The sequence below is a fragment of the Triturus cristatus genome, chromosome 1_2 (assembly GCF_964204655.1).
Source record: "Triturus cristatus chromosome 1_2, aTriCri1.1, whole genome shotgun sequence".
NCBI classification, from domain to species: Eukaryota; Metazoa; Chordata; class Amphibia; order Caudata; family Salamandridae; genus Triturus; species Triturus cristatus.
In genome coordinates this window covers 1187462612-1187606790 of record NC_140580.1, presented here as the reverse complement: position 1 = coordinate 1187606790, position 144179 = coordinate 1187462612, and the positions used below count along the sequence as shown (strand labels likewise).

General features: G+C 49.0%; 1 protein-coding gene across 2 annotated transcripts; it reads left to right on the top strand.

Annotated features, from left to right (window-relative positions):
• The first annotated feature begins 40863 nt into the window (after window positions 1-40863).
• On the top strand, window positions 40864-111938 carry PTRH1 (peptidyl-tRNA hydrolase 1 homolog). Of its 2 annotated transcripts, XM_085614129.1 has the most exons (5): window positions 40875-41070; window positions 63033-63252; window positions 84712-84811; window positions 97605-97650; window positions 110453-111938. In XM_085614129.1, exons 1-5 carry the CDS (start codon window positions 40942-40944, stop codon window positions 110675-110677), a joined length of 720 nt encoding a protein of 239 aa, XP_085470255.1. In that variant the 5' UTR covers window positions 40875-40941; the 3' UTR covers window positions 110678-111938. The 2 variants fall into 2 exon arrangements, with proteins under 2 accessions (XP_085470254.1, XP_085470255.1); XM_085614128.1 differs by lacking the exon at window positions 97605-97650 and having other exon boundaries at window positions 40864-41070; window positions 110453-111930.
• The last annotated feature ends 32241 nt before the right edge of the window (window positions 111939-144179 follow it).

Here is a 144179-nt window from a genome sequence, read left to right as displayed (position 1 = left end):
GTTCAGAACCAACTTAGAGGTCACTTTATTTTTCTCACTACCATGTTAGCTTGCTCATCGGGTTGGTCATCTCTGCTTACACTGTATGTCTGTAGTATAATTGGCACAGTGTATAATTGTCCCAGTGACGATCTTGCATCTCTTTGTTGACCATGTTTGGCACCATGTCCCTTTTAGTGCTGCTAGTGCGGCATTACTAAGTGCATATATGACCCAGAAACCAGACACTCAGGGAAGGAGCAGGCTGAGAGCACCAGTTTGTGCCCTGAGTTCTTCCTTGCCGGCCAGCAAGTAATGCATGAGTATAGACAAATGTAATTTGTCCCTGTGCAAACTGCTGTATTGTGCTTCTTTCAATGCTCCTGGGAGGGTGCAAAAAGTACTTATTTCCCTAACAGGGCGCTCCTGGTTGTGGGTGTTATGTGAACTGTGGTAAATAAAATATTACGCTCTCAGAATTTTTATTATATAAATAAGATCATGCATAAAGCAAGAGGCTGAGTCTGTGGTATCAGGTTCAAAAAGGGCTTTATTCCAATAACTCGAGTCAAAGGGAGAATATTACCATCACCAAAAAAGGATCTGGAAGGGACTCAAAAGTATTCTCAATATTCTCAAAACATTATTCACAGAGTACAGTATATATACATTTCTCAATTGTACGTAAGCAAAAGAGCAAGAGAGAATGAGATAAGAGCATGTGGGCGTGTAAGTAGGCGTGAAGGTGGGCGTCCATGTGGGCGTCCACTTGATGATAATGGGTAATTTGTCATGTGTGGGTGGATACCTGGAGGGGGTTGCGTGATCTGCTGGAATTGTACTGGAACTTTGCCTTACTTGTGCTCAACTCGAGCATGACGTGTAACTGACGTGGGGAGGGTTGCTATGCAACCGAACAAGTCTGGAAGTGAGGCCTTCAGTGAGTGAGGCCTTCAGTGTCAAGACGACCAGCACATCTTGTATTATCTGATATCCGATGTCTGGAGCAGGGACTGATTTGTGACATAGGTTGCTCATCACCAAGAGCCGATGTAGCATCTATTTCTTCATTTACTTCATTTACTGCAGAAGCCTTACATGGGGGCTATGGGCTTTTTACTGACGTGAGCTTTGCAATCTCACAAAGAGAGACAGTAGGGCTGGGCTCCCTCCTTGCAGATGGGTCGCGTTCATTCCTCCTTCACCAGGCAAGAATGTGGTTTCAGTAAGAGTAAGCAGATAACCGTGCTCAATACTGTCTCAGCACCTCGGTCGGGGCCCCTTTGGCTGAGGCCCAAGTGTGCAAGGCCAAGGATACGTAGCTGTAGCTTTCAGAGCGTTCTGAGGCCTGAAACCTCTTTTTGGCTCTGGCTGAACCATAAACATGGGCTTCATGAAAATGCAGGAAAACATGATGAAAAACGTGTAGGCCTCAATACAGATTTGTCGTTTCTCTCATGGGAGACTGGATGATGGCAGGCCACGTTATAGCATAAGCATCATGATAGAAAGGCCATGGAGGGGAAATACATAGGTTACATGTATGTGCACATAAGCGTTCGGGGGGGGCACATGGGGACACATAGGCCTCATAGATTTTTATTTTCCTCATTCCCTCCTTGTACCTTAGTGAACCCCCTATGTAACGTCTATTTTCATGAGACAGTCGATCTGTTCTTGCAGCATTATTTTTCCATTTTCAATGCTTTGTAAATAGGGATGTGGAACACATGCAGTAGCACACAGGCCACAAATGGCCGGGCCACACTGCAGACATAGGCAACAACTGAATATCATTAATAGTATCAACCCACAGACGGTCAACACTTTCCATCCCCAAGCCGATATTAATCCCCAGAGCCAACCGGACCATGTCCACGTGCCTGGGTCTTGATGTATGTTTTGGGCAATCTTGTGGAGCCTTGTTATTGCTTTGTATTCTTTGGCATCACCGTTGATGGATGTCATTAAGGCAAACCATGCTCCGCAAGAACCATTATGGGAGAACGGAAAAGGAAAAAGAGGCAACACTCCCTTTACCTTCTGATACGGGGGAAATCGGCCACAGACCCAGCAGTCTGTAGCATTGCTAGTCTGATGTGAATGGTGCAGCATCTGAATAAAGGTATTGTTGCGTAAGGCAAGTCGATATGATAGCTCATAGGATGGCAGATCACTAAATGTGTGCTTGATGGTATCATTAGTGGAGGAGTATAAGAGTGAGGCAATAGGAGGAAAAATAGCATGTAGTATTAAGCTGATACATATTATCGTGATGCACATCTTGCTCTTTTTATCAATGTTATTGTCCAAGATCTTATGCAAGCCAGAATACATGTTCAACCGCTTCACCACCTAGTGGACTTAATTGATCAAACGGGTTCTGACTTTTTAGATCAAAGTTTAGCTTTGTGGAAACTTCTGGGGAGTCTCCTCTAGAAAATGGTGTTCAAAGTCCAAAGTCCAAGTTCAAAGTCTTTTTCCTTTGTAAAAGAGTGGTGAAGGTGCAACCATCCTTTCCGCCCTTTGACTTTAACGGCCGTCCCCGTGGTCCAGAGCACTGACTTTGGCGCCTTCCATCCAGGAGCGATGGAGTATTCTTTGACCTGGGTGTTGTCAGGGAAGGCGGCAGCAACCTGCGAACAACAAGAGAGTAGTGCAGACATCAAGGAAGCCAGGTAATCTGTCAGCATCAGTAATCTTTTAGGCATTGGAGTGCCCCACATATTTGGTGGTCTACCAAAGACCACTTCATAGGGAGATAAGCCTGTTCTAGAATGAGCTACCATTCGCATGTAAAAGAGAACCATATATTCTGTAAGCTGTCTAGCATTGCTTTCTCTCCTAAGTGTGCAGGACTATGTGCGGTATTTATGATTATTTGTACCATTGAATCAGGAAGAAACCATGTGGATTTGCCCTTTGTCATCCAACCCTGATCAGTCAGTACCCCTCCTTGTTCCGATCATTTCTTTAATTCGTCTACAGTAGCATGTGTCTGTATGTCTTGTACATCCTTGGAAGGATCCCTAACTGTCATGGCTTTGGACAGTGATAGTATCTGTGATTTTTTCATGTCTAGTGGGGTCTGAGCTGTCTGTTTAGCTGTTCGGTCTGCCAGATCATTGCCTTGGGAAATGGTATCTGTGGCTCTAGTATGTGCTTTACATTTTAGGATAGCTATGGCTGTTGGTAAATGTATTGCTTCCAGTAGGGCTTGAATAAGGGGGCCATGCTGTATCTTGGCCCCATGAGAGGTCAAGAAACCTCTTTCTCGCCACAGAATCGGTGTAAATGTTTACTCTCAGGTGCTTAGCTCTTATGCACGCTTGTGTCAGGGCGATGAGCTCTGCTGCTTGTGCTGACAATATGTCTATTCTTTTAGTCTCTATTATTACAGTATCAGTAGTCACTGCATATGCTGCCACTAATTCTCCCGCCCCTGTCCTCATGCATGAGCCGTCAACTTATAGTGTTAGGTCGGGGTCTGGGAGTGCAACGTCTGTCAAGTCTTGTCTTGGTTTAGTCACGGTATGTATTACTTCAACACAGTCGTGTGGTGAAACGCTTTCTGTACTGGAGGGCAAAAGGGTAGCAGGATTCAGTATGTTGCATCGTCTGATCTCTATGTGTGGTTGAAATAACGTTGGCTCATAGCCTGTCAGTCTAGCTACAGTCAGGTGTTGTGTTTGTGTCCGGTTCAAGAGAACCTCTACTGCGCGTGGTACTTGTACTGTCAGAGGGTGGCCCAGCACTATCAAGTAACTTTGTCTTATGGCTAAGGCCGTTGCTGCAACTGATTTTAGGCACGCAGGCAAAGCCTGTGCTACTGGGTCTAATGTACTAGAAAAATAAGCACAGGGCTCGTGTTTTCCTGCATGATCTTGTGTTAGGACAGATAGTGCTGTTCCATCCCGCTCTGTCACAAAAAGCATAAACGATTTGTTGTAATCAGGGTTTGCTAAAACTGGTGCTTGACATAAAGCTCTCTTTAATTCTTCAAATGCCACAGTGTGTTCTTGTGTCCAAGGGAGGACTTTAGTAGAAGCTGTATTAGGGGCTTGGACTAATTCCCCTGAAAGATCACAATAAAACATGAGAAAAAGGGGAAAGCACCATACCTATTTCCTCGACTTAATTTCTAAGGGGGCTAATTTCTAAGGGGCTTGCGAGAAGCGAACCTCCTCAGGGGCCAGCAGAAAGCCAATATTCTCCTCCTTCCCCCCCTTTTTGACAGGAGGAAATCTGAAACAGATTTCACTGCTGTCAAACACTATCAAACCCTGTGTCTTGTCAACACTATTAATCCCTGTGTGTAGCTACTGGGCGTAAGCAAAATTATAGGAGATACACAGCGTATTTGAAACGGCGAGAAATCCTTCAAATTAATGTACAAACCTCATTGTGTTAGCTCATAAGCTGGCCAAATGACATCTCATATGCAAATGTCCCTATCACATGAACCTACACCAACCTGAAGTCAATATTAATGCTAAGAGGCCCTAATAGGAATGCTAAATTACCTAAATATTCGGAAACAGTTGTTAATGTTGATAATTAATAATTCATCTGCTAAAGAAATCAGTAATTCTGCAATAATTTCCACCTATACAATAAACAGCCTAATTTAAAAACAAGTCAACTTTTGGGGCCACCACTTACAAGAATGAGCTTACTAAAGCAAACTTTAAAAAGGAAATCCTGTCAGATATTTTCTCATTACCCTAAATACCGAGCCTCATTTGTCACTCTGGGGTGGCAGTCCTTATTTAAAACAGGCCTTTCAAGAGGTAAGATGCGAGTGCACAGATCATAATGGTTCCTTAATGTCCAATCTGGAAACATATGACCGAGGCTGCCTGTCTATAAGAGAAAGGCAGTCATGTGATACATATTTAAGTCTTGCATAACTATTTTCTTCTTTTATTCATCACCAATACCAATTAGACATACACTGATAACGTGTTGTCCGCTATTTTGACAGCATGATAAAGGTAATATCATGTCTGTGAAATTTAGTAATTGTGAACAAGTTCCAGCCAAGCGCAGCGCAAAGATATACGTCGTCACGTCCATCTCAGTAACGCCCAGGAGAACTTGCATTAATGCCAAACATACTGGTCAATACAACACAAAAACAAAACATATATAAAATACATATGCCAAGCCATCAGTATACCAAGCACAGAAAGCATAGACAATTACACTAACATATATAAATGAGCAGCGATGCGCAATTATAGTACCTACAGCTCAGAGGCGAACACTCTGGCCTGCTTAATTTGTCAGGCTTATAATCAATAACTTATTTACCTGCCCTATACACCCCCATCTGAAATCACCATGTCAAGTCTGACACACAGAATCAGCAAGAATAATCAAAAACGAAGAACACACGAACCTGTTTGTTTTTTTTTTTCATAAAAATGAGCTATGCATCTTCGTCAACACAATGTACCCTAATGTCCCAGACGAAGACGCACCTCTCATCTCTCCTCACAGACTTTTAACCACTGGATCATTTATCCAATGCAACTGGTGGCAGCTTGTGGCCACAATAGAAAAATGTCCGAATTCGAAAATCGTTTTTATATAGGCATATAGCCCTTAAAATTCCAAGCAAGAGCAACATTTTACTTTCTGGCCAGAAGCAATATAACATTTGCTAAAAAATAAAACAAATCTTCTCCATAGACATTTCCCCGGGGCACTGGTTTAGCACAGAATAGACCAAGGGAATCTTTCTCGACTTACATTTCTCAGCTGCCCTGTCTTATCAGAGAAGCTAAAAATAGCCCCTCAGCGCGGCCTGAGCCTGGGCTGCCAGCCAACTTTTTTGTTGTTCCGGCTGCAGGCATTACACAGATGCGATGTCAGAGAAGCTTTCTAAGCAGTGCCTCTGTTCTGCTCCTCTCACCGGCCCCCACCTACACTGGCTACAAGGTCAGAATCTGTCTCCGATTTCTGTATCACATACTGCTCTACACAGCCCCCACCTTCTCCTCACTCTGAAGCTGTCAAAGACAAAAAGACTACTCAATTCCATAAAAACTGCAATAATTCGCCCAATTGAAAAATTATTTTTATATACAATTTGCTCTCAGGGGGTCATAATCTTACCGTCTTGACCCAGCACATTGGCTCACTGGACCACCAAGAACACAAACCTGGATTCTGGAACAATTTTGCAAATTCGAAATACCCACAATTTTTCTCAAGCTAAACTTTTCACTAATTATTTTTCATTAACACTTTGTACATTAGGGGTGTCATCAAATCACAGGTGTTGCTCCTTCTCTAGCTACACCCCTCTCAATTTCCTATTGACAACGTAGTCAAATGTTGGACCATGTAAACACCGGCTATGCGCTGTTCGTTTGGTGGGAGGCTCAAGAACCTTTGGGCTACTATATCATTATTATATGTATTGTGGTACTTGCGGTGGCACTCTAACTGGTCTTTCTACTGGGGCCACTCTTGCTAGGTCCTCTGAAAGGACGGGATAAATACCAGCAACGTCAGTATTTCTTCCTCTGTCAGCCTGCACTCATTTCACCTGCTCCACTTCCTCCTGTAACATCTCTTCCTTGGCTTTTCCAGACTCCAGTCTACTTCTCTCTGCTTCGTGAAACACTTACTCTGTCCTCCTATGTGACTCCTTGCGCCAAAACTCAATGGCATCTTTCTGTTACTGTCTGGCTTTCTTTTTCCATAATTCTTCTTCTACTCTCATGATGCAATCTGCATTCCATGTCCCAACTGCGGGCCACCTCTGACTTTCGGGTAAATCCTTGGTGTAGTCCACCCATAAGTCAAGAAATAATACGGCATCTAGGCCATGCTTATGATACATAAAGTACCCTGGAGTGTCCCTAGGTGGAATGGGAACAGCTTCCTCGAGTACCCCTTTTCTAGTTTTGATCTGTCTTAATTTTGAAAAGAACGGCATCTTTAAACTTTGCTACTTGATTTTGAACACAATAAATTACAATAAACACAATAATGAACACTCATTCATACCACAATTTTTAAAACATATTAAAACATTTAACATTTAACATTTAACGAACGATGATAACTAATAGGAAACTAGTTACTGACATAATACTAACACTAGAGAATACTGAATTATATGCAAGACATACTAGATATACTGCTAAACAGTACAGATACACTGCTGAAACAGTGCAGACCGGCTTTGTGTACCCAAACCCGTCTTGACCGGCACAACCTAATGTGCACGTCTAACTGCCTCCCCAGCAACGGTACTCACCGGGTAGCACGGAACGGAAGGCCTCGGAACTGAACTGGACTAGACCAAACTGGACTGGACTGGACTCGACTCGTGACTTGGATACTTCGGAACTTCGGAATCTGGTGGGCCTCTGTATACCTCGGACACAGCTCTCTCGCAGGTGGGCTCTGGGTAGGACAATCTGCGTTCCTCACCGCCTCGTATGGATGCCTGGTCGCAGTCTGTCCCCTTCGTTGGCCTGAGGGAGTTGGCGGGAAGACCCGCGACGTGCACGCTTGAAGTCCGTCACGGCTATGGAAGGGGGCAAAACTGGACCTTCATCTCCGGCGTGTGGGGAAAGAGATGTAACTGTTCGGGCGCCATTATGTGGTAAATAAAATATTACGCTCTCAGAATTTTTATTATATAAATAAGATCATGCATAAAGCAAGAGGCTGAGTCTGTGGTATCAGGTTCAAAAAGGGCTTTATTCCAATAACTCGAGTCAAAGGGAGAATATTACCATCACCAAAAAAGGATCTGGAAGGGACTCAAAAGTATTCTCAATATTCTCAAAACATTATTCACAGAGTACAGTATATATACATTTCTCAATTGTACGTAAGCAAAAGAGCAAGAGAGAATGAGATAAGAGCATGTGGGCGTGTAAGTAGGCGTGAAGGTGGGCATCCATGTGGGCGTCCACTTGATGATAATGGGTAATTTGTCATGTGTGGGTGGATACCTGGAGGGGGTTGCGTGATCTGCTGGAATTGTACTGGAACTTTGCCTTACTTGTGCTCAACTCGAGCATGACGTGTAACTGACGTGGGGAGGGTTGCTATGCAACCGAACAAGTCTGGAAGTGAGGCCTTCAGTGAGTGAGGCCTTCAGTGTCAAGACGACCAGCACATCTTGTATTATCTGATATCCGATGTCTGGAGCAGGGACTGATTTGTGACATAGGTTGCTCATCACCAAGAGCCGATGTGGCATCTATTTCTTCATTTACTTCATTTACTGCAGAAGCCTTACATGGGGGCTATGGGCTTTTTACTGACGTGAGCTTTGCAATCTCACAAAGAGAGACAGTAGAGCTGGGCTCCCTCCTTGCAGATGGGTCGCGTTCATTCCTCCTTCACCAGGCAAGAATGTGGTTTCAGTAAGAGTAAGCAGATAACCGTGCTCAATACTGTCTCAGCACCTCGGTCGGGGCCCCTTTGGCTGAGGCCCAAGTGTGCAAGGCCAAGGATACGTAGCTGTAGCTTTCAGAGCGTTCTGAGGCCTGAAACCTCTTTTTGGCTCTGGCTGAACCATAAACATGGGCTTCATGAAAATGCAGGAAAACATGATGAAAAACGTGTAGGCCTCAATACAGATTTGTCGTTTCTCTCATGGGAGACTGGATGATGGCAGGCCACGTTATAGCATAAGCATCATGATAGAAAGGCCATGGAGGGGAAATACATAGGTTACATGTATGTGCACATAAGCGTTCGGGGGGGGCACATGGGGACACATAGGCCTCATAGATTTTTATTTTCCTCAGAACCCTGAAATAAAACTCTGAAATTTACCTGCTGTTTCCTCTACATCATCACCAAAACTTGGCGATGAGCAGAACGTACCTGCATAGGCTGTCATACACCCACCGACCTTTAACCTGTTGTTCTTCCGTCGACACGAAAATCGTGTGAGTATTTGCCGCAAACTGACTGGTGACGCTTACGGGGGCATTTCGTCTGTGGAGGAGCCTGGCGTGAGTAACTTTCACATTTTCTTGCTGCCGGACCTCAACAACTGTCGGTCATTGGAGGGCCTATTGACTAACGGTGCTGCCAAGGTATTGCGCATGTGTGGCTGCATGCACATTCGTACTGCCCTCAGTAGGCCGTGAGCATCAGTAAGGTATGTCATTACGTCGCCAAATCGTTTGGAGAGCCTAACATAGACATGCTGGAGTACTTCATATTCAATTTGGGCAGGCGTATTGTTGCAAAGGTATATGTAGCTGTCAAAAAACAGAACATGATCGGATGTCAAGATTTGGCCAAGATGAGTGTATACTTAGCGCCCGGATCTGAGAATCCCGTAGTTTTAGGGGAGATTCCAGAAAGTTATTAGGAGAGGATATCCATTTGTTGTGTGCAGAAGAAGATTCACATGTGGAGGATGTTGAGAATATTTTGAAACAATTCCCAAGTGTGTTCTCTGACAAAATGGGGACTATCATAGGCTTCAAACATCAAATTTGCACAATGTCAGATGCTCAGCCAGTTTTGCACAACGCACGTCTTCTCTCTCTAAGTGCAAGAGATGATCTCAAATCTGTACTTTAAAAATGTATGTTGTGAGGGGGTCATAGCACCGTGTGACTCATCAGAATGGGTTTCTACCATTGTGGTGGCAATGACAAAGTCTGGGGTGGTCAGGCTTTGTGCTGACTTGCATTCCTTGAAAAAGAAGATCCTGGTTGATTGCTACCCCCTCCCCAAGATACAAGAATTACTTGCAAAGTTTAGGGGAGCCACATTCTTTTCCACTATAGACCTGCGCTCTGCGTATCACCAGATACCGCAAATGGCCAAATCGCAAGAGCTTACCACATTTGTCATCCCGTTTAGAGTGTTTAAGTATCTCAAATTGCCCTTTGGCCTAGGTTCTGCAGCTAACGTCTTCCAAAAACTCATGTACAATTTAATGGAGGACATCCTGGGGTCCAAGCTTACCAGGATGACATATTGTTTTTTACTGGTGGTTAGGAAGCACACAACTCAACTTTGTACACAACATTGTCTGTCTTAGCCAAGGCAGGCATGACGATGAGTAAAGACAAATGTACATTTGGCACTCAACAACTTTAGAATATAGGTCATGTGATCTCACTGGAAAGTATCAAACCCAAGTTTTTCTTGATCAAGGCTATTTGTGAGGCAGTTAGCCAATGATAGAGACTTTTTATAGTCATTTTTAGTCTCAGCAGAGTATTATGCCCGATTTGTGCATGGGTATGCACAAACTGTGGAGTCCTTATGAGCCTAATTGAGGAAGGGTGCAAAGTTTGCATGGATAAGCACAATTTCTCAGATGCTTGAGAAAGTCAAGGAGCTGATAGTGGGTGCCCCCGCATCCATTTGGCTGTAAATGTTTCATCAATTTCGATGCAAGCCTAACTGGGTTAGTAGCGGTCCTGGGGAAGTGGGTGTCAGGCAAGGAACACACCATAGCCTTCGCATCCAGAATGCTAATACCAACCGAAACACATTACAACACAATAGAAAGCGAGGCTCTTGCCTGTGTGTTGGCTATCAGCAAGTTTAGGACCTATATTTGGGGACATGAGTTTGAGGTTTTTACTGACCATAAGCCCCAAATGCACATTAGGTGGAAGTGGTGTAGGAAAAGCATGAGCAAGACTGGTGCGTCTGTCATCTAAACTGCAGAAGTACCATTACAACATTAAACATTTACCAGGTGGGAAAAACTTCAGGGCAGATTGCCTGTCACGTATGGGCTGAAATGATTACCAAGATCTGGATGAACTAGAGGACAATGAATGCGAGGTGGCTGCATTGGATACTATTGATGAATGGGCTTTTGTCAGTGAACAAGCGTGGCAGGAAGTTTATTCTAAAGACTCTAAGCTTAGTCAAGTCAAGAGGTTCATAACAAAAGGTTGGCCTGAAGGCAGAAAATTGTCTGGTGACTTAAAGAGTTTTGTACTGGTGGCCGATGAGCTGTCTGTGGTTAATAACATGGTTATGCATCGTGATTTTTTCATTCTGCCGGAAACTTTAAAGAGGATATAATAATGGCTGCACACTGTGGGCACTTAGAGGTTACCAAGACATGCAAACTTCTCAAACTATACCGTTCCTGGGGAGCGTAGCCAGAATGACGACCACAATGGCTGTGTAGTCCCAGAGCTCCGCCGGACACCTCCACAAACAGCTTATCATTTGTATACAATCCTCATCTACACCTACCAAAAAAATCGCAGAGGCAGTGGAATCACAGCGGCACCCAACTTCGACTTTTCGGGGCTCCGGAGGCTTCCGGAGTTGCCGATTACAAGAGCTGCGCGGGCCCCGAAGCCAGAGCCACGAGAGTGCCTGATGTAGCGGTATAGTCATTGGCCGCTTCGCAGCGTGGAGACCCCCAACCCGGAACTCTACACAAACATTGTATCACCTTCTGGCCAGGCGTGGCCAGAAGGCTTTAAATAAAGGGACCGGAGTCGCTCGGGGCTTCCGGTCCATACCAGTGATCCACGAGTCTACAGTGCCTTACATTATTACACATTACATGCCCCACTGTTAGGCCCAACACTGGCGACGAGGGTGTGAGCGCGAAGGAACCCTCACCTCCTGTGCATATCGCTGCATGAAGCCGATCGGAGTGCGGATCGTTGCGTGGAGGAGCACCCGCCGGTGGCCGAAGGTACCGCCACCGCCGACTGTGCAGCGCACGTGGATCGCTGTGACCTGGCAGCACTGCGGTGACGCTCCGAGTAGCGCGTTGCTGAGACCCGCGTGGTGACCAGAGAAGCGCGCTGAGGAATGCGCTGAGTCGGGGGAAGCACGCATGTGCAGAGCAGTTTGTTTAAACAAGCGGGCGGAGAACAAATACAGACGGCAGCAGCACCTGGCGGCCCCCGAAGGTGCCCAAGTTTGTGGGGGAGAGAGAGAACAGTGACCAGGCAACAAGCACTGGCAAGGTCTATCACTGACAACAAGCATTGGCAGAGGTGAAGGGGATTAAACTGCCAAGGATCGCATGGGAGGATACAAGAAGGCAACAAGCACTGACAAAGTCCAGCCCACAAAGGCACTAAGCATTGGCAGAATGTGATGCTAAAGAACCGCCAGAGAACATACAGAGAAAAAAAAATACGACAAACACGTGCAAGCCCAAAAGGAGAGGAGGTCTGTTCAATCAGAAGCCAGAAAGTAAGCACAAGCAACAGCGGCTACGGACCGGGGGAAGCGCGGCAGACCACACATCTCAGAGGCCGTCAGGAAGCAGGTAGGTGGTGTCACTACGCCTAGCCATGACAGACCAAGCAGGGGCAGCAGCAGCTCCACAGCAAGCAGCAGCAGCAGCTCCAGCAGCACCCATACACTCTCAAGTTAGCTCGCTACCACCGTTTAGTGAACTAATTGATCCCGCCACTGCATCTCCAAAGTGGAACGTGTGGGTGGGCCGGCTGGACAATTATTTCATCGGCACCAGGGAGACGGATGGCGCCGTCAAGAGATCATTGCTACTGCATTTCACAGGGGACGAGATATACAAATTATTTGCGCACCTACCAAACACTGGGCCCCCCACAGATTACGACGCAGCGGTGAGGGCCCATTTTGACCCTCAACTAAATCCCGATTATGAACGATTTAAATTGCGACAGAGAGAGGGAGAGTCGATGTACGCGTTCCACGCACGCTTGAGAGAGTTGGCCAGCACATGCACTGAAGATGATCCGGTCAAAGAGGTGCGTGCGCAACTCATCCAGGGGTGCCGAAACAAAACGTTGAGGATGCTCATTCTTCGACAACCCAGGCTCTCCCTGGAAGATATGCTTGTCCTAGCACGGTCACACGACCTGTCCGAGGTCCGGTCCACAGCGATGGAAGCGGCGCTCATGCCCACAGCGAGTCAAGCAGTGACCGTCAAAACAGAACGAGTGGACGCAGCCTACACCCCTGGGCGTGGCAATAGGGGGCGATGGCCCACGAGAAGGCTGCATCAGTCGCAGTGCGGATATTGCGGCAAAGAAGAACACGCCCCAAGCGAGTGCCCTGCCCGAGGGAAGACTTGCTCGAAGTGCGAGATTCCCAATCACTTCTCCAGCATATGCCAAGGGGGTATGCGGGGCAGAGGAAGTGCAGGACGACGACCACCGACGAAAGCAGTGAGACACCTCTCGCTTGAAGAACCCGACATGGCACGGATGCTGAAGGTGTCCCCGCAACACAGAACATACCTCGAACACCCGTCCACTGACAATGAAGAAGAGTGCCTCCTCATATCATTCGCAAGTGACCTAAAACAGAGCCGACGTCCTCGACCGACATGTGTTATTGAGATTGCAGGGTCCCCTGTTACAGCCCTCATTGACACCGGAGCCTCGGTCAATGTGATGGGGAGCCAACATTACAAGAGACTAAATTCAAGACCTCAACTCACACCATCCAAAGTAAAAATTCTCACGTATGGGAGTCAAACGCCTCTACCGCTGAAAGGTAAAATGACTGTGCAAGTCATGTCAGAAAGTCATGAGGTAACAACCACGTTCCATGTGGTCGATAGAGAAGCGGATATCCTTGTGGGGAGTCACACCGCCGAAGATCTAAGCCTAGTGACGTTCGCAAATGCGGTAAAAGTACTACAAACAGAAGATATCCTATAACTCTTCCCACAGCTATTCAAAGGGCTAGGGAGCATGAAACGACCTCCGGTGCGATTGCACATCGACACGTCAGTAAAGCCCGTGGCCTTAAGACACAGACGCATCCCATTCCATCTACGACCGTTGGTTGAGCAGGAGCTACTTAAACTTGAACAACAAGGGGTGATAGAGAAAGTAACTGGACCAACCCCCTGGGTGTCACCCATGGTAATTGCCGAGAAGCCGAAACAGCCTGGACAAATCAGACTCTGCATAGAAATGCGCATGCCCAACCAGGCAATACGAAGGGAAAGACACTTAACACCCATCGTGGATGATATCCTTGCTGATCTAAACGGGTCCAGGTGGTTTTCTAAACTAGACCTCAACGCAGGTTATCACCAGTTAAGGTTGGCGGAGGAAAGCAGGTATATAACTACCTTTTCGACACATCTAGGGCTCAGACAATATAAAAGACTACATTTTGGAATATCGTCGGCCGCCGAAAATTTCCAAAACGCCATAAGGGAAGTCCTGTCTGGGCTCCAAGGAGTATTAAATGTCAGTGATGACATCTTAATTCACTCAGCGACTTTAGAAGATCATCACCGGCGACTCAGGGCCACCCTCCAACGTCTCGCAGAACACGGAGTGACTCTCCATAAAGAAAAGTGCTCGTTTTTTAAAAAGACTATTAAATTCTTTAGATACGTTTTCGGCCAGGAGGGTGTTAAAGTGGATCCCCGAAAATAGCAAGCAATCCAACTAGCTCCAGCCTCCACAACGGCGTCAGAAGTTCGGAGTTTTCTAGGTATGGCAACATAGTACAGGAGATTCATACCCAACCTTGCAACGGTTGCAGAGCCGTTGCGAAGCCTGACCAAGAAAGACAGCGTGTGGAAGTGGGGCCCGGAGGAACAGGAAGCCTTCTGCAAGGTGAAGTCCACTTTGTTGGAAAAAACGACTATGGCATATTTCGATACGAAACGACCAACTGAGCTAATAGTGGACGCCAGCCCTGTAGGTCTTGGAGCTTTGCTGTCCCAAGAAACAAACCCAGGAACATGGGTCCCACTAGCGTTCGCTAGCAAGTCACTGACGTCAACAGAGACAAGATATTCACAAATCGAACGGGAAGCGCTGGCCATCAAGTGGGCCTGCAACCATTTTCATCTATATCTGAGCGGACACCCGTTCCGTGTGGTAACGGATCACCAACCACTTGTTCCGCTATTTAAAGGAACTGCACCCCACCCACCGCCACAGATCGAAAGGTGGGCGATTCAACTCCAGCACTATCAATTTGCTCTAGTATACAGGCCTGTGCCAAAAATCCAGCGGATTTCTTATCACGGCATCCTGACGTTGCCCCCGAAGAGACCTCCGACCAAGAACAACTGACGGAGGAGTTTGTCAGCATGGTCACACAGTGGGCGTGCCCAAAAGCCCTTACATTGTCAGAAATTGATATTCATACCCAGTCGGACATGGTTTTAAAGAAAGTGCTGGAAGCAATACGAAAAGGCTCGTGGACCGAGTTTCTCCACGACGTCAGTGGATGGACCGAAATAGACCGTGCCCGCCTCGGGAAGGTGTGGCGAGTTCATGAAGAACTAAGCGCTGCAGCCAATGGAGTGGTGTTGAGAGGCTCACGTATTGTCATACCCCTGACCCTCCAGGATCGAGTGACCGCTCTAGCCCATGAGGGTCACCAAGGCACCAGACGGATGAAAGCCAGGTTGAGGCAGAAGATTTGGTTCCCGAACCTAGAGGAGACTGTAGAAGACTTTGTACGCAGGTGCCGGACCTGTCAACTTACGGGAGGCCCGGAGTCCCCAGCTCCGGTGATAGCCAACACCGTCACCCTGGTCGTGGATCAGTCTCGACTTTGGAAGTTTTCCAGACGGGCAAGTGACCGCTGTCCTGATAGATGGGTACACGAAGTACCCTGTGGTGGAAGTACTACCATCGACTGCGTTCGACCACCTACTACCGAAGCTGGATAAGACATTTGCACTCTTCGGACTGCCTCACGTTGTCAAAACAGACAATGGACCCCCATTCCAAGGGCACGAATTCAAGGATTTTCTGGCGCGCCTGGGCGTCAAACATCATCGCATCACACCACAGTGGCCACAAGCAAACGGAGAGGCAGAGAGATTCATGCGGCCGCTGAACAAAGTGTTACGCATATCCGTGGCTGAACAGTCCGACCCGGAAGTCGCTCTCCAGAGGTTCCTACGGGATAACCGGAGCACTCCACATTGCACCACTCAAAGGTCCCCGTGGTCATAGATGCTATCTGGGCAAAGGCGAGACAATATTCCCATAGCAGACAACTGGGAACCTGAAACTTATGACCCGGCAGGCACGCAAGCAAGGAGGTCAGCCAACTATGAAAGAGCGAGCAGGCGGAGAAGAGCACAGGTCCGACCGATGGCGCCAGGGTGTGTTGTTCTTGTAAGAAATCTTCGCAGCTGAGGAAAGTTCCGCACACCCTATGAACCAGGACTTTGGCTAGTCAAAGGCATGAAAGGCACTGCTGTGACAGCCGAGAAAGATGGAGAAGTCATCACTCGAAACATATCTTGGTTCAAGAGAGTGCCTAACTCAGAAGTAGAAAGACCAATAGTCGAGGAGGTCCCCGACGGAGGCAATGGGCGGCTAGGCGGAAGCCATAGCGCTACAGGTGGCCCGAGTATGACCGTGGTGACTCCGGAAAGTCCAAGGGACCTCAGGACAGAAAAACGGTCGGTGACAGAAGAGCCAGTGAACCCGAGAGGTAACAGTCAGCGACATCGCTACAATCTAAGACCCCATCCGAAGCCCAATCAAAGGCTCACTGACTATGTTTGTTAATTTTATTTTGTTTTGGTTTGAACTGATTTGGGATGGAATGTAGCAATCTAGTCGTTGGCCACTTCGCAGCGTGGAGACCCCCAACCCAGAACTCTACACAAACACTGTATCACCTTCTGGCCAGGCGTGGTCAGAAGGCTTTAAATAAAGGGACCGGAGTCGCTCGTGGCTTCCGGTCCATACCAGTGATCCACGAGTCTACAGTGCCTTACGTTATTACAGATTACATGCCCCACTGTCAGGCCCCAACACCCGGAAGTCTTCTCCCCCCGCTACTAGGAACGCAGGCTCCAGAGATAAAAACCCGCTCATCGCTGCACTGCTGGGGCGAAGACAAACGACTGGAGTCCGCGCTATATGAGAACCGCCTTGGAGGGCGCCTTGATGAAATGCAACACGCTGAGATTTCTCTTTACTATCACGGCATCTGTTCGCCCTCCGCGGCGTGCAATCGCGGATGCGCCACACCCAAGTTTGCGGCACTGAATCCCTGAGCCTGCGGAGACCCCACAGAGACTGGCCCTGTTCTTCGCGGCGCTACTGGGTGGCACCACTTACCTGGAGTCAGAGGTGGTCTCGGGAGGCCCCGGTGAGAGACCCTAATGTCCCAATGCCCACCCCAAGTAGGCCTTTGCTTCTGCTGCGATCACCTGTCCTTGGGCATGAGATAACAGACGCGCTGCTTCTGGCTTAACATTGTTGGCTCCAGCGGCCCTCTGGCAGTCCATAGATTGGCAACAGCCCGTCACCCGGCACAGGCTGCCGAATCCGCTGTCCTAGGGATAGCCGAGGGGTGCGCCAGGACCAGCACCGGACCACATTGAGCCCCCACTAGAGACTCTGCACCAGCAATCGTGGGATCAGCCTCGAGCCACTGAGGAACAGTTGCGACCCTTAACAAGTGGCCGAGGAGCATACAGGCCCTGGCCCCTAGCACGAGACATCACACCTCGACCAGCACCACAATGCACTTGCTTATAAATATAAGCAGGGTCCCGGCAGTCACAGGTCGAACAACATCGAGTACAGAACCCAGCGGACTTGAGCTGCTACTAGCACCTTGGGCAACCGCGCAGACCCGACTCCAGCGGCTAACATCCTTCGGCCACCATCTCCTGGGTTTCTTCCCCAGGACACAGCTACATTACGAGTGCACCCTATAAGGAGTGGACCCACAACAGGAAATTGGGTCAGGGGCTGCTAGCCATTAAAGGTATGTGATTGGGCCTCATACTCACAGGCGAGGGAGCCACTTGGGGTCCCCTTCCTCAAGTTGTAGTATGATGGCAGGGCTAATGGCCCTTAAAGCACTCCTTTATTGAGATCGCCCCCACTGGTCCTGGACACCGTGCAGCACTGTAAACCTGGACCCCTGCCGGGTCACCCAACCATATAACAAGACCTTAGTTTACAACACCACAACTGCAATGCAACTTACTCCCACCTCCCCAGCAACACTGCTGCTCCCTAGCCCACCATCAAAGTACGGCCTAGCACGTCCCAATGTTGCCATACGTGTACTCTCCACCAACTACGGGCTAGTGCCGCACCCAACTGACTACTTCGGGTCATGGATTGAACAGAACCAAAGCAACGTAAGTTAACTTTCAAGAAGACTGGGCGAGCAGGGGACACAACCACACCAGGACAAGCAGAAGGGGGCGATAACCCGAACCCTGAAATGGCTATGCAACAAGGGTCAGATACCATCTTGGCGCAACTACGTGCTGGATTTAAGACACTGGACACTCGCTTTGATGCACTAGACAAACGCCTGGATGATATGGGAGCACGGCTAGACAAACACGATGGCCGCCTGGACACAGTGGAGGATAGGGTATTGGACCTCGAAGCTGGTGCAGCGGAAGCAACCAAACGACTGGAACACGTCGAAATACTTTTAAAAATTGTCGCCATGAAAAATGAAGATTTGGCATCCAGGAGTAGGCGCAAAAACATTTGAATAATTGGGAGTGCCCGAATCCACTAACATAGGTTGCCTCAAAGGATTTGTTGAACAGCTATTAACATTCCTTTTTGGTAGAGAAGTTTTTTCCCCGGTGTTCTTGGTGGAAAAGGCACATTGCTCTTTGGGGCCCCGTCCGAATCCCAGCTGCCCCCCTGGCACCATTATTGGCCGTTTGCTCAACTTCAGGGACAGAGATAGCTCATTGAGACAAGCACAAGAGAAGGGCCTACTTCATCGGCAAGGATCAACACTCTCTCTTCAGCCGTACTACACCATCATGGTGTAGGATGCCCACCGAAAGTTTGCAGGAATCAAGGCCACCCTCAGGAACCTGTGACTGCGATACAGCATGCTGTATACAACACGCCTTAAGGTGGACATCAACAGCAGGTCTCGAAACTTCGAAACAACAGCTGAGATGCAAGAGAACTGCCACACATTGTCGAAGAAGAAATCCATGCAAGTATGGACCTCCCCTACCAGATCGCCTCCTGGCTCTGGCTCTATTGTCAGCGTAGACCTTTTTTCATCAACCTAATTCTGATGGCCCTTTCATATATACAAGATATCCTAGTAGATAAGGAACATTGCAGCTTAAGCCAAGTAGCTAGTTTATTGCATGCTTGTATCAATGGTTAGTCTACATTATGTCCTGGAGGATCCGGCGTAGCGTTGCCCCTCCCCCTGAGTTGACACTCTAGATTTACATATAGATAGTTTTGCTATGCCTTGGGTACAAAACCAGGGTTTGGGCTTTCCCCATAGTATGCGAGGTGGAGATAGGTGGGGGATAGGGTAATGTTCTAGTTCTAATACAGTTTCTTACGTTTGAGATATGGCTCCATACTGTGCAACCACATAACAAGGTTTTCATCACAATTGCATTTTTTGACTATGAGTGCTGACAGTAGAATCCATCCCTTCACAACTCAGACATTAGCGTCGTGGAATCTACGGGGACTCAATAACCCCGGCAAAGACAAACAGGTATTGCAAGACCTGCAACAACGCAGAAGAGACATTGCATTCCTACAAGAAACGCACTTACCTCCCGACACCCCGACATTCTTCGCCAAGGCATGGGGCCCACACCGATATTTTGCAAACTACATCAGAGGAGTCTTCATACTAATAATTAAACGGGTCCCCTTCAGCCCACTTGAAGTACACTGTGACAGGGAGGGGTGTTATCTACTGGTAAAGGCCCACTTGCTGGGGCACACCATCCTATTAGTAAATGTGTATTCCCCAAAATAGATGACCCTACCTTCTTCTAAGACTTAATGACCCAAATTAATCGTACGGAGTTCACACAGATATGCCTGGAGGGCGACTTGAACATCTTTTTAGACCCCACTTGGGACAGCACTTCGATCTCTCCAGACACAAAACCCAGAGCAGGACGCACACTTATAGACCTAACACAGGAATATAGTCTAGAAGACGCATGGTGCCATCTGCACCCACTACAGGCAGCATACACACATTACTCGGTATACCACAACAGATGGGCTAGTCTTGACTACTGGCTTTTATCGTCCAGTCTATTAAACTGGACAACATCTATGCAACACCTACCTCGCACCCTGTCGGATCACTCACCAGTGTTAGTGCAGATACGCATCCCTAGAGCAAATGGATTCGAACACGGCCCTTAGGGATGAAGTGTTCAGATCGGAGCTGCGCCAAGCAATATATTATTTCGAACTAAACGAAGGCATTGTGGCTACTCGGACTACTTTGTGGGAGGCCCTCAAGGCCTATACTAGAAGGATTTGCATCTCTAAACATGCGGGCATACTCTCAGACCTCCGGCGCACCCTCTCCAAGCTTGAACAACAGCTACAGGAGGTAGATCAAACATAAATATCACACCCTCAATCCATGTATACAACACTTCAAGCCAAATTAATGACAGTTTCATGAAGCTGCAGACAGAGAGGCACACTACCTAGGAAAATATGCGACTGCGAGACAGTATGGGAAGGCTGATCGCCTTGGGCGCACATTAGCACGCACACTCCAGGCCTCACGAGTTCAGCCATATATATCAGTGCTACAAAAAATGTATGGCACCAGGGTTAGAGATACATGCCACATACAGGATGCGGTACTCACATATTACACCGACTTATTCACTTCCCGCTTCTCTGAAGGTGCAGAGGAACTCGATAGATATTTAGATGAAATAGCAATAATATGGTTAGAGAACGCGCACCGCCAGTTTCTAAGTGAACCCTTTTCTGAAGAGCAAGTAATCAAGGGAATTGATGCCATGGATGGCTCCTAGGCGCCAGAGCTAGATGACTTCTCGGGCTGCTTTTACAAAGCATATGAACATTTACTTGCCTCCTATCTTTTAGAAGTATATCTGGAGGTCACGGAAACTGGTATTCTCTCCCCACCCTCTGAGAAGCAGTGATAATCCTACCCCCGAAACCGGGTAAAGACCCGTACATTGCGGATCCTACCGCCCGTTGTCCCTCTTGAATTTCGACAACAAAATACTTGCCAAATGCTTGCCACTAGGCTCCCACTAATATTAGACCAGATAATTTCACCCGCACAGTCTGGGTTTGTCCCACATAAATCCGCAGCACTCAACATACGTGCACTCTTTGGAATACTACATAGAATCGCATCCACCACCCCAGCTGCCACTGTGCTACTGGATGCTGAAAAGCATTCGACTCTCTGGAATGGCCCTTTTTACATGCAACGCTTCCAAGAACGGGCATCCCATGTACATTCACTTCCATCGTCCGCATGTTGTACACTAAACCCACCGCTCCTATTAGACGAAATGGGACGCTAACCTGTGCTTTCCAGCCCACACGCGGGACTGGACAGGGATGCCCGCTATCCCTCTGGCTGTTTGTTATCGCGCTGGACCCGCTAGTGCGCCACCTGCAGGAACGCCACTTTCACAGGGGGCTCTAACTGAAAAACGGCCCCCTACTCATCAAGTTATATGCAGACTGTAGGAAACTAGGATCTACTTCAATGGTTACCCCCACTTTTTGCCTGGTGCTAAGCTGTATAATGACTAGTCTGACTGGGATCCTGCTAATCGAGACCCCAGTCTATCTGCTTTCTCCCTAAATTGTTGTGTTGAGTACTTATATACACTCTAGATTGGATACAGGGGTACCCTTATCAGTCCCTAGTATATGGAACTAGGGCATAGGTAGCACAGGGGTCCCCCATGGGCTGAAGCATACATTATTCAACCCATGGGAGACCATGCAAAATTGAACTACAGGCCTTTCATTGCAGCCTGTGTAAGTTGGTGCATGCACCACTTACTAAAGATATAGGTTTACTATATCTAAGGGTCACTGCACTTAAAACCTATAAGTCACTGTTAGACGGCGACCTCAGAGGAGCCCGGAAAGGGGTCCTGACTACCCTGAGACCCACCCTCAAAGTATCGTAGCCGGGCACTGGCGGGAGAGTCCCCAGGGGGGAGGACTCTCGCAACTAGGATCGTACTTCTGGCACCACACGACACAGAGGGACCACACTGGGTATTCTCAGAACAAGTTTTATCAAACAGGTATCACTGCAAATATGTACAAGGTGAGCACGGGCTCAAGAGTCTCGGAAAGGTAGGGGGTAGCGGGACTGTCTCTGGTAACGGTTCAAAGGAGGGACGTACCCGGCGCACAGCTCACAATCCTCGAGCTGGGGGGTAGGCTGGTTGTCGTGGGGTCCGGCGGGACCGGTGGAGTCTGTGGAAGCCGCGAGTCACTCAGCGGGCTCAGGTACAAGTTCGGAGGTCTTACGATCTTCAGGGAGCCGCGAGTCACTCAGCAGGGCTCAGGTACAAGTTCGGAGGTCTTACGATCTTCAGGGAGCCGCGAGTCACTCAGCAGGGCTCAGGTACAAGTTCGGAGGTCTTACGATCTTCAGGGAGCCGCGAGTCACTCAGCAGGGCTCAGGTACAAGTTCGGAGGTCTTACGATCTTCAGGGAGCCGCGAGTCACTCAGCAGGGCTCAGGGGAGTTCCAGTTCCAGGAGCCGCGACCACGTCAGCAGGCTCTCGTTGTTCCAGCGTCGAATCTGCCGGACAGCCCCAGAGCACCCCTTGTTATAGTTCGACCCCTCTTTGATGTCCGGTGCCTGTGCAGGCAGGGGTCTTGTCACCTGGGGGTCGCTTGTCGGGATTTCCTGCTATAGTCCTTTGATTCTTTCAGGGCCGGGTCGGGAGGAGTCCCAGACACCCAGCAGGCGTGGAGCCAGCCCTCAGGGAGGCCGGAGGGCCGATCGAAACCCATCGTCCCGGGGGAGTTCAGAGGTGCGATAGAAACTGCTCCTCCCTCTCTCATCCCCTGGAAGCGGGATGTCCTCCAGCCGAAGTGGCGCCTCTATGCCCGGGTCGCGCTGGGGCCGGGCGGCCATCTTGGTGCATGAAGTGGGCACGCGGGCCCGGGGTGGCCGAAAGGGGAGAGGCCAGGGATGGGGATGTCCGGGTCGGTGCGTGTGTCCTGGTGGGGAGGTTCGGCGGGGCCGGGGGCTTGGGCTGTATGTACCAGGTTTCGGTGGTGCGGGGGCCCGGAGGGCCATTCTACGAGGCCGGGTCCAACACGCGTCCCCCCCAGCTGAAAGCCGGAGAGAACTGCCCATCAGATTGGGGGGTTCTCTTCGCTGAGGCGGAAGAACCGGGAGAGGCCGTCAGCATTGGCGTGGTCCGTACCAGGGCGGTGTTCCACGGTGAAATCCATCCCCTGGAGGGAGATTGACCACTGCAGTAGCTTGGGGTTTTCTCCTCGCATCTGCATGAGCCAACGTAAGGGCCGATGGTCAGTTTGGACTCTGAAATGGGTGCCAAACAGGTAGGGTCGTAGCTTTTTGAGCGCCCAGACCACGGCAAAGGCTTCGCGCTCTATGGTGCTCCATCTTTGTTCTCGGGGCAACAGCCGCCGACTGAGGAAGGCGACGGGCTGGTCTAGGCCTTGGTCATTTACTTGGGACAGGACGGCCCCGATGCCATGCTCGGAGGCATCGGTTTGGACTACGAACTCCTTGGCGTAGTCGGGAGCCTGGAGGACGGGGGCAGTACACATGGCCCTTTTTAGGGCATCGAAAGCTTCCTGGCAGGCAGCCGTCCACTGCACTTTCTTTGGCTGTTTTTTAGACGTGAGTTCTGTGAGAGGGCCGACAAGGCTGCCATACCCCCGAATGAATCTTCGGTAGTAGCCCGTGAGTCCCAGAAAGGCTCGGACCTCCGTCTGGGTGATGGGTGGTTCCCAGGCCAGGATGGCGTCGATCTTTGGCTGTAGCGGGGCGACCTGGCCACTCCCGACCTGGTGCCCCAAGTAGACCACGGATCCTTGCCCGATCTGGCACTTGCTGGCTTTTACTGTGAGGCCTGCCTGGCGCAGGGCGATTAGCACCCTTCGGAGGTGCTGGAGGTGCTCACTCCACTCTGAACTGAAGACAGCGATGTCGTCCAGGTATGCCGCGCTGAACTGTTCTAGCCCGGCCAGGACTCTATTCACCAGTCGCTGGAAAGTGGCCGGGGCATTTTTCATCCCGAAGGGCATTACGCGGAAGCGGTAGTGCCCATCGGGGGTGGAGAAAGCGGACCGCTCTTTGGCCCCTTCGGTGAGCGCAATCTGCCCGTATCCGCAGGTGAGGTCGAATGTGCTGAGGAACCGGGCTGCCCCTAGTCGGTCAATGAGTTCGTCGGCTCGTGGAATGGGGTGGGCATCGGCTCGGGTAACGTCATTGAGCCCCCGGTAGTCCACGCAGAATCGGAGCTCGGGGGCGACACCGGGGGCCGCTGCCTTCGGGACCAGGACCACGGGGCTGGCCCAGGGACTGTCAGAGGGCTCGATCACCCCCAGGGTCAACATCTTCGAGACTTCCGCTTGAATGCAGGACCGGACCCGGTCAGGAACCCGGTAGGCTCGGTGTCTCACCGGCGGGCTGTCCCCGGTGTCCACATCATGAACACACCAGTTGGTGACCCGGGGGGTCAGGGAGAAGAGGTCAGAAAATTGTCTTAGGAGCTGGCGGCAGTCCGCTTGTTGCTGGGCAGTGAGGGCTGGGGAGAGGTTCACTCCTTCCACGGAGCCATCCTGCTCCTTGATACACAGGAGGTCCGGGAGGGGATCCGACTCATCTTCGGCCCCGTCATCGGTGGCCAGCAGGAGGCTCAGTTCTGTCCGCTGGAAGTGAGGCTTGAGGCGGTTCACGTGCAGGACCCGGAGGGGATCCCGAGGCGACTGGACGTCCACCAAGTAGGTGACTTGGCTCTTCTTCTCGACCACTTTGTAGGGCCCAGTCCATCGGTCCTGGAGAGCGCCAGGCTTCACGGGGGCCATGACCCACACCTGCTGGCCCGGCTGGAACTCGACCAGAGTAGCATTCTGGTCGTACCAGCGCTTCATTTCTTCTTGACTCGCCTCCAGGTTGGCCTCGGCCAGTTCTCGGAACCTCCTGGTCTGGTTCCGGAGGGCCAGGACATATTGGAACACATCTCGGGGGGTGGTCTGGGGTGCTGCCTCCCACCCTTCCTTAACTAAACTGAGGGGACCTCGGACGGGGTGCCCATAGAGTAATTCAAACGGGCTGAACCCTAAGGACTTCTGGGGGACCTCCCGGTAAGCGAACAAGAGGCAGGGGAGCAGGACGTCCCACTTACGCCGGAGGGGCTCTTCTAGGCCAGCGATCATCCCTTTCAAAGTCCTATTAAACCTCTCTACTAGGCCGTTCCCTTGGGGATGGTACGGGGTGGTGAACTTATAGGACACCCCACATTGTTGCCACAGGGACGTCATATACCTGGATATAAAATTAGTGCCGCGATCGCTCACGACCTCGCGGGGGAAACCCACCCTGGAGAAGATCCCCATCAGGGCCCGGCCCACCACGGGGGCCGTAATGGTGCGTAGGGGAATAGCCTCTGGGTAGCGGGTGGCGTGGTCCACTAGGACCAAGATGAAACGGTGACCTTGGGAGGTGGGGGGGTCCAGTGGCCCCACGATGTCGATCCCGACTCGTTCGAAGGGGGTACTGACGACCGGGAAGGGTTGGAGGGGAGCCTTGCGCTTCCCCCCACTCTTCCCACTGGCTTGGCACGTGGGGCAGGACTTGCAGTGGGCCTCTACCGCTGCTTTCATCTTAGGCCAATAAAAATGGGTCACGAGACGGCTGTAGGTCTTGTCCTGACCCAGGTGACCGGCGAGGGGGACATCGTGGGCTAAGCCCAGGAGGAAATCCCGGAAGCGGAGAGGTACCACCAGTACCCGTCCGGATCTCAGCTCCACTGATTTCTGCTCACTATACAGGACGTTATTCTCCCAATAGATTCGGTGCGTTCCGGTCTGGTCACCTGCGGCTTGGCCCTCGGCCTGGCGCCGCAGCCCGACCAGGGAAGGACAGGTGGCTTGTTCCTGGCAAAATTCTTCTCGGGTGGGTCCGCCCTCGTGGCGCCAATGGGCCAACTCGGGTAGATCCCCCAACTCGGGGACCGGGGCTGGGTCGGATGGTGCGGGTTCGTCGCTGGCGACGGACCCTTCCGATGGGGGAACGGGAGGACCCTCGGCGGGGACGGTGCTGGCTACTTCGACCGGGGTGCTCTCGATTTCTCTCAGGGGAGTGAGTCGGGCTGTCATAGATCGGGTGGTGGCACACACCCACTCGGGGAGTCCCATCATACCTAGGTGGGCCTTGCGCTCTACGTGCTTCCAGGGAGAACTCTCCAGGTCGTTCCCTAAGAGGCAGTCGACCGGCTGGGAGGTTCTTACGGCCACCTTGAGTTTACCTATCACCCCTCCCCACTCAAATGGCACCAGGGCCACCTGACACATACTTTCCCTATTGTCTGCAGATATCACGGGGCAAAAGACATTGGGGAGGATCTGCTCCTCGGGAACTAGGTGCCTGAGGACACCGGTGATACTGGCCCCGGTGTCCCGCAGGGCCTCTACCTGGTGGCCATTGATCTTGACGAGCTGCCCATATTTCTGTGTGTTGGACGGTAGGAGGCTACCAGGGATCATTTCCCTATCTCCCAGGGATACTAGGGCCATCGCGGCTGGTTCCCACTCCTCAGCTTCCTCAACCTCCTCCCCTAGGGCCACGTTGGCTATCTGTCTCGCAGGGGTGACTTGGGTGGCCATGGGGCACTCTGGGTCATTGGCGTAGTGCCCGGGTTTCTGGCAGCGGAAACATGTGACGGTCACCCGGTGTCCCCGTCTCCCAGGGGGCCCTGTTACTGGTGGGGGGGGGCGCCGGGAAAGGTGGAGGTGGTGTCTTCGGGGGGCTAGGCTGGGACTCCCTCGGCCCTCCCTGGTTCCCTCCCCCTCTCTGGCGGGGTGGTCCCTGACTGGTTCGGGGGTACTCTCCTACCATGCCCCGGGAGACCCGGGTGTTGGTCCAGCGGTCGGCCTCCACGGCCAGCTTCCGGGGATCTGTGAGCTTGCTATCCAGCAGATGTTGACGTAGCTCTACGAAGCAGTTCGCAGCCAGATGTTCCCATAACATGAGGTCAGTGAGTTCGGCAAGGGTGGTGACTTTGCTGCCCTTGACCCACCCATCGAAGGCCCGACTAAAAAAGTTTACATACTCCACCCAGGTGGTGCCCGGGATCTTCCTGCAGTCCCGGAACCGTTGGCGGTACATTTCTGGGGTGAGGCCGTATCTTGTGAGGAGAGCCTCTTTCATGTGGCTGTAGGAGGTCTGCAGGGAGAGGGGTAGGTCGAGCAGGGTGTCCCTTCCTTCGCTCAGAAACCGTCCCCACAACCCCGCCCCCCAGTCCTTCTGTGGAATCCGATGGGAGGTCATGGCGACCTCGTAGGCCCGAAACCATTGCTGAATGTCATCGTTTTTGTAATATTCTTTGACCACATCCTTGGGGATGTGGACCTTCTGTTCCGCTGGGGGGGCCGTCTCTCGGTTCCCCGAGGGCCTCCCGTCCTCATTTCGGGCCTTGAGCTCGAGTTCCTTTAAGCTCCGTTCGTGCTCCAGTTGGAGCTTTCTTCCTTCGTGCTCCCGTTGGAGCTTCTTTTCTTCCAGTTCGCCTTGTACACGCATTTGCTCTACTGCTAGCTTCTTCTCCGCTAACTTCAATTCGCCCTCGATTTTGAGTTTGGCTAACTCGAGTTCATGACTGCGGCTTCTCTCTCTGTCCGCGAGCTCTTCCGGGGATAGGCCCCCGTCTGGTACGATGCCTCGCACCTGATTGCTACTGCTTTCACTTTGGGGGGGTTCGGCTTCGTCGGGGCGCTCCCCCGTGCCTTCAGGGCGGGAGGCCCCGGTCTCCACCCAAGTTTTCAGTGCTTTCTGCAAGTCTTCCTTAGTGTTGAGGCCAGTGGTAGCGATTTTAAGTTCTTTGCAAAATTGTTTTAGCTCTTTGTGTGTGTATTCTTCCAGATGCTCTACCTGGAACACTCTGTTGGCGTTGGTTTCTGCGGAGCTCGTGGCGCTTCCTTCTGCCATCTTTGTTGGTCGTGCGTCCGTCGTTTACTGTACGATCTCTAGGTGATGGGCCCGAATCCCGTCGCTTGCCACCAATGTTAGACGGCGACCTCAGAGGAGCCCGGAAAGGGGTCCTGACTACCCTGAGACCCACCCTCAAAGTATCGTAGCCGGGCACTGGCGGGAGAGTCCCCAGGGGGGAGGACTCTCGCAACTAGGATCGTACTTCTGGCACCACACGACACAGAGGGACCACACTGGGTATTCTCAGAACAAGTTTTATCAAACAGGTATCACTGCAAATATGTACAAGGTGAGCACGGGCTCAAGAGTCTCGGAAAGGTAGGGGGTAGCGGGACTGTCTCTGGTAACGGTTCAAAGGAGGGACGTACCCGGCGCACAGCTCACAATCCTCGAGCTGGGGGGTAGGCTGGTTGTCGTGGGGTCCGGCGGGACCGGTGGAGTCTGTGGAAGCCGCGAGTCACTCAGCGGGCTCAGGTACAAGTTCGGAGGTCTTACGATCTTCAGGGAGCCGCGAGTCACTCAGTAGGGCTCAGGTACAAGTTCGGAGGTCTTACGATCTTCAGGGAGCCGCGAGTCACTCAGCAGGGCTCAGGTACAAGTTCGGAGGTCTTACGATCTTCAGGGAGCCGCGAGTCACTCAGCAGGGCTCAGGTACAAGTTCGGAGGTCTTACGATCTTCAGGGAGCCGCGAGTCATTCAGCAGGGCTCAGGGGAGTTCCAGTTCCAGGAGCCGCGACCACGTCAGCAGGCTCTCGTTGTTCCAGCGTCGAATCTGCCGGACAGCCCCAGAGCACCCCTTGTTATAGTTCGACCCCTCTTTGATGTCCGGAGCCTGTGCAGGCAGGGGTCTTGTCACCTGGGGGTCGCTTGTCGGGATTTCCTGCTATAGTCTTTTGATTCTTTCAGGGCCGGGTCGGGAGGAGTCCCAGACACCCAGCAGGCGTGGAGCCAGCCCTCAGGGAGGCCGGAGGGCCGATCGAAACCCATCGTCCCGGGGGAGTTCAGAGGTGCGATAGAAACTGCTCCTCCCTCTCTCATCCCCTGGAAGCGGGATGTCCTCCAGCCGGAGTGGCGCCTCTATGCCCGGGTCGCGCTGGGGCCGGGCGGCCATCTTGGTGCATGAAGTGGGCACGCGGGCCCGGGGTGGCCGAAAGGGGAGAGGCCAGGGACGGGGATGTCCGGGTCGGTGCGTGTGTCCTGGTGGGGAGGTTCGGCGGGGCCGGGGGCTTGGGCTGTATGTACCAGGTTTCGGTGGTGCGGGGGCCCGGAGGGCCATTCTACGAGGCCGGGTCCAACAGTCACCCCTATAGCAGGCCTTTGCAATCCTGAAGGCAGGGTGTTTGGTTCCAAGTGAGAGGGTGCCCCTGCATGAGCAGGACACCCCTGCAGCCTACGGAGTCTATTCTCCCGGGTTGTCAGAGAAGCAGCCATATACTATATAGAGGGGCATCGCATAATTACATGAGGACCATCTCAAAAACAGCTGCAACAAATCCTATGATGTTTAATCATACCCCCACACCGTACATAGTGTGGGAAGTATGATTCCAAGCACTTGAAGAGCCCTCCACCTTCAGGGACCATTTTCATTGGGGGAACACGCCTGGTAGGTGTAGCAGTGTGCGACCAATCTGGTTTCACTTGAAGAGCCCTCCATTAGGCTCTCAGTGTTCCGGGTACCCGTCTTCCAGACCCGGACAGCACAAAATGATTGCTGCAGACCAGAGACACATTTCGGCCCTCCTGGTACTGAGCCAAGCTCGAGCAGAGGAAGGTGGAACAATAGGCATCCTTTCATAGGGAGGTGTGACCACCTCCCAGACAGGATTTTGTGTATTGGGACCGGGTGGGTGCGCTTGCCAGCACCAGAAAGTCTGCATGAGGGGCACACTTGGTGTCCCCATGCATAGACCAGTTCAAACCAGTTCTGGGAGCCGTTGGCTCCAGCTCTGGTGTGAAACTGAACAGAGGACATGGGAGTAACCTCCCCCCTGTCCAGACCCTCCCCTGTGAGGGTCCCCTGAATCTTCCCAACCCTTTCCCTCGGGTACTTAAGGGCTTACCTGGGTGTAGGTCCCTTGATTCCTTGTGGGATAAGATTCAGATCAGACACCACTTCTACTTCTACCGTCTGGGCCCTCAGGACTTCGCTGGACTTCGTTTGGGCTAATCTTCGTCTTCCCTTCCAGTCTGCTGCATCATCTGTGCCTGTGCATCATACAGGAACCTTCCAAGGCCAGTGAAGCATCAAAGACATTTGAAGAAATCTCCCTTGAAGTGAAGGAGTCACTCATCTGCATTCACAGGCACCGCATCTAAGTTGACCGGTCTGCAGATCCTGAGCTCCTCCAAACTCTGTGGGCTCAGCAACACAGGTGGTGGTTTTCCACAGCTCCCGAGACCTGCTCTACCCTCTCACAAAGTTTGAAGCCAGTATCCCTTGTGGGGGTTGCAATACACAAACCCCTGTGTACCACATCTAGCTTGCAGTTGCAAAGGCTTGCTGGCTTCTTTGCAAGAAGATCTTCGGGCTCCAAGTAGCCCCAACCTCGAGCACCTCCTGTGACCAGAATCTTCAGCTACACCGCTTCGTGGCCTGCATCTTTTGGTGAGCTGCTCGAGGTCTTCTTGCAACTCCAGTGCCTCCAACCTGTGGGTCCACTTGAGGGTCACACTTGTTTCTTTTGGGCTCCCCTGATTGCCCGGTGCCTGCCCTGACTCCCCTGCTTTTGGTGAGTCCCCTGGACTTTGCTGGTTCCGACTTTGCTCCTCCTTTGATTCCAGCGTGGCTTGCCTTTGCCAAGGCTTGTTGGTGCTCCCGCCGGACACCGACCCCTCAGCACTTGACATCCTTCGTGGGACAGCTGGTGCATGGCTCCTGGTCCTCCTCTGCGTTGCCTGGTCCTCATAGCTGCAGAATCAAGGTCATCGTCATCCATCCTGCAACACCCCGTATCGGAAGGCATTCGTTTTTAAAGTCTCCTGGTCACTCCTGAGTGACATAGACTCTTTCCCTCTGCTTGCAGGTACCTCTTAACAAGAATCCATCCTTGGGTTCCACCGGACACTTTCTCCTTCTTCGCCAGCGGCACTTTCCTGAAGTCTTCCATTAAGTTAGACGGCGGTTTCCGACACCACTTCACACGTATGCACCCGGCTTCCCTGGTGTAGGTAACGTGGGTATTAGGGTATTCATGGGTGAGGTGGCTCTCCAACCTTATCTTCCACGGGGTGTCTTCAGAGTCCACTGGGAAGGGTCCTTAACAGTCGTGGCCGGCATGACTCGCGGGTTGGGGGGCCTCTTGGGGGAGGGGGGCACGTGGAGGGTTAATTTTTTTATTTTTTTAAATAAAATACATTTAAACTTACCTTCGACTCCGGTCCAGCATCGCGTCCCCTCTCTGCGCCTAACGCCTTACAGGAAGCAGGCAGCCTCCCTCTCCTCCCCTAAACCTGGCAGCGTTGTGATTGGCTAGGATGCCGACCCCACAGGCATCTATGGGGAAGCCATTTTCTCTATTTACGCTGCATGCAGCCTACATAGAGAAACTGCAGAGTGTGCATGACTAGTTTGGTCGGCCCTGGGGCCGACCAAACAGTCAGCGCCCACAACAGTGGGCAAGCCACTCCTCCCCTGCCTGGAGCAGGAACGCTCACCCCCAACCAGACCTAATTTTCTGCTTTCTCGCAGTGCGAGAAGCAGAAACATAAAATGGTATTTAAAATACCTTTTTATGTTTCTGCTTCTCGCACTGCGAGAAACAGTGGGGCGACGCTCCTCCGCCCACGTGGAGGAGCCGCCCCTGGTCCTTAATCTTTAAAAATCCAACCACGACTTGCACATAGAGTTGTACGCAGCACGGGGTCATGTTTCTACACTGCACACGCTCTGCATGGTGTCCCTCTCTACTCACCTTGAGAGGTTCCTTGGGGTCCCAGCACTTCTACCCTCTCAAGACACTGTCTTGACCCGAGTCGTGGTTCTTATACCACTTTCTTAGTATATGGTTTGGTCCCCCCCCCCGCCGGGGCCACTGTGTATTTCATGGTATTTACTGTGTTTCTTTGCTAAAGTATTGTGCGCATTGTGTTTATCTCTGTGTTGGAGATACTGGAATGTGCTAGAGAGTATTATATAATATATACATATTTTTTATAAATACTTGGTGTGGTTCTTTTTCACTTAATCTATACTATAACATTGCATTCTGGTAACACAAGCTGCTTTACACTCCTTCTGGACTACGCCTAAAGGCTGCTCTCCACAGCTACCACTTAGAGAGCTTTCTAAGGTTGTCTAAGACCTCTTAAATCACCATAAGGGTTGTCTGGATTAGTGCAAGGTGTCCACTTACATAGGTGTACATCATATACCAGGCCAGCCTCTCACACGGACGACATAATCCTGTACGTCAGACAACCCAGTGACAACCTTGACCCCATTCTCAGAGAGGTGCGTAGATTTGGGCGTTATGAGGCTTACAAATAAATTGGGGCAAATCAGAGATGTTCCCACTGACCCCATGCACTTTAACATTAACCCCCTGGTAAGATGCAAAGACTCAGTAAAATACTTAGGGATACACATTCATAAGGATCCAGAACAGATATTGCGTTTGAACGATGGTACGGCACTCGATAAACTATCAAGTCAAGTGGATCGCTGGCTAAAACTACCCATAGCAAAGGCAGGTTGAATTGCTATAATTAAAATGGTCGTGCTCTCAAAAAATCCTATACCTGTTCCACATTATACCTATTCCACTGACCTCCTTATTCTTCACAACATTATGCACCTTACTCCTGCGTCTAGTGTGGGGTAACAAACAGCCTAGGATCAGATGGGACACCCTGATGCTGCCATACGAACGAGGCGGCTTTGGAGTGCTGAACTTTCAGCTATACTACGTGGTGGCACAATGTAGCTTTGCTACGTACTGGTACCACCCAAATAACAGAATCCCCTATACTAAACCAGAGGCGGACCTTATACACCCAACATCTCTTTCAGCTATTTTACCAGAAGGTCTGAAACTGAGCCCCCAAGATATTCAAACTGTTTCAACAACTAGCTGGGCATGGAGGAAACTACTCACCAACATAGGTGGCCACCTCCTTTACTCCCCGGCCCTCCCTCTGGTGGGTAACACTTGGCTGCCCATCACACAGGAAGATGTTGTCAAGCGTACCCTCACCAAGTTTTCCCTTGACACGCTGGAAGATTTATTCCCCCAAGGCCATGCATTCTCACAACACATTTATTGAAGGGTGACCACTACTAGGTCACACTCTTGAGACAGTAATTGGAGTTCTTTTACTTGTACTCATACTTGTTGACCACCCAGGTTCCTTTGAAACCCAGAGGTAGCTCCAACCCACCATAGGTCTTTTATCCCTGGACGTGTATTCCGGTCAATAAAGCTTTGCGTTGGAAACTCCCTTACCAGTTTTAACTTGCACATTACACCCCACGTCATAACCCACCTCACTTGCATTCATCTATACGGCAGCCACGAAAAAGATCTCCGCTAAAGCAACCCTTCGGGGGACCCGTTGGGCATTGCAGTGACAGCCCAACGAGGTGCACCGCCCAATGATGAAGCATGACATCCTCTAGGGGATGTGTGAGGGCAACATAAACAGTCCCCACTGACTGTCCACTGTCATTACCCCGGCACAGGCACTCTCCACACTCTGAGAAATCACGCCTATCTTATTCTCTAGCTTTACCAAGGATCACCAGCCCTATCATTGAATTTTGTAATTGCTACTAGGAGCACGAGCTTCAGGACCTCTTGAATCAGTTCCCTGTCCCCACTGAACCCTTTCCCATTCAGATGGGGTTTCTTATTTGAAACGCATGCATCCTAACAAACAGAAGACACCAGGTTCCATGGTGCGACGTAGATGGACCATTTTATACTACAGAATTCACTCCTTTGACCTTACTCATTAAAGACTTGGGGGGGGGGGCGGACGTCTCATGTCTAAACTCTATCAAGCTTGTATCACAATGATCCCCATCACAGAGTCTCGAATAAGAGAGGCATGGGAAAGAGTTCTGGGCCATGATATATCTGTCCATGAATCCCCATCATAAATTGCTACATTTTAAATTTATGTGGCGGACTTATATGACTCCCCACAGAGTCCATCGCATGAACAACACCCGCTCACGTATGCTTAAATGCAAATCCCCCCATGAGGATTTGTACACAGACCTGGACCTGCACTAAAATAGGTGGTTTTTGGACGATTGTATATACTGAATCATCACGCATGACAAATCAGACGCTCACACCAAATGTCCCGAAAGCTGTACGCAGAAACGTAGCAATAGCTTTGATGTTAGCAAAGCGGGAAATTGCAATACACTGGGGGGGGGGGGGAAACACCAACCGACATTGAAGTGCTGGATTGCAAGCCTGACATATTGTAGTACAAATAGCTACACATATTCTCAATTACAACCCCCCACCTCAAGCCCGAGAGACGTCTGGCAACCACTCCAAGCATATCTTCTAGAAACACAAGACGACTCCGACCACACTCCCGATTCCGGGATCTAACCTGACACGCACATGAAACCTCTGCCTGCCACAGACAAATACATTCACGACTTCAGCCATATATAACCATTCGGTGGGCACAATGCTGTTTAATGTTGCAAAATGGATAAAATGTTACAATGGATAAAGGATTTAGAACTGTAATCGATCTATATGAAATGTAAACAGTATGGACTAATATCTTCCATGATCCCACGGTTTGTTAACTGTATGCCAAAAAGGAAAATAAAGTTTAAACAAAAAACACTATACTGTTGCTTGAACATGAAATACTTTAAAAAAACAAGAGGGGGTTGGCAAACAGGAACAGTTTGTTTAGGCAGAGTTCGGGCAAGTGAATAAAGAGTTTTTGCCCCCACTAGGTAGTTTTAATCTCACTTTTTCAATCTCACTCATATTTTGCGCTGCGTCCTCACGACACCAGTTACTCACATATGGGATTTTAGCATCCTTAACAGTATAGGATAATCTCAAAAAACATCCTAGAGCTCCCACCTCACAGTGAGGAATTGTAGCCCTCAGTGGGACTAGGTTTTCCCACTGGGAGGAGAAGCCCATATGATGAAGCATGCCACCTATGGTGGGTGAGGGCATTTGTCCTGAAACGGATTGCTCCCCTTTGGGGCTTTGTTGTGAGACACTGGTTCACTCTTCCGTATGAGGTTTAACCTAGTAACCTCAGGTATTTGATTTTGCCGATTATCACGGCAAGTGGTTATATTTTATGTTCTGTGATGCACCAAGCACTGGGAATGTCATTACATTTTTAAAACTCATTATTTCTGCAGCTGAGGGTCCGCCTAGAACGACTGCTACGGACAATGGAACACATTTTTTTCCCACAAAATGAATACATTTCTTGACCTTAATGATGCTAAAGTCGCATTATCTTTCCCATCTTCAAACGGTTTAGTTGAAAGGGCGAGCAGAATAGAGAAAGAAGGAATTCAACCAGCGCTGTTATCAGGTCAGGGGGTTCAAGAGTTAAGATCTGGAATTACAATATTGCTCCACACAGTCCCACTGGCGCTCCTCCTTTAACACTCTTGAGGGGGAGAAAAGTGCACAAGAGTTTGTTTCCTGAATAGTTGCAGTGCAAGAGGCACATGGAGAGATGTTGGGTGTAAGGATGGCTCTGTGGATCCTCATGTGCTGCAGAAGCAAAGTGTCATGAAGGAAAGATTTGATGTTTGGAAAAGGTTTAAAAACATGGACCTGTGAGTTGGCGACTGGGTGCAGATAAGAAATTCCCGGAGGGTGTTGAAGGGATTGTCGAAATTCTCGTCTCCTGTACAGGTCAGAAGTGTGAGCAAGGGGTCAGCCTTTCTTGGTGATATCGGATGGCGGAACGAGAGGAGTTGTGTCCGTCTTTCGGCTGTACAATGCAGCCTCCTTGAGGAAACTTTCTGAAGAGATGAGCCAGTGTGATTGGTCTAACTGGTTGCAGGTCCCACAAAAGGGGGCTTCGAGTTGTCTAGGTGCTTTGTCTACAGAGGTTGACAAAAAACGTCCAGTGGATGCCATTGTGCAGGATGTTATTCACACTGAGGTTACAAGGGAGGCAGGGTGTTGTCAAAGAAAGATGCCTTGTAGATTCAATGATTATGTGTTCTAATATTTGCTTAATTTCTTTCAGATTTAATTGTATTCTTCGTTTACAAAGTTTTAACTTATGATTCTGTCTAAAAAAACAAAACAAAGGGAAATGTAGTACGAAGTATTCTCGTACGACTCTGTAGCACAGGGATACCTTACAGTGACACGACATGAGTTCTATGGTCGGTAGTGGAACGGTGCCTGCGTGGTTGACCACAACGTTTGTCAACTGCTGGTGGTTCCTTGCAGAGGCTGGGCGCTCCTCTTTGTGGGTGTATTTAAACCCTGAAGTAAACCTTTGAAACGTACCTGCTGTTTCCTTCACATTATCTTCATTTATCTATGTGTCGCTCATGGAGGCGTGTCTTCTGCAGGCAGCTCCTGCACCCCAATGGAGGTTGGCGCCCTGGGCGTGGGCCCAGCTTCTACAAGCTAAGGGCTGGCCCTGCATGGGTGCCACCAACTTTCATGGCACTCAGGTGGGGTGGGCGGGGCTAGTTGACTTCTGGATCCTCCTTCTTCGATTACTGTTGTGACTGTGAGGTGACAGTCACCTCATTAGTAATGACTGGGAGGAGAGAGCTTGTAAGATTTTATTGTGTATTGTTAATTAAAACCATTACAATATTGTATTAAAAAACATCAATTTTGTGGAAACTTTCTTATTTACAAAAGAAGGAAGAATTTGTATTGTGTCTAGTTAATTCAAACCATTAGAATTAAGCATTAAAAATCATCAATTACATCCAAACTTTCCTGTATTCAGATTAGTGATCAGCATTAATCATCCTCAGTTTCATATCTGAATTCATGACCAAAACTACAAATGTCAACTGGATGTTACGGCTCCTCGGTTTCTTGACTAAAAACGTGTTTAAAAAATGCAAGTATGATAAATATACGGAATAATGCCAAGCATTAATTGTAGGAGAGTAGAATCTGCTTCACATGGGTACCCCCACTTTTTGCTGGTGTTTCACTGTTTTTCGACCTTAGTCTGGCTGTGGCCCTGCTAATCAGGACCCCAGCCTAGCTGCTTCCTAAAATGGTTTGCATGTATATTAGGTACATTTCTAATTGGATTCTGGAGTGCCTCATAAGCCCCTAGTATATGGTATACTATGTAACTAGGGCATAGGTACCTCAGAGGCCTACCAGGGGCTGCAGCATATATTATGGGACCCCTGGGAAGCACTCCAAAATGGCACCACAGGTCTGCTACTGCAGTCTGAGTAAGGGTGTGCTTGCACCCCTTACTGTGGTATAGGCTACCTATATCACTACCATTGCACACACATATAAAACCTATAAGTCACTCATATGGCAGGCCTTAACAATCCTGAAGGCAGAGTGCTTGGTTTTTATGTGAGAGGGTGCCCCTGCATGAGCAGAGCCCCTCTGCAGTATTCTGAGTACCTCCTCTGATGCTGTGTGGTGCAGCCTGACCATATACTCTTAAGTGCATTATAACCTACCGGTAAATGCTAACTTTGGGATGGCTGCACGGAAACATGTCGTGTTTGGTGTCAAACGCTTTGGAATACTACTCCCCCTCCAGTTCCACCCTTCTAGAGGGAGAGACATGTTCACACTGGTCTAACCCGGTAGGACTTTCTACAGCCCTGGCATCACAAAATGGATGCCTCTGCCACAGACACAGGTCTGGTCTCCTGCTGCTGACCGAAACTCTGGCAGGGGAGGCCTGGATAATAGGTTTCCTGTCACAGGGAGGTGTAACCACCTCCCCAGACAGGCAGATGTGTATTGGGGCTGGGCGGGAGCACTCTCTGGTGCTTTGAAGTCCTGCACTGGGGGCACACTTGGTGTCCCTGTGCATAGTCCAATTCAAACCGGTTGCAGAGGCTACCTGCCCCTGATCTGGCGCGAAACTGGACAAAGGAAATGGGTGTAACCACCCCTCTTTACAAACCCTCCCATAGGTGGGTCCCTAGAGTATGTCCAACCCGCAGACTTAGTATAAGTATGGGAACCCAGTCCTTGCGACTTTGGATTACCTTGGACGAAACTCTGCAATATATATCCTGGACCTTCGATGTTCTACTTTGACTAGAAGACTGAAGAAATTTCCCTTGGGGTCAAGGAGTGACTCCCCTGCTTGGCAGGCACCAAAGAAGCAACTGACCGGTCTGCATCACTGAAGCTTCCGCCGGACGCCGAAGTCTTTGCATCACCAGAAGTGAATTTCCAGACTTCCCAGAGGCTACCCTGAGTCCACAGCAAAGCTGAGGCCTGTGGCTATCGTGGGTGACGTGGAACCGTGACCCCCTGGACACCGTGAACTTTTGCAGCAACACTATCTTCCTGGTCTTCCTCGAAGTTGTGCTTTGGGCTCTGAGTAGCCCCAGCCTTGAGCACCTCCTGCACCGAAGATTGCTGGCCTCCACTCCACGAGTGACCCGTGGGCCAGTTTCAAGTGTGACTGCTCGAGGCTCCTTCGCGATCGCTAGCCCGTTGGCTAGTAGGTCCCCACGAAGGCAACTCCTCTTCTGATTGGGCTTTCCTGGTTGCTCCTGACATGCCCCGACTCATCCTCGCTGGGTAAGTCCCCCAGACCTTCCTGGTCTGCACCGCAGTCCTTTCTCTGATTTCCAGTAACTTGCCGTTGCCAAGGCTTGTTGGGTGCAAGCTGGTCGCCGACACCGCAGCACTCGACAGACTTCGTGGGACAGCTTGAATCCAGCTCCTGGTCGTCATCGGCGCCTCCTGGTCCTCGTGGCTGAAGAGTCAAGACACCTGTCAACTCACCTAAAGCACCTGACATTTGTGGGCATTGGTCCATGCTGCCCTCGGTCACTGGCAAGTGACCCAGACTCTGTCCCCTCTGCTTTCAGGTTCCTTCCATCCTAGATCCAGGCTTGGATCGCTTCGGACACTTCTCCTCTTCACGGCACAGCACTTCTTCGCCAGCTCCCATTGAAATCGACGACGTGACCCGACACCAAAAGACACCTATGCACCCGGCTTCCCTGGGTGAGGTAACACGAGTACTCCGGTGCTCCTGTGGGTGCTAGGCCTAGAACTTCCTAAGTCCAAAAGGGTTTGGTCCTGACTCGATTAGAAGTGTCCCTAATCTTTAAATTTCCAACCGCGACATTACCCATAGCAGATAACGGGAACCAGCGGTTGTGTTTACACACTGCATACAGTCACAGTGGGTCCCCTGTGTCACTACCTTGGGTGGTTCCTTGGGGTCCCAGCAATTCTAGAGGCTATAGGCCTAGTGTCTATTCCAGTCGTGGTTCTTATACCACTATTTTGGTATATGGTTTGGTACGCCCCTAGGGCCCAAACGTGTATTTGTGCTATTACTTCTGATTGCTAACTTGTAAATTAAGTACTTCGAACTCCAGTCTCATAAAGAGACTAGAGGGGTGTGTTTTATCTTAAATACATATATTTTAATTGTATACTTGGTGTGGTTGTCCTTTCATTTGGTCATTCAAGAAATTATAGACTGGTAAAACAAGCTGCTTTACATTCCTTCAAGACTTAGCCTGAAGGCTGCTCTCCATAGCTACCACTAGTATAGCTTTCAATAAAGGTTGTATTTAACCAGTCACCATAAGGGGTTGTTTGGACTGATACAAGGTGCCCACTAGAACTAGTGGACAGCATATATCAGGCCACCTTCTCACATTGGTGTGCAGCGTGTGGGATTCCAGCTTGCTATTGTTTTACCAGATAATCTCTTCGGTTACCTCCCGCCCTCGGGGGTTTTGGACTCTGACAGTTACTGAAACTAGGAGGGCGGTTCCAGATTTTTTGCTTATCAGGAAGTATTGTATTTGTCTTCATGCTACAAATGTACTTCTGTGCTTTGAATGATAGTGTATGGATACTGCTGTTGTCTTCTGTTTCCTGCACAGTTTCTTGTTCTTGATGTGTATTTCAATGTGCTGATATTTTCTTTATTCATTATAGCCAATGATTAGGTGCATATGCAATTCCTTTGATATTAAATGTTTGGCTTTCGCTGAGTTTTGTTTGGGGAAAAGTAGTAACATTTTACACTTTCGTCGTAGGATCGGACTCCAAAGCGGATTGATTACCAACGGGCTTAACTTCCTTCAGCGCAGAAAGAAGAAGGACTACGCTGCTGATTATAATATATGGACTGTCGGATTATATATTGATTGGACTGTTGGTGACCATGGTTACTCCCGGTGTTCATGGGAGTTGTAGTTTTGATGTGTTGTTTTTACGTTTCTTTGAAGTTGCTGTCAATAAGAGTGAAGAAAGAAATGCATAATCCTTGCCTCCCCGTCCTTAATAGGATTGAAACTTTCCTTCGTGTAAACTAGGAAACTTTTCATTCCAAGTGTGCAACCTGTGTGAGTGCGATATAGCAGTCATGCCCAGTTAGTGCTAGTTGTTTGGTTTTTGTAACAATATGCTGACTTTATGCAAAAATCTAGCAGTCCTGCACGAAATCTGGAGGAGAGAGCATTATTTTGCTATTTTTTAACCACAACTCTTGCCCCGCCCCCACGCACACTGGGCCCTTAGGATCACAGTTTGCATACTCTTTCCACGCACCTCTATTGCTTGGTCTGGGTATCTTTCGAAGTCTTAAGAATTAAAATCTTTTTCCAGAACAGCTTGTAAATCTCACCATTTTTAACTGATACATCTGTATGTTATAAGGTAACGCCCATTTGGGCACGTCACGCCCCCGCGCCCCTCCCTCGCGCCTGAGGGTCGCACTTTAAACACTTGTCACTAGTCACTAGTGCTGGTGTCACTAGTGCTACTAGTCCCGCTCCCACTCCATGATCCTCAACCCGCAACTCTTCCGCCTGACTCTAAAACGGCAGCGGATCAGAACCCGCCCTTTCTATACACTTCGCCTGTTTCTAACAAGGCTGCGCTGCAACGCATGCGCACTCCTGTACCAGGAAGGCCGGCTCTAGCACGCGCCATGCTGCTGCGTCGCTTCTGTTCAGGGTTCATGGCTGCCGGCGCCCTGGGGGAGACCACAACTGGCGCCCGGGAGAGATGTCTGCTGGTAAGGAGGGGACTGGGGGCGGCAGGACACGGGGATAGCTGGAAGAAAAGACGTGCGAGTAAGGTGGAAACAGTGAGCAGGTGGAAACGTAGCCAGATGCAGAGAGAGGCTTGGACCGCAAGAGCTAGCACTAGCGCTGAGCCATGCACTTCCGACCTGCAGAGGGACCTCGCGCCACCAGCTTCCGGCCCCGCCTCTGCGCGCTGCCTTGTCCAGTAACAAGGGAAGCCCCGCCTCCTCGCTGCTGTGCAAGAGGCTACATATGCATACATGCCCACATTTCAGAAGAGCAAAGTGGGAGATTTTTGAAAAAAACCGTGAGAATGGGACCTTGAATCGGGTTACTGTCATGTATGGGCTTTGGAAGTGTGCTGCTGTAGGACTGGACATTTGAAACGCAAATGCACGTTTTTTTCTTACCTTTCAGAAGCACGGAGAGCAATGGGAGGCAGAGAGAGGGTGAAGCAAGTGTTGTGCACTGGCCTGGCAGGTTGCTGGCAGTGCATACACCCCATCCCCCTGTGTGGCAGCCCGGGCTGAGACAGCTCCCCGGGCAAACACACAACCGCCCAAGACCTTCACAGGTCTTTAAAAGACCATTCGCTTGTTAACGAGGCTTTGTTGGGTTTTCACCCCTTCTAGAGCCCCTGCATCGCCACTCTGACTATTGCTGGAAGAATTAGCACGTTAAACAATACCAAGCCCTGTCTGAAACCCAGAGGAATCGGGTTTTTGCAGGAATCGGAAGGCGGGAGGCTAGCCTTGAAATCGGTAGTCTCCAGCCTGAATCGGGAGGGTTGGCATGTCTGCTATGCACTCAGCCTCACTGAGGTACAGACATTGAGCCTCCTGCATAACAGCCCACACTGCAGACCTGCACTCAGCCTTACTAAAGTACAGACACTGAGTCTCCTGCAGAGACACTGAGCCTCCTGCATAACAGCCCACACTGCAGACCTGCACTCAGCCTTACTAAGGTACAGGCACTGGGCCTCCTGCAGAGACACTGAACCTCCTGCATAACAGCCCACACTGCAGACCTGCACTCAGTCTTATAAGAGACACTGAGCCTCCCGCAGAGACACTGAACCTCCTGCATAACATGTCCTGCACACTGAACCCCCCTCCTGTGCAAGAGCCTATATATGCACCCATCCTCACTGAGGTACAGACCCTGAGCCTCATACTGAGACACTGAGCCTCCTGCATAACAGCCCACACTGCAGACCTGCACTCAGCCTCACTGAGGTACAGACACTGAGCCTCCTGCATAGACACTGAGCCTCCTGCATAACAGTCCACACTGCAGACCTGCACTCAGCCTCACTGAGGTACAGACCCTGAGCCTCCTGCAAAGACACTGAGACTCCTGTATAACAGCCCACACTGAAGCCCTACACTCCGCCTTACTGAAGTACAGACCCTGAGCCTCCTGCAGAGACACTGAGTCTCCTGTATAACAGCCCACACTGAAGACCTACACGCCGCCTTACTGAAGTACAGGCACAGAGCCTCCTGCAGCGACACTGAGCCTCCTGCATAACAGCCCACACTGAAGACCTGCACTCAGTCTTACAAGAGCCACTGAGCCTCCTGCAGATACACTGAACCTCCTGCAAAATATGTCCTGCACACTGAGCCCCCCTCCTGTGCGAGAGTATACACATGCACCCATCCTCACTGAGGTACAGACACTGAGCATCCTGCAGAGACACTGAGCCTCTTGCATAACAGCCCACACTGCAGACCTGCACTCAGCCTCACTGAGGTACAGACCTTGAGCCTCCTGCAGAGACACTGAGCCTCCTGCATAACAGCCCACACATGTACTCAGCCTCACTGAGGTACAGACACTGAGCCTCCTTCAAAGACACTGAGCCTCCTGCATAACAGCCCACACTGCAGACCTGCACTCAGCCTCACTGAGGTACAGACCTTGAGCCTCCTGCAGATACACTGAGCCTCCTGCATAACAGCCCACACTGCAGACCTGGACTCAGCCTTACTGAAGTACAGACACTGAGTCTCCTGCAGAGACACTGAGCCTCCTGCATAACAGCCCACACTGCAGACCTGCACTCAGCCTTACTAAGGTACAGGCACTGGGCCTCCTGCAGAGACACTGAACCTCCTGCATAACAGCCCACACTGCAGACCTGCACTCAGTCTTATAAGAGACACTGAGCCTCCCGCAGAGACACTGAACCTCCTGCATAACATGTCCTGCACACTGAACCCCCCTCCTGTGCAAGAGCCTATATATGCACCCATCCTCACTGAGGTACAGACCCTGAGCCTCATACTGAGACACTGAGCCTCCTGCATAACAGCCCACACTGCAGACCTGCACTCAGCCTCACTGAGGTACAGACACTGAGCCTCCTGCATAGACACTGAGCCTCCTGCATAACAGTCCACACTGCAGACCTGCACTCAGCCTCACTGAGGTACAGACCCTGAGCCTCCTGCAAAGACACTGAGACTCCTGTATAACAGCCCACACTGAAGCCCTACACTCCGCCTTACTGAAGTACAGACCCTGAGCCTCCTGCAGAGACACTGAGTCTCCTGTATAACAGCCCACACTGAAGACCTACACGCCGCCTTACTGAAGTACAGGCACAGAGCCTCCTGCAGCGACACTGAGCCTCCTGCATAACAGCCCACACTGAAGACCTGCACTCAGTCTTACAAGAGCCACTGAGCCTCCTGCAGATACACTGAACCTCCTGCAAAATATGTCCTGCACACTGAGCCCCCCTCCTGTGCGAGAGTATACACATGCACCCATCCTCACTGAGGTACAGACACTGAGCATCCTGCAGAGACACTGAGCCTCTTGCATAACAGCCCACACTGCAGACCTGCACTCAGCCTCACTGAGGTACAGACCTTGAGCCTCCTGCAGAGACACTGAGCCTCCTGCATAACAGCCCACACATGTACTCAGCCTCACTGAGGTACAGACACTGAGCCTCCTTCAAAGACACTGAGCCTCCTGCATAACAGCCCACACTGCAGACCTGCACTCAGCCTCACTGAGGTACAGACCTTGAGCCTCCTGCAGATACACTGAGCCTCCTGCATAACAGCCCACACTGCAGACCTGGACTCAGCCTTACTGAAGTACAGACACTGAGTATCCTACAGAGACACTGAGCCTCCTGCATAACAGCCCACACTGCAGACCTGCACTCAGCTTTACTGAAGTACAGACACTGAGCCTCCTGCATAACAGCCCACACTGCAGACCTGCACCCAGTGTTGCAAGAGACACTGAGCCTCCTGCAGAGACACTGAACCTCCTGCATAACAGCCCACAGTGAAGACCTGCACTCAGCCTCACTGAGGTACAGACCCTGAGCCTCCTGCAGAGACACTGAGCCTCCTGCATAACAGCCCACACTGCAGACCTGCACTCAGCCTCACTGAGGTACAGACCCTGAGCCTCCTGCAGAGACACTGAGCCTCCTGCATAACAGCCCACACTGCAGACCTGCACTCAACCTTACAAGAGCCACTGAGTCTCCTGCAGAGACAAAACCTCCTGCATAACAGCCCACACTGCAGACCTGCACTTAGCCTCACTGAGGTACAGGCACTGGGCCTCCTGCATAGACACTGAGCCTCCTGCATAACAGCCCACACTGCAGACCTGCACTCAGCCTCACTGAGGTACAGACCCTGAGCCTCCTGCAGAGACACTGAGCCTCCTGCATAACAGCCCACACTGCAGACCTGCACTCAACCTTACAAGAGCCACTGAGTCTCCTGCAGAGACAAAACCTCCTGCATAACAGCCCACACTGCAGACCTGCACTTAGCCTCACTGAGGTACAGGCACTGGGCCTCCTACATAGACACTGAGCCTCCTGCATAACAGCCCACACTGCAGACCTGCACTCAGCCTCACTGAGGAACAGACCCTGAGCCTCCTGCAGAGACACTGAGCCTCCTTTATAACAGCCCACACTGAAGACCTGCACTCAGTCTTATAAGAGACACTGAGCCTCCTGCAGAGACACTGAACCTCCTGCATAACATGTCCTGCACACTGAGCCCACCTCCTGTGCAAGAGCCTATACATGCACCCATCCTCACTGAGGGACAGACCCTGAGCCTCATAAGGAAACACTGAGCCTCCTGCATAACAGCCCACACTGCAGACCTACACTCAGCCTCACTGAGGTACAGACCCTGAGCCTCCTGCAGAGACACTGACCCTCCTGCATAACAGCCCACACTGCAGACCTGCACTCAACCTTACAAGAGCCACTGAGTCTCCTGCAGAGACCAAACCTCCTGCATAACAGCCCACACTGCAGACCTGCACTTAGCCTCACTGAGGTACAGGCACTGGGCCTCCTGCATAGACACTGAGCCTCCTGCATAACAGCCCACACTGCAGACCTGCACTCAGCCTCACTGAGGTACAGACCCTGAGCCTCCTGCAGAGACACTGAGCCTCCTGCATAACAGCCCACACTGCAGACCTGCACTCAACCTTACAAGAGCCACTGAGTCTCCTGCAGAGACAAAACCTCCTGCATAACAGCCCACACTGCAGACCTGCACTTAGCCTCACTGAGGTACAGGCACTGGGCCTCCTACATAGACACTGAGCCTCCTGCATAACAGCCCACACTGCAGACCTGCACTCAGCCTCACTGAGGAACAGACCCTGAGCCTCCTGCAGAGACACTGAGCCTCCTTTATAACAGTCCACACTGAAGACCTGCACTCAGTCTTATAAGAGACACTGAGCCTCCTGCAGAGACACTGAACCTCCTGCATAACATGTCCTGCACACTGAGCCCACCTCCTGTGCAAGAGCCTATACATGCACCCATCCTCACTGAGGGACAGACCCTGAGCCTCATAAGGAAACACTGAGCCTCCTGCATAACAGCCCACACTGCAGACCTACACTCAGCCTCACTGAGGTACAGACCCTGAGCCTCCTGCAGAGACACTGACCCTCCTGCATAACAGCCCACACTGCAGACCTGCACTCAACCTTACAAGAGCCACTGAGTCTCCTACAGAGACCAAACCTCCTGCATAACAGCCCACACTGCAGACCTGCACTTAGCCTCACTGAGGTACAGGCACTGGGCCTCCTACATAGACACTGAGCCTCCTGCATAACAGCCCACACTGCAGACCTGCACTCAGCCTCACTGAGGTACAGACCCTGAGCCTCCTGCAGAGACACTGAGCCTCCCGTATAACAGCCCACACTGAAGACCTGCACTCAGTCTTACAAGAGCCACTGAGCCTCCTGCAGATACACTGAACCTCCTGCAAAATATGTCCTGCACACTGAGCCCCCCTCCTGTGCGAGAGAATACACATGCACCCATCCTCACTGAGGTACAGACACTGAGCATCCTGCAGAGACACTGAGCCTCCTGTATAACAGCCCACACTGAAGACCTACACCCCGCCTTACTGAAGTACAGGCACAGAGCCTCCTGCAGCGACACTGAGCCTCCTGCATAACAGCCCACACTGAAGACCTGCACTCAGTCTTACAAGAGCCACTGAGCCTCCTGCAGATACACTGAACCTCCTGCAAAACATGTCCTGCACACTGAGCCCCCCTCCTGTGCGAGAGTCTACACATGCACCCATCCTCACTGAGGTACAGACACTGAGCATCCTACAGTGACACTGAGCCTCTTGCATAACAGCCCACACTGCAGACCTGCACTCAGCATCACTGAGGTACAGACACTGAGCCTCCTTCAAAGACACTGAGCCTCCTGCATAACAGCCCACACTGCAGACCTGCACTCAGCCTCACTGAGGTACAGACCTTGAGCCTCCTGCAGATAGACTGAGCCTCCTGCATAACAGCCCACACTGCAGACCTGCACTCAACCTTACTGAAGTACAGACACTGAGTATCCTACAGAGACACCGAGCCTCCTGCATAACAGCCCACACTGCAGACCTGCACTCAGCTTTACTGAAGTACAGACACTGAGCCTCCTGCATAACAGCCCACACTGCAGACCTGCACTCAGCCTCACTGAGGTTCAAACTCTGAGCATCCTGCATAACAGCCCACACTGCAGACCTGTACTCAGCTTTCCTAAAGTACAGACACTGAGCCTCCTGCAGAGACACTAAACCTCCTGCATAACAGCCCACACTGCAGACCTGCACTTGGCCTCACTGCGGTACAGACTCTGAGCATCCTACAGAGACACTGAGCCTCCTGCATAACATCCCACACTGCAGACCTGCACCCAGCCTTGCAAGAGACACTGAGCCTCCTGCAGAGACACTGAACCTCCTGCATAACAGCCCACACTACAGACCTGCACTCAGCCTCACTGAGGTACAGACCCAAGCCTCCTGCAGAGACACTGAGCCTCCTGCATAACAGCCCACACTGAAGACCTGCACTCAGTCTTATAAGAGACACTGAGCCTCCTGCAGAGACACTGAACCTCCTGCATAACATGTCCTGCACACTGAGCCCCCCTCCTGTGCAAGAGCCTATACATGCACCCATCCTCACTGAGGTACAGACCCTGAGCCCCATACAGAGACACTGAGCCTCCTGCATAACAGCCCACACTGCAGACCTGCACTCAGCCTCACTGAGGTACAGACCCTGAGCGTCCTGCAGAGACACTGAGCCTCCTGCATAACAGCCCACACGGCAGACCTGCTCTCAGCCTTACAAGAGACACTGAGCATCCTGTAGAGACACCAAACCTCCTGCATAACAGCCCACACTGCAGACCTGCACTCAGCCTTACTGAAGTACAGGCACGGAGCCTCCTGCAGAGACACTGAGCCTCCTGCATAACAGCCCACACTGCAGACCTGCACTCAGCCTTTCTAAAGTACAGACACTGAGCCTCCTGCAGAGACACTGAGCCTCCTGCATAACAGTCCACACTGCAGACCTGCACTCAGCCTTTTCGAGGTACAGACACTGAGCCTCCTGCATAACAGCCCACACTGCAGACCTGCACTCAGCCTTACTGAAGTACAGACACATCCGCGTGTTGGTTTGAGTCAGGACTTTGGCGACATGATGCAGGCTGGGCGGAAAACCAGAGTGGGGACTGGGGGAATGTCTGCCACAGGGCTTGAATAGTGAGGGGGGGGGGGTCAGTGGTGTTTGGCCCCAAGTGTGCAGGATGTGGCCTGCGTCTCTGTTTAGAAATAAACTGTTGTCTTCCCAATGCAGCTATGAAGTTGTGACACTACACCACCATAAAAGGGGTACTTTGGGGTGATTCGGATAAAGGACAGTAAAAAGTAGAGTAACTTGACATAGGAATAGTTGTTTCGTTACCGTTGCGCTGCCAGTAAAAATAGTGCAACTTCCTGGGTCTTGATATACAAGGCTACAAGGTGATTCATTGTCATCGATAACGTACTGCTCTGACTCTTGGGATTCGCCTAACACCTACATACACTGTAGGACTTGTAGTCTTAGTTCTCTTCAAATGAATTCACGCACATAAACACAATGATTTGTTTAAAAAAAAAAACCATGGCAGGTATATTACGTTCCTTAGCTTTACTTTTACTGTACAGATTACGCAATTCGAAAACACGTATTTGCTCATGCTTAAAAGGAGATGATAACGTGTATCTGCAAACGTGTGAATAACAGATGTTTATTGTTGCCCAACTCAAGGGTACTTACTTTATCGACCTCAGAAGGATGAACGGCTGAGTGGACCCATCGCGATTTAAGCCCGTGACCATTAGCTTGAACACAGGCATCTACAGTGAAACATTAGTCTACTGAGCCATCAGACCCGGCTCTGGTAGGTTGACACCTTCAGAATTGAGTGTAGGAGACGGACAAGCCACCACACTATCTCCCTGCACAAGACTTGATACCGCATATAAACTGCAGAGGCTGTGTCGGACTACAGGAGGCAGCCCATAAACCCTAAAGAGACTAGGGCAATCATCTGTAACATACAACAATGTCTCATAGGGTAATAATTAAAGGTCAGTTTCAGGCATCACAAATAATTGCTGAGAGCAGAAGGAAAAAGGGGAGAAAACCAGGGAGACCAAATTCTTTGGTAATATAAATTGTATTTTAGTAAATGCATATATGTCATATTTAGCTTCATATAATCAAACATATGGAAGGGTGGCACTGTGTTACATTAAATGGCATGTAACCTGTGGGATAGGTCCAACTAGAACCTCTTTTGGACCTTGCCCCACCTGGATTTTTTGACAGTTGCGACACGTCGGGTAAGTCGTTTTCCTCTCTTTGGAACAAGTGCTTTTCCCACATTTCATCGAGCCAAGTCACGCGGTATTCCTCTTATACTTTTGTTTGCCACGTCCTATTCCTGTCCTCTTTCCCCCTTCTGCCCCCCTTGGGCTCATTTTTTACACTTTCACCCTTGAATTCTCTTCTTATAGTCCATTAGAATGTGTATGTATATACATATATGTAATTCCGTTCAGCAGTTCGGGCTGTAGCTGCGATTAAACGTTCCTATGGAAAATTGCATGGAGCAAGCACGTTTTGGGACCCCCCTTTTTTCTCGGCCCCCGCTTGACAAATTACCCCGAGACTTTCAGGATAGGAGCAGACCGGAGAGCCCCACCAGTTTTGAAAATTTCACAAAAATTCGTCAACTGGCGCCAAAGTTATTCCAAATAGAATGTTGTGGATTTCCTATGGATAATACGTCCTAACTATAACTACCTACTGGCGACCGCCAGTAGGTAATATATAATGGCTCCAACTGCACCTAAGACCAGCGCACTCGTGGACGGGTGCTTCGTTACGCGGAGGTGCATCCGCGTCTAATGTGCGCGCTCACTCCCTTCTCCTCTATGGTATAGAGAAAGCAGTCGCAGGGGTCTTTGCCTTTTTCAAAGTTGCTTTTAATTCATCCGCTTCCTAGTCAACATGACGCGTTCCGGCTAACACCATAGTCAAATGTTTACAAGTTACGCGCCGGAATGCGGCAAACTTTAAAATATACGTATGAGGTCACATAATGCATTCCTCATTGAAAGTAAAAGAAGGACCACTCAAATTTTACATTCAGGCGCCATATTGGGGTGTGTAATCCCAAAGCAAATCCCTATGACAAAAGCAACAGTTTTAAACATTGCTAAATTGTTAAGACCATATAATATGGAATCTTGTCAAAAAGCGTGTCAATTTCATTATTTGGAATCAAAATCAAAATCCATAACACACAATTTTCACGGGATCAGGATCAAACTAATTAATTACGCCGTATATCGGCTACGGTTCCTGAAATAAAGTCCTTCACATTATGCCGTATATCGGCTTAAACTGGGTGGATGGTTGCTTGCCGCATGCAATAAAGAATTGCCGGCCGTTGGTTTACAATACAGTGACACATGTAATTTGTTGTCAGTTACATTCACTTTAAGATCCAAGAAATTCACTGTTTCAGAGCTAATTTCACCACTAAATTCCAAATTCACTACATTCCTATTCAAACTACTAATGAATTCTTTGGCCAATTCTAATGATCCATCCCAGATGATACATAGATCATCTATGTAACGATACCATGAGATAACTCTTCCCATATTGATGTCACAAGGCGTCCTGGACACCTGCTCCTCCCACCAGCCCACGAATAAATGAGCGTAGCTGGGGGCGAAGCAGGTGCCCATCGCCGTACCAGAAATCTGACGATAAAAGTCCTTGCCAAAGGCAAAGATGTTATTTTGTGAATTGAAGAATCATTTCATTATGTTCAGTGAACTTCAAAGGTTTCTTCTTCAGGAAGTGTGCTACTGCTCCAAGACCATGTTCATGCTTGATCCGAGTATATAAGCTCGTAATGTCCAGCACAATAAATTTGTACTTCGGATCCCATTGTTGTTTTTCAATGCGCATAAGGAAATCCCGTGAGTCTCTAATATATGCGGGCAAAGTCTTAACCAAAGGAAAAAGAAAAAAAATCAATGAAAGTAGATAAATGTTCCGTGAGTCCCCCCTGCGAGGAGACAATTGGTCTACCCGGCGGTTTTTCACTGTCTTTATGTATCTTCGGGATTTGCTTTGGGGTTACACACCCCAATATGGCGCCTGAATGTAATATTTGAGTGGTCCTTCTTTTAATTTCAATGAGGAATGCATCGTGACCGTACACGTATATTTTAAAGTTTGCCGCATTTGGGCGCGTAACTTGTGAACATTTGACTAAGGCATTAGCCGAAACGCGTCATGTTGACTGGGAAGCGGATGAATTAAAAGCAACTTTGAAAAAGGCAAAGACCCCTGCGAGTGCTTTCTCTATACCGTAGAGGAGAAGGGAGTGAGCGCATATATATATATATTCACTGAAAAAACCGTAGGTTTCACACAAGTTATAGTTAGCTGTACATTTCACTCGTAAAAAACCAATGAAATTCCCCCGTTATAGTTAGTGCAGGCAACTATAACTCACGCGACCGCAATCCTCTGCTGATGCTAATACTGTATTTAGACACTTATTTGCCCATGACTTCTTCCATTAAATTTTAGCTATACATATATTACAAATATTTTTTTTTCATAAAGACACATATGTCATCAGCAGAGGATTGCGGTCGCGTGAGTTATAGTTGCCTGCACTAACTATAACGGGGGAATTTCATTGGTTTTTTACGAGTGAAATGTACAGCTAACTATAACTTGTGTGAAACCTATGGTTTTTTCAGTGAATTTGCAAGGTTTTTTAAATGCTAATTCCTAACTATAACGTGTGTGAAACCTATGGTTTTTTCAGTGAATTTGTACGGTTTTTCAAATGCTAAGTTACTTTACGCCATTCGTGGCGTGCGCGCCCAGTTAACGCAGTTCGTTCCGTGCGCGCACGGTGCGCTGCGCGCACAGTGAGCACGCGGTGCGCTTCGCGCACCGCGCGCCCACTTTACGCAGTTAGTGCCGTGCACGCACGGTGGTCACGCGGTGCGCTGCGCACACCGCGTGCCCACGTTACGCGGGATGGGCCATGTACGCACGATGCGCTTCGCGCACCGTGCGCACATGGGGAACATATTATGTGCTTCGTTGTGAAAGGTATTCATTTTTAGTTTCCTTAAAAAATATATGCCATGCACAAATGGTGCCCTTCAGGCACCATTAGCACACGGGGTGGGGAAAGTGTGGTTAATTTTTTTTTTTTAAATAATTTTAACCGTACGCGTACGGTAAGCGTAATCGGCGATTTTACGCAGTTAGTGCCGTGCACGCACGGTGGTCACGCGGTGCGCTGCACGCACCGCGTGCCCACGTTACGCGGGATGGGCCATGTACGCACGTTGCACTTCACGCACCCTGCGCACATGGGGGACATATAATGTGCTTCGTTGTAAAAGGTATTCATTTTTAGTTTCCTTGAGTAACATATATATATATATATTATCTACTGGCGGTCGCCAGTAGATAGTTATAGTTAGGACCGTGTTTCCATAGGAAATCCGCAACATTCTATTTGGAATAACTTTGGCGCCGGTTAACGAATCCTCGCAAAATTGTCAAAATAGGTGGGGCGCTCCGCTCCGCTCCTACCCTGAAAGTCTCGGGGTGATTCGTCAAGCGGGGGCCGAGAAAAAAGGGGGGTCCCAAAACGCGTTTTCCCCATGCATTTTTCCATAGGACCTTTAGTCGAAGGTATAGCCCGAACGGCTGAACAGAATTACTTGAAATTTGGCAGAGAGGTAGTACTCAGGTCAGGGAAGTGCCTTTTGCAGGTCTGGTGTCAATCTGTTCAGTAGTTCCTGAGAAAATCAAAAGTAAAATCATATATATATGTGGGCGGAGCCTAACCACACATCTCATCCTGAGATCTGATTGGCTGTCAGCACTTCATCCAAGAAGTGTTGGCAGCCATCTTGGGACCAATATACATGATAGCACCTCATTAAAAAGCATTGCAGTTAATAGAAGGTTTTAAGACTTTAGTTACATTATAAATCATTTGTTGATGGTACCATACTCATTTTAGGAATTGTGGTATGTTCTAAGGTGATTTCACCATGTGAAAAAGCCTTCTGCTGGGATATCATGATTGAGAGAAAAATATTTTCTCATGCCTTTCCCACAGAGGTTTGGAAGGTGATCTATAAGCTAAACCGAGAGCTTATTTTCTGTAAATTCACATTATCTTTCTCAGTCATGTGAGAATGAAGTCTGACATTCTCAGTAAAACATGTACATCCAACAAGGGCAGAGACTGTCCGTTGATTCCTTTGTGTTCTACTGCAGCTTCCCAGAGTGTTCCAAAGAACAACTAGAGCGCTAACAGTCCTACTTATGATAAACGTATGGCACACCTGAAGTCATCTTGCTTGGATTAAAGTGGTAACTCTTAAAACATTTAATTTAAAAAGGAACAAAATGAGGGGGTTCATTTTTCCATAAAAAGTATGATTAGTGCTGCAGAAAGAAAAATTAGGGCACATTTTGAGTGACTTCTCAAATCCTCTTCTATTTCATAAAAAGATTCTGACACGCAGACTGAAACATGCACTTTCAATACCAGCAGCAGTTTTCCCTGGTGAGCAGTAGCTTTACTACAGTGATCTAATGAGCAAAAAGAGTGCTAACATTCTGAATTTATGGCAAATGTGTGACACATCTGAATGCCTTCTTGAATCAAAGTAAAAAACTGAAAGTATTTCCTACTGAGGAGACTGCAGTAAATGAGGAAATTAGGAAACATCATAACAAATAAGTCTCCCAAGATGGCCACCAGAGACAAAAGAGCCCAAATGTAGCCCAAATATCATCCAGATGTAGCCCAAGTATAGCCCAATGACAGAATGTCCCAGAGTGTTCTTAAAAACAACTAGAGCGCTTACTGTCTTACTTATGACAAAAGTATGGCACACCTGAAGCCATCTTGATTGGAATAAACGGGTAACACTTAAAACATTTAATTTAAAAAGGAACACAATGAGGGGGTTTATTTTGCCATAGAAATTATGCTTAATGCTGAAGAAAGAAAATGAGGGCACATTTTGAGTGACTTCTCAAATCCTCTTCTATTTCATTAAAAAATTCTGACATGCAGACTGAAACATGCACTTTTAATACCAGGAGCAGACTTCCATGGTGAACAGTAGTTTTACTACAGTGATCTAATGAGCAACTAGAGTGCTAACTTTCAGAATTTATGGCAAATGTGTGACATATCTGAATACATTCATGATCGAATCAAAGTAAAAAACTGAAAGCATTTCCTACTGAGAAGACTGCAGTACATGAGGAAATTAGGAAACTTCATAACAAATAAATCTCCCAAGATGGCCACCGGAGACAAAAGAGCCCAAATGTAGCCCAAAATCACCCAGATGTAGCCCAAATATAGCCCAATGATAGAAGTGTGCAAAACACTTATTATTTTGTGTTTTTGCAGTGTTATATAGTGCAGACTTGTCAGGTATTGGAGTGCTTTACATGAGCATTGGTTACATCACACAAGAACAAATTCATTTTGGTTGTAGACATGGGGAGACTAAGTGATTTGACCAGAATCACAGAATGTCGAGCTGAAGCAGAAACTCCAACCTGGTTCCCCAGTTGCAAAGTCTGCAGTTCTGGAAGTAACACCACATCCTCATCCCTAAGTGCAACATTTAATCAAGTGGTCAACTGGATAAAAAAACATAAAGATAACAAATAATTTAAAAGTGCTTTGTCGCTATTTGAAAACTCAGAAAATATATCCTTATTTTAGTCTTTTAGAGCACTAACCATAATTTTGATGCCAATAAGACCCTCTCATATATGTAATTTCTTAAGGAAATGCTCTAGGTATTACAGTTTTGATTACATCAAGATGACTTCAGGCGTTCCACACTTTTGTAATAAATATAGAATGTTAGCAATCTAGTTGTTCATTAGGATACTGTTGAGAGGCACAGGCCAGGGGCACGGACTCTGAAAATTGAAGATAGGTAGGAGGGTGCAAAGGCAACAATTTAACCACACTGAGCAGGCAGGAAGGGCCGTGGTAGCACAACAGACTATGGAGGGCAGTGGAAAGGGGGGCAGGGGCAACAAACCAACAATACAGGACTTGCAAGAGAGGCTGTGACAATGTAATAGACCATTGTGGGCAGAAGGAAGAGGCAATGGTAGTACAACCATACATGCCAACAGACCCGATTCAGCCAGGAAACGTCCAATGATTTTAAGCTCAAATGGGCTTTATTTGATCTGTCTCCTGTCTACAATCTCCTCTATTTCAATGTAACTCAAAGGGGAAAATCAATACCCCAGTTTATTTTCAAAATCTCCCTCTTACCAAGTTGAAAATGTTCGCAAGTATGGTACATTGGATCATGGAAGGAAATGGGGTAGGGACATGGACTTGGATAACAGAGGACAGGAGGGACATGGAGAGGTGCACTAAACTGACCCTGCAGGGCAGGCATCAGGGTTTGCAGCAGCACAATACACCACACAGGGCATGCGGGACGGGAGTGCAGCACAACAATCCATAGAAAGCAAGAGGGAGGGGACAGGACCATGCACATGGACAACAGAGAACAGAGGGGCAAGAGGCAATGGTAGCTAGCTGACCATAATGGACAGACAGGAGAGAAAGCTGCAGCATAATCAATCAATCAATCAATCAGTGACACTTATAGAGCACGCTACATACCCGTAGGGTCTCAAGGCGCTGGGGGGGGGGGGGGGGGGTGCCGCTACTGTTCGAACAGCCAGGTCTTGAGCTTCTTCCTGAAGGAGAGGTGGTCTTGGGTCAGGCGCAGGTCGGCCGGGAGGGAGTTCCAGGTCTTGGCGGCCAGGTAGGAGAAGGACCTTCCTCCTGTAGTCGCTCTTCGGATGCGGGGGACGGCGGCGAGGGCGTGGTTGGCTGATCGGAGGTGGCGTTTGGGAGCGTAGAAGTTGATCCGGCTGTTGAGGTAGCTCGGGCCTTGGTCGTGTAGGGCTTTGTGTGCGTGGGTGAGGAGGCGGAAGGTGATTCTTTTGTTGACGGGGAGCCAGTGAAGGTCTCTCAGATGTCCGGAGATGTGGCTGGTTCGTGGGATGTCGAGGATGAATCTGGCTGAGGCGTTCTGGATCCGCTGGAGTCTCTTCTGGAGCTTGGCGGTGGTACCGGCGTAGAGGGCGTTGCCGTAGTCCAGTCGGCTGGTGACGAGGGCCTGGGTGACGGTCTTCCTGGTCTCGGTGGGGATCCACCAGAAGATCTTCCGTAGCATGCGTAGGATGTTGAAGCACGCCGAGGAGACGTTGTTGACTTGCCTGGTCATGGAGAGGGAGGAGTCCAGGATGAAGCCCAGGTTGCGTGCATGGTCTGTCGGTTTGGGTGCGGTGCCCAGGGCGGGAGGCCACCAGGAGTCGTCCCAGGCGGAGGGTGAAGAGCCCAGGATGAGGACCTCCGTCTTGTCAGAGTTCAGTTTCAGGCGGCTGGTCGTCATCCACTCGGCTACCTCTTTCATCCCTTCGTGTAGGTTGGCTCAGGCGGTGGCGGGGTCGTTGGTCAGGGAGAAGATCAGCTGGGTGTCGTCGGCGTAGGAGATTATGCTGAGGTTGTGTTGGCGTGCGATGGCCGCGAGGGGGCAGGAGGGACGGATCAGGGGCATTACAATGGAACAGACAAGCCAGGAGGGAGGGAGTAGGGGTCTGCACATGTAAACAGAGGGCTGGGGGCAAGGGGGCAGGGCAGGAGCAGCAAGATGGCCATGAAGGTCAGGCAGGATGGGCACTAGAAGCAAGACACACCATGAAGAGCAACAGTGAGACTGTGATGGAATACACACAGAACCATGGAGGGAAGGTGGGAGGGGGTCAGGGGCAGCTAACTGACCACACAGGGAAGGTGGGAGGGGCCATTGCAGCACAGAAGACCATGCATGGCAAGTGGGAGGGTTAGTGGCAGCACAATGGCTATGATGGGCAAGAAGGAGGGTGCAGGGGCATGCACAAAGGACGATGGAGGATAGAAGGGAGGGTCAGGACCTGTGCACAGACAAGAAAGTTCAGGGGAAGGGGCCTCACAACAGACCGCACGGGGCAAGCAGGAGGAGCAGTTGCAGCACAACAGACCAGGGAGGGCAGAAGGGTGTGGCAGTACAATGGAAAATGTAGGACAGGAGGAAGAGGATATGGGCATGGCATGTGGACAGGCAGGGTGGAGGTGACAGGGACAGGTTACAGTCATCTGACAATGCTAGGCAGGTGGGAGGGGAGTGGCAGCTCAACAGAGCACTCAGAGTAGATAGGAGTGGCAGGTCCATGGAACATGGTGGGCAAAAAGGATGGAGCAGGGGCATGCACAAAGACATCGGAGGGCAGGGGGAAGGAGAATAGGGGCAGCAAGCTAAGCACAGAGTTTAAGCAGGAGGTCAATGATGGGGCATAGAATTGGGCAATGGAGGGCAGGAGGAGTGGACTGGTATATCATACTAAATTGATGGCAGTGGCAGCACATCAGACCATGCATGGCAGGAGGGAGGAGGCTAGTCCATGGATTCACACAACAGAGGATAGGGAGGAGGGGGATGGGGCAGCAAGCTAACTGTTCTCAGAAGGCGGGTATTAGGAACTTTATTGTTTTTAAAACGTGTGTCTGTGCGAACTACTTAAAATATGAACAAGTATGCAGCATAATCTCACTTTTATTCAGGAAGAAGAGGACGTTTGTGACTGTGACTCCGGGCTCACTTGGCAGAAACACCCCCTGACCCTCCACCCCCTATCGCAAAATGTAATGCCCGTGAAAAGGGTAGGTGAACACAGTGTTATATAGAACATACTCCTGAGAGCACGATTGAAAATGAAAACTAGATATAGTGTATGGTATAAACTATGCACCAAAAAGTGTGATATAAGATGAATTGGGCGTGAAATATAATATGCAATACATTGTGCGCAATGACAGATTCATTGGAGAGCGCGAGATAGCACAGGCACTAGCGCGTGCTATGCGATATGCGCCTTGGAGTGTAATATGCACAGGGCAGTGTTGTGTAACCTAACTAGTCTCTAAAGTTGTAATATAAAAAATGTGCTGGGGAGTGTAACGTTGCATATGCACTGTGACAAAGATATGGATCCCAGATTGTAATCTGTATGGCATAGCACTGTGCGTTATAACATAGGCATCGAGGAAGGCACGTTAGATGGGGCAATATAACCCGTGCGAAGACAAGTGTGGCATGACATATTCACGGGGTGGTGTTACAGTGCACATGGGCTAGAGAGTGTCATAGCATATGCACTAGCTGGTGGAATACAACACAGAGGTGTGTGGCACTCAGCAGGCAATGGTGGGTGTAACACAGCATTGGGCTCAGCCAGGAGCGCGCTGTGACTCTCAAGTGATGTTCGTCCCCTTTCCAGAGAGTAAAATAAAAAGTATTACACATCCGGCAGTGGATGTGTGTTTTATTACCCGTGAGGGGGGTTTCTTGCATAGTTTTGGTCGAATTTTTGTCGATTCCCCTTTGAATGGCTTGGTGTGCATGTGTATTAAATGTGCCCGTCAATAGCTACCCATGTTTGTATAAATAAACGACAAGGGTGTCTACCGGGATTAGGCACGGTAGGGCATCAGACATGTCAGAGCTTCACTAGTGGTGTAAATACATTCCACGTGGATTCATTGTATGCATAGTCGCCTTTTAATGAATATCACGCAAATCGTCATGGTGATAGGTACGTACGGTGTGTCCAGCATGTCCTAGGTGTGTCTATAAATATATATTTTTTAAAAATAATAAAAAAAAGTGGCCGGCCCTGGGGATTGGGGTCAAAAAAATATAATTAGGAGACAGGCCCTGGGGGATGGGGTCATCAGGGCCAATAAATTAGAATAAGAAGGGGAACCACACAGCCCCCCTTCTTAAAAAATTAAAATAAATAAAAGACTGGCATCGTGCCGGAGGCCACGCCCCCTCCTTGCAGCACTCTGCAAACGTGCCCCCTGGCGAGTTGTAAGTTGGGGAATTAATTCCTCTTCAATACTGAGGGTCCCAGAGGGCCAACTAGCCCAACAGGCATCTACAGTATGCGCCAGGGAGCTGCGCTGCAGACAGGTGTTCTGAGGCCAAGCCCCTTTTTACAACTCTCTGCAACGCAGCTCTGTGGCGCTTACTGGAGGTACCTAGTGGTCTAGTTTGACCCTAGGGACCCTTAGGATTCAAGGGGACTTAATCTCTCATCTTAGAACAGCCACAGGGCGCGTTTACACAGTGGTGAAGGGAGGGGACGGGGCCTGAGGTGACGTGTGCAAACACGCACTATGGCACGTTTTAAATTGGGGATATAATTTCCCTTCAATACTGAGGGCCCCTGGGGGCTAACTAGCCCACCAAGTGCTTCCAGTAAGCGCCACTGAGCTGCATTGCAGAGAGGTGGTCCAGGCCGTGCCACTTTTTACACCTTTCTGCAACGCAGCTCTGTGGCACTTACTGGAGGTACCTAGTGGGCTAGTTGGACCCTAGGGACCCTCAGGATTTAAATGAACTTAATCTCCCAACTAAAAACGGACACAGCACATTTGAGATGTCATCAGTGATGTCATGAGTGATGTCACTGACCATCTCATGAGTGATGTAATATGTGACGTCATCAGCAGTGCATTGCGGGCGCGCGAGTTATAGTTAGCTGAACTAACTATAACGGGGGAATTTCAATGGTTTTGTACAAGTGAAAAGTCCAGCTAACTATAACACCCCTGAAACCTATGGTTTTTTCAGTGAAATTCTGAGGTTTTTTAAATGCTAATTCCTAACTACAACGTGCCTGAAACCTATGGTTTTTTCTGTGAATATAGATATATATATATATATATATCCTTTTATCCCCAGCACTGCCATTTAAGTAACAGTAACCTGGTCCTGATGATGACCTAAAGACTTATACTGGCTGAAACGCCGTCGACTTTTACAGACGAAATCTCGGCGCTATTTCCTCAAGGATACCCCACTTGATTACTTTTGTATTCATTATCACTTATTGTTCAGGGATCCTGACTATGTAAATTTTACTTTCACTTGCTCTTTGTTGCGCCCTTCCTGTCGCTTTTTATACTTTCTCATGTGTCACTTGCGCCGTCACAATTTTTCTCGAGTACTTGTGCACAGTATCCCACAGGTTACATGCCATTTAATGTAACTCAGTGTCACCCTTCCATTTGTTTGATTATATGTAGCTAAATATGACAAATACATGCATTTACTAAAATACAATTTATGTTATCAAAGAATTTTGTCTCCCTGGTTTTCTCCCCTTTTTCCTCGTGCTCTCAGCAATTAATTGTGCTGCCTGAAACTGACCTTTAATTATTACTCTAAACTGCAGAAGGCAGCCGACCCTCTTCCACAGCTGGGCTGGTCTGTTCCTGCTCATCAACCAGCTGTTGTGAGCGACTTGCACATGCACACATGCAGATCCTTGTTTGAAGAGAGTTCATTGGGTTCCTTCCAGGTGCTGATGCAAGAAACACGTCTGTTAGTGCAGCACTCGAACGCTGATGCACCTTCACCTCGACGGCTGCCCATGCTCTAAAGAAAGGTTACCCTGCGTCCCTGCAGGCACATAGTACAAACCCTGAGGGGTATCCTCGGTATAATTGCAAAAGCCCGCCCTCCAGTAAATATCATTATTGGCAGAGAAGCCTGAGATAATACACTGGCAGGCCGACTATATATTTACTGTTTGCAACGATTGCAACTGTTTTGTTCCGAGGCCAACGTGATCCCTTTCTCCTCTGACATCTGCCTCCTCCAGAAGCTGACATCGGTCAGCGAAGCCAGGTCGCTTCTGCTCGGTCTGCCGTCCCTTCCCGATCACCGGCGAAATAAATAAAATAAAGGCAGGGCTCGCCAAACTATTTTTTACAGTATTTTATGGTTTTAGTAAGCAGCGCAGCATGCTGCCTGGTTTGGCAGTTCGGGCTGGACTGTACTGGACTGTACCCATGAGGCACAGGGTCAAGACTGATTTGCATATGGCTGGGTTCGAACTGGAACGGCATGGTGAAAAAACGATGGATATAGGCCCAGATCTCTGTACCGGGGTGAATGTATGACATTGTTCTGCATTCTGTCCAACAACTGTTGTTTTTGCATTTGTCACCCCGAGTGGGAAGAGTATGCCCAGACGTGAGTCCCGTACTCTCCATGCCACTGGAATCAAGCTATCCTGGCTGAAGAGGGGTGAAACCCCGAAACCGGTCCTAGGATGCTTGTTTCCAGTCCAGGGAGGACCTGGCTTGGCAGGTCGGGCTGGACTGTTCCCATGGGGCACAGGGTCAAGACTGATTTGCATATGGCTGGGTTCAAACTGGAATGGCACGGTGAGCAAAAAAACGATGGATTTAGGCCCAGATCTCTGTACTGGGGTGAATGTATGACATTGTTCTGCATTGGTGGAGAGGTGTGGCTCACTGGTTAGAGGCGGCAGATCCGCAAGCAGAGAATCGGCCAGGGACCAGGGTTCAATTCCCGACGCGGCAGGGTTGTGGACCAGGGTCAAAACGGACTCGATAATTCTCGCCTCGGTACCTACTCTAACCAGGAACACACTCGGCAACTCTGGGCATTAGCTTGCCTCATCTCCACAACGGCCCCCCACATTCGCCGGGGATGCCTGGTTTCACCTTGGAGATACCCAGGAGGGACCATCTCACAGGGATAGCCAGGACGGGTTCCCCAGCGGTCTACAGCGCCACGACGCCTCAGGGCAGCAGTGCGCTTTACAAGACACATACATTTACATTTACATTTGTGTCCATCAACTCTTGTTTGTGCATTTGTGCTGCTTATTAAAAGCATAAAATAATATAAAAATAAAGTTTGCCGAGGTGTGCCTTTCGTTGGAGCGGGGTGATGCTTACCAAGACGAAGGAGAAAGGCGCACGCTTTTGCTGCCAAAAAAACACATTACATTGCGTGAGAGGTATCCTGCATGCAGCTGCAGGCAGTCAAAAGGAGTGTAAGAAAATAGTGCAGACAGACTGTAAATAAAGCATTCCACATAACAACATGTAAAAGGGCCAGTCCTTCTGGGAGGTAACAACAGAAGACAGGGAGGTACTAAGGAGGGACAATAAGCCTATTAACGAATCAAAAGCCAACATTTACAGAGGACAGTGGCAGCAGCCAATTAAAAATCTAGGCGGAGAGTGGGCGGAGCTTACACTGCATACCTCAACACAACATGTCTAGAAAAGACAGTGCAAGCGCTGCCTAGGTGAGATTTGAAAATACCAAATTTAATTCGTCTAAGGTTATTTCCTTTGGGGTTTTATTTGAGGTCCTTACCTCAATTGTTTTCTATGGGAGGGTGTTGTAGTGCCAGTGCTTGACCATGTGTGCTGCTGGATTTACTCCTGCTCTGAGCTGAAGTAACTTTAGAAGTGCAGTTTGTGAATAGCAGTGGGCTGTTTTATTTTTGTGGATTGATGCATGTTCCTCTGTAAACCTTTCTATAACTTACTTTTTCTCCTCCCTAAAGCCCTCCTTTTTAGGAATAAGTAGGCCCCTTTTTCCAGACTCCCCCCAGCCCCTCCAGCATATACTGCTAAGTTGTAAGCGTAGGTGGCTGAAAATACCCCCATAGAACAGATAGGAGAGGTGGAGGTGGAGATGTGCGCTTAAAGGTTTGTGAATAGCATTTTGAAGTACTTACTGCACTGTGCAGTTTGTGACTAGGTCTCAGAGTATGTTGGGACGAGTGCACTGCTGATGCTTGACTGACCCTCTTCTGTTTGTGGGACGCGTGCCCTCTTGTGCCTGTGCTGGTCACAGCCAGTGTGTAGAAGGAAGCTTGCACTGCTGCCTGCGATATACTGCTTTATGTGCGAGTCAAGGTGCACGCTTGCTGCCTCACTGAACCTGTTCTGCGAATGACTAAAGGTTGTCATACTGTAGCTCTTCTGTGTTTAAACGTAAACGAAGCTATTCCCTATACAAAATACAAAACGATTGGCTTTGTCAACTCTCACTTTCAGGTTGCCGGACTGGGGAACTATGGCATGGGTGGAACCAGGCACAGCGTGGGCATGGCTGTACTCCAGCAGCTGGCACACAGACTGAATGTTGCTGACCAGTGGAAAGTGGACAAGCGGTTCCAAGCAGATGTGGTCATAGCCACCCTGGGCCACACGCGGCTGGTGCTACTCAAGCCCCGGAGACTGATGAACATTAATGGCCGGAGTGTGGCCAGCGCTGGTGAGTGTTTTTTGGTCAATTGCTGACAATCGTACCGTTTGCTGCACTGAAGCAGTTTTTGAGGTGATAAATTAGGCACCAACGGTATCTGTTTCGTGATTTAATAGAAAACCATAGCCTAAAAATGCCCCTCTCCCTTTACATTCCCAGTTGGATCTTTTGTGTAACTCTTGCCGTGGTAAGTGTTCATCGGACAGCATCTCACGTGGGTTCTGTCATTTTCACTGACTCTTGGGAGCTGTTGTTACCAAAAGGTTAGCTAAGATTCACCTTGTACACCGGACTCTCCAATGGTAGCATGTATGAGTGGTCGGGGCTTACTCCAGGAGGTGATGGTAGGTTTAGAACTCCCACACAGGGTGACACAGTAATGTCCACTCAGTGGTGTAGCTTTTATATTCATTCATTTTTATAGATTTTTCCAATACAAAACAAGACGTAGGAATTCTTGCTTTGGCATGAAACAGCAAAGATAACACCAACCCCACCCAAAACCCGTTTTGTGACCGCTGACCTACGCTCTTCTTAATCCCCGATCTCCTATCCTACCCATTACCCCTGGCCTTTAATCTGCCTTGTTTAGGGACTTGCTGCGGAAAATGTTTCTCCATGCATAACACCCAAGGTGCGAAGTTTGTTTGGGCAAGATAGCCCTCTATTATCCTCCTTTAAATAAGTGAAGACCAGACCCACATCCTGTTAAATGTGTGTGTTCCACCGTTCGAATCGTATGCCACTCGTCTCAGGAGCAGGAAGGCGGCAGGCTTTGAGGATCCAAAGTTCAGGAGTTGGCTTTACTGCCTCGCCCCACAGACCTAAAATGGTTTGTGTGGCAGCCCGGAGCAATTCCCTTTAAGGGCGTGTAATTGTTGGGTGTTCTGCATTGGTGTCTCTAAGATGACTGCTAGTAGGTTGTTCTCTGTCTCACTGCACAGGATATGATCTTTAGCACCGACCCCCAGAACTCCTCCACACTCAACAGGAACACAATGTTCGATGGCATGTGTGGCTGTAGATACGCATGCTCTGCATACTCCTGCAATTTAGTGTTGGGTTCAGAGTTGTGCAACTGTGTTTTCCTTTAAAAAAGTCTTTCGAGTCATGAGGTAGAGTGGCACCTCCTCTGGTTGATAATGCGTGTGGGTTCGAATTCTTTGTTAGATTCTTTTCTGTCTATTGTTGGGTTCAGACGTGTGTGTCTCTCCTGCCGAAAAGAGCAAACGTATTAATGCTACTGAAAAATGAGCAAACGTACTGATGCTGCCAGAAAATGAGCAAATGGATTGATGCTGCTGGAAATGAGCAAACGTATTGAAGCTTCTTTAAAATGAGCAAATGTATCGATGCTGATGAAAAGATCAAACGTATTTATGCTGATGGAAAGAGCAAGCATATTGTTGCTTCTGGAAAATGAGCAAATATATTGTTGCTGCTGGAAAGAGCAAATGTAATTATGCTTCCGGAATGAGCAAACCTATTGATACTGCTGGAAATAGCAGAATTATTGATGCTGCTTGAAAGAGCAAACTTATTATTGCTTCCGGAAATAGCAAATGTATTGATGCTGCTGAATGCCAGAAAGAGCAAATGTTTCGATGCTGCTGGAAAGAGCAAACGTATCGATGCTGATGGAAAAAGCAAACCTATTGATGCTGCCAAAAAGAGCAAACATATTAATGCTAATGGAAAATGAGCAAACGTATTGATGCTGCCGGAAAGGGCAAGCGTATTGATGCTGCTGGAAAGAGCAAATGTATCGGTGTAAGAACCTGGCTCTATATATACTGCACCAAAGTGAGGTACAGTGTGTACAGAGCCCACAGTCCCCAGAGGTTTGGCAGAGGCTAAAGTTAGATAGAACCTTACTCTCTAAAGTGGTAGCTTGGTCGAGCAGTAAGGCAGTATCAGAGGACAGTGTAAAGCATTTGATGTACACACTCAGTCAGCAAATGAATTCACACACTCAGGAACTGAACTCTAGGCCAATGGTTTTGTATAAAAAAATATACTGTTGTTTTATTTCTAGAACCAAGCAAGCCTGGTGCAGGTAAGCATGTAAATACTTTGCAGTAGTAATTTACTTGTATGAACACAGTTCAGAATTGCAGTATAACTTGTACTGGTTTTGGTTACATTTTTAAGAAAGCAGTTTGCAACACATTGCAGGTATAGTACATTCAAATGAATGGGCTTTTTAAGTAAAATGCAGTTAATTACTTTTCAGATTACTTTTCTAACCACAGGAATGGATCCTAGATTCAGCCCTGGGAAATTTCCTAGAAACAGGTGAGTAAATGCATTTGGTTAAAGGTACGATTTTTAAGGAATGTTATTGCATTTCAAAAATTGACACTTCGAAATGTTTTCACATAGAATCACCAATGTTATCCTAGGGGAGGAAATTCACTTAGCAGGTAAGTTAGGTTATTGTTACTTTTTAGGTCTCGCTGAGGCAGTGCATGAGCTGCTCTGCGAGACATTTAGTGTATGGGTTTTTAAAGTGCTGCCACAGGCTTTTGGTGGCCTAAAGCTTGCGTGCACGTGAGCGTGCACACGCGCAGCCGCCATCTGCCTTTCTGTCATGGCTCATTAAGCCTTCCAGCAGGTGAATCATGCTCCTCCACCCCTTGCTGTCTGCTCTCACTACCCCCCTCCCTTCTCCCCCCTTCACTTCTCCCCCTCCCTCCTCGTTAGCTTGTTATTCTTAACTTCGGAAGCATCTGATGTGAATTCTTCAAGGAGCAATTCACTTCCGACTAAGCCAATGCCGCCTCAGACAGTAGACATTTTCTGGTGCTTGTTCCTGTTTTCATTGGTTCCATGGCCCCAACTCATGTTACTGTTTGCTTACGTTGCACGCTTTATGGCCACCTTATCTTTTAGTATTGTATGCACCAGCCAGTCTTCTGTGTTGAGCACGCTTTAACCCTCTACATCCCAGCACAAAGCCATCGAGAGCGAGCAACAAATGACGCCACCACACAGTCCCTTGTGGGAACATAGACTGTGAGAGTAACACTGCAACTTGAGTTTCACTACTACTTCTCGTTTTTATAGTGGAATTGCCAGATGATGTTCAAATATTTAAGAAGCCCCCAAAGCTTTCGTAATTGTAGCCTTTGTTTGGAAATCCTGGGCAGGACGGGTTTGAGCGGCGTCCTCTGGCATATGAATGTGTAACCAGCTCTTCCCAGTTACCCTTTACCCGTCCCTTGTGAGAAGTTTCAAGGTATCGATAGCTATAGCAGGCAGTTGCTGTTTTGCCATCAGTTTAATCCCTTGCAGTGTAACTTCGCTTGTGAAACAGTAACATTTCACAGACTGCCTTCCGAGTGCGTAAGCTTGAATGGAGCGGCACAGCCTAGATAAAAGGAACAGCAGTAACGGTGACAAAAGGTGGTCATTCAGCAACATGAACTCTTCATCAATATTTCTTGACAGCCAGCCCCCCGCCACCCTTCTGGTTTTGAAACAAGTACCCGGAGGCAACACTCGATGTTTTGCACATTGACCCTTTAATAATGCAACGATCGAACTACTTCAGAATTATGCTGATCTGTAGCGCTACGGCACTGCATAAAGGATGCAGGGAACATTGGCTTTGAGTTGCCTTTTTAATGCCTTTTCACTTGCCTACCTTTAGTGGTGTGAAACGCACTGGTACCAGCATGCTGCACAGAGGATGGACGCATTTTTTAAGTTGCAGCCCTTTTGCTGTTTCTTACACACACTCACCTAGTACTATTTTCATGCACAACAAGCATTGGCATAGCCAATAGGTCTCGCCTTTGGGACCTTATAAGTGTTTAACCATGCAACAGTTAATGTTGTTGCACCAAGGATATTGTGCTGCATAACTAAATACTTATAAGGTCCCAAAAGCGAGACCTATTGGCTATGCCAATGCTTGTACTTACTCAGTGCTGGATCCTGGATTCGGCATTGGGACATTTCCTGAAAACAGTTGAGAAAATGCGTTTTGGTTAAAGGTATGATTTTTAAGGAATATTTGTAGTTTTCAAAAGTCGACGAGAAAAGTGTCAATGTTATCCTATGAGGAAAAATCAGTTATCGGTTTCAAGGTAAGTAATCGGTCTTTTGAGTTAGGGTTCTGGGGTTAGACTCAGGGATCTCCCAGGGTCAGTGATGCACTGTTGTTGCACCCTCAGCGGCACTCTGGCGGCTGGGCACAGAGTGTTGAGGCCCAATGTTATCCTATGGGGGATAGGGGGACTCCGGTTGGTGGCGGCTGGCAAGCAGGCCACAGGGTTGTGGGAGCAAGACTCCTAGGGTTAAGCTCAGGGCACTTTGGGGACCAAGTTAGCACAAAAGGGGTACCCTCAGCGGCACTAGGGCGGCCGGGTGCAGGGTGCTGTTTTGAGGTCGGGTGCCCTATTGATTTCTATGGAGATTCTCCGGGACAAAGAAACACTGCAGGCTCGGGGACGAATATCTTCCAGGAGTGACCGCCACTTCGAGGGGTAAGTTGGGATGTAGAGGGTTGGTTAGGCACCGCTGGGTTGGGCACACAAGGCCGTGGGGCGTCTGGTGCAGGGGTGCCTTTAGACGTCAGATTTTCTTACCCGCTCTGGTCGCGGCAGTGGGGGTCCTCTGGATTGAGGCTGCAGGTGTCGTCTGGAGGCTTGAGGCAGGTCAGGGGTCACCGGATCTCGGTCAGGTTCGCCGGGGGGACCTCCTTGTGGTGTTTGTTCACTCGAACACAGTCCAGGCTCGGCAGGTGTGGAGTGTGCTGGATAAATAATAATAATAATCCACATTTGTAAAGCGCAAACAATCACCCGTAAGGGTCTCTAGGCGCTGGGGGCCATCGGGAAGATTAAGCAAGCTATTGCCCAGAGTCACATGGTGCTGAGCTAATCTGCTGCCGGCGATCGAACCCGGGATCCCCAGATTCCGGAGTCAGTCGACCTGGCCGCCGCGCCACACCTCTTCCTCTATTCTATTGAGAGCCAAGCTCTTGTTGTGCTATTCCTAGGTACATTTGGTCGGTTGTTAGTTTGGCAAGGCATAGACCTGGCCGGCTGTGACGAAGCCCTAGATCCTGAAAGAAATGGAGGCGACTGAGAGGACAAAAGACCAAAGCCAGTGGACTGAAGTCTGCGTAGAGTTTGTCTAAAGCAGGAGGTGCCCAGGATCCTTGACCGTCTTGCAGCCCCAGTGGCCAGATTTGCCCCAGAAGCATCCTCTGTCCTGGGAGACGCAGACATACCAAGCCTGAGGTTTCAGCTTGCAAGCCCGCACTCGTCGTTGGGGCTACCAGCCCTTTCCACAGTAAGAACAACAATTGTGGGATTTACATGTTCCACTTTCTAATATACAGCACCCTGCCTTAGGGCGCGAGAGGCCTACCTTAAGGGTGACTGTCAGAACCCCTTTCAGAAGGCCACGGGGCACACAGGGGCCCAACCGTGGTGGTTAATGCCTTTTACTCCTGATGTCCTGGGGTCCGACCTACTACGGATCCCACTCATGTGTGACTAGTACCCCTTCTGACTTGACTCTTCATGGTAGCTGTGGTCAAACAGTCAAGGTTACGGGGGGGTAGCATTGTAGATACAGATCAGTGAACACGACACATAACTCAAAGTGCAAACAGCACAGACAGTAGTAAATCATTGTCCAGCCGAATACTTCCTTTTATGAGAAAAGTAGTATTTGTTTTTTAACTCAACACATGCAGAGGAATGCGGCATTCAGAAGCAAGAACGCAATCCCCCTTGAGGTCGTGGCTGTAGTAGTCCTCCTTTGTGTAACATGTTTGGGGATATTCTCCAGTCACCAGCGGCCACATCCATAGAATGCAAATCACTGGGCTGTACTCAAGTTCTCTCTTTTGTCCCTTAAGAAGTTATTCAAAAGTGTCTGTGGTGCTGCAACACCGTTAGCAGTAAGCGCCTCCAGACCCCAACTGACCCAGTATGTCTTACCCGCGCTCTCAGCACAAAAGAGTTTACCTATGCAGCAGGCGCCTTCAAACACGCACCTGTGAGTCCTGCTCAGTTTGGAGAGGTGGGACTGCTCTCGGCCCACATGGTAGCACCCGGTGGCGCAGGCTCTCGCTCCTGAGCGGTGCTGCTGGAGGTCTCCAAGATGTCAGCGCAGCTCTCTGCTCACGAAGATGCAGTATATTGACTTTGGTAAGGGGTGCGGTTGGGTGAGGAATCCTGTCTTCAGCTCCCAACTGGAACCAGCCATGTTGCAACGTCATCCACAGCTTCTCTGGCAGTCCTCATTGGTGAGTTGGGGCAGTCCCCACGCAGTGCGGGATTCTGTGAGGTTCCAACCCTCCGGTCTAAGCCTCAGTCTCTCCTTCGGGCAGCGGGCCAAATTCTTTGGCAACTTTGGTACCTTTGGCCCCCCTTTGCCACACAGAGTCACCGCGGCGGTACAAGTGTTGCAAGACCCACATGGCGCTCAACACGCAGCTCAGTCTACGGTGCCCTTCTGGTTTACCGGGGTCGCCAAAAACAATCTTGCACACTGGCGACGGCCTGATTGGTGTTCAGCTGAATCTTTACACTTTGCACATGGAGTCTTCATGGTAGGGCTCCCACTGGACCTTGCCCCCTCCAATGCTCTCCTCTTCCTCACAGTGCATACTGGTGCTGGAAAAGCAGGCAGGCGCGGGTGCTCCAGGCTAGCTGGTCTTGGATTCCCTGGGTGATGTCCCGCTACCCAGCAGGGAGTCCTGGCTACAGGCAGAGATCTTGCAAAGCTTTCCCTTCCCACACAGCCCACCTGGCTGCTCGGCAGATGACAATTTTTGGGAGACTAAACCGCCCCTTCTTATAGTCCTTTTCCACACAGCAGATGTAATTTAGGGTCTGGGTCTCTGTCGTTTTATGCTGGGGTTCTGTTCTTTTGAAGTGGGCACGCCTCCTTTTCATCTTCCTTCATGAAAGAGGCCTGTCACAGCAGGCAGGACTCCGAAGCCCTTTGTCCACAACACAAATCATGAACATGACCAGAGCTCACACCTGGATGTCCGCCACAGGGATATGTGCATCGAAAGGTCAATCCCAGGCCCACTCTTTATGAGTCTCCTATCAGCCCTATCTCCCTTCCTTGCGATCTATCACTGAATCAAAGAGAAGTCTTTTGGAAGGTAAATGGAGCCTCTTTCTTTTCCCTCTGGTGTGTCCCACCCAGCTCACGGGATTGCAGCACCATAGCTAGGGGGGGGGGGGGAGGGGTTGATTATTCTCTTCCTCGTTTCTTTACCTGGCAGGCCTGGGCGTCCTGAAATGGAACCCATGGTCCTCTTCACCATGTGCCTTTGCAGACACACTCCCCCACTGTACTTCCACAGCACACTTGCTGCACTGCACTCACTGTTCCTCTATGCATTGTAACCTTACATGTACCCATGCATCCACCATACACTCAGTCTGCGCGCACGGTTCAGCACTGAAGCGTTTCTATATTTGGCCACGGGTGATCTGCCAGCACACACACTCACTGTGTGCACGCTGCACAACACTTCACCCTTCATATTGTCCTCTGCACAAGCACACATACTCTCAGCATGTTTATCCACACATGAACTGCACAACACTACATCTCTCGTAATGTATTCCTTTCGGCAGACATACACCTAGTACATGTACCAATCACACGTGTGCTGCACAGTACTGCTCCATCCTTGTGCTATATAGCCTTCCCACGCGCACACAACTAATGCACTCACTTCTTTTGCACTGCGCAACTTACCTGATGTAGGCAAATGGTGAGTTAATCGCACAGCAGCTGAACGTTTGAAAAGCCAGTGGACCTCACTCCTGTAACACAGGATAAAAAGGTCCTGTTCACTACTACTGATCACTACACGGTACGCTGCCAGCACCACGCTCCTGCTGCTCGACTCCTGGCGAAGTCATTAGCCTTTCACCACCATGGGGGTTTCGCTTTGGGCACCCCTCCCGGTCCAACAAGCCTGCAATCTTTGAGACAGGCCTATGTCAAGGCGCACACGCATGATCCATGTTTGCCTATGACAGACAATCAGCATTAGGGATCCAGACAACAGTACAGTTGGGCACTCGGGCAGGGGTGCACGTCTCTTACCATGCAGAGGACCTGTCCGTCCGAACAGTGACTTACATTTATTTAAAAAGGGAGGATTGGGCTCTGCCGTTGCTCTAAGTGGCAAAGTCAAGCTAGCGGTCTCAAACTGCCCTCCCAGTCTGCAGTGGCAGACTGGGAGCCATGCTTTCCCTCTGCCGCTGTCAGGGTGGCATAACCAGTGCTGCAGTCCCTGGGGTGCCCTCTAACCTACAGGCACTGGGTACCATATACTAGGGACTTACAGGTATGTTAGCTTATGCCGATTGGGTATAAACCATGCAACATACTCGTATTTGGTTCAGGGCACTGGCACTGAGGTCTGGTTAGCAGGCATACGTGTACTCTCGAAGTCGATGAACCAGCAGCATCAGTCCAAAACTATTAGGGCGGCCATACAAAATGAGGTATCTCCTTACAGCTGCAACCTGAAGGATAAATTGCTGACTTGTCCTGAGACCCGAGGAGCCCTGGCCTGAGCAAGAGGAAAGGAAATCACCAACCCTGCAGTAGACGTGGATTTTTGGGGGGCTGTAGCAATTGATCCTGGAGCAGGGTCTGTCCAACAGAGTCTCACAACATGACTGATCGATAGGGTCGAGAGCGCAAATTGATCTGAGCAGCTTAGTCGGCGGAACCACGGCACTGCTATCCCACCATCGCCGAGAGCCCCAGAGCTTTTATGCCCAACTGAAGCAGGCATAGGTATCTTCCTGAGGCACTCGCTGTTTGCCAGTGAAGGTGGACAGTGTGACCGCAGCATTGGCCAGTTCTTGCGGTGCCCACACATCCCAAGGAAGTAAAGGCTGCAATCCAAAGGTGCCTGCCCAAGGTAAACCACTGCAAGTAGAGTCCCCAGCACTGCTCCCAGACTTGCCTGGGAACAGTCCCTATACTGAAGACCCAAGGCTATTGCCTCGTGGAGCTACATGCCGAATATAGCGTTTGTAGCCAAGATGTTGAAGAGCTCAGTGCACACTGTGACTCAGGACATTGCCTGGAAGTGTGCCGCTGGAGCTTTGCACCTGAAAAAGTGGACTGCCACCCGGAAAACCCTGAGCACGACTGACCAAAGACTCGCCAAAGTAACATGACCTGGCTTGCCGGATCTTTGAGGGTCACCTGCACAGAGCAATTGGTGCCCAAAAGAGGGCCTGCACCAGAAGCGCCTTCTGTGGCCTCTTCAACACGCTAATGCACCTGGCAGCTTCTCATCTCCTGTGGGGCTGTTGCGTGCTGGGCGGAAAAGGCCTGTCCACCGCCGGTGAACCTGCTGCCATGGAAAGGTCAACCAATCCCTGTCCAACCCCATGCCAGTCACTTGAGGAGTTCCACAAGGCTCCTCCCTCTCACCCACCCTCTTCAACCTTTTTATGGAACCTCTTACCCATCTTCTCAGCCTCGCCAAGATTCACTTCCACATGTATGCAGACGACACCCAAACCTACATCAAGATCCACTCACTTGATGACATCAAATCTCTCAACACCACACTACAAAACCCCAAACATGGCTGGCCGAAAACCATTTGAAACTAAACGCCCTCAAAACGGAATTCCTCTTAATCGCCCCCCCTAACAAAACTCCCACTATCCTGGACTGGCTGAAGCACTTGACAGCTCTCAAAGGACAACCTCTCATCGTCGACTCAGCGAAATCACTAGGGATAACGCTTGACAGCAACTTAAAGATGCAGAAACATATCAGCGCCTCCACAAAAGGAGCCAACTTCCACCTGAAGACCCAGCGAAAACTGAAACCCTTTCTGCCAGCCGTCGATTTCAAACAAGCAGTGCAAGCCCTAGTTATACCTATAGTGGAATACGGGGCGGTAACCCTATGCGGCCTCCCAAGGTCATCGACTGCCCCTCTAAGAGCCACTATCAACTCAGCTGCGAGACTCATCACGGGCGCAAAGAGAAACTCTCCCATATCCCCAGACCTGAGAGCCCTCAACTGGCTACCATTTGAAGCTAGAATTCATCTGAAAATCGCTTGTATGATGCACAATGCCCTCCACCACAATTCCCCGCACTACCTAGCTCAGAAACTGGAGCTCTCTTCAGGCAGCAGAGCCTCCAGGAGCGCCAAGACACTTCTTCTAAAACCACAACGATTTGCCAAGAAAAAAACATATATCCGTTCATTCTCTGGTATGGCCGCTAGGATCTGGAACGCTTTGCCCACTGAAACAAGAACGAACCCGTCATCGGCCTACTTCAGGATGAAGTAAAAGCGATCCTCATGGCTAAATTCACGTGAACTCTGGCCTATTGCTAGCCTTACTGTACATTATAACTATCTATGTCTTTGTGCTCAATAGCTGTCATTTTGTCTTGTATATGCTATTTATAGCTGTTCACCTATATCTTTGTTTGTTACACCTTGCTTTCTCCATTTGACTGTAAAGCGCTCTGATACTCGCAAGGGTCTTGTTCGCGCTATATAAAACCCTCACAATAAATAAATAAATAAATAAATAAAGGTGCAAACTGGCCCCCGACTGCACCAACACATACAAGTGTGAGACTGAAACAGGCCTACAGCCCTTAAAACTGTATGATGGGAGAAGTGGGGCGGAGAGCTGCACCCATAGTAGAGACTATGGGCCATATGTATGAAAAACGCGTTTTGCGATTCTTCAAATTGCGATTTTTAGGGAATCGCAATTAGAGAATCGCAAAAGGCAATGTTTGTAGGATTTGCTAAATATTTAGCAAATCCTACATATTCCTTATTTGCGAATCGCAAATTGAGATTCGCAAATAAGGAATACCTTCCCATTCATTCCTATGTAAGTAAGTAAGTAAATATTTTATTTGTACATGATTAATTAAAATCTTTACAAGTCGAATAAAAAACATTTAAAAGGACAATTAAAAATTGCAAAGAGAATTAACCAAAGGGTATTTAAAAGTTCGCTCTGTCCTGTGCGTTTGCCAAGTTGATTCAGATTAAAGTGTTGCATTGTTAAAATCAACAGTCCTCAAGCTCTCATGTATCTGACTCCGGCCAGTTCAAAGAATTTTACGACCTGACAGTTTAGTTTTGTTTTGCTGGGATTGAAGCAAAGTTTGACTGCCTGTCTGCATGTCCGTATACCATAGGTTTTGAATGAGTCTCGCAGGAATTTGCATCTCAGATCTTTCAGTTTGGGGCAGATGCACACTGCGTGGACAAGGTCTTCCTTTCCTGCTTTACACAGACGGCATTGTGGATCAAGATTTTTCCTTATCCAGGGCGGTAGGTGAGGATATACCGGGATTACGCCCAGACGCATTTTTAAAAATTTCTCTTTCATTCTTAGGTTCATGCCCACATTGAGGTAAGCCTGTGGTTGCATTGGACCATAATCATTAAGGATTACCCAACCATGTGCTTTTTTTGTCAGGGCCTCCTTGTCTTCAGTTTTAGAGATGAGTCTAACTACTTTTTTGGCTGTTTTTTTAAACGTCACATGGTCTGTTGGAATGTCCCATAAGTTGGATAGGCCCAGCACTTCAAGAGAGTCAATTAAATACTTCCTCGCTGATGATTTTTGATGCTGAAGAGTCTCATCCCAGATGTTAGAATTTAGGGAATCATTGTTGGCGTTACGTATCTTGTGCCAGGCAGTGACGTATGCACACCGTCTTTCTAAGGTTTGTTTCGCGATGCCAAATTCCAGTCGTATTTGTGCTGAGGAGACTTGTTTTGGCAAGTTAAAGATGAGCCTGTAAGAGTTTGAGATGATTGTGTCCAGAAGAGTGGCGTCTTTTCCTTGAAGGGGTTCGCTCCCGTAGGTGAGTGTTGGTTGCAGTTTTGCGCGAAGTACTTGGAGAAGTGGATAGAAGGTCAGATCTGGGAGTTTAGTTTTTAAGGATTTTAGGGCAAGGGAGGTTGCCATTCCCTTGCCTCGCAGGGAGTCCAGCTGGGGTTTAAAAGTGATCTTCGAGTCCAGTATTATGCCCAAGTATTTGTAAGTTGTTACGTTTTCCAATCGTTCTCCATTTATATGCCAATTATGTTCCCTTTTCTTTTTGTAGTTTACTGCCATAACCTTAGATTTATTGAAATTTATCTGCAGTGCATTTTTATTTGAAAAATCGTAGATGGTGTTTAGAAGGTGCTGAAGACCAATGGGTGTCTGGCTGATGAGCACCAGGTCGTCTGCATACAGCAGGTTGGATAGTGTGGTCTTCCCTAGCTTTGGTGCATGGCAGTATTTTTTGTCTAGTTCGCCGGGCAGGTCGGCTAGGAAGAGGTTGAATAGCATTGGGGCTAGGACACAGCCTTGTTTGAGGCCCTTTGTTGTTTTTATTGGTTTTGAAAGATGTGTGCCTGCACCAAGTTTCACTTTAATCCAGGTGTCAGAGTGTAGTGCTATCAGTACGTTTAAGAGATGAACAGGTATGCCCCATTTGGTCAGTTTTTGCCATAACATGTTGCGGTCTACATGATCGAACGCTGCAGTATAGTCGATGAAGGAGAGATATAAAGATTTATTGTTATCTCTTGCTGATTCCATCAGTAGAGTCAGGGCCGTGATGTTTGTAATTGTTCCTTGGCCCTGACGGAATCCGGTTTGGGTGTTCGGGATTACCGAGTTTGCGGCGGCCCATGAGGTTAATTCCTCTAGTATGTTCCCTGCAAAGTATTTAGCTTCTACGTCAATTAGTGCTATCAGACGGTAATTTTTTGGGTCTTTTTTGCTCGAATGTTTATGGATTGGACTGATTATTGAACCATGCCATGACTCTGGTAGAAACTGATTAGTTTTTGCGTAGTTGAATAAAGATGTTAACGCGACGCTCCAGAACTCTACGTCGTTTTTGTAAAGCATTGATGGTAAGCCATTGGGTCCAGGGGCTCCTGTTGGTCTTCCTTTCGCTATTTGTCTTCTGATGTCTTCAGTCCCAATCGTCGATGGCTGTGGATCTGAGACTGTTGAGGTGTCGGCGGCATTCTTTAAATCGTTCGCTTTCAAGATGAAAGTGCTGCGTTTGTTGTTTGCTTCTCTTTGGTGGTATCCTGGTACTACCTCCACGTCATCCGTGCTCAACCTCCTTAGCACTTCCTCTTTAGTTGTAGCCTCGCTATTAAAGTGACTGGCTAGATGGTTTATCCATGCTTCTTCTGTGATGTTAGAATCTATGCCACCATGGTCAGGATTTTTTATTTCCTTGATCATTCTCCAGAATTTAGAGCTGTTTTTTTGTTTCGCTTCGTGGAATAGTTTTGCCCACAGTTGATCGTTTTTATTTTTCTGTTTCTCCCATTTCTTCTGTTTTAGTGTTTTTTTAGCTTCCCTCAAGGTTGCCTGCATATCTTTATTGTCCGGGTCTTGCCGTATCTTTCTCAGCGTGTGGTTTATTATTCGTTTTTGGATCTTCATGCCTGGAGAGAGTGATGTTTTATTTAGGTGTCCCTTGCCATACGGAGGCTTCTTTACTGGACCCTTAGATAATTTGTCTGCAACTTTTTGGGTGAAGTTTTGCCATTCTTTTGATGGTGTGTTCAGGCGCTTTACTGTTTGAATGTATAAAGATTTTACGTCGAGACTTATTGTAGTGATGTTGTTGGAGTTACATCGAAGTCGCCTTAGGTTTGATGTTGTGTCTATCTTTGGGCCGGTGTATGGTTCTGTGTTTAATAGTGCTCTTGCTTTTATACAGATTTCTTGGGGGAGGTGGTCACTAAGGTCGTTGACCCCTATCCTAAATGTTGTTATCATTGGGAACATGTTTAAGGATGTAAAGGTGTAGTCGAGATGGGAGGTGTGATTATTGGAATGAAATGTTGGGGCCGGTGGATTGTCGCCAGCAAGTCGCCCGTTAAGTGCCCTTAGGTTGAGGTCTTCTAGCTGTCTCAATAGTTTTTTTGAGTTGGTTGTTGATTTATCTGTTTTAGCCATGCTTTGTCTTGGCACGCCCCACGCGGAGCTGAGTTCTTGCTGAATGTTATTATCGTGGTCTGTGTTGATGAGGAACATATTGAAGTCACCACCGACTATGATCTGGTCGGACTGGTCTTCTTCGGAGATTTTTTGCAGTACTTTTATCAGTTCATTTGCTGCTTTTCGTTTTTGTGTAGGATGAATATAAGTATTTATTATTATAACCTCTTGAGTATGTTGTTGTAGTGTTAGCTGGGTTTTAACCGTCAGGATTCCGCTGGGGGGGGATATGTAAAACTCTGTGGGTCTTATTGTTCCTATTGTGGCTATGGATGCCAAGATGGCAAGACCTCCTGATCTGCGTCCAAAGATAGAATTTTTGCTGGCAGGGAGAAAGCATGATGTAAACCCTTGAATTTCGAATGGTTCTTCCTCCCAAGTTTCTTGGAGGAGCAGGAGGTCGAATTGGTTTAGGTACTGCAGGAATTCAGGGTCGTGTCTTTTGCTTGCCAGGCCGTTGATATTCCTAGAGGCCCATAGGAATGAATGGGGAGACATTCTCAATTTGCGATTTCCAATTAGAGAATCGCAAAATGAGAATGCAATTTCAAGTTTGCAAGGGTGTCAATAGGACACCCTATTGCACCCCTGAAATAAGCATGTGTGCACATGTGGCACACATACATGCCCTAAGGGCATGTATGTGCGCCACATGGCACTTTGAAAAATGTGAAAAAGTGAATTTTTCAAAGAAATCGCAAATTACCACCAACCTGAGTGCTTGGGTGCTTCCTACATTGCATTTAAGGAATCGCAATTTGGAATTCCTAAATGCATTTGCAAAATAGGGAATCGCAAATTTTGCGATTCCTTATTCTGCGAGTGGGTTTTTGTGTACTACATTGCACACTGCCTAAATTGCGATCGCAATTTGGCTTCATACATATGGCCCTATGTCACATAAACCCTGAGACGGGGACAAAGGAAGGAGGGGGGGGCAGAGTGCCTGGAGAGATGGGGTGCCTGGACAGGTGGGAAGAGTGCTTGGAGGGGTGGGGTTCCACTTTGAAGCATAAGAGACTCACACCCACAAACTGAATATTTCAGCATTATTGTAGTGTGTACTGCTTTTCTTTCTGCGTAATGAAGTGCTTGTCATTTATAAAGAGACGCACTGAGCTAGACAATTGGACAATTATCTAGTTGAGTTGTTGGGGGTGGTGTTGAGTGCTGAGCCAGAGTATCTTCACACAAACCTCCTGAAAAGCCTGCGACTGCTCGCTACCTCCCTGAGATACCTGTTACTGGCCACCCTCACTACCTCCCTGAGAAGCCTGTGGCTGCTTGCCCTCGCTATGTCCCTGAGAAGCCTGTGGCTGCTCTCACTCGCTACTTCCCTGAGAAGCCTGTGGCTGCTTGTCCTCGCTACCTCCGTGAGAAGCCCTTGGCTGCTTGTCCTCGCTACCTCCATGAGAAGACCTTGGCTGCTAGCCCTCGCTACCTCCCTGAGAAGCCTGTGACTGCCTGCCCTCGCTACCTCCCTGAGGCACCTGTGGCTGCTCACAATCGCTACCTCCCTGAGAAGCCTGGGGCTGCTTGTCCTCGCTACCTCCCTGAGAAGCTTGTGGCTGCTTGCCCTCGCTATGTCCCTGAGAAGCCTGTGGCTGCTCTCACTCGCTACCTCCCTGAGAAGCCTGTGGCTGCTTGTCCTCGCTACCTCCCTGAGAAGCCCTTGGCTGCTTGTCCTCGCTACCTCCATGAGAAGACCTTGGCTGCTAGCCCTCGCTACCTCCCTGGGAAGCCTGTGACTGCCTGCCCTCGCTACCTCCCTGAGGCACCTGTGGGTGCTCACAATCGCTACCTCCCTGAGAAGCCTGGGGCTGCTTGTCCTCGCTACCTCCCTGACAAGCCTGTGCCCGCTTGCCCTCGCTATGTCCCTGAGAAGCCTGTGGCTGCTCTCACTCGCTACCTCCCTGAGAAGCCTGTGGCTGCTTGTCCTCGCTATCTCCCTGAGAAGCCTGTGGCTGCTTGTCCTCGCTATCTCCCTGAGAAGCCCTTGGCTGCTTGTCCTCGCTACCTCCCTGAGAAGACCTTGGCTGCTAGCCCTCGCTACCTCCCTGAGAAGCCTGTGACTGCCTGCCCTCGCTACCTCCCTGAGACATCTGTGGATGCTCACCCTCGCTACCTCCCTGAGAAGCCTGTGACTGCTAGCCCTCGCTACGTCCCTGAGAAGCCTGTGGCTGCTCTCACTCGCTACCTCCCTGAGAAGCCTGTGACTGCCTGCCCTCGCTACCTCCCTGAGACGTCTGTGGCTGCTCACCCTCGCTACCTCCCTGAGATATCTGTGGCTGCTCACCCTTGCTACCTCCCTGATAAGCATGTGGCTGCTCACCCTTGCTACCTCCCTGAGACATCTGTGGCTGGTCATCATCTTTACCACCCTGAGAAGCCTGTGGCTGTTTACAATCGCTACCTCCCTGAGAAGCCGTGGCTGCTCACCGTCGCTACCTCCCTGAGGCACCTGTGGCTGCTCACCATTGCTACCTCCCTGAGAAGCCTGTGGCTGCTTGTCCTCGCTACCTCCCTGAGAAGCCCTTGGCTGATAGCCCTCGGCACCTCCCTGAGAAGCCTGTGACTGCCTGCCCTCGCTACTTTCCTGAGACATCTGTGGCTGGTAACCATCTTTACCACCCTGAGAAGCCTGTGGCTGCTCACAATCGCTACCTCCCTGAGAAGCTTGTGGCTGCTCACCGTGGCTAACCTCCCTGAGAAACTTGTAGCTGCTCACTTCCGCTACCTCCCTGAGAAGCCCTTGGCTGCTAGCCCTTGATACCTCCCTGAGAAGCCTGTGGCTGCTAGCCCTCGCTACCTCCCTGAGAAGCCCTTGGCTGCTAGCCCTTGATACCTCCCTGAGAAGCCCTTGGCTGCTAGCCCTTGATACCTCCCTGAGAAGCCTGTGGCTGCACACCATCGCTACCTCCCTGAGAAGCCCTTGGCTGCTTGCCCTCGATACCTCCCTGAGAAGCCCTTGGCTGCTTGCCCTTGATACCTCCCTGAGAAGCCTGTGGCTGCACACCATCGCTACCTCCCTGAGAAGCCCTTGGCTGCTTGCCCTCGATACCTCCCTGAGAAGCCCTTGGCTGCTTGCCCTCGATACCTCCCTGAGAAGCCCTTGGCTGCTTGCCCTCTATACCTCCCTGAGAAGCCTGTGGCTGCTAGCCATCGCTACCTCCCTGAGAAGCCTGTGGGTGCTAAGGGTTGTACTTGGCCCAGTTTACAGAGCCACAGTCAAACAGACCGCTGGCCAGGAGAGGCAAACGACCCCAGGCATCACAGCTGTGTCCCAGTAGCCCCTGCCCAGACAGTGCCCTCCTGGATAGGGTGTGGCATCTTCCCCGCAGCACTGGACCTCTTGGCTTACGCTACCCGCTTCCCCTTCTAGTCTGCTGTAGACGGGCCTTTGATGGTACCCAAGAACCCCCCCACGCCCCCTCTAACATGCAGAGTAGTGCTTTGAAAATATCCAAGACCGCTTGCGTCTTCTTTGCCCACTGCACAGGATTCTCTATTGTTCTATAAAGCAGGTTCGCCTCCTGTACTATGCTGCAAAGGGGTCCCTGATTGTACATAAAACTTCCTGCACATGCTTCCCCCTCATAGGGCCTTTAATGATCTATCAACCCTGCCCCAACACCAGCGTGCTTAACGTCACGTGATATGGTATATACCCCTGTCACCCTTGCCCTGCAAGGCCTCAGATGGTATATCGGACGTGTCCATTGTCCTGCTGCATGGAGCTTTGCATTTTACATAAGACCAGTCCCTCGTCCTGCCTTACAGGACCTGAGTAGGTATTTAAGGACGGCCCCTACTCTGCAGCACAGGGCTTCAGAGTATACATAGGACCTGCCCTCTCCAGCCCCCACTTGGCTGCACCGGGGGCTAAGATTGTATATATATGACCAGTTATACCTTCCAAGCCATGCCAGGTGGGAGCCTCTGATGGTATATACATCTGATTGCTCCCTCTGCCCCCTTTCCCTGATGTATGGGGTTTTTTAAGCTATATATGATCTGTTGCCCGGCTCTTCTGCGCAGGGTCCTGGGCTATGGGTAAATTGTATTGTTTTACCTCTACTGTTACTCATGGACCTTCTGATGGTTTATAAGACCTGTTCTCACCCCCTTGCCTTATACTGGGACACTGTTGGCATTTAAACCCTACACAAACTATAGAGCCCAGCTCAATTGGATCAGTCTAAGAACCCTCCCATAGACCTTAGGAGAAAGGAATCCTTTTACTTTAAAGAATGTTTTATTGAGCAAGCATTAGCATAGCCAATAGGTCTCGCCTTCGGGACATTATAAGTGTTTAGCCACGCAGCACTTTATCCTGTTAATAATCCGGCCACATCATTTTACACCCTATGATGTTTAAGGACACGATCCCTGTGTGTCATGGACAGAAACATGCTTTGTAATGTACCGTGGTAACACTGGGCTGCAGAGGTCAGTGCAGTCTATCAGTCTATGCAGTTCGACCAGTGGAGAGGTCTGTTAAAAAACATATCTCCCACACATGTGGTAAAATGCAGGCGTGTGCAAATGGTGGCAACACATCATACTGTAAGTTCACCAGCAGGAACATGTGAGGGTTTGGGCGAGTGGAGGACACATCTTCAGGAAGAAGGGAGCAGAGGGTTTTAGAAGCAGGACAGGGACGGGAGGGGACCAGGGGGTGGGGGGTGGGGGGTGCAGGTATATGGAGAAAAGGGAAGAGAGGAGATCGGAGGAGGGAAGAAGATGCAACCAGGAGAGGACGGGAGCGGATCCGGAGGAGGAGAGAAGGATGTTCAGTAGATAGGAGAGAAGTGGAGAGTATCGGAAGGAGGAAAGTGTGGAAGAGGAGGAGGGGAAGAAAGCATATTTGGAGAAGTGGAGGGTGGGAGAGAGGATCAGAGGAAGGGTGGGACATGGGAGAAGGACTCAGAGGAGAGCTCCAGAGCGGGTCTGTGAGAGAGGATCCGGTGGAGGGGATATGAGGGGATGGTGGGGAGAGAATCAGGGTTCAGGGGAATAAGGGCAGGTGTTCAGGAGGGGATAAAAGGCTATGAGGAGGAGGAGAGGGAAGGGGGCGGGAGGACAGGTGTGCAGGAAGGAGAGAGGCCAGGAATGACAGACGGGCAGAGAGCAGGTCGGTCGAGAGGGGGTGAGTGAGGATTAGAGAAGGGGGAGCCAGGGAATGGTAACGGAGCAGGAAGTGGGGAAAGGGATTGAGAGGGGGAGGGGGGCAGAGACCAAAACTAAGCTTTATCAAGTCCCAAACACACACGTCTGCATTATGCAACAGAAGAAATCCGCCCAAACATGGACTATTCAGTTTATACCCTGAAAGGCGGCAATGCTGCTACTTCATGGTTATTATGAATGCCATTAACCAATGTTTAATTTGTGCTGGTGTTTACTAGTACTTTGCACTGGCACCCACTTCTAACTACCGGGATATATTGAAGAGAGTCCACGAAATGGTGGTGATGTGTGTCTATTTTTATCACATCACATCAGTGACGTGTTTAACTATTTTATATGTATTTTGTAATGATAAAACTAGCACTTCCAGACCATTCCTACGGTTTGAGTTGAGCTGGAATAGCTAAAAAAAGTCACACTTGCTTGAATGTGACCGTTAGTAAGCAAACCCTGGCGGCTGCAGTGGACTCTTGCAAAATACTTCGGGACCTAGCACTTAACTTTGTACAAATGAATCACTGCTATTCGCTAACCATGAACTGCCATGGATACAACAGAGATGGCATTAATCTTGGAGCCCGGTGCAGTCAAATCTACTTGGGGTGAAATGTCACACAGCCCAATGTCATTTAAATGACACAGAACATTTATATGTACAGGCAAACAGAGACACACCGGACATCCTAGGGCAACCCTAGCAAATATGATCAAACCAGCCCCAAGCTGCAGGAGGCCACGACTAGAGCAGGGATATGGCAGCTTTCATGGTTGGCTCATGACAGCACACCCAGGTCTGCAGCAGCTCCTAGCCTGGGCCTGCCAGGAAAATGCCAGAGAGGCTAGTATGACCCAGTACTCAAACGTCCAAGCCCAGCATAATAGAAGGTTCAAACATGTTTGTTAAGCTTCTTAGATTCCAGCTGTTTGTTTCCTATCTGGATGCTTTTTGGGATGTACTGGGTGTGGACGCCATTTCTTAGTCATGACCAGATGAAAGTGCCGTCATCCGGCCGCGCTCTCAGTGCAGTGTCACATGAAGGAGCGCAGTATGTTAAGTATCTTAAGTTACGTTGGGAGGCAAAGTTAACAAGTGGGAGGGGTGGTGGGAGTGCACGCACGCGCGCACTAAGTAGCAGCTGTTTTCTCTATTTCAAAGCACATACTTGTGGCGCGCCACTGTGCCCTCCCGCAAGGCGTATGCCACCACAAGCACAAGTATGTGCTTGGAAAAACAGCTGCACAACGGCTAAAGGTCTCCTATGCAGTGCATGCGCACTGCGTAGGCGAGACCTAAAAAGGAATGGGGTAGAGAGTGGGGGTGGGGTTACTCATTAAAAATACCTGCCTGGTAGCCCTAACGTCTTATCTGGGCACCAGCTGGTCTGATGAAACACGGGAAAAGTTAGGAAGTTCTGGGGCTCCAATTACCCCTACTCTCTCTTTAACCCCAACAAAGTGCTCTTTGGCATCTCAGAGGTTGTAGCATGTCCATTCGCAACGGTGCGGGAAGGAACTCGATGATGAAGCGCGGACCACACGGGGGTCCCCTTAGTGGGTGAGAGTTCTTTAAAGCAAAAGGATTCTTTTCTCATTAGGTCGACGGGAGGGTTCTTGATTCATCCGATCGAGTTGGGCCCAAGTTCTGTGTCAGAGGAGGGCTAGCCCATGCTCGACAGCTCCTCTTCACTCCCCTTAATTTGTTCATGGGCATTTAAACCGTGTCATGTCATCCCTGCTCTCCTGTGCAGCGCTGAGGAGTGTATTCAAAGCCGTCCTCTGCTGCACCGGGCCCCGTACGCTATAAAATACCGTTCCTCGTGCTCTAGTGCAGAGCCCCAGTTGTCCCTGAAAAAACGGAGCCCCTTCGCTTCCCTGTCCGGTCAAAGATGATAAACGGGCTACGGTTTTATATCAAACCTGCTCCCATGTTTTGCTGCACAGCGCCTTAGGAGGTAAACTCACGCTCTGGTCTCCCCTTTGACCTGCTGCGTGTCCTCCAATGGGATATAAGCCCGCCTGTGTAACTTCAGTCTAACTCTGGGATATATAATCCCTCTGTGGCACCTCCATCCTGCTGCAAGAGGTATGTCAGTGGTATTGTAATTGTATTGTATTGTATTGTTGTCAGTGGTAGGTACGCCCTGTTCTGCTGCTCTGGGTACTGTGGTGGAATGTAACCTTTGTTCTTGTCCCGGCCCTGCTGAACGGCTCCTTTAGTTAGTGTATAATGTGCCTGTTGTTATCACTCACAGCTGAAAGGTTTGGTCTGGGTCCTGAAGATATATACCTCCTCCATGATGAGCTGGACAAGCCGCTCGGGAAGGTATCCTTGAAGCTTGGAGGAAGTGCCAGGTACGTAGCTTCTGTTCATCAAGCATGATGCCATCCTGGAAGTGTGTGCATGTGTGTGTACCTGAGCATGGCAGTGACTGTATGTGCTTGTACCACACAGTTGGTGTGTTCACTTGCTGCTGTGCATGTCTGATGCTAATGCCTGATGTAAACATCTCAGGAGCCCTTGAAGCGGGCCCAGTACAGGTGACGGCATTAACTAACCCAAGACAGTGTGTTAAGTGAGTGGGCCAATAAAGGAAGGTTCCAGCGCTTGTGTGAGTGGCCCATTTTACAATACGGATTTCATAACTTTTGTGTGCTGGTTGCTTTGAGCGTTGTGCTATCGGGTGACCCCAACACTCAACAGTTGTTGACAAATAGCACACCCTTATGTTGGCGAGTGAGGTGGCCTAGTGCCACCCAGGTTTCTGTCTTCTGCGACAGTTGCCCGACCCTTTGGTTATGACCTACGTGCAACACCATCTTTTCTTTCACATAGGTACAAGTTATTTATGGACTAACTTCTTCATGGCAGCAAAATTGAATCAATTGGAGCAGTCCCTACTGCGACACTTCACTTTTCATTCTGTGTATACTTGTTAACTGGAGGACTTTCTAGATAAACACAAGGGGCACTTCAAAGCAAGAGCTGTCTATGCATATTGATAACTTGGTGCAGCAGGTAGGTCCGGGGCACTGTCAATCACCTGCACTTTTGCTCCAAAGTAGTGAAAGTGCAGAGAGAACCTTGCTTAAGGAAATCAACAGCCCTGCACCAAGGGTCTCTCGGATCGTCATCACTAAAAAGCCAACACAGACCAGCAGAATGAGAATACGAGTGGATCTGGTGGAAGAGGTGTGGCGCAGCGGCCAGGGCGGCTGACTCCGGAACACGGGGGCTCACGGTTCGATCCCCAGAGCCAGCGCCAGGTTAGCCCAGCACCATGTGACTCTGGCCATTAGCTCGCTTAATCTTCCCGATGGCCCCCAGTGCCAGGTCACCTCGTCTGAGGTAGCTGCGCGCTTCACAAATGCTGGTATTATTATATGAGATTTCCCAAGCAGGTAATGAAGCAGGCGCAACGCACAGGTCTCTGTACAAGATATTGTGGCAGATCTCAAAGGAGGTGACGGATTCTTTAGGTTGCCCTCAATGCCAGACACCAAGAGGGCTCACGGCGCATTGTCCTGTTCTCAAGAACCTGGAGTAGCCCATCGCTGTAGTGTTTCAGACTGTGTCCGGTATCATGTCCTGCGCACAGCAGATTACCAAGATCAGTGAAGCCCCTGCCTTATGTGCTGTGTCTGAAAGAACACACCGGGAGCATCGAAAGTGAGGTGTCGATTTATAAAATCCATTCCTTTCAGTTTCAACGCCATTTCGAGCCAAGATTTGATCAACCTGTGTATGTCTCGGCCAAATGTATTTGTCCCTCTCACAATTTGTTCAAGTTTTTGAAATAAACTTATTATTAATTGATCTAAAGTGATATTAAGAGGAATCCAGGAGACTGGCATGAATGACGAAAACCCAGCCTTGAATATTTTAGTCACTTCATTGTGGCTGTTTTCAGAGCCCCAAAAAGGTTACTTACATGGAGGCAGTATCTGCATCCCAAATCTATCAAAGGGAAGCACCTGGGAGAGGAAACACTACAGTGTGGCCGGATCGTGAAGGACATTCCAGCTCCATTGGTCGTCAGGCGAGAGCTGTCCATGTCCGCAGTGGGGCGCTCACGCGGAGGTTGTCACGTCGTAATACAGAGAACTCACACGGGAAGAACTGTGCATCTAGCACATGCCATCCACCAAGGGATGCTAAAACCAGAGCGAGGCCCTGAGAGAAACTCCAGTTCATGGGGAGGAAGATGTTGATGAGGAATCCTTTCCACCGGCCTTCAAGCCAAGGTGATAAACCATCACCAGTCACCATGGAGAAAAACATCAAACTGGTGGAAGACTCTCCCAGGATTTGGGGTTCTGACAAAGAGAGTAAAGAGGCCGGCACAGTTGACTTCTCTTGAGAAATCAAAATGAAAACAGGACCATCGCCTCAGCAGATAGCTAGAGACCCTGGGCATGCAACATTGACAGATCACCAAAGACAAGTGGAGGAAGGAAACATTTTATGCACACCTCCAAAAAAAATAACTCTGAATTGCAGTGTACTGTAGCTTCTCATAGCGGGCAACATACCCGGTCATGAAATATGAGCTCACACGCTCCCTGAATATCCAAAGTCGAGAGGAGAAGAGCGCTGCACAGTGAGAAATTCAGAATTCGAAGGAGATCTCTGGTGCCAGGACACACACCCGTGAAGCCAGCACTGCCCGATTCTTGAACGTCACCCGCTGACGGGGACGATCGGAAAGGTACCAGGGGGCTTGGGTGGCACCACAGTGACTGAAATCACCAGATGAAGAAAGTATCTCTTCATGAGACTGTGTGGCACTGATCAGAAAGAGCTCAAAGGAGCGATGCTCAGTCTGCCCATTAAAAACCCCACATGATAGTTGGTCCTGAGTCATTCTTGAGGGAGGAATAGACGACCCTCAGATGCCCCCTTGGCTGAGAGTCGCAGCACCAATATTACCTGCAAAGTCGCCGCTTCCCACGGGGGAGCTTAGAAGCATGTGGCGTGAGCTGTGCTGGGGCCCCCAGTGCTGAGATGCATACATGGGTCACGTGTGAGGCTTGAAAAGAGTCCTAGGCACAAACCTAGTGTCAATATGTTCTGACCACTAAGCATGGCCACCACAGACATACTCCAGGCAATTCAGCGGTACGTGAGTGGGGGAAACATGGAGATTGCCAGACCGGCTACAGTATGTGCTCTGTGCCCAAACCCCGCACACAAGAGATGTGTTTGTGAGTGTGAATGAATGCATAGAGCCAGCATGTAAAGCAACATTTGAGTGACTTGCACACTTATGTATTGTTGTGCTTCACTGACTATGCATGTACACACCACATTGAATGCTAAGGTTACTATATGTATGTGGGTCATGGAGACTGAGTGTTTGGGCATCAGTGACTGGGTGCACTTGTGTGTGTGCGCGAGCAATGGGTATTTTGTGTGTGAGGGCACACGGTTATTCAGTGTGGTTAAGGGGGGGTCATTGATTATTGTGTGTGTGTGTGCCTGTGCACACTTGTGCACTTGTACATCCCAAGCTCAATCTACGTGTGTGTGAGTCTGTTAGAGCAAAAACCAAAGGAAATGATGGACGGAGTGTTGAACATTACAAGCACTCACCCCCAGTCAACTAATCTGGGTTTAATCCATCACCGTTCTTTAGCCCACTCTGCCACCCCAGTTCAGACATGGCCATATGCAAATCAGTCTGACCCTGTGCCTCATGGGAACAGTCCAGCCCAAACTGCCAAGCCATGTCTTCCCGGGACCGGAAACAAGCTTCCTAGGACCGGTTTCTGGCATTTCAGCCGTCTTCAGCCAGGCTTGCTTGAATCCAGTGGCAAAGTGAGCAAGGAACTCACGTCTGAGCATAGCCTGCCAACTTATGGCGAACAAAGCAAAAACCAAAGGAAATGATGGACGGAGTGTTGAACATTGCAAGCACTCACCCCCAGTCAACTGATCTGGGTTTAATCCATCACCGTTCTTTAGCCCACTCTGCCACCCCAGTTCAGACATGGCCATATGCAAATCAGTCTGACCCTGTGCCTCATGGGAACAGTCCAGCCCGAACTGCCAAGCCATGTCTTCCCTGGACCGGAAACAAGCTTCCTAGGACCGGTTTCTGGCATTTCAGCCGTCTTCAGCCAGGCTAGCTTGTATCCAGTGGCAAAGTGAGCAAGGGACTCGCGTCTGAGCATACCCTGCCAACTTATGGCGAACAAAGCAAAAACCAAAGGAAATGATGGACGGAGTGTTGAACATTGCAAGCACTCACCCCCAGTTAACAGATCTGGGTTTAATCCATCACTACTCCAGAGAGAGGGTGGGCACTGTCCTAGTGTGGAGACATTAGATGGTTGCCCTGGTCAGATGCGTGGGCCACTTACCCAACTAGTGCTTGCAGTTTATCTCTACAATCAGAGTCGTTCCTTGGAGGCACCACCTCCTCCCAAGGCTGCTGCAATAACTTCATCTGGATCCAGGGTAGGGAGATGCCAACAAAGCCGTATTGAGCTGCGCACCAATGAATTGGAGCAGTTGCCTGAGCCTCAGGTGGGACTGTGCCCTGATGCCCTCTGGGCTTGCAGAGTTCTAGGGAGAAACGCAAAGTCTTCATCAGTATGAGGGTGAATGCAACATCCGTCCATCCAGGTATCCTTGAGCTTCGAAGGTCCTGGCTCCCTTGGTTGGGGTCCCGCACTATCCAGACCTTCTCAGTGGTGCAGAATATCAGTAATTCAGCACTCAAGCGAAAGGATAAACCTGTAAGCAGAGGTTCTGTGCAGCTCAGAGCGTGCTGGTGCCAGTGCGAGAGAAGGCGGAGGCATGGAGGTGGGCGTCCTCCGGATCTATGGGGGGCAGCAATTCCATGGATATGACCCTGGGCAGATCTGCCGGAGAGTATCTGCCAAGTATCCTGTAGCCTCCCAGTGCCTTCTGGGTCAGGAAGACGTGTAGCAGACACCCTGAACCCCTCCCACCCCCTCCGCTTGTACAGAGTACTGAGGAGATGTAGTTAGGACTGCTGCGGAGGTGGAGTAAGGAGTACTGAGGAGGTGTAGTAAGGAGTACTGCGGAGGTGTAGTAAGGAGTACTGAGGAGGTGCAGTGCAAGGAACAGAGCTGCTGCCTCCTGAACTCCAGCTCGGCTTCCTTCTTATGACGCAAGCTCTTCTTCTGTTAGCAGGAAGCAGAGAGATGCTTCGGATGAGCGGAGGAGGTATATTGTGAAGAGGAAGAAGAAACTCTGTACCTGCTTAAATACCCTTCAGTACTCAATGCATCGCTCTGTGCCCGCTTCCGTACCCTTCACTACCCAATGCTTTGCTCTGTGCCTGCATCCCTAACCTTCAGCACTCAATGTATCGCTGTGTGCCTGCTTCCGTACCCTTCAGTACTCAATGCATTGCTCTGTGCCTGCTTCCGTACCCTTCAGTACTCAATGCATTGCTCTGTGCCTGCTTCCGAACCCTTCAGCACTCAATGCATTGCTCTGTGCCTGCTTCTGTACCCTTCAGTACTCAATGCATTGCTTTGTGCCTGCTTCCCTAACCTTCAGCACTCAATGCATCGCTGTGTGCCTGCTTCTGTACCCTTCAGTACTCAATGCATCGCTCTGTGCCTGCTTCTGTACCCTTCAGTACTCAATGCATCATTCTGTGCCTGCTTCTGTACCCTCCAGCACTCAATGCATCGCTCTGTGCCTGCTTCTGTACCCTTCAGTACTCAATGCATCGCTCTGTGCCTGCTTCTGTACCCTTCAGTACTCAATGCATCGCTCTGTGCCTGCTTCTGTACCCTTCAGTACTCAATGCATCGCTCTGTGCCTGCTTCTGTACCCTTCAGCACTCAATGCATCGCTCTGTGCCTGCTTCTGTACCCTTCAGTACTCAATGCATTGCTCTGTGCCTGCTTCTGTACCCTTCAGTACTCAATGCATGGCTCTGTGCCTGCTTCCGTACCCTTCAGCACTCAATGCATCGTTCTGTGCCTGCTTCCGTACCTTTCAGTACTCAATGCATCGCTCTGTGCCTGCTTCTGTACCCTTCAGTACTCAATGCATCGCTCTGTGCCTGCTTCTGTACCCTTCAGTACTCAATGCATCATTCTGTGCCTGCTTCTGTACCCTCCAGCACTCAATGCATCGCTCTGTGCCTGCTTCTGTACCCTTCAGTACTCAATGCATCGCTCTGTGCCTGCTTCTGTACCCTTCAGTACTCAATGCATTGCTCTGTGCCTCCTTCCGTACCCTTCAGTACTCAATGCATCGCTCTGTGCCCGCTTCCGTACCCTTCACTACCCAATGCTTTGCTCTGTGCCTGCATCCCTAACCTTCAGCACTCAATGTATCGCTGTGTGCCTGCTTCCGTACCCTTCAGTACTCAATGCATTGCTCTGTGCCTGCTTCCGTACCCTTCAGTACTCAATGCATTGCTCTGTGCCTGCTTCCGAACCCTTCAGCACTCAATGCATTGCTCTGTGCCTGCTTCTGTACCCTTCAGTACTCAATGCATTGCTTTGTGCCTGCTTCCCTAACCTTCAGCACTCAATGCATCGCTGTGTGCCTGCTTCTGTACCCTTCAGTACTCAATGCATTGCTTTGTGCCTGCTTCCGTACCCTTCAGTACTCAATGCATCACTCAGTTCCTGCTTCTGTACCCTTCAGTACTCAATGCATTGCTCTGTGCCTGCTTCTGTACCCTTCAGTACTCAATGCATCGCTCTGTGCCTGCTTCTGTACCCTTCAGTACTCAATGCATCGCTCTGTGCCTGCTTCTGTACCCTTCAGTACTCAATGCATCGCTCTGTGCCTGCTTCTGTACCCTTCAGCACTCAATGCATCGCTCTGTGCCTGCTTCTGTACCCTTCAGTACTCAATGCATCATTCTGTGCCTGCTTCTGTACCCTCCAGCACTCAATGCATCGCTCTGTGCCTGCTTCTGTACCCTTCAGTACTCAATGCATCGCTCTGTGCCTGCTTCTGTACCCTTCAGTACTCAATGCATTGCTCTGTGCCTGCTTCTGTACCCTTCAGTACTCAATGCATCGCTCTGTGCCTGCTTCTGTACCCTTCAGTACTCAATGCATTGGTCTGTGCCTCCTTCCGTACCCTTCAGTACTCAATGCATCGCTCTGTGCCTGCTTCCCTACCCTTCAGTACTCAATGCATGGCTCTGTGCCTGCTTCCGTACCCTTCAGCACTCAATGCATCGCTCTGTGCCTGCTTCTGTACCCTTCAGTACTCAATGCATTGCTCTGTGCCTGCTTCTGTACCCTTCAGTACTCAATGCATCGCTCTGTGCCTGCTTCTGTACCCTCCAGTACTAAATGCATCGCTACCTTTCAGTACTCAATGCATCGCTCTGTGCCTGCTTCTGTACCCTTCAGTACTCAATGCATCGTTCTGTGCCTGCTTCTGTACCCTCCAGTCTCAATGCATTGGTCTGTGCCTCCTTCTGTACCCTTCAGTACTCAATGCATTGCTCTGTGCCTGCTTCTGTACCCTTCAGTACTCAATGCATCGCTCTGTGCCTGCTTCTGTACCCTTCAGTACTCAATGCATTGCTCTGTGCCTGCTTCTGTACCCTTCAGTACTCAATGCATCGCTCTGTGCCTGCTTCTGTACCCTTCAGTACTCAATGCATTGCTCTGTGCCTGCTTCTGTACCCTTCAGTACTCAATGCATTGCTCTGTGCCTGCTTCTGTACCCTTCAGTACTCAATGCATCGCTCTGTGCCTGCTTCTGTACCCTTCAGTACTAAATGCATCGCTACCTTTCAGTACTCAATGCATCGCTCTGTGCCTGCTTCTGTACCCTTCAGTACTCAATGCATCGCTCTGTGCCTGCTTCCGTACCCTTCAGTACTCAATGCATCACTCAGTTCCTGCTTCTGTACCCTTCAGTACTCAATGCATCGCTCTGTGCCTGCTTCTGTACCCTTCAGTACTCAATGCATTGGTCTGTGCCTCCTTCCGTACCCTTCAGTACTCAATGCATCGCTCTGTGCCTGCTTCCCTACCCTTCAGTACTCAATGCATGGCTCTGTGCCTGCTTCCGTACCCTTCAGCACTCAATGCATCGCTCTGTGCCTGCTTCTGTACCCTTCAGTACTCAATGCATTGCTCTGTGCCTGCTTCTGTACCCTTCAGTACTCAATGCATCGCTCTGTGCCTGCTTCTGTACCCTTCAGTACTAAATGCATCGCTACCTTTCAGTACTCAATGCATCGCTCTGTGCCTGCTTCTGTACCCTTCAGTACTCAATGCATCGTTCTGTGCCTGCTTCTGTACCCTCCAGCACTCAATGCATTGGTCTGTGCCTCCTTCTGTACCCTTCAGTACTCAATGCATCGCTTTGTGCCTGCTTCTGTACCCTTCAGTACTCAATGCATTGCTCTGTGCCTGCTTCTGTACCCTTCAGTACTCAATGCATTGCTTTGTGCCTGCTTCCCTAACCTTCAGCACTCAATGCATCGCTGTGTGCCTGCTTCTGTACCCTTCAGTACTCAATGCATCGCTCTGTGCCTGCTTCTGTACCCTTCAGTACTCAATGCATCGCTCTGTGCCTGCTTCTGTACCCTTCAGTACTCAATGCATTGCTCTGTGCCTGCTTCTGTACCCTTCAGTACTCAATGCATCGCTCTGTGCCTGCTTCTGTACCCTTCAGTACTCAATGCATTGGTCTGTGCCTCCTTCCGTACCCTTCAGTACTCAATGCATCGCTCTGTGCCTGCTTCCCTACCCTTCAGTACTCAATGCATGGCTCTGTGCCTGCTTCCGTACCCTTCAGCACTCAATGCATCGCTCTGTGCCTGCTTCTGTACCCTTCAGTACTCAATGTATTGCTCTGTGCCTGCTTCTGTACCCTTCAGTACTCAATGCATCGCTCTGTGCCTCCTTCTGTACCCTTCAGTACTAAATGCATCGCTACCTTTCAGTACTCAATGCATCGCTCTGTGCCTGCTTCTGTACCCTTCAGTACTCAATGCATCGTTCTGTGCCTGCTTCTGTACCCTCCAGCACTCAATGCATTGGTCTGTGCCTCCTTCTGTACCCTTCAGTACTCAATGCATTGCTCTGTGCCTGCTTCTGTACCCTTCAGTACTCAATGCATCGCTCTGTGCCTGCTTCTGTACCCTTCAGTACTCAATGCATTGCTCTGTGCCTGCTTCTGTACCCTTCAGTACTCAATGCATCGCTCTGTGCCTGCTTCTGTACCCTTCAGTACTCAATGCATTGCTCTGTGCCTGCTTCTGTACCCTTCAGTACTCAATGCATTGCTCTGTGCCTGCTTCTGTACCCTTCAGTACTCAATGCATCGCTCTGTGCCTGCTTCTGTACCCTTCAGTACTAAATGCATCGCTACCTTTCAGTACTCAATGCATCGCTCTGTGCCTGCTTCTGTACCCTTCAGTACTCAATGCATCGCTCTGTGCCTGCTTCCGTACCCTTCAGTACTCAATGCATCACTCAGTTCCTGCTTCTGTACCCTTCAGTACTCAATGCATCGCTCTGTGCCTGCTTCTGTACCCTTCAGTACTCAATGCATTGGTCTGTGCCTCCTTCCGTACCCTTCAGTACTCAATGCATCGCTCTGTGCCTGCTTCCCTACCCTTCAGTACTCAATGCATGGCTCTGTGCCTGCTTCCGTACCCTTCAGCACTCAATGCATCGCTCTGTGCCTGCTTCTGTACCCTTCAGTACTCAATGCATTGCTCTGTGCCTGCTTCTGTACCCTTCAGTACTCAATGCATCGCTCTGTGCCTGCTTCTGTACCCTTCAGTACTAAATGCATCGCTACCTTTCAGTACTCAATGCATCGCTCTGTGCCTGCTTCTGTACCCTTCAGTACTCAATGCATCGTTCTGTGCCTGCTTCTGTACCCTCCAGCACTCAATGCATTGGTCTGTGCCTCCTTCTGTACCCTTCAGTACTCAATGCATCGCTTTGTGCCTGCTTCTGTACCCTTCAGTACTCAATGCATTGCTCTGTGCCTGCTTCTGTACCCTTCAGTACTCAATGCATCGCTCTGTGCCTGCTTCTGTACCCTTCAGTACTCAATGCATTGCTCTGTGCCTGCTTCTGTACCCTTCAGTACTCAATGCATCGCTCTGTGCCTGCTTCTGTACCCTTCAGTACTCAATGCATTGCTCTGTGCCTGCTTCTGTACCCTTCAGTACTCAATGCATTGCTCTGTGCCTGCTTCTGTACCCTTCAGTACTCAATGCATCGCTCTGTGCCTGCTTCTGTACCCTTCAGTACTAAATGCATCGCTACCTTTCAGTACTCAATGCATCGCTCTGTGCCTGCTTCTGTACCCTTCAGTACTCAATGCATCGCTCTGTGCCTGCTTCCGTACCCTTCAGTACTCAATGCATCACTCAGTTCCTGCTTCTGTACCCTTCAGTACTCAATGCATCACTCTGTGCCTGCTTCTGTACCCTTCAGTACTCAATGCATCGCTCTGTGCCTGCTTCTGTACCCTTCAGTACTCAATGCATTGTTCTGTGCCTCCTTCTGTACCCTTCAGTACTCAATGCATCGCTCTGTGCCTGCTTCTGTACCCTTCAGTACTAAATGCATCGCTACCTTTCAGTACTCAATGCATCGCTCTCTGCCTGCTTCTGTACCCTTCAGTACTCAATGCATCGTTATGTGCCTGCTTCTGTACCCTCCAGCACTCAATGCATTCACTCTGGGCCTGCTTCTGTACCCTTCAGTACTAAATGCATCGCTACCTTTCAGTACTCAATGCATCGCTCTGTGCCTGCTTCTGTACCCTTCAGTACTCAATGCATTGCTCTGTGCCTGCTTCTGTACCCTTCAGTACTCAATGCATCGCTCTGTGCCTGCTTCTGTACCCTTCAGTACTAAATGCATCGCTACCTTTCAGTACTCAATGCATCGCTCTGTGCCTGCTTCTGTACCCTTCAGTACTCAATGCATCGCTCTGTGCCTGCTTCTGTACCCTTCAGTACTCAATGCATCGTTCTGTGCCTGCTTCTGTACCCTCCAGCACTCAATGCATTGGTCTGTGCCTCCTTCTGTACCCTTCAGTACTCAATGCATGGCTCTGTGCCTGCTTCCGTACCCTTCAGCACTCAATGCATCGTTCTGTGCCTGCTTCCGTACCTTTCAGTACTCAATGCATCGCTCTGTGCCTGCTTCTGTACCCTTCAGTACTCAATGCATCGCTCTGTGCCTGCTTCTGTACCCTTCAGTACTCAATGCATCACTCAGTTCCTGCTTCTGTACCCTTCAGTACTCAATGCATCACTCTGTGCCTGCTTCTGTACCCTTCAGTACTCAATGCATCGCTCTGTGCCTGCTTCTGTACCCTTCAGTACTCAATGCATTGCTCTGTGCCTGCTTCTGTACCCTTCAGTACTCAATGCATCGCTCTGTGCCTGCTTCTGTACCCTTCAGTACTAAATGCATCGCTACCTTTCAGTACTCAATGCATCGCTCTGTGCCTGCTTCTGTACCCTTCAGTACTCAATGCATCGTTCTGTGCCTGCTTCTGTACCCTCCAGCACTCAATGCATTGGTCTGTGCCTCCTTCTGTACCCTTCAGTACTCAATGCATCGCTCTGTGCCTGCTTCTGTACCCTTCAGTACTCAATGCATTGCTCTGTGCCTGCTTCTGTACCCTTCAGTACTCAATGCATCGCTCTGTGCCTGCTTCTATACCCTTCAGTACTCAATGCATTGCTCTGTGCCTGCTTCTGTACCCTTCAGTACTCAATGCATCGCTCTGTGCCTGCTTCTGTACCCTTCAGTACTCAATGCATTGCTCTGTGCCTGCTTCTGTACCCTTCAGTACTCAATGCATTGCTCTGTGCCTGCTTCTGTACCCTTCAGTACTCAATGCATCGCTCTGTGCCTGCTTCTGTACCCTTCAGTACTAAATGCATCGCTACCTTTCAGTACTCAATGCATCGCTCTGTGCCTGCTTCTGTACCCTTCAGTACTCAATGCATCGCTCTGTGCCTGCTTCCGTACCCTTCAGTACTCAATGCATCACTCAGTTCCTGCTTCTGTACCCTTCAGTACTCAATGCATCACTCTGTGCCTGCTTCTGTACCCTTCAGTACTCAATGCATCGCTCTGTGCCTGCTTCTGTACCCTTCAGTACTCAATGCATTGCTCTGTGCCTGCTTCTGTACCCTTCAGTACTCAATGCATCGCTCTGTGCCTGCTTCTGTACCCTTCAGTACTAAATGCATCGCTACCTTTCAGTACTCAATGCATCGCTCTGTGCCTGCTTCTGTACCCTTCAGTACTCAATGCATCGTTCTGTGCCTGCTTCTGTACCCTCCAGCACTCAATGCATTCACTCTGGGCCTGCTTCTGTACCCTTCAGTACTAAATGCATCGCTACCTTTCAGTACTCAATGCATCGCTCTGTGCCTGCTTCTGTACCCTTCAGTACTCAATGCATTGCTCTGTGCCTGCTTCTGTACCCTTCAGTACTCAATGCATCGCTCTGTGCCTGCTTCTGTACCCTTCAGTACTAAATGCATCGCTACCTTTCAGTACTCAATGCATCGCTCTGTGCCTGCTTCTGTACCCTTCAGTACTCAATGCATCGCTCTGTGCCTGCTTCTGTACCCTTCAGTACTCAATGCATCGTTCTGTGCCTGCTTCTGTACCCTCCAGCACTCAATGCATTGGTCTGTGCCTCCTTCTGTACCCTTCAGTACTCAATGCATCGCTCTGTGCCTGCTTCTGTACCCTTCAGTACTCAATGCATTGGTCTGTGCCTCCTTCTGTACCCTTCAGTACTCAATGCATCGCTCTGTGCCTGCTTCTGTACCCTTCAGTACTCAATGCATCGCTACCCTTCAGTACTCAATACATCACTCTGGGCCTGTTTCCGTACCCTTCAGTACCCAGTGCCTCATGTCCTATAGTAAAGGCTCACAGAGCGGCACAGATGGCCTGTTGTCCACGAAGAACAGCCAATGAAAGGACAGTAAATGTGCGGTGCCTCTAGCCACAGTAGCTATAAGAGTGTGCATGTGACAGTAACTACCATTGAGTGCTGATACTAGATGTATGTGTGTGTGCGCACATGTGCATACCCCATTAACCTTGTAAGGCAGCATGTGCACAGACCTGGCTTTTAACTGGACACATTTCTGGCCCTGATGATGTCTGCTTGTTGTTTCAGGGGCCACAATGGAGTTCGTTCCTGCATTGAGTCTTTACGTTCAGATGTAAGTGCACTTGCCTGATCATGAAGCTTGAGTTTTATGCCTTTTTTTTAATCTACCCTTTGTATGTATTGTGGTCCTTTTTTGACAGAATATCTAGGCTGTGTGACAATATACAACGTGTGTGTGTGTGTTTGTATGTTTACGTGGCAGTGCATGGGACCTCTCTAAGCTCTGCCAAGAGTTTGTCTTCTTACTCCAAGTGTACCTGGTATGTCTGCGCTTGAACGAGTGTCAGATACCAGCACTGCCTGTGTTCTTTGTTGTGATTATGTCTTGGTACTTGAGATGCGCACACGTTTGTGTGTTGCTGTGCTCTGTGTATCTGCGTATGGGCGTCAGTGTGCCTGGTCGCTGCACTCTGATGTAAGTGTGGTATCTGTACGAGTATGCCAAGTGCTAGCACTCTAACAATAGTTTGCCTTGTTCTTTATGCCCAGATATGTGTGTCTCGCTTCTGTGCTCTAGTGAGAGTCTGGTCTCTCCTCTATGGTAGCAGTGTGTCTGCTCTCTCCCGTCTGGTCTCTCCTTTGTGGTAGAAGTGTGCCTGTTCTCTCATCTGGTCTCTCCGCTGTGGTGGGAGTGTGTCTGCTCTCTCCCGTCTGGTCTCTCCTCTGTGGTAGGAGTGTGTCTGCTATCTCCTGTCTGGTCTCTCCTCTGTGGTAGGAGTGTGTCTGCTCTCTCCTGTCTGGTCTATCCTCTGTGGTGGGAGTGTGTCTGCTCTCCCCTTTCTGGTCTCTCCGCTGTGGTGAGAGTGTCTGCTCTCTCCCACCTGGCCTCTCCTCTGTGGTGGAGTAGGAGTGTGTCTGCTCTCTCCCTGTGGTGGAAGTGTGTCTGCTGCCTCCCGTCTGGTCTCTCCTCTGTGGTAGGAGTGTGTCTGCTCTCTCCCACCTGGTCTCTCTGTGGTAGGAGTGTGTCTGCTCTCTCCCACCTGGTCTCTCTGCTGTGGTTGGAGTGTGTTTGCTCTCTCCCATCTTGTCTCTCTGGTAAGAGTGTGTCTGCTTTCTCCCATCTGCTCTCTCCACTGTGGTAGAACTGTCTGGTCTCTCCTCTGTGGTAGGAGTGTGTCGACTCTCTCCCGTCTGGTCTCTCCTCTGCGGGGGGAGTGTGTTGGCTCTCTCCTGTCTGGTCTCTCTGCTGTGGGGGGAGTGTGTCACCTCTCTCCCGTCTGGTCTCTCCACGGTGGTGGAAGTGTATCTGCTCTCTCCTGCCTGGTCTCTCTGCTGTGATAGGAGTGTGTCTGTTCTCACCCGTCTGGTCTCTCTGCTGTGGTAGGAGTGTGTCTGTTCTCACCCGTCTGGTCTCTCTGCTGTGGTAGGAGTGTGTCTGCTCTCTCCCGTCTGGTCTCTCCGCTGTGGTAGGAATGTGTTTGTTCCCTCCCGACTGGTTTCTCATCTGTGGTCGGAGTGTGTCTGCTGCCTCCAGTCTGGTCTCTCCTCTGTGGTAGGAGTGTGTCTGCTCTCTCCCACCTGGCCTCTCCTCTGTGGTGGGAGTGTGTCAGCTTTCTCCCGTCTGGTCTCTCCTTAGTGGTGGAAGTGTGTCTACTCTCTCCCACCTGGTCTCTCCTCTGTGGTAGGAGTGTGTCTGCTCTCCCCCACCTGGCCTCTCCTCTGTGGTATGAGTGTATCTGGTCTCTCCTCTGTGGTAGGAGTGTGTCTGGTCTCCCCGTCTGGTCTCTCCACTGTGGTATCTCAAGCATCTCAAGACCTGGCTGTTCGAGCAGTAGTGGACCCCCTTTCCCCTAGCGCCTTGAGACCCTCCGGGTGAGTAGCGCGCTTTACAAATATCTTGATTGATTGATTGATTGATTGGTAGGAGTGTGTCTGCTCTCTCACATCTTGTCTCTCCGTTGTGGTGGTAGTGTGTTAGCTCTCTCCCATCTAGTCTCTGCCCTGTGTTTGCAGTGTGTCTGTGCCCTCCCATCTGCTCTCTCCTCTGTGGTAGGAGTGTGTCTGCTCTCTCTGTCTGGTTTCTCCTCTGTGGTGGGAGTGTGTCTGCTATCTCCCGTCTGGTTTCTCCTCTGTGGTGGGAGTGTGTCTGCTATCTCTCGTCTGGTCTCTCCTATCTGGTGGGAGTGTGTCTGCTCTCTCCTGTCTGGTCCCTCCACTGTGGTGGGAGTGTCTGTTCTTTCCCGTCTGGTCACTCCTCTGTGGTAGGAGTGCGTCTGCTCTCGCCCATCTGGTCTCTCCTCTGTGGTAGGAGTGTGTCTGTTCTCTCCCATCTGGTCTCTCCTTGGTGGTGGAAGTGTGTCTGCTCTTTCCCGCCTGGTTTCTCCGCTGTGATAGGAGTATGTCTGCTCTCTCCCGTCTAGTCTCTCCTCTGTGGTAGGAGTATGTCGGCTCTCTACCGCCTGGTCTCTCCTCTTGGTAGGAGTGGGTCTGCTCTCTCCCGTCTGATCTCTCCTCTGTGGTAGGAGTATGTCGGCTCTCTCCCTTCTGGTCTCTCCTCTGTAGTAGGAGTGTGTCTGGTCTCTCCCGTCTGGTCTCTCCTCTGTAGTAGGAGTGTGTCTGCTCTCTCCCGTCTGGTCTCTCCACTGTGATAGGAGTGTGTCTGCTCTCTCCCGTCTGGTCTCTCCTCTGTAGTAGGAGTGTGTCTGGTCCCTCCCGTCTGGTCTCTCCTCTCTGCTAGCAGTGTGTCTGGTCTTTCCCGTATTGTCTCTCCACTGGTGGAAGAGTGTCTGGTCTCTCCTGTCTGGTCTCTCCGCTGTGGTAGGAGTGTGTCTGATCTCTCCCGTCTGGTCTCTCCTCTTTGATAGGAGTGTGTCTGCTCTCTCCCATCTGGTTTCTCCTCTGTGGTAGGAGTGTGTCTGGTCTCCCCCGCCTGGTCTCTCCTCTGTGGTAGGAGTGTGTCTCGTCTCCCCGTCTGGTCTCTCCTCTGTGGTAGGAGTGTGTCTGGTCTCTCTGCTGTGGTAGGAGTGTGTCTGCTCTCTCCCGTCTGGTTTCTCTGCTGTGGTAGGAGTGTGTCTGCTCTCTCCCATCTGGTCTCTCAGCTGTGGTAGGACTGTGTCTACTCTCTCCAGTCTGGTCTCTCCTCTGTGGACGGAGTGTGTCTCGTCTCCCCGTCTGATCTCTCTGCTGTGGTAGGAGTGTGTCTGGTCTCTCCGCTGTGGTAAGAGTGTGTCTAGTCTCTCAGCTGTGGTAAGAGTGTATCTGGTCTCCCCCGTCTGGTCTCTCCTCTGTGGTAGGAGTGTGTCTGGTCTCTCTGCTGTGGTAGGAGTGTGTCTGCTCTCTCCCGTCTGGTTTCTCTGCTGTGGTAGGAGTGTGTCTGCTCTCTCCCATCTGGTCTCTCAGCTGTGGTAGGACTGTGTCTACTCTCTCCAGTCTGGTCTCTCCTCTGTGGACGGAGTGTGTCTCGTCTCCCCGTCTGATCTCTCTGCTGTGGTAGGAGTGTGTCTGGTCTCTCCGCTGTGGTAAGAGTGTGTCTAGTCTCTCCGCTGTGGTAGGAGTGTGTCTGGTCTCCCCGTCTGGTCTCTCCTCTGTGGTAGGAGTGTGTCTGGTCTCTCCCGTCTGGTGTCTCCTTTGTGGTAGGAGTGTGTCTGCTCTCTCCCACCTGGTCTCTCTGCTGTGGTTCGAGTGTGTTTGCTCTCTCCTGTCTGGTCTCTCCGCTATGGTAGGAGTGTGTCTGCTCTCTGCCGCCTGCTCTCTCCTCTGTGGTAGTAGTGTGTCTGCTTTCTCCCGTCTGCTCTCTCCACTGTGGTAGAACTGTCTGGTCTCTCCTCTGTGGTAGGAGTGTGTCTGCTCTCTCCCACCTGGCCTCTCCTCTGTGGTGGGAGTGTGTCAGCTTTCTCCCGTCTGGTCTCTCCTTAGTGGTGGAAGTGTGTCTACTCTCTCCCACCTGGTCTCTCCTCTGTGGTAGGAGTGTGTCTGCTCTCCCCCACCTGGCCTCTCCTCTGTGGTATGAGTGTATCTGGTCTCTCCTCTGTGGTAGGAGTGTGTCTGGTCTCCCCGTCTGGTCTCTCCACTGTGGTATCTCAAGCATCTCAAGACCTGGCTGTTCGAGCAGTAGTGGACCCCCCTTCCCCTAGCGCCTTGAGACCCTCCGGGTGAGTAGCGCGCTTTACAAATATCTTGATTGATTGATTGATTGATTGATTGATTGATTGGTAGGAGTGTGTCTGCTCTCTCACATCTTGTCTCTCCGTTGTGGTGGTAGTGTGTTAGCTCTCTCCCATCTAGTCTCTGCCCTGTGTTTGCAGTGTGTCTGTGCCCTCCCATCTGCTCTCTCCTCTGTGGTAGGAGTGTGTCTGCTCTCTCTGTCTGGTTTCTCCTCTGTGGTAGGAGTGTGTCTGCTATCTCCCGTCTGGTTTCTCCTCTGTGGTGGGAGTGTGTCTGCTATCTCTCGTCTGGTCTCTCCTATCTGGTGGGAGTGTGTCTGCTCTCTCCTGTCTGGTCCCTCCACTGTGGTGGGAGTGTCTGTTCTTTCCCGTCTGGTCACTCCTCTGTGGTAAGAGTGTGTCTGCTCTCGCCCATCTGGTCTCTCCTCTGTGGTAGGAGTGTGTCTGTTCTCTCCCATCTGGTCTCTCCTTGGTGGTGGAAGTGTGTCTGCTCTTTCCCGCCTGGTTTCTCCGCTGTGATAGGAGTATGTCTGCTCTCTCCCGTCTAGTCTCTCCTCTGTGGTAGGAGTATGTCGGCTCTCTACCGCCTGGTCTCTCCTCTTGGTAGGAGTGGGTCTGCTCTCTCCCGTCTGATCTCTCCTCTGTGGTAGGAGTATGTCGGCTCTCTCCCTTCTGGTCTCTCCTCTGTAGTAGGAGTGTGTCTGGTCTCTCCCGTCTGGTCTCTCCTCTGTAGTAGGAGTGTGTCTGCTCTCTCCCGTCTGGTCTCTCCACTGTGATAGGAGTGTGTCTGCTCTCTCCCGTCTGGTCTCTCCTCTGTAGTAGGAGTGTGTCTGGTCTCTCCTGTCTGGTCTCTCCTCTCTGCTAGCAGTGTGTCTGGTCTTTCCCGTATTGTCTCTCCACTGGTGGAAGAGTGTCTGGTCTCTCCTGTCTGGTCTCTCCGCTGTGGTAGGAGTGTGTCTGATCTCTCCCGTCTGGTCTCTCCTCTTTGATAGGAGTGTGTCTGCTCTCTCCCATCTGGTTTCTCCTCTGTGGTAGGAGTGTGTCTGGTCTCCCCCGTCTGGTCTCTCCTCTGTGGTAGGAGTGTGTCTCGTCTCCCCGTCTGGTCTCTCCTCTGTGGTAGGAGTGTGTCTGGTCTCTCTGCTGTGGTAGGAGTGTGTCTGCTCTCTCCCGTCTGGTTTCTCTGCTGTGGTAGGAGTGTGTCTGCTCTCTCCCATCTGGTCTCTCAGCTGTGGTAGGACTGTGTCTACTCTCTCCAGTCTGGTCTCTCCTCTGTGGACGGAGTGTGTCTCGTCTCCCCGTCTGATCTCTCTGCTGTGGTAGGAGTGTGTCTGGTCTCTCCGCTGTGGTAAGAGTGTGTCTAGTCTCTCAGCTGTGGTAAGAGTGTATCTGGTCTCCCCCGTCTGGTCTCTCCTCTGTGGTAGGAGTGTGTCTGGTCTCTCTGCTGTGGTAGGAGTGTGTCTGCTCTCTCCCGTCTGGTTTCTCTGCTGTGGTAGGAGTGTGTCTGCTCTCTCCCATCTGGTCTCTCAGCTGTGGTAGGACTGTGTCTACTCTCTCCAGTCTGGTCTCTCCTCTGTGGACGGAGTGTGTCTCGTCTCCCCGTCTGATCTCTCTGCTGTGGTAGGAGTGTGTCTGGTCTCTCCGCTGTGGTAAGAGTGTGTCTAGTCTCTCCGCTGTGGTAGGAGTGTGTCTGGTCTCCCCGTCTGGTCTCTCCTCTGTGGTAGGAGTGTGTCTGGTCTCTCCCGTCTGGTGTCTCCTTTGTGGTAGGAGTGTGTCTGCTCTCTCCCACCTGGTCTCTCTGCTGTGGTTCGAGTGTGTTTGCTCTCTCCTGTCTGGTCTCTCCGCTATGGTAGGAGTGTGTCTGCTCTCTGCCGCCTGCTCTCTCCTCTGTGGTAGTAGTGTGTCTGCTTTCTCCCGTCTGCTCTCTCCACCGTGGTAGAACTGTGTCTGGTCTCTCTTGTCTGGTCTCTCCTCTGTGTTAGGAGTGTGTCTGGTCTCTCCTGTCTGGTCTCTCCTCTGTGGTGGGAGTGTGTCTGCTCTCTCCCAGCTGGTCTCTCGGCTGTGGTAGGAATGTGTCTGTTCTCTCCCGTCCGGTCTCTCGGCTGTGGTAGGAGTGTGTCTGCTCTCTCCCACCTGGTCTCTACTCTGTGGTAGGAGTGTGTCGGCTCTCCCGTCTGGTCTCTCCTCTGTGGTGAGAGTGTGTTGGCTCTCTCCCGTCTGGTCTCTCTGCTCTGTGGTGGGAGTGTGTCTGCTCTCTCCTGTCTGGTCTCTCCGCTGTGGTGGGAGTGTGTTGGCTCTCTCCCATCTGGTCTCTCTGCTCTGTGGTAGGAGTGTGTCTGCTCTCTCCCACCTGGTCTCTCCGCTGTGGTACGAGTGTATTTGCTCTCTCCTGTCTGGTCTCGCCGCTATGGTAGGATTGTGTCTGCTCTCTCCCATCTGGTCTCTCCGCTATGGAAGGAGTATGTCTGCTCTCTCCCGCCTGCTCTCTCTGTGGTAAGAGTGTGTCTGCTTTCTCCCATCTGCTCTCTCCACTGTGGTAGAACTGTCTGGTCTCTCCTCTGTGGTAGGAGTGTGTCGACTCTCTCCCGTCTGGTCTCTCCTCTGTGGTGGGAGTGTGTTGGCTCTCTCCTGTCTGGTCTCTCTTCTGTGGGGGGAGTGTGTCACCTCTCTCCCGTCTGGTCTCTCCACGGTGGTGGAAGTGTATCTGCTCTCTCCTGCCTGGTCTCTCTGCTGTGATAGGAGTGTGTCTGTTCTCACCCGTCTGGTCTCTCTGCTGTGGTAGGTGTGTGTCTGCTCTCTCCCATTTGGTCTCGTTGCTGTGGTAGGAGTATCTTTGTTCTCTCCCGTCTGGTCTCTCCGCTGTGGTAGGAATGTGTTTGTTCCCTCCCGACTGGTTTCTCATCTGTGGTCGGAGTGTGTCTGCTGCCTCCAGTCTGGTCTCTCCTCTGTGGTAGGAGTGTGTCTGCGCTCCCCTTTCTGGTCTCTCCGCTGAGGTGGGAGTGTGTCTGCTCTCTCCCACCTGGCCTCTCCTCTGTGGTGGGAGTGTGTCAGCTTTCTCCCGTCTGGTCTCCTTGGTGGTGGAAGTGTGTCTACTCTCTCCCGCCTGGTTTCTCTGCTGTGATGGGAGTGTGTCGGCTCTCTCCCACCTGGTCTCTCCTCTGTGGTATGAGTGTATCTGGTCTCTCCTCTGTGGTAGGACTGTGTCTGGTCTCTCCGCTGTGGTACGAGTGCATTTGCTCTCTCCCGTCTGGTCTCGCCGCTATGGTAGGAGTGTGTCTGCTCTCCCCCCTCTGCTCTCTCCACCGTGGTAGAACTGTGTCTGGTCTCTCTCCTGTCTGGTCTCTCCTCTGTGGTAGGAGTTTGTCTCATCTCCCCGTCTGGTCTCTCCTCTGTGGTAGGAGTGTGTCTGGTCTCCCCCATCTGGTCTCTCTGTGGTGGGTGTGTGTCTGGTCTCCCCCACCTGGTCTCTCCTTTGTGGTAGGAGTGTGTCTGGTCTCCCCCATCTGGTCTCTCCTCTGTGGTGGGAGTGTGTCTAGTCTCCCCGTCTGGTCTCTCCTCTGTGGTAGGAGAGTGTCTGGTCTCCCCCGTCTGGTCTCTCCTCTGTGGTAGGAGTGTGTCTGGTCTCTCCCTTCTGGTCTCTCCACTGTGGTAGGAGTGTGTCGGCTCTCTCCCGCCTGGTCTCTCGTCTTTGGTGGGAGTGTTTCTGCTTTCTCCCGTCTGCTCTCTCCACCGTGGTAGAACTGTGTCTTGTCTGGTCTCTCCTCTGTGGTGAGAGTGTCTGGTCTCTCCCGTCTGGTCTCTTCTCTGTGGTAGAAGTGTGTCTGCTCTCTCCTGTCTGGTCTCTCCTCTGTGGAAGGAGTGTGTCTGCTCTCTCCTGTCTGGTCTCTCCTCTGTGGTGAGAGTGTGTCTGCTCTCTCCTGTCTGGTCTCTCCTCTGTGGGAGGAGTGTGTCTGCTCTCTCCTGTCTGGTCTCTTCTCTGTGGTAGGAGTGTATCTGCTCTCTCCCGTCTTGTCTCTCCTCTGTGGTAGGAGTGTGTCTGCTCTCTCCTGTCTAGTCTCTCCTCTGTGGTGAGAGTGTGTCTGCTCTCTCCCGTCTCGTCTCTCCTCTGTGGTGGGAGCGTGTCTCCTGTCTGGTCTCACCTCCGTGGTAGGAGTGTGTCTGCTCTCTCCCGTCTCATCTCTCCTCTGTGGTGGGAGTGTGTCTCCTGTCTGGTCTCACCTCTGTGGTAGGAGTGTGTCTGCTCTCTCCCGTCTCGTCTTTCCTCTGTGGTGGGAGTGTGTCTCCTGTCTGGTCTCTCCTCTGTGGTGGGAGTGTGTCTGCTCTCTCCCGTCTGGTCTCTCCTCTGTGGTGGGAGTATGTCTGCTCTTTACCGTCTGGTCTCTCTGCTGTTGTGGGAGTGTGTCTGATCTCCCCGCCTGGTTTCTCTGCTGTGACAGGAGTGTGCTTCCAGGCCCTGGACCAGCAGTGAGATCAGAGGGTGAGAGTCTGTCTGGAACTTAATTACCTCCGCCCCCTCTAACTCTGATAAACCTCGTTCAGATATTATCTGTATGAACCTACTCCCTGCCACATCAAAAATTTCACATTGGCCCCTCTTTGACGAGGGTTCCTTCCTTGACTGCTTAGCTAGGGTAAAATCAGGTTCCCCCCTTGACCCTTTACCGGCTAATATTTTAAAACAAGTATCCCCAGCTGTCTTAGGAATCGTTACGGTGCTCCTTAACTCTTCCTTACGGGAGTCCTGTGTTCCTTCAGATTGGAAACATGCGATGGTGGTTCCCCTCTTAAAAAAGCCCAATACTGACCCATCTATCCTATCTAATTACCGTCCAATTTCACTCTTACCCTTGTTTTCCAAAATTTTAGAAAAACATGTTAACTTTCAGCTTGCAACTCATATTGAAAACTCCGGTTTTTTACATCCATCTCATAACTGAAAAGCTGCGCTCCTGTCTGGACCATGGTGAGACTATGGCACTCAACCTATTAGACCTGAGTGCAGCATTCGACACTGTGTCTCACTCTATCCTGTTAAAATCTCTTCAGTCAGCAGGAGTGGAAGGTTCAGCCCTTTTGTGGCTGACCTCCTTTCTCAGTGATCGCACCTTCCAGGTCTTCTCCTCCGGTTCTTCATCCACTTCTCGTTCATCTGCGTATGGAGTTCCCCAGGGGTCCACTCTGAGCCCATTGCTCTTCAACACCTATGTGAGACCCCTTGCGACCATCGTAGAGAATGCTGGCCTCTCCCTGTACTCCTACGCCTATGACACACAAATCATTTTCTCCTTATTTTCTTCTAAAGATGCTCCTGTATCTTCTCTGCAGAGCGGGCTACGTCAAGTATCGGAGTGGATGAACGCCAATTTTTTAAAACTGAACGGGGACAAAACTGAGGTCATTATTCTAGGCAAACATAAACATCTTTGGAGTCCTCTCCATTGGCCCCAGGAAATGGGTCCGTTCCCCCAGCCGGTTGCTCAGGTCCGCAACCTGGGGTTTATCATTGACAATCAGCTATCCATGCGGCAACAGGCGGTTAGTACCGCTGGCATCTGTTTTTCTATACTCGGGTGGCTACGGAAGATCATCTGGATGCTTCCTGCCTCCACTCAAAGAACTGTGGTCCAGGCTCTTGTCATCTCTCGCCTGGACTACGGCAATGTACTTTATCTGGGAGGCAGCAAGGAACTGCTGAATAAGCTCCAGGTGGTTCAAAATTCTGCGGCGCGTCTTCTTTGTCACGTTCCTAGAAAAACTTCCATCTCTCCTTTCCTCCGTAATCTGCACTGGCTTCGCATCGAAAGCCGTATCAAATTTAAGACCTTATGTCACATTTTCAAAATCAAGCAAGGTTCATCTCCGGCATACTTGCAGGAACTTATTCGCCCTTATGCTCCTCCCCGAGCTCTGCGTTCTTCCACTCTAGGTAACCCAGTACTTCCTAGATTCAAATTGACCAGAATGGGTGGGCGTTCCTTTGCGTGTCTTGGACCTAGACTTTGGAACTCCCTTCCCAACTTTATGAAACAGGAATCTTCTTACCTCAAGTTTCGACGAGACCTTAAAACCTGGCTATTCACTCAGTAATCAGCTCAGTTACTTAGTCTACAATTGTGGACACACTTGCGCCGGGAAACCCTGTCTAGGGTAGCTGTGCGCCATATAAATTTAATTAATAATAATAATAAGGGTCCCAGCTGCGAGCGTGTGAGCTTGCATCACCTCTCAGCACCTTCCCTGGGTTTGTGAATTTGGACTTCCACACCCCTCCTGCTCAATTATGCCCAGTAGTGGATACAGGCTACTTGATCCCAGGTAGTCCAGTTAACTGGACTGAGACATTGTGAACCCAGACTATTGGTATTTTAACTGTTCCCTTAGGACAAGGAACCCCTGTTCATTTATGGAGCGCTGTGTTTTTGGGTTGCTTCGAATTGCAGAGCATGTTTCTGGATTTTTCGTGAAGACTTCAGTCCTCTGAGTTCTCCTGCCTTGTAACTAGTGTGTCTGTGAAACGTGCACAAGTAGCGCACACAGTAGCGTCAACTTGATCCGTTGTAGTGCTGTGTCCACGAACCCTCTCAGTGCCTGGCTGCGGGGGAAGGGGGGGGCGACAGTGGCAGAAGGGCCCTATCTATGTATTGTAACACGTTTGCGTGTATGTGCTACATGTGTCTTCTCAAACTCTCTAGGGTCTGATGGTGTCTGCTCTCATGATGAAGGGATTTACCTGCTATCATTGTACTGTAGTGTGACTGTGTTTGGGGTCTCGGCTCACGTGCGTGTATTGATTCTGTACAGTAGTGTGGGGATGGCTGGTGTGTGTGTCTGGTGTCTCCACACCCTGATATAACTGGTCTCTGTGTGACTGTGTATTGTTGTCTCTGCTCCCAAGTGTGTCTTGTCCCACTGTTTCCGGACGTGGGTGTGTGCAATGTTCATACATGGATATAACATTGCCTGCGTCTCACTATGAACGTGACGTGGGGGTGCCCGTGGGCTCTGATGCATATGCAGAGCGCTGATGTGAACCAGGCTGCTGTAGTGTTTTTACTATGTCCATGAGCGTCTCACTTTGCTGTCATTGGTTGTTCGCACTCTCCTTTTATGGAGTCTTGGAGTCATTGGTTGCATGTGGTTAGAACTCCGTTGAGAGGGCCATGTGGCAAGCAGGAGTTACTGAGCCCAACGGTGGTGGTTGAGGCCTTTCACCCCTGATGTCCTGGGTCCTGATCTGTTATGGGTCTCGAGTAACTGGGCCTAGTACCCGTTCTGCACTTGACTCTCAGGAGTAGCGTGGTCCGAGCAGTCCAAGGCTTCCTTGAGGGGAGGTGGACACAGGGAGTGAACACTGGCTCACAACTCAACGGACATGCAGTGTCCGCAATAAAAAATAGTCCAGAAAAATACTTCCTTTCAGGAGAAAAGAAGTGTTTCATTTCTTCACTAACAACACAAATGAAATACAACATTGTGAAACAACTGCACAGTCCCCCTGCGGCCAGGGCTCTATAGTGTTTGCTGGGAAGTTCCCTGTGTGCTCCCCCCCGCTCGCTCTGGCAATCATGGTTATTCCCCATTCACTAAAGGCATTATCCAGAGTGAGCCCCACTAGTAGTCAGAGTCTCGAGAGTCCACTCCAACTCTATTTTAAAGTTAAAAGTGTTCCAGCGCTACAGCGTTATCTAGTGAATGAGTTCTCCTGGGGCCACTGGTCCGAGTTCAGACGTACCCACGCCTGCAGGAGCGGGGCGGCCGGCAGGGAGACCAGAAGGCCTTGGCCCCAGTCCTGGTCGCAGGCAGAAGTTATGCAGAGCTTCTCCTCATCGCACAGCCCGACTGGCTGCTTGGCAGTGTGACCATTTTTGGAGTCGCAAGCTCTCCTGCCTTCAATTCATTTCCAGACACCAAATGTGAATTAGGGTCAAAGTCTTTGCAGTTTATGTGGCCTGGTGACTTTTGTGATCACTCCACAGTGTGCTGCCACCGCCGCGCTTGTACTGCTGAACTCCTCGCGAAGGCGCTGGCGTCCTTCACTATAGGACTAGTGCTTCAGGTGCCCCTGCCAGTCCTATAAGACCGCAGTCCGTGAGACAGGCCGATGTCATGGCACACACGCATGATCTGTGTTTTCTATGACAACAAAAAAACAGTACATTTGGGCACTCGCGGCAGCGGTGCACGTCTGTAACCATCAGAGGACTTTCCCTTCCCAGCCCACGCACTCGAACCTTGCTGTGTCGTGAACGTCATTTGTCAGTTGCTTTAGTTCTGCCTGATCTTGACTGTCATTGGTAAGTTGTGGACCCTGGCTATGATCTACTGAATATCACTGGTTGGCGGAGCTCTCTTTCTGTGGTTTCAAGAAGGCCCTGGTTGGTTGAGCTATCATTCTGCCATTCACTGGTATCTTGAAGGGCAGTGTTTGGTTGCACTTTTATCCTCAGTTTCCTATATGTCCGTGCATTGATTGGCTGTCCTCTCACTCTGTAGTGAATGTTAATGGTTGTTGCTTGATTGGTCAGTCCCTTCATAGCATCTTGAATGTCATTGGCCGGTTGATTGCTGTTTCCATGCTTTGATACATTATCCTTCTGGCGGCTTCAAGGCTCTGGGATTGGTTGGGTAATGACAGCAGTGTCTGCCTATTCGCCCACTCTGCAGTGCCATGAACGGTCATTGGTTGCTTCTGGTCTTATGCTGCAGAGTATGATACTTGTCCTTGGCACTGACCCTCCATCTGTCTTCTTCCAGGTCATTGTGCGGCTCCGGGTTGGTATCGGGAGGCCGCAGGGCAGGACCTCAGTTGAGCGCCATGTCTTGGAGGTCTTCTCCAGCACCGAGAGGGAGGTCCTGCCTCGGGTGTTGGAGCAAGGAGTGGAGCTTGTTCTACAGCACATCCGGAGAAGAGACCCTTCATCTTTGTGTGAAGGGCCCACCAGAGCAGACACCCAGCGCCCTCGGACTCCTTCCAGCTGAGATACAGCCCTCGTGTCATTCCGTGGAGGTGGAAGGAAGGGACACACGGCAGTCACATGGCAGTCACATGGCAGTCACACGGCAGTCGTGGCTTTAGAAGGACAGATCGCCTCATCTCAACACGCTCCTCTGCTTCCGCTGTGACACATCCATCCCGCAGATGGAGCGATATTCTGAGAACGTAATATAACTCCATTGCCTCAGCCCATCTGTTCTAGGATGTGGAAGGGGGAGGGGATATGGATGGGTGTGAGAGTTGACCCTTAGTCGAGGTCCACACCTCTCGTAGAGCTGTGCCTGCCAAAAAGCGTAGGTTGCACCTGGCTGAGGTGTGGGCTAGAAAGGATCTGTTTGTTGTTCCAGTATACACTGCTACAGATCTTACCAGCAGGTCCAGTTAGATTCCAGGCGTTTTATACAATTACATTAATTCATTTGAAAAAGATATAGACAAAATAGCTCTTTTCTTAAGAAACGTGATGGAGACTGAAGACCCAGATATTTAGGCCACAAACCAGGTGGTGCCCAAGTACAGGCCCAGCTCCTCTGCCCCAGTGACTGTTCCTTGAGATCAAGGAGCGACCAGAAATGGGGAAAGCTGGGCAGGTCTGGTGCTACTCACCGAGGAGAACCCAAAGTACAAGGAAGAGTTGTTTTTTCTCCAGTAGGGGAATTTGAGTACTTTAAGTTTATTCGGATGGAACATCAAGCTTCCACTAAATGGCCCGAGGTGCTAACAAGTTAAATCTATCACCTTTATTGGCAAACATTTACCCAGGAGGGCTTTGAGAAAGTATCGGCTGACCTGTGTCGCACGACCACATGTATGACAGGGGAGTGTCACCCATGGAAAGTGCATCAGGTTCAGCACAATTGTTCACTTAATTCAAAAGTGATTATTTTTTCCAAAGGTCATACTATCTTGCAGCAATTTAAGTGTAGTTAGCTATTGACACAGTCAATATGTTAAAAAAAATATATTAAGTTCCTTTTAAGTTCCATTTAGTGTATGATTTTAGAAAGAAAGATGACTGGAGAAAAAACAGCCCAACAGAAATTCTTATTCATCACTTACTTCAGCCGAAGCGAGGGCTCATTATCTCCAACTACAAATTATGGTAATAAAAACGATACATTCATAACTTCCACTGTGTATAGACACTATGTACATATTCATGGAGAGAAAAAAACATGTGACTTACGTAACCCCAGTGGAGTGACCACAACCAACAGGTGAATAAAGCTAAAGTGGCGGTTTTAGAACAAAGGGTTGGTTATTGGAGTTAAAGGATGTCCTTTAAGGTTTCAGAATAAATCATAGGGTGCTAGGGTGTGGTCTAGTGTTCTTGGACTATCCTTTGTCAATTGTCAACGACGCTTCGACCCTCTATCGTTCTCGGGGTCTCTTCAGAACGGAGATTCTGAGGACCAAGGCCCTTCAGTGTATGCCAGAAGGCACAGTCTTAATTCAGTCATCCAAACATCAATGATGGGTTCAGCCTGTGGTGAACGTCCAAGGAACAGACTGCCCTCGATAGGTATTGTATGATAACCAGGTAAAGAATTCACTCTAGTTGGAATAATGAAACTTGCTTCGGTGTGTTAATTCGTAGGATTACGGAAGTGTAATGTGAATTCAACTTAGCCCAGTACAATTGGATCTGACAAAGTGTTCCACAGTTCCGGTATCTGGAACTGGGGCCCAATGACGTTCAATCCGGCTCGCGAGAGTGTAATGCTCAGCAGAGTCCGCTGTAGGCCTCTCTGGAAGATGTGGTTATCATTTCAATAACAGTCTATCCATGAGGCTGTAGTCTGCGTAGCTACAAGGGTCCCAGCAAACACCTCTGTGCATTGACCTATGTCTTTAGTTTCTGCGCTCATCAATCCCTTAAAATGGAACGCCTGTGAGGATCGATGCGCTCCTACTATCGAGTCTTCAAAGAAAACAGCGAATCCGCTGTGCACCTTAGAAGGAAATGATGGACAGTTTGCACGGAAAGAAGAAAGGGAAGAGTGGAAGAAGTCTGACACTCAATGGAAACCATGGAAGACTCTTCATTGGAAAACACCTCAGTCTACTCCAAGAAACCGGTGCCTCAGTCTCTACAATCTATAGTGTTGAAAGCTCGACCTTGCTAGATGTAGGCGATGGGGCCAAACTGTCTGTTGCCATTCAGTAGGTTGCCTTGGTAGACCCTTGGAGACCCCCTTTGGGATCCTGGGGCCGCTTTGAGACTTCAGCTCATTCTATCACTCTATCCTTTCACTGCACCTCCACATGACCACCCTGGCGTACATCACCCCGTTGATCCAAAGAGGGGGCTTGACGGCCGCTCTTGGTCTCATGGACGGCTGCTTCCACATTCACAGCCGGTGTCTAGTGAGGCAATGGTCTCCGACAGAGGGTCGTGGGAAGAGGTGGGATTGGTAAGGTGCCGGGCTCAGCACACACTCTAATCTAGAGCAGCAACAGTTTGGTGCTGGGCAGGTCTTCGGATCCACCCACTTCCGAATGTTGTCTACATTACCACAGACACCTCCCTCATGGGGTGGGGGCACAGATCGACCGCATGGCCGTACGTGGATTCTGAACGCTGCAACGGCGGGTCTGTGACATTACCTGGAGCTCACGGCAATCCGCAGAGCACCCAGAGCCTCTCATTTGAGGCTAAACATTTGCACCTATAGTTTCCGCTCTGTGTTGTGTGAAGGGGAGAGAGCAGACCGCTCCGTATCTACTAACATATGGCACTGTTTTCCTCTCTACCTGCGCTGGCGCACTTTAAGCTTCTATGCCCCAACGCACACATCCTGGCACCATAGTGGAGGGGTGTGAGGGTTCTGTAAGCAATACTTTTTGTACATCCTTCCAGTACAAAAACTTTCCTTTTAACACGTCTTCTGCTTCGTATAAATGCTGTGCAATGCAGCATGCATGCATGCAAAGTCAGAAAAACAGGGAGAAATTAAGGAGGTGTAAGATTTTGGTGCAAATCCTTGTCTACAAATGTTTGTAGATTGCGATTCGCATCAAAACACATGGGTGGTTACATGGGAACACTCATGTACCAACCATGGAAGCAAAATAATGCAAAGCAGCCCAAAAGCGCGGCGTTGTAATACTTTGGGAAACTATGCAATGCAAATCCAGATTTGTGTAGGATAGTAAGTCGCAGCATAACACCGGCGAGGCTTTTGTGTTACAAAAGTAACACAAACCCAGCGCAAGTGCCAGACTGTTCCTAGTGAATGTAGCAATTTAAGGGTCACATACTGCCTTTGACCTCACTACCACAGCCTGATCCTGAGCCCACACTTTAAGTCGGCTCCACCCAAGTGGCACTCCAGTGGTTCTTGCATGTGTCCGGCGTGTGCTGCTTAAGATGACATGCATGCGACCCCCTCCCCCTCTAGAAGGGCTCGAGAAGGAGGACAAAGATAAGTAGGGATATAGCTATCAGTGATTGTTCAACTAAATAATAGAATTCCCCGTATTCAATTTACTCACACCATGGATAAAAACAACATCCCTTTTCTAGATGTTGAAATATACAAGCAGGATGGAGCATTGTGATAATAATAAGATATTTATTGTCTGATTAATTCAAATCATTGCAATTAGAAAATTGAAGTCAACACACGTTAATTCATGCAAATAATTTACAGGGGAAATGCTGTGTTAAGACCATAAAACTCAAACCTACATCGCTACAGATGTTATGACGTTTTGAGAGTAAAATAGCGTCCTGGGAACACTGATACCGTCTATTTACTTTAACATCAAGCAGAATATGGTTTTTATATCCGAATTATATATTAGAAAGTGATTCCACATGATCACATGAAAATCCATGAGAACACACCGACAACATGGCTGAGAATGCGGGACTCACTTTTACAGACGAGGATCTTAGCAACATCTTAGCAGCATCACCATTGATGGTGGACTTTAACGTGCCACAAACCACCTCACAAAGTGGCGATTGGGAGAATCGGAACAATATTGCATGGTGTAATATTGACAGAATATTTACGATCCCATACAGCCCCTAAAGGACTGATTGTGTCAAATGGCCCACGCATATTCTTAAATGATGCTGCCTTCCGAAGAGACTGGGCCCAAATCGCCTGGCACTGCACCATAGACTGGATTATTTTAATAATACAAACGGCTAAGAGACTTTCAAATGCCATCCTGATCGACATCCAAGCTACAGAAAATCATTTTAAGGCCACCTTGACCTCATACAAAAAAAGACGGGATGAGGTGAACAAAGAAATGGCAGACTACAAAGATGAACTAACCCAGTCCAAAATTCACCAGTTCCAAAAGGATTTAAAAAAAAAATTGTTTGTGAAAATGTACCCATACTCAGACTACAAAGCACCGACGAGATCAACGCAATCTATATCATCAGACGATGGTTCCTCCACCAGCAGCGGCTCTAGCAACGAAAGCTATGGGTAAAATAACGGAAGTTACAAGAACAGACAAAGAGGCAGAGGACACAACACCTATTGGCAGCAACCATGGCCTAACACATATCAATGAGGACAGATGAATTATCAAGGACCTTTCCCGCCTATGCCGCACCAAATGGCCCCACCTATGCTGTATGGCTGGAACCCACAATTCACACAACCATCGCCACAATTTGGCAACCCCAACCAACGGTTTCCTTTTTTAGGATCAGGCCAGAGAGGACGAGGAAGACGACCGCGGAAAGGACAAGTACACTGGGAGGACAACGAGAACCCAAGCGCCAACACACGCAGCAAGACAAAGGAACCACAAACAGGAACGAGTGCAAACAGACATTAGTCACAAACCTGTCGGACCACATCCTCACAGATGAAGAGGACGAAGTTCTTAACAAAGGATTAGGTTTTTCACCTACAGCCAAACTTGACACATTTAAACTCCATTGTGAGGTCTCTGAATTCTTTCGCAAGCTAAGACTGAAAGCCTTTCTTGAGAATCAATCACCCACAGAAAGACAGAGTGAGGACAATGCCGACACCACCTTGAAACTCAAATCCACCTTTATTCCACCTCCACACACAACACCTGTAGAACTCATTGCCTTTGAACAAGCCATCTACAAAGGGATAGAAAACACCCCTGAAGAACATGTTTTCAAAAACACTAGTGCTAAACACTTTGCCGCCATCAAAGGGCTGAAAAATAATGAAGCGATCATTATAAAACCGGCGAACAAAGGAGGAGGAATAGTCATACAAAACCAAAGTGCATACCACACCGAATGCTTACGCCTCCAGGATGACCCAAAAACCTGGAACAAGATCCGAGTAATGCCCTCAAAACCAAAATACAAATCATGGTACATGAGGCCGAATCAAATGGATACATCAGCAAACAAGAAGCATCCTTCCTGACTTCGGGCGATATCAAGACACCTTACTTCTATACAATCCCAAAGATTCATAAAAACAAAGCACCCCCACCTGGCAGACCTATCGTGTCCGGAATACGCTCACTCCTAGAACCACTGTCTCGCTTTTGCGATTTCTTTTTACAACCAGTGGTACAGTCAACTCCTGCCTACCTGAAGAACACAAAAGACTTATTGAGCCACATAAACAACCTTCAGTTCAACCCTGCAATATCCATCCTAGTGAGTATGGATATCGAAAGCTTATACACCAGTTTGCCTCAAGATGACACACTAGAGGTTATCCGTACATCACTTGACAACACCAAATGGAATTACAGAACACCAAAGTCCTTCGTCCTAGAATGCGCTGAACTAGCTAAAGGACAACTTCTTTGAATATGAAGGCACCCTCTTTTTACAACAATATGGAACTTCGATGGGTAGCACCTTGGCACCGAGCGTGGCCGGACTGTATGTGTCTAATTTTGAAGGACTCTACATTCTGAACCCACAGTCCCCATTCAGTAAGGACATCACATTTACAAAAGATACATAGATGATGTCTTCCTAATTTGGACAAACAGTGAAAACAGACTATGTGAATTTCTAAATTGGATCAACACCCTGGATCCCAACTTAAGATTCACGCATGCCACAAGTCGAGAGAGCATCACCTTCTTGGATCTGGAAATAGAGGCACAGAATGGTGTCCTTACGACAAAGACCCATTTCAAACCTACCGCAAAGAACTCCCTTTTGCACTTTGAAAGCTTTCACCCCAGACCCCTCAGGGAAAATTTACCCTACGGCCAATATCTCAGATTACATCGCAATTGCAGTGAAATCAAAGAGTTAAACCCCAGGCAGAACTACTGACAGTGAAACTAAAGAACAGGGGTTACCCCAATAACATCGTCAAAAAAGAGCAAAAAAGAGCAGGAAATCAGAACCGGGAAAGCTTACTTGAAGCAAAAGAACACACGGCACCCACCGCGCCTTTAGCTTGTGCAACAACGTACAATTCAGTCTCAAACAAAGTCGCCAAAATAATCCAGAACAATTGGAAAATCGTGACTTCAGGCAAACTCCAATGGGAAAAACCACTATTCTCTTACAAAAGATCACAAAACCTAAGAGACAGTCTTGTATCTACTCGCCCAAACAAACCAAGCATAACCCAGAACACTGTGCTTAACGCATGGGGCCTGCCAAATGTTACCGGCCACTTTCCATGTGGCAATTGTAGTGTCTGCCATTTGACTCAAACTACAAAAACCCTATATCTTGAGCAAGGCAAAGTATGGAACATCAAGAGACACACAAATTGTAATTCTGCCAACGTGGTTTATTTAATCACATGCCCATGCCAACTGCGATACGTAGGCATGACCAGCCGAAAAATAAAAACCAGAATATGTGAACATCGGAGCAACATCCGCTGTAAACAGAATACCACAAAACTGACAGACCACTACCTAATGGTGGGACACACAACCAATGACATGACCTGGGTAGTAATTGAACAACTAGATGCAAAAACAGGAAACATACAAGAGCAGCTGTTCGAAAAAGAACAACGTTGGGTGTACAGACTATCCACTCAAACACATACGGCGAAAATGAATACAGCTCTCCTAGGGGTCCCAGCAATCGTAACAGACAGACGAACCCTTCTTCTGAGATCCTAATCACGAGCCTATCACATACCTATAATACACGCTTGTCAGTGTTACCATCTATACATCCTGCTAGGACGCAATTTTCAAACCTAGGACAGACATTGCTACTATTGAAAACACATATAGCAATAATGGCCATTGACAATACCTACATGGTTTATATCCGCTGATATTACAGCTAGATGGCCATTATGCATCATTCAAACAAGCCCAGATACATTTGCTATATAAAAATAGGTAACACACTGTTATAAATATTCAAAAGGAGCTGTAGCAGTCTCTTTACCTACATCTACCCCATATATCAGAAATGGCTTTTGACAGCATCATTATGGGATATCAATATACAAACCTACACCACTGTGTCCCCAGACAGCATTGCGATATGGCGTCGACATATTTATAGGCAGCCCTGCAATGATCACATTTGCCTGAAAGTGTTCAGGTATGCCTGCTATACAGAAGGTATAAAGAGTACACATCAACCAGCACCCCTGAGGGATAAGGGGCTTTAATACACATGCACAGACATCCAGCCCAAGACAGCGCCAGGAAATAGTGTGCGGTCACAGCCCACTGCACTATCCTCGCTGTTTTTACCAATCTCGGCACAACTTTATATATTCAGTCAGGAGGACATGAGCGCTAACACGCATGCGCGTTCCTCTCAGGGTTAGCGCACCAGACACTATGGCAAGCGATCTGCTCGGTCACATCCACATGACCTCACGAGCACTTCCGCTCTCGTCCTACTAAAGGCAGAATAGTCAACCGCTCACGCAAACCTGCGGGACCGGGTCATCTGCGTAGGTCATATCGACTTATATTTCCCCTGACAAATGTGAGTACCGGCACCCACGAGTTAATTGCGGGAGCCGCAAAACAAAGCAGTACCTTTACTTTGATTTTTTACCTTTTTTAAACGCAAACGTTGCTCATGGCTATCTCTACCCCCTCCCCAGGGTCAGCATGGGGAGCAGCAGAGACCGATCGGATCCATGAGGCATAGTACACTCAGAGTTTAAGTGAGGCCGCCATTGTCAGTCTTTTATGTCGTTTGTCATAAGTTCGTGACAATTTATGTTACATGTGTTGTCGCCTAGCAAAAGTCACGCGCAATCACTAGATACATAATAAGTTTTCACGCAATGTGCCAGAATGCGATTTTTGTTAAGACAATATCAAGCCCACTGTTAAAAACGCTACAATCACAATGATCCATTTACCCTTGGACCCCAAAGAAACTTCGTACCACCGGGGCACATTGTAGCCACGCATGGTTATTTTCTAGATAGCCATCATGCATGCCCTTACTCAGTCACATGCATGATGCCATCATCTACGCATACAGGAGCGCGCATAAATTATAAAGATGCATGTCAAACAACTAATCGACTTGTACCTGCATTTACTACCCTTTTTCTTTACAGGTACTCCAAACAGAGGATTTTTAAGTAACTACAATCCACTACACTCACAGCGCACTTTAGGGTGTGTGCTGATATTATCACCACTGTGACCACTTTTTCTCTCTTTTCGGTCACACACTTTATTTTGGTCCTGACGAAAGCCTCATGAACTAACATAAAGGCTGAAACTAGTAGACCTAAATCTTTGAAGGGATACAGAGGTACATTTAAAAACCTCATGCAGATCCCGACGATGTTTTTACCTATGTTCTAGGACCCTTTTATTAAAACTTTTACAAGGGTTATTTCTAGAGGCATTTTTAACCCATAACTGCACTTCACATAGCACTTCACTTTTCCTACACAAACAACCTGCTCCACTGTAACTCAGACGTTGAAGCACAGCTGGATTGCACTAGGTGATGAAGCATGCCACCTACTAGGTAGGTGGGTGAGGGGTTTCCTAAAACTACCTTCAGTTGTTTGCACTCCTTTCTTTTGAAGGTTTTGGAGGTGAGGTAACTCGTGCACTCTGGTGCTCCTGTGTGTGTTGGCCCTCGAAGTACTAACCTTTTAAGTGGCTTGGTTGTAGACTCTCCCGAAGTACCCTAAACCTTTAAAAATCCAACCGCGACTTGCACCATTGAAATCAATAGGGAACCCACGGCTGTGTTCTCACACTGCACGTGTCTCCCGTGGGTCCTTTACTTACCTGCCTTGGGTGGATTAGTGAGGCCCCAGCGATTCTAAAGGCCCTAGGCCTTGTCCCCTTGCAAGTCGACATTCCTATACCTCTTTTTTTAGTTTTATGTGAGAGGGTGCCCCTGAATGAGCAGAGCCCCTCTGCAGCGTTCGGAGTACCTCCTCTGATGCTGTTTGTGGTGCAGCCTGACCATATACTCTTAAGTGCATTATAACCTCGCGCTGAATGCTAACTTTGGGATGGCTGCACGGAAACATGTCGTGTTTGGTGTCATACGCTTTGGAATACTACCCCCCCCCTCCCCCCCCACCACCACCAGTTCTGGAGGCGGGGGTAGCATTCCACCCTTCTAGAGGTGAGACATGTTTACACTGGTCTAACCCGGTAGGACCTTCCACAGCCCTGGCATGACAAAATGGATGCCTCTGCCACAGACACGGGTCTGGCCTCCTGCTGCTGACCATAACTCCGGCAGGGGAGGCATGGACAATAGGTTTCCTGTCCCAGGGAGGTGTAACCACCTCCCCAGACAGGCAGATGTGTATTGGGGCTGGGCGGGAGCTTTGAAGTCCTGCACTGGGGGCACACTTGGTGTCCCTGTGCATAGTCCAGTTCAAACCGGTTGCAGGGGCTACCTGCCCCTGCTCTGGCACAACACTGGACAAAGGAATTGGGTGTAACCACCCCTCTTTCCAAACCCTCCCATAGGTGGTTCCCTAGAGTATGTCCAACCCCCAAACTTTGTATAAGTATGGGAACCCAGTCCTTGCGACTTTAGATTACCCTGGACGAAACTCTGCAACATATATCCTGGACCTTCGATGTACTACTTTAACTAGAAGACTGAAGAAATCTCCCTTGGGGTCAAGGAGTGACTCCCCTGCTTGGCAGGCACCAAAGAAGCAACTGACCGGTCTGCATCGCTGAAGCTCCCGCCGGATGCCGAAGTCTTTGCATCACCAGAGGTCTCCATGAAGGCAACTCCTCTTCTGATTGGGCTTTCCTGGTTGCTCCAGACGTGCCCCGACTTACCCTCGCTGGGCGAGTTCCACAGACCTTGCTGGTCTGCACCGCCGTCCTTTCTCTGATTCCAAGTGACTTGCCGTTGCCAAGGCTTGTTGGGTCCAATCTGGTCGCCGACACCGCAGCACTTGACAAACTTCGTGGTACAGCTCGAATCCAGCTCTTGGTCGTCATCAGTGCCTCCTGGACCTCGTGGCTGAAGAGTCAAGACACAATAAGAGTTGAAATAGTCAGCGCACTCTATCTTGGTACAAAAAGAATCAGTGGTTTAAGTGCAAGAAACAAATCTTAATTCATTATAAAAAATCCAGCGTGCAAACCAGATAAGGTAGCCAACCTAAGCAACAAAGGAAGACGCAGGTGAACTATCACCTGTATACCGGATGCACAGCTGTGAACAGAATTAATGATTATAAACACTTTCCTCAATAAAGAAAGGCAATGGTATAAACCAAAAATCCCTTCTTCAGGGGCCTCTGTGGGAAGAATAAGAACAAACACAACACATGGTTGTACAACAAGCTAAAATAAAATGTACAATAACAGATGCAGCGTGCATGGCCAAAGCGGAAGGATCGAACTTGTACGTGTACAACTCCAAACAATTTTTTTTCCTGAAATGCATTGGGCATCAATCAAAACAGTGTCAACAATCTCTGCGTTTCATGTTTATTGCTGATATTTTTGTTGTTCATATAAAATTCATTGGAGTCTTGTATTTTCACTGATGTACATAAGTATTATTTTCATGTGCAACATTCTTTGAAACAATCTTTGATTTCTTGATAACTTCATAATCAAAGGAATATAAATACAGTTTATTTGCATTATGGTTGATACGATTGTCTTTATTGAGGATAGCTTTCAATAAAGGTTGTCTTAAACCTATTCACCATAAGGGGTTGTTTGGACTGATACAAGGTGCCCACTATAATTAGTGGACAGCATATATCAGGCCAACTTCTCACACATATTAGTCTGGTGTTGTGGTGAGCCCTAAGCAGTAAAGTGCATACGTGCTATATCTTGTATACGCTTATGCATATTCGTCTGGTGTAGTGGTGGGCCCTAAGCAGTAAAGTGCATACATGCTATATCTTGTATACGCTTATGCATATTCGTCTGGTGTAGTGGTGGGCCCTAAGCAGTAAAGTGCATACATGCTATATCTTGTATACGCTTATGCATATTAGTCTGGTGTAGTGGTGGGTCCTAAGCAGTAAAATGCATACGTGCTATATCTTGTATACGCTTATGCATATTAGTCTGGTGTAGTGGTGAGCCCTAAGCAGTAGAGTGCATATGTGCTATATCTTGTATACGCTTATGCATATTAGTCTGGTGTTATGGTGAGCCCTATCAGTAAAGTGCATACGTGCTATATCTTGTATACGCTTATGCATATTAGTCTGGTGTTGTGGTGGGCCCTAAGCAGTAAAGTGCATGCGTGCTATATCTTGTATACGCTTATGCATATTAGTGTGGTGTTGTGGTGGGTCCTAAGCAGTAAAGTGCATACGTGCTATATCTTGTATACGCTTTTACATATTAGTCTGGTGTTGTGGTGGGCCCTAAGCAGTAAAGTGCATACGTGCTATATCTTGTATACGCTTATGCATATTAGTCTGGTGTTGTGGTGGGTCCTAAGCAGTAAAGGGCATACGAGCTATATCTTGTATACGCTTATGCATATTAGTCTGGTGCTGTGGTGAGCCCTAAGCAGTAAAGTGCATACGTGCTATATCTTGTATACGCTTATGCATATTAGCCTGGTGCAGTGGTGAGCCCTAAGCAGTAAAGTGCATACGTGCTATATCTTGTATACACATATGCATATTAGTCTGGTGTTGTGGTGGACCCTAAGCAGTAAAGTGCATACGTGCTATATCTTGTATACGCTTATGCATATTCGTCTGGTGTAGGGGTGAACCCTAAGCAGTAAAGTGCATACATGCTATATCTTGTATACGCTTATGCATATTAGTTTGGTGTTGTGGTGGGCCCTAAGCAGTAAAATGCATATGTGCTATATCTTGTATACGCTTATGCATATTTGTCTGATGTAGTGGTGGGCCCTAAGCAGTAAAATGCATACGTGCTACATCTTGTATATGCTTATGAATATTCGTCTGGTGTAGTGGTGGGCCCTAAGCAGTAAAGTACATACGTGCTATATCTTGCATACGCTTATGAATATTCGTCTGGTGTAGTGGTGGGCCCTAAGCAGTAAAGTACATACGTGCTATATCTTGTATACGCTTATGCATATTCGTCTGGTGTAGTGGTGGGCCCTAAGCAGTAAAGTGCATATGTGTTATATCTTGTACACGCTTATGCATATTCGTCTGGTGTAGTGGTGGGCCCTAAGCAGTATAGTGCATATGTGCTATATCTTGTATACGCTTATGCATATTAGTTTGGTGTTGTGGTGGGCCCTAAGCAGTAAAATGCATACGTGCTACATCTTGTATATGCTTATGAATATTCGTCTGGTGTAGTGGTGGGCCCTAAGCAGTAAAGTACATACGTGCTATATCTTGCATACGCTTATGAATATTCGTCTGGTGTAGTGGTGGGCCCTAAGCAGTAAAGTACATACGTGCTATATCTTGTATACGCTTATGCATATTCGTCTGGTGTAGTGGTGGGCCCTAAGCAGTAAAGTGCATATGTGTTATATCTTGTACACGCTTATGCATATTCGTCTGGTGTAGTGTTGGGCCCTAAGCAGTATAGTGCATATGTGCTATATCTTGTATACGCTTATGCATATTCGTCTGGTGTAGTGGTGGGCCCTAAGCAGTACATATTGTACATGATTATAGCATATTAAATAAGGAGCCTTCACGTGTAACACTATGGGGGGGGGGGGAAGTTCTACGCCATGGTTCAGCATGTGATCAATTAAATGAATAAATTAAATAAATTGGGTGATTGAGTAGACTGATTGACCTGAGAGACAACATGTAACTGCTTGTCGGCAGGTTCTCAGCCCCTGGACATTAAAAGCAGGTTTTAACCGACCTTGCCGGTCTTTTAATAAATGCGGGCAAATGCACACCGTGTGTAATAAAGTTCCATCGAAGCACCACAGAGACGGAAGCTGTTAGTTGACCGTTTTTGTATCCATGCTGGGCTTCCATCCTTTGTTGGATATCTACCAAACCTTAACCTGAGTAATTGGTCCCTAAAGAATGGATCAAGGTTCGTCAATAAATATGGCTGAGGTTCTAACTGGTTAAACAAATTGATAACCGACCAAGCAAACTTTCCCGGAAGAGTTTCCTTGTCCTCCAGAACTGATAGTATATTAGTTGTGCAATTTAATATCTCCTTAAGGGAAGTATTATTTATATCCAAGTGGCCAAGAGGCTGTAGATTGAAAGTCTGAAGGCTCTCGGTGTAGTAGTTTCTCCATACACTGGCATAATCCTAAATCCTTATGTTCGAGGCATATGAGCTGCAGATTATACACTGTGCATAGATCGCCATCTGGTGTTGGGCCCGGATGTTTGCAGTTTGTTTTTCTTCTTGGACAATGTTTGGAAGTCACGAGTTCGGTGACTCATCCTTCGGTCCGTACTGCGCATGGGCTTCGGCTCCATCCTCAGATTGTTTTTTTCCGCCATCGGGCTCGGATGTGATACTTCGTGCTCCGGCTTCGAACCTTTCCAGTTCAACCTTCGACGAAAAATCCTCGTTCATCGAGATTCTTCAGAAAAAATCATCTTCTTATCTCTCTCTTCGGCACTTCCTCGATTCCAGGCATCGGCAGCGGCCTTCGGGCCTACCTCGACTCCAGTCTCGGCCGATGGAAAGGACTCCCTTTAAGAAGTGCCCAAAATGTGGGTCTAAATTTCCCCACACCGATCTACATCAGGTGTGCAACCTCTGCCTCTCTCCCGAACACGAGGCCCTAGACTGCCCCGCCTGCAAGTCTTTTCGATCGAAAAAGACTATCCGGGATCGACGAGCTCGACGCACTATGGCGCACTCATCGACCTCGGCTCCACCTGACATCTTCGGAGAAGACATCGGGGCTTCGGGACAGCAGCACACCGAACAGGAAGTCGACCTCGTCAGCGCTTCCGAGGCCGACGACTCCGACGTGGAGGAGATCACACCGGCGCAGAGGGTCGTGAGTACTCTACCCCCTCCCACTCCCGCGCCCATACCGAAAGAGACTCCGGTTACACCTTCGCCTCCGGGCCTAGGCAAAACCCGACATACCGCTTCCATCACCCCACCTTCGGGCCCGGTGAAAAAGCATCACAAGTCTCCCGGTGGCTCGGGCTCGAGCCAGCCTACTCGCGGCACCGAAAAACACCCTTCGGCACCGAAGAAAACCACACCAAGCTCCGTTCCGAAGCCATCGGTGTCAAAACCTGGCCTCTCGGTGCCGACAAAACATAAATCCCTCGGCACCGACACTCCCGTGCCGAAGCCTGCCTCGGCACCGAACAAAAAATCAGAGGCCCCGAAAAAGCATGGCACAGATAAACCAAAGAAGCCGTCGGCCCCGAAAACATCGGCACCGACAGATCAATCGGTGCCGGAGGAGCTATTCACGCCAGATCCTTGACAAAAGACTTTAGCAAAGGATCCAAAGACTGGACATTTGACTTTGTCTTCAAAGAAAAGACATTTAGACAAGCCAGCTCCTCCTCCACCGCCAAAACGGAAGGACTCTGCCACATCCCCTTTCACAGTGCCCTCCCCACCTCCCCCATCTCCGCCTCCACCTTCTCCACCCTTGCCTCATTGCTCTCAAACCCCGTCTCCAAACCCTGATGACCAAGGGGATCCATACTATGATCCAACAGATGCCCCGCAGGACCCCACTCCTCCGGGAACACCAGACCCATGGGAGGATTATCATAATCCAGACGTCCCAGATGTGCCTCAGGCATGATCTTTATCCATCCAGGCCATCTCCACCAGAGGACTCCCTGGGGTTCCACCACCTGTTACAACGGGCGGCACATTATCATGGGGTGGAGTTACCCAGTGATCCAGTTGAGGAAGACTTCCTACTTGACACTTTTGACATCGCAGATAAATCTACTGCCATACTACCCATGCTTAAAGGGGTGACCAAACATGCGGCAGAGGTTTTCAAAGACCCCGTCAGGGCTAGAGTCTTAAACCCCAGAACAGAGAAAAAATATAAGGCAGCCCCCACAGATCCTGCCTATATTAAAGGACCTGCGCCCTTAGATTCATTAGTGGTATCCACAGCTAGGAAGCGCTCCAATTCTCAGTCGTCGGGTGAGGCTCCACCACCCGATAAGGAGTCCAAGCTCCTAGATGCGTCAGGCAAACGCACTGCCTCGCAAGCTGCCAATATGTGGCGCATCGCCAACACGCAAGCACTGCTGGCGTGGTACGACAGAGCGCACTATGATGAGCTGGAGACTATCATGCAAAATCTCCCAGAAAAATATAAGAATAGGGCTCATGAACTAATACAAGAGGGAAAGACCATTACCAACACTCAGTTCTTTCAAATCAAGAAGCCTGTTGCAGCATGATCTTTGGGCATACAACCTGTGTTTTAAGAGAGGTTCACCTTTATTCAATAGCAGATCCTCTTTCTTCTTCCTCTTTCTTCTTTCACGGCCTCCGGAACTCTGCCGTGACGCCTGCTGGGACATCGTCAGTTTCATTTTTCCTGTTTCACACCAGCTGGGAACATTGCCCGTTTCCTTCCTCTTCCCCGTCCTACCTAGGGGTTGTGAGGATTTCTCATCCGTCGCTGAACTCCAGCTGATTGAGAAGCCAGCTCCAGCCTCAGGAAGGCATGCCGTCGCTTCGGTAAGCTGGCGTTTCTGATATTCTTACGCGCGGCGCGCGTGCAGTCGTAAGGAGTTGCTCGCTGCCCTGACTCTGTTCATGACCTGTATTTGCGGACATATTGGGATAGAGAGATTTCTTAAAACCCTGTCACAGACGGCAGAGATCATTGTGGAGTGTACGTTTTTTTGTTTATTTATTTTTTGCAACTAAACTATTGACTCTGCAAGTTTTGTGTTCTCAACAAAACTTTATTGACTCTGCCAGTACACACTGCCCTGCCACTGCTTCCTATTGGGAGTGAACAGCTCTGGATTGATCTACTCCGCTTATTTGTTCAACCCTGCGGAATACGAAGTTCTTCTGAAGCTCATCTGTTGGGTTTTGCTGTTTGGAGGGTCCACGGAACACTGTAAAGGAGGGCACTTTGTTGGTGCTGGACTTCTGCTCACGAAGGGTCGTGTCGCTGGTGGGAGCTATTCCGCACTCGGCGGACAGTCTGCACGCTCCCAGCGTGCACTAGACTCCAGGGCTACCTGCCGACTTCACCGGGGATTGCGAGGACCAGCAGCCCCTACATCTAACAGCTGGTGCCTCTTCCCCCGGAGGTCACGCCCCCTGTCCCTCCCATTATAAATTGACTAGCCCCAAACGCAACGCGGGACGCGCGCGAAGCCCGGGCCAAGGGCGGGCCCGTTTAAGCCCGTTTAAGCCCGTTCAAGACCGGGCAGGACTGGACTGGGCCACCCTATTTACAGTTTGTATTTTAAATTTCTGGTACTGTCATTTTATATTGACATCATTCATATTGGCCCGTGAACATTTATTGCTGACTAATATTTTTATAATTTACACGGCATAATGTCCCCGAGAACCACTAGGAATACTGTTAAAAAGCAGGCTCAATTAGCCGGCGAGATCATTGGCCCAATTGATCAATTCATAACTAAAGCTAACGATGCTATTGAGCAGGGCATTATCTTACTGGATCGAAGGATCTCACAGGACTTGACGATAGCCAGGCGCTCTTCGATGGGCCTGCTGGGCACTGCAAAAACCCCCTCACGTCCTGTTGATCTACCTCCTCCATCGATAGTGCACGCAGAAATGCACACTGTCCCCTGCACAGTGGACCTCTCTGCATCTCTGGTTCTGTCTGATTCCCATTTATCCTTGGAAAAATCTCCTGTCATTTTTGCTACTCAACCAGATAACACCTCCTTTTCCCCAAAGGCTAGGGGTACACGAGAAGGAGCTATCCCTAAGAAAACAAAAAGGAAGTCAACTGTTAAGCCTTCCCATTCTACCAATCCATCTGCCACAACTATCTCTGTAACCTCTTCTGTTTTAAATTTTCCCCCGGAAAATCCTAACCTTCCATCCCCCTATCATTCTCCTTCACTGACAAATGTTCAAATAGTGGATTCCATCCCCGCTAATTTGAACACAAATACCACCAGCTCAAGCAGCAACTACAGCTGTGAAGATACGATGAATGGTAATCTTACAAGTAATGCATGCACCAACGACAGCTTATTGCTTACTAGAATTGGTGATCTGTTTAAATCTCACCTGGAACCCATAGAAAAGGCCCTACACATGGTTCAGTCTCAACTTACTCAACTGTCCCTCGTACTATCCCAAAGTACAGGTAACAAGATGGATTCCAACTTGGCGAAAGGCAGGCCTATCACCTTAAACACTCCAAACGCCAAAGCGTCAAAAACAGGAACCTCCGTCCAGAACTCTAAAACCAATAAACAAAAAGTCCCTGAGAAGCCTATTCAACATCATTCCCTCGCACCTGTAATCAAGCCACAACCACCTCCTAAATCTTCTAACCCGTTACTACCTCGCTCTGTAACCAATTCTAACCCAACAGCACCTCCTCTACCAAATCTTCCTCCTTCCCTTCCCTCTTCTATAGTCCCTATTCCCGCTCCTGTTCAATCCAACATTGCTACCGGCTTCAACACCATTCCTAACAACCGTAATAAGAAGATTCCCCCTATCCATCTTCCACTCGAGGCCTCTCCTTATGTAGTAATAATGACTGGGGTTCCGGAACTCCCCCCAAACCAGGATGAACCGGTTTGGTCCCTAAAAAATAAAGTAATCTTTTGGTTGTCCAATAACAGACCGCTTCCAACTTTTATGGACAACAGAGTTACTACAGTGCGTAGAGTGCCTTGGCTAGGTAACCAACCAAAAAACATACAGGGCGACTGTATAATAGTAAACTTTGAAAATCCCAACACAGTCGAGTATGTTTGCTCTTGGGGTGACCAATCTTCTACCGAAGGGATTGTAACCCATAATTTGTCGTACTTCTATCCCCCTAATACACGGCGTAATGCAGGTCCTCCATGGTCCTGGACGAGGGTAGGGAACTGGGGCGGAATTAGAGACCGTAATCAGTGGTCGGGGCACGGCCTTAGCAACCCACCACCAGGCTACTTCAGCAATTGGAGAGGTCCACCACTATCCAACAGATATGAATGCCTGGACACGGTGGATTGACTATCATCTCTACCTATGATAGACAGCAGTTACATCAGCGTCTCTCCTAACTTCAAAGTCCCCTGTAAGATCACTCGGGGGGCCGGCTCCTTCCCGCCATCTTCGTATGGTCCCCAGTCCGAGTCTTTCCCTCCCCAGTATACCCTGGTCCAACAGCAGTCATCTTCCCCTCACCAGAACGCGTGTTATACCATGCCAGCTACCCCTGCAGACCTGCTCCCAAATTCACAATTTATTACTCCCCAACCCAGGGAGCCTAAACCCAATCCTCCTCCTTCAGTTATAACCACCCAGTCCCTATCTCAACTCTCACATTCCTCCGCTGAACTTCAGCTTCCAAATTGTACTTTTACATCAACCCAGGATCTTCCAATTATATTCTGGAACGTAGCTGGCTTAAGATCGAAAATCCATCTTCAGTCTTGGGTGGAAGTAACTAATAAATTTAAGTTAATCTGCCTCGAAGAAACTTGGGCAATTGACCCTATCCACATACAGGGTTTTAAAACATTTCACCTTCCTCCCTTACCGTCCACTCATGGTAGACCTAAGGGCGGCTTAGCCATCTATGTTTCGAATTTAATTCCTTTTACTATCATGGAAGTTCAGTTAGTCTCGCCAATTTTCCAAATCCTTAAAATAGTTCCAGACAATAACTCTAGTTATTATCTCATCAATATGTATAATAACTCCTCACCTAGCGACTGTGTAAAATCTTTGTCGGAAATTGCTTTGTATTTACAAGATCAAAAAGCTATGAGTCAAGAGTTAAATTGTCATCTTGTGTGGGGTGGGGACTTCAATGTGTATCTGTGTAACAAATATGACAAAGGTATCTGTGGGCTTTCAGACGAGCACGATGCCCCCTTGGCCCACTTCACCCATAACGCTGTGGGTCAAGCACTAAATACCTGTATTTTTGCATTAGAACTTGAATTCGCCAACATCCTAGCGTGTCCCGCTGTAGAGTTTAAGCCGACTTTTCATGGTAAAGGTGCCTCCACTACCATTGATTTTATCTTATGCTCTCAATCCTTAAAAAACCGATTGAAGCAATTTTCAACTGGCACTGATCCTTCAAGTGACCACTATCCAAATAGCATAACCTTAGCATTAAATATACCACCTTCAGCCTGCCCAAAAACAAGTCTCCTAGCGCAGCATTCTCTGGAGATGAACAAAATCAATGGTTATACTGTCAAGTGGTCGACGATCAATCCCACAGAGATCACTAGCAAGATTATTCAAAAAACCCTTCCTCTGATCTATCAGTGTTTGGAGCCGTCTTCCTCCCCCAAGCTGATCCTTTCTAGCTTCACCAAAATATTAGAAGCCATCAGACAAGAGCTCACTTGTTCCTATAAGACTCTTGCCAATGATAAGGATTCAAGAGGGTGGTTTGATTCCCGCTGCCGCAAAGCGCAGCGTGCATTGAAAAACGCTCTACAAAAAAAGATTAGGGACAAGCCCCAAATTGCCTCTTTGAGGAAAAATTATAAGATGGCACAGCAATCACGCAAACAGGAAATAAAAAATAACCTCTGGGCCCAATTACATCAGAGTACTTTAACCAAGGACTCTATCATGTTTTGGAGAACAGTCAAGGCCCCTTTCCTAGTTGATGAAACTGCGATAGAGCATCTAGACGTGGCAGTACCTGCTGACAAATGGGTAGCTCACTACTCGCAGATCTTCGCGGATAACCCCGTGATAACTGAGGCCCCCAGACCAGAGGCGGAAGCTCCTACTAGTAATAACATCTTTCCCATCGATCTCTATTTCGATCTAGAGGAGATAATCACAGCACTGACCGCCTCAAAGACCGGTAAGGCGCCCGGTCCAGACGGGGTCCCCTTAGACATATTTGTGAGCAACATAGATCTTTGGTCTCCAATTGTCACACAGGTCATGTCTGCAGTTACCCAGATCGGCCTTTTTGACTCTTGGTCCACCTCTGTGCTTCTGCCCATTTTCAAAAAGGGAGATCGGGACAATCCAGCCTGTTACAGGCCCATCTCCCTTTTGGATTCCCTAGGCAAGGTAGCTGGCAGATTAATTCTGGAGCGTTTAAGGGACTGGGCCACAGAGAATAAGATCTTAACTGATCTACAGTTTGGGTTCCAGGAGGGCCTGGGCACTGTGGAACAGGCCTTAAATCTGACCTTGCTTATAGGTAAATATGTAGGGGCCAAAGGTGGTAAACTTCATCTAGTCTACGTGGATTTGAGTTCCGCATTCGATTGCGTAATCCACTCCAAGCTTTGGGCGATTTTGAAAAATCTGGGCATAGATCCTGCACTGCTGAATTTTCTCCGAGAGCTATACTCGGATGCAAAAGCATGCGTGAGATATGGTATTAAAGGGGAGCTTACGGAATCCTTCAATATTGAAAAAGGTGTAAGGCAGGGATGCGTCCTTGCTCCATTCCTATTTAACATCTATACTAACGGACTGGAGCAAGCGATGTTGGTTGACAGCAAAGATCTACCCTGCATAAGCTCCCGCCCTATTCCTGCATTATTGTATGCAGATGATTCAGTCATCTTAGCTAGGACACCTAATCAACTCCAGATCCAACTAGATAAATACTGTGAATTTATGTCTTCTCTTGGTCTTAAAGTCAATAAATCTAAGACTTTTGTTATGAACATCGGGAAAAGAGCCCAAAAATGTAAATCTCTCTTTATCGAGAAGACCAGATTAGAAACTGCCACCACCTATCCTTATCTAGGTATCCTTATTGACAATCACCTGTCCTGGAAACCTGCTATATCCAGTAAAAAACTGCAGTTTCAACGTACAACATCTGCACTGACCTCGTTTTCCAGGAAATTGGGTAAGCCCGCTCCTACTGTGCTCTTGCAGATTTACCAAGCCAAGTGTATGAGTGTGGCAACATACGGTGCAGGAGTCTGGGGCTATGTGCCTGCTGACGACCTACAAATTACAGAAAACTCCTTTCTGAAATATATACTAGCCCTCCCTCGTAGTGCTCCTACCTTCGGCACCCATGTGGAACTCGGTCGGGAGTATCTGACTGATATCATTAGCTACCAACCGATTCTACTTTGGCACCGTATATGGACCCAGGAGCAATGTCATCTAACTAGGTCACTAATATCTGACTGTCTCACTTTGTCCTACTGGAAAAAGATTCCCTGGCTGCTATATGTATCGAGATTTTTGTCAGATTTGAATCACTCTGCATATTTTACTGATCCCGAATCCTTAGTGGACATATCTAGAAAATCTTTGAAAAAGCTATGTGCTGACCACTTGAGTGATCTTCGTTTGTGTTCTGAACTTGTGAAAAAATCAAACGTTCATTTAACGATGGTCCAATTTCCTCATGGCATTCAATTTTATCTGTCATTTTTTCTGTCAAATTATGAGAGATATGTTTTAACCAGATTTCGGTTTGATCTATTTTATCGTCTTGTTTCATTGCCTGTGCCCTTAGACTGGTCACGGGAACTACCAAACTGTCCCTGTGACGGTCTTACTCGCCAGTCAACTTTGCATGTAACCTTTTTCTGCGGTTTCTATAAGTCCCCGCGGAAACGTTGGCTGGTTCCTCTGCTTCGACATATAGGGCTGAGAAGATGCAGACCGGCTCTTCTGGCACTTCAAAATCTAGATACCCCGTATGTAGCCAAAACTGTAGCCTGCTTTCTTAAAGCCTGCTTGAAAATTCATTTTCAACTATCGGCAAATGTTTCTTAGGATTTTACCGCTTATTCGGTTATTATTCCTGTATATAGAGTGTTAGTGTTTACTCCTAAATGTCTGCTTCCCTCAACAGCCATTACCAAACTGAATTTTTACTGATTATTTGCGCTATTATTGTTGTTCTTAGAGTGTCAGTGTTTTTATGTAAATTGCCTCCCTTTTTAAGCAGTCAGTGGGCAAACTGATTTTTATTTTTATAATGTTGTAATGCTTCAAATGAACTTTTTATGATTGTAAATTCAATCGAAATAAAGTATTTTACTACTACATTACCAACACCTCTATTAAATGTGCACTTGACGCAGCAGACACAGCTTCCAGGGCTATAAACACCAGTGTTCTGCTTCGCCGTCACGCCTGGCTCAGAATCTCCGGCTTTAAACCAGAGGTCCAAGCATCTATACTGAACCACCCTTTTGACCAACAACACTTATTTGGCCCAAAAGTAGACGAAGCCCTGGAAAAAATGAAAAAAGACACGGATACGGCGAAGTCTATGGGAGCATTACAGTCCCACACTCCTAGACGCTCTTTTCGCCGCTCCTCCTTTCGAGGCACTGGCAGGGGCTACTCTGCCGATAACGCCTCTAAGTCCTACAAGTCCCCTCCTCAGACTACCTTCACAAAGGGCTATCAAAGAGGTGGATATAGAGGAAACAATAATAAAGGCAGGGGCAAAACCAACACCGCCTGTTCTGCCACACCGCCCACACAATGACTTTCCCCCGCTCCCCCCAGACCATTCCACTCCGGTCGGGGCAGACTACAAGATTTCTTTCAAACCTGGGAGACCATAACATCAGACAAATGGGTGACCCAAATTATTCGGTCAGGGTACTGTCTCGAACTAACATCCACCCCCCCCAAATATTCCACCCAGGCACCGTACAATGTCACAAGAACATACCATACTGCTGAAACAAGAGGTAATCTCCCTCCTGCAAAAACAAGCTATAGAGCAGGTCCCCATCAATCAGCAAAATTTAGGGGTCTACTCTCTGTACTTTCTGATACCAAAGAGAGACGAGACCCTACGGCCCATTCTAGACCTCCGGCCTCTAAATGCATACATACATTCAGACCATTTTCACATGGTAACTCTCCAACAAGTTCTCCCACTCCTCTGCCAGGACGACTTTCTCACTACACTGGACTTGAAAGACGCATACTTTCATATTCCAATACACCCCTCTCACAGAAAGTACCTCAGATTTGTGGTGGACGGCCAACATTATCAGTTCAAGGTTCTCCCCTTCGGGGTCACAACTGCACCAAGAGTGTTTACCAAATGCCTAGCAGTAGTGGCGGCACACCTCAGAAGACAACACATTCACGTCTTCCCTTACTTGGACGACTGGCTAATAAAAGCCGCGTCCTACAACCAGTGTGTGCAACATACAAACACTACCATCCAACTACTCCACCAGCTAAGTTTCACGGTGAACCACCAAAAGTCCCAGCTGATACCGTCTCACACAAAGCAATACCTCGGTGCCACTATAGACACCTCAAAAGCTATAGCCTATCCCAATTCAGCCAGAATCGCAAGCATACAAGCCTTGCGCCAAAGATTCATTCTTCAGCACTCTCTCCCAGCAAGAGTGTTTATGAAGCTAATAGGGATGATGGCATCTTGCATCTTCATAGTGCCTCATGCAAGACTCCACATGCGTCCACTCCAAGAGTGCCTAGCACGCCAGTGGAACCAGGCCCAGGGGCTACTGACGGATCTGGTGTTGGTGGACGGTCGCACCCATCGCTCTCTGCAGTGGTGGAACACCACAAACCTTTCCAAAGGGCGACCGTTCCGGGACCCGGTTCCTCAGGTAATTCTAACAACAGACGCATCGCTCTCCGGCTGGGGAGCGCATCTATTACACCTCACAGTGCAAGGTATATGGACGCCACAACAAAAGTTACTCCACATAAACCATCTGGAGTTATTGGCGATCTTTCTAGCCCTGAAATCATTTCAGAAACAAGTCTCAGCCAAAGCAGTCCTCATTCGCACAAACAATATGACTGCAATGTACTACATTCAAAAACAGGGGGGGACACACTCTCCCCAGCTCTCTCGGTTAGCACAGAGCATATGGAGATGGGCAATCCCGCAAGAAGTCTTTCTCCTGGCACAACACGTCCCAGGGATACAAAACACCATGGCAGATCTGCTCAGCAGACAAACGCAGCAAATGCACGAATGGGAACTGCATCCACAAGTTCTTCGCCCATTCTTTCACAAGTGGGGGCATCCTCAGATAGACCTCTTCGCCACCCACGAAAACAAAAAATGCCCAAGCTTCGCCGCCAGATACCCACACCCATTGTCCAGAGGCAATGCGATATGGATGAACTGGTCAGGCAAATTTGCATACGCCTTTCCACCTCTCCCACTAATTCCGTTAGTGGTAAGGAAGCTACAGCAGCACTCCCTCACACTCATTCTGGTAGCTCCAACGTGGGCCAGGCAACCGTGGTACACCACACTGCTACAGCTATCGGTGGTACCACACCAAGAACTACACCTGTCCCCATGCCTCCTAACCCAGAACCATGGAGAAATCAGGCACCCGGACCCAGCTCAGCTCAACCTGGCGATCTGGCTCCTGAAATCTTAGAATTTGGATACCTTAACCTTCCCCCTGATTGCATCAACATTATCAGGGAAGCCAGACGTCCTACCACTCGAGCATGCTATGCCGCAGAGTGGAAAAGATTTGTTGTTTACTGCCGTAACAATACAATCAACCCTTTAGATGTATCCATACAGCACATCATATGCTACCTGCTCCATCTACATAGGTGTAACCTGGCATATTCATCCATCCGTTTACACCTCGCAGCGATTGCTGCTTACCTGCAAAACAGACAGCATTTATCACTTTTCAGAGTGCCTGCTATTAAAGCTTTCATGGAAGGCCTTAAAAGAGTAATTCCACCCAGAGTACCACCTTCACCCGTGTGGAATCTAAACGTAGTTCTTGCAAGGCTGATGGGACCGCCTTTCGAACCAATGCATAAATGTGAGCTACAGTTCCTTACTTGGAAAACAGCTTTCCTCGTTATCACTTCCCTTAGAAGGGTTAGTGAAATACAAGCGTTCACTACACAAGAAAACTTATCTACAGATGCATCACAATAGGGTGATACTTCGCACAAATCCAAAATTTCTGCCCAAGGTCATTTCCCCCTTCCATCTCAATCAATCGGTGGAGTTACCGTTTTTTTTCTCGCAACCTCAATCTGTTGCGGAAAGGGCTCTACATACACTTGATGTTAAAAGGGCTTTGCTTTACTATATACAAAGAACGCAATCTTTTAGAAAGACCAAACCGCTGTTTGTCTCGTTCTCTCCACCACATAAAGGCAACCCCATCTCAAAATCAGGGATAGCTAGGTGGATTGTAAAGTGCATACAAATTTGCTATCACAAAGCAAAAAGAACATTATCTGTTCCACCTAAAGCCCACTCTACAAGAAAAATAGGGGCTTCTATGGCGTTTCTAGGGAACATACCCTTAGATGACATCTGCAAAGCAGCCACATGGTCAACACCGCACACCTTCACAAAACATTACTGTGTAGATGTGCACGCCAAACAACAAGCTAATGTGGGCCAGGCTGTACTAAAGACACTGTTTCAAACCACTGCAACGGATACCGGTGGTCGCCGCTAGGGTTGGGTACTGCTATATAATCTATGCACAGTGTATAATCTGCAGCTCATATGCCTCGAACGGAATATGCTACTTACCAGTATGCATCTGTTCTTGGCATGTAGAGCTGCAGATCTATACACGCCCACCCGCCTCCCCGGCTACCTGTATCCGTTCCAGTCTATCTTATTTAGATACAACACACATGGGTTTCTTTACTATTATCACTACGCTCCATCTTTTCCCTGCTAGCGAAAAACAATCTGAGGATGGAGCCGAAGCCCATGCGCAGTACGGACCGAAGGAGGAGTCACCGAACTCGTGACTTCCAAACATTGTCCAAGAAGAAAAACAAACTGCAAACATCGGGCCCAACACCAGATGGCGATCTATGCACAGTGTATAGATCTGCAGCTCTACATGCCAAGAACAGATGCATACTGGTAAGTAGCATATTCCTTTCTCAACAGCACATTTTTTCTAAAGTGCACGGTTCGTAAGAGAACACGAGATATAAACTTTTTCAAAATGCTGATTTTCTCACTAGGGATTTGCCTGTCAAGCCAAATTCTAGTCATACACTAGCATGGCCAATATTTTTGGGAATATTGAAAATAGATTTAAAGACTTTAATTTGCAAGCTATCCAGGCGATTTTAGTGTTTATCTGTGTAAGGAAGTGGGTTTCTGTTGCAGTAACCCCCCCCCCCCCCACTTTTTGCCTCATAACTGATGCACTTTTCCTTGTTGTGCCCTGGGCTCCTGCCAATCAGGTGCCCAGGGCCTGTGTTCCTTCCCTAAAAACCGCCTCACAGACAAAACCCAATTGGCATCTCTGGTCACATGTCAGCCCCTGGTAAATGGTACCCTAGGTGCCCAGGGCCTTGTGACCAGAGATGGCCTCTAAGGGCAGCAGCCCCTATTGTGCCACCTTTAGAGGCCCTGTACCCTGACACTCACACACTGCATTTGCAAGCTGAGTGTCTGGGTGCAGATCAAAACAAAGAGTCAACATGGCACACATCCCTGTGTGCCATGCCCACAACACACACTGCCCTGGCATACCTCAGTCACCCCTCTAGCAAGGTGCCCTATGCCAGTGGTGTGGGCACAGGTGCATGAGCCCTGTTCCCCTACAGTACCCAGGTCCATCCTGTGCACTGTCAGTGCAGTGCTGCCATTAAGAGTATATGGTGCTGGGAGGTCGTCAACACAAACTCCACAGCACCATGATGGCTACACTGAAGACTGAGAAGTTTGGTATTAAACATCTCAGCACAGTAAACCCACACTGATGCCAGTGTGGGATTTACTGTAAGATGCACAACAGAGGGCATCTTAGAGATGCCCCCTGAACCTAACCTACAATCCACGTCTTGTCTGAGGGGCTGCCTAGGCGGCCACACAGCAGACATGTTGCTGGACCCCTGGGTAGAGAGCCATCTGCTCTCCTGGGCCTGAAACAATGCACATCCTGGGTGAGGTGCTAGGTCTCCTCCCCCAGGATGGGCAGGGGAAGCTTCAAAGGCATGCCGCCTTTTTGAGCATCTCCAGGCCACTTGCTTTACCCAACTGGCCCCTACCGGTTCTTAACCCCCTCTCTGGTGGGAAGACTAGCCGGAAACCCAAAGGAAGGACAGGGGGTGTGCCAGCCTCTTCCAACCCCACCCCTCAGGTGGGGAGGCAAGGTGAAGCACGTCCCCGGGCTCTCGCCATCTTGAAGATGGGGAGCCCTGCCCAATCAGGACTAGGCCACTGCCCCCCTCCCACAGGAGAGTGGCAGGATAGGGGGTGTATCCATGGATTGTTCCCATGGTCTTGATTGTGTCCTCGATGCTCACGTTGGCCCAGGTTGTCAGGGTGTCATGGGCGGTGGGTTCGGTGCGGTGTGGTCGGCAGGTGTTGTCCAGGGTCTGAAGCTGTCATGGTGACTCCTCCTTCTAGCACGCTACGATAGGGCCCACTGTGATGAGCTGGAAAAGCTCATCTAACCCCTCCCTCAGCAATATAAGGACAAGGCCAATGACCTTATACAGGAAGGCAAATTAATTACTAATACTTCCATAAAATGCGCGCTCAACGCAGCAGACACCGCGTACCGCGCAGTAAATACCAGTGTTTAGCAACGCAAACATGCCTGGCTCAGGGTGTCTGGCTTTAAACAAGAGGTACAAAATACCATCCTAAATCAGCCTGTTGACCAGGAGCACCTCTTTGGTCCTGCAGTGGACACATCTTTAGAAAAAATAAAGAAGGACACGGAGACTGCAAAGTCTATGGGGCATTACAGTGAACCCCTACTTGAGGCTTCTTTCGGCGTTCCTTCTATAGAGTAGGGTCCAAAACAAATCCACCAGAACACCCATCCTCATCCTACAAAAGTCCCAACCAGGGTTCCGTTTCTAGAGGATACTCTAGAGGAGGTTACAGGGTAAACAACAAGGGCAGAGGCGGTGGCAATAACACCCCCTTCTCCCCTAGCACCAAACAGTGACTTCCCAGCGCTTCCCCCCGACCATCCCACTCCTCTCGGGGGACGCCTCTCACAGTTCCTACCTGTCTGGGATTCCATCACAAGAGACAGGTGGGTAAGACAGATTATCCAGTATGGTTATTGCCTGGAACTCACTCCCAACATTCCTCCCAAACAGCATCCAATGTCATCAGAACACCTGACGCTTCTCAAACAAGAGGATCTTGCACTATTACAAAAACATGCAATAGAACTGGTTCCCGTGCCCTATCAAGGCAAAGGGGTCTATTCCCTCTACTTTCTCATTCCAAAAAAGGACGGCTCTCTCAGGCCAATATTGGACCTCAGACCGCTAAACTTTTACATCCAATCAGACCATTTCCACATGGTCACCTTACAACAAGTGCTCCCACTACTCCAGCAAGGCAACTTTCTCTCCACTCTGGATCTAAAGGACGCCTACCTCCGCATTCCCATTCATCCCGCTCACATGAAATATCTCAGGTTTGTGGTAGATGGTCAACACTACAAATTCAAAGTCCTACCATTCAGAGTCACCACGGCACCCAGAGTTTTCACCAAGTGCCACGCAGTGGTTGCAGCCCATTTGAGAAGACAACACAATCATGTCTTCCCTTATCTGAACGACAGGCTTATAAAAGCAAATTCCCACAACAGCTGTGTTCAACACACGCTCAAAACAATACAACTGCTTCACAGTCTGGGATCCAGCCGTCCAGGATACAACAATATCTAGGAGCTATGATAAATACTTCCACAGCCCTGGCATATCCCAACCCAGTCAGGATAACTGCCATGCAAGCGCTGATTCAAAGATTTCAGCCACAACACTCACTGCCAGCGCGAGTGTTCATGCAATTAATAGGGATGATGGCCTTTTGCAAGACTACAAATGCGTCTATTACAAGAGTGCCTCGCACGTCAGTGGAACCAGGCTCAAGGTCAGCTACCAGATCTGGTGTTGGTGGACGACCACACCCGCCGCTCTCTGCAATGGTGGAACACACAAATCCTTTCGAAAGGGCGTCGTTCCTCGAGCCAATTCCACAGATAGTACTAACAGACGCATCGCTCACCGGCTGGGGAGCTCATCTGCAGTCCCATACCATTCAAGGTATCTGGACCCCCCAACAAAAACAATTCCACATCAAGTACCTAGAATTGTTAGCAATATTCGTAGCACTGATATCTTTCCAACTGCACCTTCTAGGCAAAGCTGTCCTGATCCGCACAGACAACATGACATCAATGTATTACATACAAAAGCAAGGGGGGGCACACTCCATACAACTATCGCGCTTAGCACAAAGCAAATGGAGGTGGGCCATACCGCAAAATATATACCTCCTGGCAGAACACTTACCAGAGGTATACAATCAGATTGCGGATCTGCTCAGCCGTCAAGTGCAACAGATCCACGAATGGGAACTTCATCCGCAAGTTCTTCTCCCATTCTTTCCACTGTGGGGACACCCAGAGATAGATCTCTTCGCCACACACCAAATCACAAAATACCCAAACTTCGCATCCTGGTATCCACACCCATAGTCCAAAGGCAATGCGCTATGGATGAATCGGTCAAAAAAATTTGACTACGCTTTTCCGCCTCTCCCACTCATTCCGTTAGTGGTGAGGAAACTCAAACAACATTTTGTCACAATGATCCCAGTAGCTCCAACATGGGCAAGCAACCATGGTTCACAACCCTACTGGAACTATCAGTACCGCATCAAAAGCTACGCCTCTCACCCAAGCTTCTTACTCAGAACCATGGAGGGATAAGACACCCAGATCCCAATCAACTCAACCTTGCGTTATGGCTCCTGAGGTCTTAGAGTTTGGCTACCTAAATCTTCTGCCAGACTGTATGAATATTATCAAAGAAGCCAGATGCCCTACAACAAGGGCATGCTATGCGGCAAGATTTGTCATTTACTGCACGCACAACAAGATCAATCCACTAGATTCTTCTTTTCAGAACATCATCTGTTATCTACTGCATCTACAACAATGTAACCCAGCGTATACATCTATTAGGTTACATTTAGCCGCCATAGCAGCTTACCTACAAAACAGACAACATTTGTCCTTGTTTAGAGTTCCTGCTATCAAAGCTTTCATGGAAGGACATAAAAGAATAATTCCACCAAGAGATCCACCCTCTCCGGTGTGGAACCTTAATACAGTCCTTACCAGGCTAATGGGTCCTCCTTTTGAACCCCTCCATAAATGTGAGCTGCAGTTTCTTACTTGGAAAGTGACCTTCCTAGTCGCCATCACATCTCTCAGAAGAGTTAGTGAACTCCAGGCGTTAACCATACAAGAACCATTTTTACAAATCCATCATAACAAAGTGGTTTTTAGGACTAACCCAAAGTTTGTACCCAAAGTAGTATGTGCCTTCCATCTCAACCAGTCTGTTGAACTTCCAGTGTTTTTCCCTCAACCAGACTCAGTGGCAGAACGAGCTCTTCACACGTTAGATGTTAAAAGAGCAAAACTCTACTACATTTAAAGAACAAATCTTTTAGGAAAACTAAACAACTTTTCGTGGCTTTCTCCCCACCTCATAAAGGCAATCCTATATCTAAATCTGGAATTGAAAGGTGGATTGTAAAATGCATACAAATATGCTACATAAAAGCCAACCGCACATTAACCATTCCCCCTAGAGCTCGTTCTACACACAAACTAGGGGCTTCTATAGCATTCTTATGGAACATCCCCCTAGATGACATATGCAAAGCAGCAACTTGGTCTACACCACATACCTTCACAAAACACTATTGTGTAGATGTGCCGGCAAAACAACAAGCTAGTGTGGGCCAGGCTGTATTAAGAACATTATTTCAAACTACTGCAACAGATACAGGTAGCCACCGCTAAGGAGGTAACTGCTGTATAGTCTATGCATAAGTGTACAATCTGCAGCTCATATGCCTCGAACGGAAAATGCTACTTACCAGTATGCATCTGTTCTTGGCATGTAGAGCTGCAGAGTTGTACACGCCCACCCGCCTCCCCGGATACCTCTATCTGTTCCAGTGTTCTCTTACTTAGATACATTACACATGGACATCTTTCTATTTCTCACTACTCTATCAAACCCTACGTGGCAAAAACAATCTAAGGATGGAGTCGATGCCATTGCGCATTGTCGACCGAAGAAGGAGTCACCAACCTCGTGACTACAAAGACTTCTTTGAAGACAAAAACAACATGCAAACATTCGAGCCCAACACTAGATGGCGATCTATGCATACGTGTACAACTCTGCAGCTCTACATGCCAAGAACAGATGCATACTGATAAGTAGCATTTTCCTTTCTAGCACATGTTTACAAGAATGTTAGTGGTTTTACAGACAGGGTTACCCTGAAACCGTGATCAAAGACTCAATAACTCGATTAAAAATCTGAAGTAGAGAATCACTGTTAGAACAACACCTGAAACAACCAAAACAAGATTCACATTTTTTTCTAAGTGTTCTACCAGTTCCAGACAAATTAAAGATATAATTTCCAAAATGTGGGAAATCTTACAAAGTGAAAGACTTGGAAACCCTTTTTTGGGAAGGCCTTTCTCTACTTATCAACGGTCATGAAATCTTTAGGATATTCTGGAACCCAAATACACCAAGTCATGAGATATAGGCAATAAAGGCAAAGCAAGATGCGGACATTGCACCCATTTTAACAATGTCATTGCTGGGAACGCGTTGACTCATCCCTATAGTGGGCAAAAAATCTCTCAGAAACATTTGTAGAATTGTAATACCAGTAGCTGTATTTATACTTTGAAGTGCCCTTGTGGCCTATTATATATAGACACGACAATTCGACAAACAAAAGTGAGAATGACTGAACATAAAAGTAACGGCCGCCATCATTTGGAATCCTCTAGTGTAGCCATGCATTGGCTCGCATTTAAACACAATGTTAGTCAACTGCGGTTTCAGACAGGGGAAGTGGTGGAATGCTCAAGGACACTGACAATAACAAAAGGTTGGTGCAAAGAGAAATGTATTGGATACAAAGGTTGAACACTGCAACCATTTGGTCTAAATGACAGACTTGAAATGACATGCATTCTTACTGTTCCTGGTCTAAATGACAGACTTGAAATGACATGCATTCTTACTGTTCCGGGTCTAAATGACAGACTTGAAATGACATGCATTCTTACTGTTCCGGGTCTAAATGACAGACTTGAAATGACATGCTTTCTTACTGTTCCTAGTCTAAAGGACAGACTTGAAATGACATGCTTTCTTACTGTTCCTAGTCTAAAGGACAGACTTGAAATGACATGCATTCTTACTGTTCCTGGTCTAAATGACAGACTTGAAATGACATGCATTCTTACTGTTCCTAGTCTAAAGGACAGACTTGAAATGACATGCATTCTTACTGTTCCTGGTCTAAATGACAGACTTGAAATGACATGCATTCTTACTGTTCCGGGTCTAAATGACAGACTTGAAATGACATGCATTCTTACTGTTCCGGGTCTAAATGACAGACTTGGAATGACATGCATTCTTACTGTTCCGGGTCTAAATGACAGACTTGAAATGACATGCTTTCTTACTGTTCCTGGTCTAAAGGACAGACTTGAAATGACATGCATTCTTACTGTTCCTAGCAGCTAGAAGAACTGTTGAACTCAGGGCTTTGGTTGATGGAATAATCATTGTCGTGTTGGTGGAAGGGATGTATGACGTTACAACGCACACTTTTACAACGCATGCACTTACAACGCATGCACTTACAACGCATAATCCATTACAACGCATGACATTACAACGCATGACACTACAGCGCATTTTTAAAAACTACCTTTACAACGCATTTCCATTACAACGCATACTACCTTTACAACGCATACCATTACAACGCATAATATTAAATTGCATTTAAGGTAAGTATTAGATAGTATAGGGGTAAAAGTTACTTTTCTAACTCCAGGGGGTGCAACAGTAGGGTAAGTGTTGGATAGTATAGGGGTAAAAACTTACTATTCTAACTCCAGGGGGTGCAACAGTAGGGTAAGTGTTGGATAGTATAGGGGTAAAAATTACTATTCTAACTCCAGGGGG

Bases quoted from the DNA above. Each gene is read 5' to 3' on its own strand.
- PTRH1 (XM_085614128.1), top strand. From the start codon at position 40,942: ATGCGCACTCCTGTACCAGGAAGGCCGGCTCTAGCACGCGCCATGCTG. The intron at 63,253-84,711 runs GTGAGTGTTTTT...TATCACTCACAG, and splicing joins CCGGAGTGTGGCCAGCGCTG to CTGAAAGGTTTGGTCTGGGT. The intron at 84,812-110,452 runs GTACGTAGCTTC...GTCTTCTTCCAG, and splicing joins AAGCTTGGAGGAAGTGCCAG to GTCATTGTGCGGCTCCGGGT.